Source organism: Thermobia domestica, chromosome 18 (assembly GCF_964235325.1).
Source record: "Thermobia domestica chromosome 18, izTheDome1.hap1.1, whole genome shotgun sequence".
NCBI classification, from domain to species: domain Eukaryota; kingdom Metazoa; phylum Arthropoda; class Insecta; order Zygentoma; family Lepismatidae; genus Thermobia; species Thermobia domestica.
In genome coordinates, this window is record NC_137471.1 from 678,845 (window position 1) to 823,023 (window position 144,179).

The window sequence follows — 144,179 nt, forward strand, 5'->3', positions numbered from 1 at the left end:
TCGATACTTGGCTATATATTTATATTTTATGAAGTTTTTGATTCAATTTCAAGTATGTTTGTTGATATGGAACGTATATGGTAGGTATCTGAAATGATGAATTGCTTAAAACATTAATATTTCTAGTAATAGTAGAAGTAGTAGAAACTTATAAAGAATTGATGGGAAACAATAACATTTGTGTTTTAGTATTTTTGACCCATACTATCGATATGCCTTACGTATTCACAATTATTCGCTACGTTCCCAGACAGTACGAATCAACGTTGGTACTGCTGACGTTGTAGTTGTGTTTGGCAGTTCACTTTTCTGTTGCGAGTGCACTGAAGAAAGTCGTCTCAACACTAAGACCGAGAGAAATTGAATATTTTCTGTTATCTTACTTTGGAAGTATCAATGTAACAAATGATAAAATTTTCCTTTAATTAATCAACGGGAATTAAACCCACTATCACTGGGATCTGAAACCAACGCTTATTCCACTACTCTAAGACATCGCTGTTAATTAATGGAAGAAAACTTGATATGAAGTGTCCTCAGCGAATTGCACACTTTTACTATTCCAATGTGGTAAACCTCTTGTTTCCGTCATACTAAAATTAAAAAGTGTTATGTAGAAACAATAGTCAAGAGAATTCAAATCTAAATTGTGAAACGAAATTGTTTAAACTGAGTGGTAGAAGTAGTATTAGGGATGTTGTTGCAGCATTTAGATATGAGGGAGTTTGATGCCCTGCTTGAGTATCCAGGCTAAATGTTATGTGATACTACAGTTTAAATATATCTCTTCGGGTATTTCATTATAATTGTATTCTTTCACGACAAACTAAAATATATTGCAGATTATCGAGTTCAATATTTTATCCAGTCTACTCGATATTGGGGAAATCAAAATCTCTAACAGTTGACCTGTGAAGACGTGATGTGCTGCCCGCATATTCAAACATATTTTTATACATATTTTCTGTTTATTACGTTATTTTGTATTGAAGTTTTGTTTTGTGAAATATAGAAAAATAAAACTTATAATGGAAACAAACTGAAACTCAAGCTACACCATGCCAAAAGCGCCGGTGGACCAGCGATGGGCAATTAGCCACCTCTCGACAAAAATTGGATGCTCCACAGCGACGATCCGCTGTGGCTTCACTTCCGTTTTGAAAATTATACCACCAGCGTATAATACAATATGGAACAATAAAGTTTTGTTTTCGCTTGAATCATACAGCTTCTGAAACATACGAAAAGCTAATGCAAGCTTACGGTGAAAGTGCATTACCTCGAGCAACAGTGTTTCGATGGTTCAAAGAATTCAAAGAAGGACGTGTTTCATGCGTTAAGCAAGACCTGGTGTTTCGGCCTCTTCTGTGACAGAAAGAAACATCAATACTGCTGCTGTGATTGTCCGTGAGGATCGAAGGATAACACGACATAAACCAAATGAAGTGTTGGGAATTTCATATGGCAGTGGGTTTTGTTTTTCAATAATGTACGATCAGTTCATATGTCTCATATTTGTGCTCGTTGAGTACCACGACTGTTGACTTCGGAACATGCTTGAGTTTTTCGTATGTTTCAGAAGCTGTATGGTCGAAGCGAAAAACAGAACTTTATTGCTCCATACTGTTCTCGTGTAACCTAGATTGTATGCATATACACAAAACGTTGTGAGGCGAAATGGAAGCAGTGTCTAAAACACAGCGGATTACTCCCAACCTACCGATACGACAATGATGCCACCTAGTGAGAGTATACATGAAACACAATTCTTTCAACTATCAAACGTGCCGGCATTCGGCAACAAAGGAAACTGTGGTACAATAATCAGTCTCTCTTTCTTGATCAGCCCTCGTACATCAAAACGAAGCTTGACATGTATTCCATGTATATTTGGTAAATAGATTGTATACAGCACTTTATCACTACACGTAACAGTCCAAATTTTATACACTCATCATACACAGAAGACACAGCAATCCAAAGTTTTACAGCATTTTAACAATACATATGGCAGTCCAAAGTTTTACAGCATTTTATCAGTACACATAGCAGTCCTAAGTTTTACGGCACTTTATTAGTACACACAGCAATCCAAAGTTTTACAGTACTTTATCAATACAGATAGCAGTCCAAAGTTTTACATCTTACCAATATAAACAACACTTATATTTCTCGGAAGAGGCAGAATCCTTTCTTGAAATACTAAATTATATATTTTTCCCGAATACAATATTATTTTGAAAAAATGCATAGAATAGGCAACATGAGGCACTAAAGCAATTATTTAGGCAGGAATGAGCGAAATAGGCAAAATAAAATTGGCTTAAATTGAAACTTTAACCACGCATACAAATTTTAAAACGTTATTTTTGATCATATTGTTAGTATTAAAGAATAAGATTTTGCCTAACATCCGGTCTCTAGTTATGATAAATGTATAAACAAATTAAATGAAATCTTTAGTTTTACGTCGTACGATTATGCCGGCTAGGCTAAAGGAGACGGTGATGATGAGAAATTAATGAAATTATGTAATGAAGAAAGTGGGAGGAAACGGGAATTACCCCTACACATGGTGTTTGTCCACCACGAAATTCACTTGACGCGAACTGGGATCGAGCCAGGGATCCCAAGCACCAGAGGTGAATGCTCTACCACTGAGCCACCTCAGACCCTAAATGTTTAATCAAATATAGTAACTAAGTTTATACTACAATTCATAGTACTTGTTCTTACTGACAGCTAGCTATGCGCACGTGGTGCTCAATGCTGTATTGCCAGCTTTTACGTCGGGTATTGAAAAAAGAACTAAAAGGAATGCTCTCAATAACCAGCAGGTTCAGTACTCAAGTTGACATTCGACTAAAACGATGTGCATTTGCTTATATTCAAATTGGCAACGTGCGGAAAGGATGGAATGTTTATCTCTGCAGAGCGAGACAAATGAACCACTATGATTGGCGAAGGTGCTGTTACCATAGAAACAGTTCTTCTTGCTTGATTGTTATGACCATGTGCAGGACGGAAAAACAGAGGAAAGTAATTGTCAGAATGAAAGTTACATCAAATTGACTGTAATGTGTGCAAAGAAAATAAGCAAATATGTATGACATTATCTTTGCTTGTTTTGTGTCTATTGACAATCAGGCCTCGCATAAAAATAGCCCTTGTTTTAGAGTATTTTTTGTGTGTATTTATTGGTTTTATTTTCTCAAAAACTTCGCATGAGCTTTTTACACTAACGCATATTATTTTGTTCACAGTATGTTTCATATTTAAACATGTTTTTCTTCGTTAAATGATCATAATATTTTTTAATTCTTTTTTTTTTTTTTGCCAGGGAAAAACTTTTGCCGAAATATTTCTGGGTTACGCATAGTATTTTATTCTAAGAGTTATACCGATATATATATGAGTTAGGGAGAGTATTTTATTCTAAGAGTTATATCCAAATATCTACGAATTATAGACAGTATTTGATTCTAAGGGTTATACCGAAATGTCTATCAATCATGCATAGAATTTTATTCTAAAAATTATGAAGAAATATCTAAGAGTTAAGCACAGTATTATATTCTAAGAGTTGTGTCGAAATATCTAAGAGTTATGAACAGTATTTTATTGTAAGAGTTATGCCGAAATATCTCTGAGGTGCACAGTATTTTATTCTAAGAAATATACCCAAATATCTATGAGTTATGGACAGTATTAGATTCTAAGAGTTCTGTCGAAATGTCTATGAATTATGCATAGCATTTTATTCTAAGAGTTATGCCGAAATATTTATGAGTTAAGCATAGTATTTTATTCCAAGAGTTTTGCCAAAATATCTGAGTTATCGAATGTTTTATTCTAAGAGTTATACCCAAATATCTCTGAGTTATGCATAGTATTTTATTCTAAGATATATACCCAAAGATCTATGAGTTATGGACAGTATTTGATTCTAAGAGTTCTGTCGAAATGTCTATGAATTATGCACAGTATTTTATTCTAAGAGTTTTTCCAAAATACCTGAGTTATGCACAGCATTTTATTCTAAGAGTTATGGCGAAATATCTATGAGTTATGCCGAAATATCTATGAGTTATGCACAGTACTTTATTCTAAGAGTTATGCCGAAATATCTATGAGTTATACACAGTAGTTTATTTTAACAGTTATGCCGAAATATCTATGAGTTATGCACAGTATGTTATTCTAAGAGTTATGCCTTTATTGGCGGTTACATATAATTGATTTATAGTGTTTTCTTCCGTCTACAATTCTGAGGAGCTATGACTTGTGCCTTCATTTAAAGATTGGGGCATTATGTTCAGAAGCGTACACAAGGGGGAGTATTTTATTCTAAGAGTATTTTATTTTTTAAACCCCTCATTCTTTGAGCAAGGTATTATGAAAAAATAAGCATTTACTATAATAAGATATGTACGCAAAAAAAAAAATCGTCTGTCCTAGAAGGATATCAGAGTGGGTGCTTGAACCCACTTTGATGAAATTCTCCGTACGCCACTAATTCTGTATGTATGTTAAGCTGAAGGTTGTCGTAAGATTTTTTTTTTCACGAAGTGTATTGGCGTAGTATAATTTGAAGATATGGATACTAAATGCAATCTTATCAAGTTTTTCAAGGTGAAACATGAAGAGACATGACCTATTCTTGAGGGAACGCAATACGACATACCCATAACAGTTTTCATTATATAATGTATTTGAGACTTTTTTTTTTTTTTTTTTTTTTTTTTACAGAAAACAAAATATTTCCGAGCACAATTTTAATAATGAACTTTCTTACTTGATACGTTGTGTATTTTGGCAGTTGATGTAGTTTGATTTCGAAAGGTAGTTAATTCTTACATTTTGTCTACATTACGGCAGTGGCCACTCTTGAGGGACGTCACAACGGCAAAAGTTTAAAATTTACCCTACAAGAAAGCCAAGGAAGGAAAGCTGTACACCGTTTCTGGGCGAAGAAACCGCTACGAATTGTACATTTCGAGCGTTAGTACTTTCTGTACAATGGTGTATCACAAACAGTACTTACTCGACCGATATATCTATTGGAATCATAGTTCTTCAAACTGGAAGCATAGTGGCTCAGTGATAAGAATACTCTCTCATTTGTTCTCTCATTTGTTTTCAGACCATGAAAGTGGTTGATGGAGAATATCGTGTCCGTGAGTTTTCTTGCGACTTTACTGCTTTTAAGAGTCTTCATCCCAGCGAAATTAAAATACCGTTAATTTTACAGTAATTATGTGATATCTTCAAATAGATAAAAGATAATTGAAATATGGAACAAGAGCACCCTAGACAATATTATTTTGCGTGAGGTACCGGTATCACAAGTCATCTAGCGGCTTTCCGTTTTCAGCTGTTTAGAAACGCGAAAATAAATGCCGATTTTCATAATGGCTGGAAATCGAAAGCAGATAAGTGAGTCGTGATAACGGTTTCTTATGTAAAATAATATTATGTAAGGCGCTCTTGTTCCACATTTCGATTATCTTTTATCTATTTGAAGATATCACATAACTACTGTAAAATTAGCGGTATTTTAATTTCGCCGGGATGAAGACTGCGCTTGTTCATTTTCTATTTTCTAGGGCTTTTCTTGAAATCGGTCGATATTGTTTTTTTATTATTACTACTACTATTGGGTTATGCTTAGCAGAAGGGGTCCAAAAACAAGTTTTAAAAAAATGCAAAATTTATAGAAAAAATGGATGATGCATGTACTTAGACCTAACATGGCTCAATTAAATCTAATCTAACCTAACCTGAACTAACCGAAACTAACCTAATATTAGTAGAAATAAGCGAAATTCTATCTCTTTTTTTCGAAAATTATGCTTGACTTCTTCACTAACATAATCTAACCTAAACTAACCTAACCTAATCTGAACAGAAATTACCGAAATTGTAACTTTTAAGGAAAATTTTTAAAAAAAATTGCTGGCCCCCTTCTGCTAAAGATAAGCCGCATTATTAATCTCTTCCATTCCCTACATTAAAAGTGGATATTTTAGTACAGAAGAGGTATAAGATAAAAGTATGTAAACAAACTATATATTCCACTTATACAGGATAAAGTAAAGAGAGTTTTCACTTTTTATCACTTATTTTGCGATTTCCAATCAAAATGCAAGCGTTCTATATATTTGCAAAATCATTACAGAAACTTATAGAAGAACAAAGTTGCATTCATTTTATTATGGCGTTTTGTGCTAACGTTCTGTCAACATCAAAGGCGTCGATAAAGCCTATGTGGTGATTAATGGTAACATCTAACAAGCTATTTAACAGCTAAAACTGTGTTAAGCAGTTACAAACTATAATGGGGTGACTTTGACGATTGAAATGGATCGTTGTGGTACGTTACAATGCCGAAATGACGTTACAAGTGTCAAGTTATGTGGCACTGCAATGCAGTGTCATTCCACTTTCTCACATGATGGAAGTCATATGTCTTTGTGGTAACGGAAATCCTGCTTTAAACCCTTAAAACAGATTCAATTAAAAATAATACTTCTGAACAAATTCTTTAAATAAACGTACTTCTGAATTTCTTCAGAATTATTTTTCTGTTCTTTCTAGTTTTATACGTGACGTCATTGAGACACACAATAGAAGTTTTATCACGGAACGTGCATTCCCTGATTAAATAATAATAATTCTTGATGCCAGTTATCAATTATGAATCGATATTCATAGTCAATTATGTTTCCCCTAATGCAGTTACAATTAGTCATAGATAATCTCATAATTATTTAATGATGACATAATGAATATTAAAATAAAATTTTGATATAGCGTAGATAACACAGGATAATGTTTACGCAGAAAAACAATTCGAGAATGACTAAAACTACAAGATTAGAAATTTTTGAGAATGATTCATTCATCCTTAACGAACTTGAGAATTTCAGGAACTTCGCTTTTCACTAGTAATTTTAGACAAGTACTACTTAAACTACAAGTAACTTTACACACTTGCTAGTGAACACCAATGATTGTCTAAATTAATTCCACACTACTTCAAACCTTTAATGTATCAATAAATCTCTGGGTACATCAACATACTTTATTGCAACCACAAAGGTTCAGAGATTCCTACACTTACACAACTCTATCTTTTCTTCCTTTTAAATATCCAGCTACTCGAACTTCCTCCTTTATACATACATACTCGGGGTTAAATTCCAAAGTTGGGCGTCCGTTTCCAGCAAAATTTTTAAAAATTACAGGAAAGATATGGATAATTTGATCGTTTGTGTGCTTGATAATATATAAGTCTCGAAAAATCTGTTTATTTGTTATATATAAGCGGTTATATATAGGGTGACCGCGTGACTATGTTACAAAATTTAAGGGATGATTCCTGACACGGAAACAAGGAAAAAAGTTCAAATAAACTTTTGTCCAACGTTCATAATTTCGGAGCTACAAGGTGCCGAAAGCGTGGGAAAATGACATTCAAAGCTCTATAGTTCGATTATGGTGAATGATAGAGCTAATGTGGCATGGTCACGTCAAAGACACCGAAGCTGCTGTATTCAAAAATGCTTAGATCGAGATCGTGCAATTCGTGCACAAGGGATTCCCCAAAGGAGCGTAGGGATTCCCGGATAATCTGTCAAGAAAGATGGGTCGAAAAGGATACGGATGAATAGCTGTCCCAACTGTTAGCAATAATGCGTCTGTACTAAGTCGATATCTCGCACAAGCACAAAATGGCGAACAGTTTTATACGTGCCATGTGTGGTTGCATAACGCGCACTAAATAAGAGTAGGAAACATGAAAGGAAAATATGAATAATTTGGTACAAATGGTAAATACATAATATTACGCTGTCCTATCATTGAACAGACGCTTTTAATAAAAGGTAATAGTCATGAAACGTACTAAAATGTTGTAAAAGGATCACACTATTAAAATCTTTCTTCCATGTATTGTTGTCATTGAAAAGAAATAAACAAAACTGAGCGAAACAACCATAATGCAAAAGAGGTTTCCTAAAAACAAAAGTCACAAGAATGGGAATAATGTCTTCAATCAACATTTTACAGCAGGATTGAATTCAGCCAAGAACATCATCAATTACCTGTAAACGAGACAAATCTCTCAATTTTCCTACAATAGGTGATGGACATTGCGTCCCTCTACTTCAACACAGGCGTTACAGCGTCGCAGTAAGTTCTGACGCATCCGCTGTAACAATCCAGGAGCTGTTCTTATAGTATCACAGGCAGCGAGTATTCGTGCTAATAGTTCTTCTGCGTTGTCTATAGGCGTTTCATAGACAAGTGTTTTGACATTACCCCACAAGAAAAAATCAAGTGGAGATAAATCTGGGGAACGTGCAGGCCAATTACAAGGACCGCCTCTTCCAATCCATCTGTCACAAAACGTTTGATTCAAATACTCTCGAACACTAGCTGAAAAGTGGGCTGGGGCGCCGTCATGTTGAAACCACATCCGTTGACGAACACCGAGAGGGACATCCTCTAATAACTCTGGAAGTATGTCTCGCAGGAATCTCGTATACATTGGTGCAGTTAATTGTGGTGGTAGTAAATATGGACCTATTATCTGATCATTGATAATACCCACCCACATAGTTATGGCGAATCGGTCTTGGTGGCCCCTTTCCACAATTACATAAGGATTTTCGTCTGCCCATACATGACTATTGTGACTATTAAATATCCCGTCTTTCGTAAAACAAGCTTCGTCGGTGAAAAGTACGTAGGAAGGAAACTGCGGATCAATTACAGAGCGTTGGAGAAACCACTCACAAAACCGAACGCGAGATTGAAAGTCAGTTGGACGTAAGGCCTGAACCCTCTGCGGATGATAGGGGTGTAACTGTTGCTCGTGTTCTACTTTCCAAACAGTATCTTGTGCTACTCCCTTTTCACGTGCTACTTTCCGGGTACTTACTGTTGGATCTTGGGCGAAACGATCAGGCACTTGTTCTTCAAAGTCTGGAGTCCTTATGGTTCTTCGTCTTCCTTGGTCGTAGTATTGAGGCTGTAAATTCCCCGTGTCTCGTAAGCGTTGAAAAAGTCTGGCAAACATAGTATGGGCTGGATGTCTTCGTTGTGGATACTTCAATCGATATAACCTATCAGCTTCTCGACTGTTGCCATTTGCTTGACCGCATACAAATATCATGTCCGCAAGTTCTGCTATCAAATACTCCATTTGATCTCACATTCGAACAAGCAAAGCACAAACTGCACTAAGGAACTCGTACGCTACGAACAAACCACATGAAGAATGGCCTTCCATCTTCCACAACGCCTTCTAGTAGGGTTGTCTTATACTTTCCTTACCTTCGATTGTTTTCTACGACAGAAGGAAGAAAAATGCTTGTGATCGAACCTGCAAACTGTGGCGTACTTCAGGTGATAACACCGTCTGTGAAAACAAAATATCTTCTAAACGATAACAATATGACGACATGTTAAGCATTCTAGACAAAATCTCGGAATCATTCCTGCAAAATATCGGAAGCAGCGACTAAAACAAACGTCCTGATAAATTGTTTTTCCTTGTTCTTTTTCAATGTTCGGGTAACGCACATTACGGCTAATGATAAGAAACGGATATTTTACTGTTGTTCTCTGGCAGTGGTCACATTAACATGGAATGGCGGAAAAATCCCCCTCTCGTAAAAAGTATCCTCGGCTCGTATCATCAAATAAAATAAGATTTCTGCCTGGAAGAAAGCACCCATATCTCCCGGTTTTCCCCCTTAGTTTTACTTGCTTTCAATGACAAAAGTACATGAAAGATAACAATGTTAGTGTGATGTTTGTACAACATTTTAGTACGTTTCATGATTATCCCTTTATTAAACGCGTCTATACGTACAATGAACAGGACAGTGTACTATCATGTATTTACCATTTGTACCAAATTATTCATATTTTCCCACTATTATTTAGTGCGCGTTATGCAACCACACATGGCACGTATAAAACCGTTCGCCATTTTGTGCTTGTGCGAGATATCGACTTAGTACAGACGCATTATTGCTAGCAGTTGGGACAGCTACTCATCCGTATCCTTTTCGACCCATCTTTCTTGACAGATTATCCGGGAATCCCTACGCTCCTTTGGGGAATCCCTTGTGCACGAATTGCACGATCTCGATCTAAGCATTTTTGAATATAGCAGCTTCGGTGTCTTTGACGTGACCATGCCGCATTAGCTCTATCATTCACCATAATCGAACTATAGAGCTTTGAATGTCATTTTCCCACGCTTTCGGCACCTTGTAGCTCCGAAATTATGAACGTTGGACAAAAGTTTATTTGAACTTTTTTCCTTGTTTCCGTGTCAGGAATCATCCCTTAAATTTTGTAACATAGTCACGCGGTCACCCTGTACATGGAACTATACGGCGAGCGGAGGGAACTACTTGGCGCAAGGTAACTGAACAGTTGCATTGTGGGAAAGAAACGAGCATTTATGTTATCAACATGGCGAATGTACAAGGGAAATGAACTAACAGTTTTAACATTTGTGAAGCAATACGTTGATAACGAGCAAAATCTTTTAAAAGTTTGTGAAGAGCACGGATTAATGAACCTAATAACAAATTGCAGAAAGTGTGGAAAGGAGGTAACAGCGAAAAAACATGGCGAAAGCGGACGCCCAACTTCGGAATAAATGCCCATACTCGTATTCTACCTAAGTGAATCAGGACTGACACTCACGATTCTACAATAAACTCAGCCACTTATGGCTACTATCTAACATTTAACCTCAGCAACATTAGGCTCATTTCCGACATGCAATTACACGTTAATTATCGTTCGTAGTAACGCTTTTCTTTTGTTCCTCCAAAACTCGCCAACACCTTGTCCGATATTTTTAAACAGTGTCCAAGCATACTCACTATACCCTAACACACTACAATATCCTCCATCTAATACAGTGATCCACAACCGATATGCCGCGGCAAGGTGAAAGGTATGACACGAACTTTTACCTATTGTAAGGAATTGACTGTATTTTCTTTTTCCTTAAATTTCATCACCATTGTTGTGTGTTCATATGCTTGTACAATATGATAGTCTCTGTACTGATTATTTAAGATAATGCTTTCTTATTATTTTACACCCCGCGAATTTTAACGTATTTAAGAAATTAAATGTAAGTTATTAACTCACATTGTTTATTACTCTTCAGGAGGAAGAAGAGTCTATTTTGTGGGAGCTTGAATAAAGAGTTGAGAAAAAGGCTCATAAAATGCTTCGTTTGGAGTATTGAACTGTAAGGGGCATAAACACAGACATTAAGAAAAAATTAAAAACAATTGTAAGGGTTCGAAATGTGGGTATGAAGAAGAATGAAGAGAATTAGTTGGGTCAAGCGGAAAACGAATGAGATGGTGTTAGAAGTGGTGGGGGAGAAAAGAACAATGTATATATTACTAATAGAATACTTGTTCTTCTCAGAGGGAGAATACTTTTCATTTTGGATATAAAAGGGTGAATTTGGATTTAATGACATCGGAAGTGTCACTGTTCGTCTCAGCAATCCCGAAAGTTATGGATTCGGCAATAATATCGGTCATTTTCGTTCATTTTTAAATATCTCTCCCTCCCCTAAGTTACACGGTGAAAGTAAAATGATAAAAAAAAAAACAGTCCAGGTCCGAATCTCATCTATGTTGACAATTTGATCGAGATGGGTCGGATGGTTCAAGATTTATGAAGTCACAAACATAGCCACTTCCAATTTTAAATATTAGGTTGAAAAGAGAAAGAGAAGCTGCTTTGGGACATTGCCTAAGAACAAACTGTGTCATGAAAGACGTCCTGGAGGGTATGGTGGTAGGAAAGAGAGGGAGGGGGCGAAGGAGACTACAATTGATGAACGATATCAAAACAAAAAAAAAAAGTCATACGTGAAGACCAAGAGGTTAGCGAAAGACCATGAAACATGGAAGCTTCTCAGTTGCGGAAAGTGACCTGAGAATAACGGCAGAATACCTATGAAGATGATGATGATGATTAAGTCACAGTTGTTATTATATTGTAAGTTAGTTTACTCATTACTTTTTTTTTTTATTTCTTGCCTCTACCACTGCGATTTGTGATTAACCCTGCAACCCTCGGGGTTACCCCAGAGGGATATTTTTTGTTTGGCTCTCCTAGACAGTTGGCAATTCTGACCTGGCCACCCTACTAGCTGTCTCTTGTATTGTGTACTTCAAGGCCATCAATTAGTTAGTTGTTTACTGCAAGATTTTTCGTACACAAAAAATACGTTTAATATAAAGTGGGGTCACTGTGACCCCACGCGAGGGTTGTTGATACCTAACACCGCACGAGTGGTGCAGGGTTAATTTGATAGTGCATGTTCTGTGCACGCCCTTTCCACTACTGAAATTAGCAAAAGTTGCCCTGCTTTTATTATTTTATTACGATGTTCTGGTATTTATCAATGCTTCTTCAAGTTTATTACTTTCTTTATCAATGTTTCTTCAAGTTTATTACTTTCTTTATCAGTGTTTCTTCAAGTTTATTACTTTCTTTATCAATGCTTCTTCAAGTTTATTACTTTCTTTCTGTATCGATGAATCCACACCCATCGTTAAGGCACATTGTCACGCTACATGAATCTCCTAGTTATCATTAAAAAAATAAAAAGCTTGCAACCCGATCTTTCTATTTACTGTTTAGATGTTACAATTTCTTGAAAGCAAGAAAGATATCTCCAACCATGCAGCACTGCACTCTAGTGGACAAATAGTGAACCTCTTCATTAAAAACGTGTATTTGGCGCACTTCCCCTCGAAGAGTGGAAAAGTCGAAATATGTAGGCTTCATTTTGTTTATAATATTGTTACTAGTTTTTATAACGTTACAAGATAACTCCCTCAATAACTTATTATTTAAAAAAATTCAAAACACTACACTAGAACCAACAAAACTATAACTATGTGTTGCGTTCAGATTCGAACGATCTATTCAATAATTACATTCTTCTTGTGAAAATTTTATTTTAATTAATTCATTTATTATATTTACAAGCAGTAGCCGGATAACTGTTAGAAATTTTGTGTCACTGTTACAGAAAAAGCTACAGGGTTATTACAAATTATTGACCCGATTTCATAGATTCACTCTAGCTTTATTATTGAAAAACTCAAAAAGTTTTATTGTGTAGCAGGTTCGCTTCTATTTTCTGGTACGAGAGCGCAGCAGTGAGCATTTATTCAAGATGGCGACAGGCGCAAGGAAAGTTCATGTTGTGTTCTTAGTTTCATTCACATCAGTCTGTCCTAACAGTGCAAGGGCACTTCCGAACGAAGTTCAACAAAGTCACCAACTGCTAAGTCCATTTGGAATGGTATACACAGCTTTACAGCTTCAGGATGCCGCAGGAAGGGGAAAATCAATTGGTCGCTCTACAGTGAGAAACGGTTGAGCGCATTGCAAGCGAATTTTGCACGAAGCCCACAGAAGTCGACGAATAGAGAGCTACCAGAGAGCTAAATATTTCACAACCTCTCGTTTGGAAGATCTTACGGAAAGATTGAAGGAGAAGCCTTACCGCTTGCAATTGTTACAAGCCCTGACGCCTTATTACACAAAGTTAAACGCTTTGAATTTTCGGCGCAATTGCAACAGCTTACAGAAAAAGGTGGATTTTGTACGAAACTCATCTTCAGTAATAAAGCAACTTTTTTTTTTTTTTTGCGAATATCACTAGAAAAAACTTTTTTTTTGTGTTTTTCAATACATCTCCAAAGTTTTGTGACAAAATGCCCAATAATGAAGTTACAATGAATTTATGAAATTCGATGAATCATTTGTAATAACCCTGTACAACAAAATACACTTCGTTACTTAACATTACACTTTCTTATACACACTACATAAACAAATTAATTTATTTATTTATTTATTTATTTAACAATTACCAGATACAGCTCTGAGGCCATTTTATACTGGATATATAACAATAACAATAACAATGGAAAGGATTTGTGAAGGTATCGGCCACGGCCTGTTTTAGTAGGTACCATCCCGGCATTTGCCTGGTTGATATGGCATTTATCTGTTCGAGGAATAGAAAAACTACCAATTGCATCGGATTGGCATTGAACGACAATTTTTTTTAACACCATAAAAAGAATTGTTTGGTCCGAAAAACTACGCGTCAGAATTTAGAGTCTTCTTCACTTTGGTGTTATCTGTTGGTTGATGTATCACTTATTTCTGGATAATACTTAAAGTTTTGGGCTATGTCACATTAGCTCATACTTTGTACTGTCATCTTCATAGAATCATAAGGAAAACTTTAATGGGAGTATTCTTTAGTTTTGGTTTCATCTTAATAGTTGCCGTCTTTATTGTATAACGTCAATTGTATGTTTACAAAGAATTTGAATTTCTCGTAAACTACACATGAGAATTTAAGCTCACTCACACCATTTTGTTTAACTTAATTAGAGCAAAGTTCCTCTTTACTCGACTTAAGGGGGAAGATTACTAAATATTTTTCAAATGTTAACAATTCTTCTTTTGCCAGATTTTCGTAAATGAAAAGAGATAATGAAATGTAACTTACCTCAATAATAGATAATGTTATTCTTCACCCGAAAATATGAATCGGAAGAATTTTCAGTGTTGCCATCCATAGAAATTACAGTGTGATCAGAATTTGAATTACTCAAAAATCTAGGTTAAGGCAATGACTAGAAAGATGAACTCAACGGCAATTGATGACTTATCATGCTGTCAATGTTCCTTGTTAACTACTTTTTAAATAATATTTGTATTTTAATTCTACTCTTTATTTAAAATTATTTATTTTGTACTCTTTATTAAAAATTATTTATTTTGTACTCTTATTAAGAAATAAATACAAGTATTATTTAAAAAGTAGTTAACAAGGAACATAGACAGCATGATAAATCATCAATTGCCGTTGAGTTTATTTTTCTAGTCGCTGTCATAACCTAGATTTTTGGGTAATTCAAATTCTGATCACACTGTAATTTCTATGGATGACAACACTGAAAATTCTTCCGATTCATATTTTCGGGTGAAGAATAACATTATCTATTATTGAGGTAAGTTACATTTCATTATCTCTTTTCATTTACGAAAATCTGGCAAAAGAAAAATTGTTAGCATTTGAAAAATATTTAGTAGTCTGTCCCCTTAAGCGTTCGTTTGACCGGATACCCATCTGAGACAAGGGCCCCCCTTCAGGGGGGGGCAAGGTGGGGCGCTTGCACCCTCTAAGAGGAAATTGTACTTGGGAATATCGAAAACCAAATCGAATTTTTACATTAGTTACAGCAAAATTTGAAACTATATTTGAAACGTCGCTTGGACTTGCCCCCCCTTGGAAACCCCTTGGTCTGAGATGCCTCAACCGTTCTCCACTAAATTTGACGGTGAATTCGAGAGCGTGCACTGAGTGCAGTAAAGGGTGGCATATCCTGATTGGATATACCATTGAGGAATAGTCACCGAAAAACGGGATACCCATAGACTCAACTTTGGAAAATCATTTGGAGTGCCACTTCTCATTGTAAACCATGGAAGATAAAATTTTCAGCATTGAAAATTGGGCGAAGTCCTTTTTTGTTTTGTTCTGCGAACACAATTTGTCAAAATCTTCAATTATGCTTTTCGCTTATTTATAAATTCAAATATTCGCATGTCGTGTTCGTTCACAAAAACAATTCAGCAGTTTGTTTTCGTGATACTCCAAAAGAATACCGTTAACACCATCACGTGAGTTTTCTTGTCTCTATGGAGATAGCGTACACGCTTTTGGCATGGAAGACCAGGTTGGATTTCAGATGGCAGTTCATGTGGTTCGTATCCCACGTTAAAACTGTAGGTACAAGCTTCATATAACCTTGCTGCTGAACGGGACGCTAAAGTCAAATCCAAGAACAACCTGCTTTGATCTTCGTCAATTAATAGAAAGAGAAAGAGCTCATAAAATGTGATTATTGTTCAAAATTCTTGACTTCTGAGTCAGTACTGATTGCGAGCATACATAGATTAAAGTTATCACTTTCGGGAAATCGATGTTACATCCTCTCCGCCACGCTGTGAACGTTTCTATGGTATTTTATCAGCAGTTATTTAACGTTGCTACGTTACCTTCCACATAGATTAGATTAAATGACATCTATAAGTATTACATAAACATTATAGTGCCACCTATTCTATCCTCTGAAACAACGACAAAGAATATTACATCACGAAAGTACGACAGTGGTTAAAGGAGCAAATATTTCAGGAAAGATTGATACAGTGTGTTCTCGATTTTTTATACTGAATTTTGATAATATATATACTCGAGTCAAGATTAACAAGTTTTTGAAAGATGCGTTCGTGTGGAATGTCTTTGGTGAAATATGCACTATTCCTGTTTAATTTCGTCATAGTGGTAAGTTCTCTCAATTTCCCCTTCACTGAAAATTAAATAATAATAATCAAAGGAATGAAAATTATTAGAATGTAATGTTACGGCAGAATGTGGGACATAATGACCTTTATTAACCTTTTAACATCTCTCTTTAATTTTGGTCACAGTTGTAGGTTCACTTAATTTTTTCTTCACTGAAAATGAGAAAATGAACAGCAAAAGAAAAAAGATTGAAAAGATATAATGTTTAGTCAAAAAAAAAAAAAAAAAAATAGAAAAAATAATGTGGGACATAATGACCTTTCTTAAGTGGTACATTTGGTTGGTTTTGAAAGATAAGTTTCTTTACAGCATCTAAACTATATGAGATGTGCATATACAAGTTAATTTTAATACCGAACAGTGGGAATCGAACCCAAATCTATCGGTGAGAAGAGTCCGGAGATGGGTGCAAAGATAAGAGTTCATTTCGTTCGCTCGGAAAGAAAGTGGGGTAAAGGGGCATACTTTTACAAATATATATATACAGTAGCGGATCCAGGATATGATCAAGGGAGGGGCTAAACCATAATTTGCCGTTTTATCCAGTGTAAAGTAGAATTTGAAGCCCATTTTATCCAGTGTAAACCTGAGCGTCAACGGAGAACTATAGCCCCTTAGCCCCCCCCCATGGATCCACCCTTGTATATATATATACGCAATGTAACGAAATCGTTAATATTCGAAAGTAATGTCATTTAGGGCAAAAGTAGAAGTTCGTATGCTTTCCTGAATTTTATGTGATTGTTTTGTAATTTGTAGATTTATGTTTAATCTCATTTTTTCAATTAAGACACGGAGTTACCAAAAAATCGATCATTATCACCATAAAAAAAGTCGTACCAATTAGTAATACTGTTATATTTGCGAGATCAATGCTATCAACGGATGCTGTAATAACTTACTTTGTATTGCATTGATATGCTATAAATCTAAAATTAATTTTATTATTTCATGTGCTTTCAGAATACCGTAAAGAATGTGCACTGAGAAAACAGCGTATGTGGCGCACGTAAAAACGTAGGTTATATGCGTAAACACTGTAGTTTTTGAACTTAATGTGCAACCTACGAAACTCACTGCAGAAAAGGTATAACTGAAAAATTATGTTTTATGCCTACTTTCTATACAAGTGTTCCGTATGAAAGAACGAACTGTGTATAGGTAGTCAGATCCCACATACGAGTGGACGTATATAACATTTAGCTGATGTATATAACTTACGTATATGTATGTAATGTACGGAAGACTCCTAACTGTGACACACCCTGCAGCCGAGTGAAGAAACATCTAAGCGGGAAAAGTGCAGTATGTATGTAGTAGGGATGGCGAGAACCGGTTCCTGGTGGAACCGGTTTTCGGGTCTGAAAGGATCCGGTTCCGGAACCGGTTTTTCGGATCCAGGTCTAGAACCGATTCTTCGGATCCAGGTCTAGAACCGATTCTTCGGATCCAGGTCTGGAACCGGATCCAGAACCGGTTCTGAAAACCGGATTTCCAAGAACCGGTTCCTCGTGGAACCGGTTCCGCTGGAACCGAAACTTTATGATCATCCTTACGCTAAACCCGAGCTGCAGGCAGGCTGTGCACAGTATGCTAGATGAAATGGTGGAAACGACAGGCAGGCGCCCAGGCGGCGGCAGCTTGTCTCATTTGGCTAAATAAACTGGGTAATTGGCAAACTTATTGGCTAAACAGGCAAACTGGCCAACTCATTTGGCTAAACACCCACTGGTAGCCCAAATTTTTTTCTGGGGGCACAAGCGCATGGTCCTCTTTGCATTTTTAAAGGTGAACTTTGTGCCTCCTTTACGGGTCTTTGGGGGCTTTCGGATCCAGGTCTGGAACCGGTTCCTAAGATCCGGTTCTGGAACCGGGTTTTCCGATCAAGATCCGGAACCGGTTCTGAAAACTGGATCTCCGAAAACCGGTTCCGCCGGAACCGGAACTTTGTGTCCATCCCTAGTATGTAGCATATGGATAACATATGGTTCGTATAGATATCCATAGTAAACATATGGATGCCGTATATTTGTACCGTTTTCCGGATAACGGATTTTTCTCAATGTGTGTTCTCGCCAGGCGCGCACCTAGAAGTGTTTGCTGGGAGAAGTCGAAAGTAATTGGAGGGGTCCATTACATCTATATAATATCGAAAGTGTCATATTCTGTACTCGAAAGGACGATAAGTAATTGTTAATTATATTTTTTAGAAAAAAAAATGATAGAACTAAATAATGTTTATTAGAAGAGAACAGATGAGGCGTAAAATCAAATCTTTAGTCTACATCATTCATTTCTGTGTTAAACAATTATGGTTCTGCTAAGAAAATCTACAAACGTTAATCGAGTTACGACATTTTGGTGGTCCCGATCCAAGGGGTGCGTCCGTGTTCTCACTCAAAATCTAACGACTAAATACTTCTTTATTATACCATGTAAGTGTAATAAAATGTTCTGTCCGTAGATGTCCCTCTCTACAGGTAGATACAGGAGAAATACAATTAATTAAGATTAAAGATTCTCAAATACGAGTAATGGGAGAGAAACGGGGCAGGTCTTTAAATAATCCACAAACTCGATGTTATCCGACAAACTGACTTTTCCCGGGGTACATATCTGGAAACACGTGTAATTAATGCTGTGTTGCAATTTAACGTACACTTCTGAACATTTCCAATCAGTTACGGGCCAAGGTCCGTCGACCCTAGGAACAGTAGGATCGACGGACCTTGGTTACGGACTGTACGATTTTTGCGTGGTGGCGTGATCTGGCAACAGTTGAGTACTTTGAAGAACATGAAGTCACCAGCAACGAACGACAACCGCGGCGTCTTCGGTAGCGTTATGATTGCAGGATGGTTATGTTGTGATTATGTTGATAGAGCGACACGACTATAATTATTATTGAAGACGAGGACACTGATTTTGTCCAAATAAAAGTTATGCCTGAATTACTACAATTCCTGTTCACAAAATAATTTTGTCATCAATCTCTTGTGACTACTTCAAGTCCTGTCGCACATGTTTTTCTCGATACCAAAAGTTTTTTTCAGAAGTTTGTTCACAGACAGTCTTGAATTCTTAGTTACCTGTCAGAATGTAAACAGTCGAATTCCCCAAACATTTATCGATCATTTTAAACGCCAATCACCAGAATGATTTTGATCTTTCCTTCAGTCAGATTACTTTCGTCTAAGTGGAAAGAAATTGAAAACAAAACAAATAAAATTACTACCCCTATTTAGCAAGACTAGCGATGGCTTTGGATTGATTATTTTAACAAAAGAAACACTGACCCACTTTATTTTAAATTATAATTTGTAACGGTTTCGGATATCTAACATATCCTTCTTCAGACATCGAACATAAATGAAAATACAGATATATATAAAAAATATATATAATAGAATAAAAATATATAACAATTACTATATATATATATATATATATATATATATATATATATATATATATATATATATATATATATATATATATATATATATATATATATATCTTTGTTAAAAGAATTTAAACTTTGTCATAAGAATGACTATATATATATAGTCATTCTTATGACAAAGTTTAAATTCTTTTAACAAAGATATATATATATAGTAATTGTTATATTTTTTTATTCTATTTGTTGAGGCCTTCAGCCAATCCTGTAAAACGACGTTTCCACTTTACATGAATCTTGTAGCTGTCATAAAAAAGACCTCGCTACCCGATCTTTCTATCTACTGTTTAGATTTTACAACTTCTTGTAAGCAAGAAATGTATCACCACCATGCAGCGCTGCAGTCTAGTGGACAAACAATTAACCTCCTCATTAAAAACGTGTATTCTGGCGCATTCCCCTCCCTGTCCCAAAGAATCCGTTGTTTCGGAAGCGGCGAAACTGGTTTTTCCTTTATGTCAGCGGGAGGACGATAGCAGGTAGCAAGCAAGGCGTCCCAGAAAGTTGGACACTGTTCGACTCCTTGCAAGATGGAAAAAAATGTTTTATGACCCTTTCAAGACTATGTGTACACGGTGAAATATGGTAGGGTTCCAAGATTTTTTTTTTTTTAATGACAGCTACAAGTTCTTCCAACGTGGCAACCCATCTCAAGTCTTCCTGTTCTCCTACCGTGTTGCCCCTATTTGATAAACATGACAATGACGACCCGATAGAGCTATCATGTAACTTGTTGTTGTGTGCCGGTCGTAAGTTGACAGTCAACTGATTTTGTTATAATGGACAGGTCATGAACTGACAATGAGTCATTTGTATCGCCATCAACCAGCCGTGAGTCATCAGTGCACCGTTGTGAACTGACAGTAGTCCAATTTTGTCTCCGCAGATCGGTCGTCAAACCAGCAGTAGGTACTGTACGTCTATTTTATCATCAGGAACTCGATGTAAACCGACAGTGAGCCAATTTGGTCGTCGCAGACCAGTCGTCAAGTTGGCAGTCGTCTACTTTATCATAGAAACCACACTGAGAAAAATCCGTTCTCCGGACAACGGTATTTGTACAGGTAGAAATATACGAAATCCTGTTGCTTAGTACAGAAATCACTACGGAGCATACGTTATCCGTATGCTACATAGGCACTACCCTTAGATGTTACATCATGCCGTTGCAGGATATCTAACAGTCTTCCTTATATTATATACATATATGTATGTTACCTTTGTCAGCTATATGTTATATATATGTCCATTTGTATGTGAGATCCTGACCCTCTATATTTTCATACGAAAAGTACGTACAGATGGAACACTTTTACAGAAAATGTTATAAAACAGGCGTTTTCAGTTACACGTTTGCTGTACGTTAAGTCCAAAAACTACAGGATTTACAAATGTAACATACGGTTTTACATACGCCACCCACAATTTTTTTTCTCAGTGCAGTTGTGAACCGACAATAGGCCAACATGATCTTCCAAGTCCAGTCTCAAGCCTATAGCGTTTTATCATCAGCCTGTAAAGAAGTTTCAATGAGCCTACCACAAACGCATTGTGAATCTACCATTAGGCAATTTTATCATTGTGGAGCAGTCGTGAGACGGCCATGGGTCTATTTTATCATCGTAAACCTCTTGTGAGTTGAAAGAGGGTCGATTTTCTGGTTGTGGAAGCAATCCTTAGCTGGCAATGGGTGTTTTATCATCGTGCACCAAGTAGACCGATTATTTCATCGTTAAAAGATAGCGTATTGATGGTGACCCAAGAGGATAGGCAGCTAATTGTTGCATGTATAGAATTTTGAGATACCTTCTATAGTAAGATTTTAAAAAAAGAAGAAGAAAAAGGAAATATAAATTTAAAATGAAATATTTCCTTTTAGTACGTAAACTTTATTAAATATCACCTCTGATGTCGTACTAAGATAAGCTTACTGACAAAACTGAGTAAGTACAAATACAGTATTTTCCTTTAAACGTAGAACAGAAAACGTGATTCAATTGTATGGAATAACCTATCTTTAAACGTACCTGTCTCTTTTATCATGTGAAAGAACCGACAGACGTGCTATATCTATTTCCTTGAAATAATGACACTTGTGATCCTAATTGATTCATTGTTGTTTCTAAGAAAACTTCCGTCATCAAAATAAATAAATCATAAATCAATGATAACGCTAGTACGACTATAAACTGTTAAGTGCGTACTTCCTTTTATACCATGTAGAGTTTATTTCTTCAAAAGATGTGCAGCTTGTAGGGTAAATGTCGGCCATTTAAGGAGATTTTCAACTTTTTTAAACTATAAAAAATTAATATTTTACTAATAACTTGAACTGCATATGGCATTACAAAGAGCAGTTTACATTTTACAATTGTGTAGCTCACATAGGAAATCTTTTATAAATAATTACTCAGGAAAAAGAAAATACCAGAAACCCTAAAAACACCAGCAGTCGGCCTATGAAAACCACAGGTCAGAAATTACTTTAACCAGTATTCAGCCACACTACAGAATTGGCTTTTTTAATGGAATTTTATAGATCAGTTCCCCAGTAGCAAATTAAGGGACAAATATTAAGGAACACTCACAGTTCCTACAGAGAAAAACTACGTGGAAAATATATTGCGACACAGGAAAAAATACTTCTTGTATGATACTTACCATAAACTTAGAAAAATGTGCCTCGACCTAGACTAGCCTATTTAAAACTAATATGTAGGCCTATTTATATTTACATTGATACCGTATTTATACTTAGCTATGACATTAACCCTTTAATATGAAGTTCATTAAGCACATTCAGGACACACAAACACTTGTTCAGCAGCTTCCTCGTACGATAATTCACTGAGGCATGTGCATTTTAAGTGGTACCAGTGATCACAAAAATCACATCCAATATATCTAAGTGTATCGTTCTCAATATCACTTATCAATTCTTCTTCATGGGCCTTAGACGGCTTTCAACAACTTCTTGCATTTCGTCTTTTCAACTACTAGTGCTACTTAGCTTGACAGTCTTTTTCTTTCTGTTTGACTTTTACAAATTTTTCTTTCTTTTTTATTCTCTTCCTTTTTCGTTCTAGACGTTCCTTTCTTTTCTTTTCATTCTTTACCATCTGATAATTTCTCCATTCTTGGGAGGATATTGCACTTTGAACTTTTTCTCTGGGTACGTGTTTGGTAGTTTTGTTTTTGATTGGAGCTAGCCAGAAAAGATGCTGATCAAAGACAAATGATATGGAAGTATTTGACGAAGGTTCTTTTTGAATTTCTTCTGAGATCATATGAAGTTATTTCTGACACTACTGATTGTAGAAACCGAAGCAGACCTTTCACCTTGCGTCGTTTCAGCACAAAATGTCGTAACGGATGTGTCGTTTTCCTGGTTTGAGTTAGAGATAACGTCTATTTCTGATATCGAAGATATATTTGTAGGCTCTAGAAGTTTAATTGCTAAAATGCGGTATGTTCCAGGACTAAGATTATCGAACATTTCACTAGCAAGTATCTTCTGATGTAACCCTGTATGTGTTCATTAGTGTAGAACAAGAAGACTCTTTGGATACAGTAACCTCAACGCACCTGGTTACACAAACATCTGACACTGAGTCTATTCCAGTAGAAGATGTCTTTGGACTGGTTGAAAGAAACGCTGAATCACGCGTTCTTAAACTGTTAGACATATTTTCGTCACGGTCACAGTGAGTTAGAATGTAAATATTTATGATTATTCTGTATTGTTTCGGCAATCAGGCAACTCTAGGAACAGAACCGATAATAATAATAATAATAATAATAATAATAATAATAATAATAATAATAATAATAATAATAATAATAATAATAATAATAATAATAATAGCAGTTAAAGAGCAGTTGCAACCTTGGAATTAAAAACGTGCAGAAACGCGACATTGTGCGTAGTAATTTAAATCATCAAAAATCAATTAGATATAGATATCCCTGATTTCGTCATAGTTACCTTGGATTAAAAGACTATTCTATGATCAGGGTTAAAAAAAATACTCATTACCTGTCCTTTAAATTTTAGAGAAATAATTCGGACCAGCCATAAATCCTTGATCTTTTTTTTCCTCAGTTCCAGGATAATACAAGAATTGAAATGCTTATAATACCAGATTGGTCTGTATCATGCTTGTATGATGCAATTGGTGACTTCATAACAGTTGCTTTTTTCATTAAATCGTTAGAAAAGTCTTCTACGTATTAGTTAAGTGTCTTAGTTGTAGAAATGTGCATTTAAATTGAATGAATGATAAGTGGATGACTACTGGAGTATATGTTTATGTATCCAGTAGTAGTCCGTTGAAAGTAATGGGGAGCTGACCACTGGGAGTCATTTCCAGTGGTCAGCCCCTAATGGCTGACTACCGGGAAACGTTATCAAAAATGCAACCCCCCTACGCAATATCTTGTTTTGTATCAAAAACCACGATTTTTTTTTTAACAAACTACACACATTCATGCATCGAAGAAAGCAATAACTCGTACTATTTTACAATAATACGAGTACTTTAACTTTGAAGTAAAGCTTCTTTATTTTTTATTGACAAAATGCTCACTTTGCTCACTTCTATCAGCAGGCCTCAAATGATAATTTTTCTTTTCCGCCACGAGAAGTCACACCAGGCCAGAACAAATAAGGTTGACTACTGGAGCTCTAATTTAAGTTTTAGTTGACTATTTGTTTGATAACAGGCTACTGCATGCTTATTTTATATGCTTTTTACTAAAAAATGGCTGACTACTGGAGACGGCTGAATTTAGGCATAGCCACCCTATATAGAGGATGCCGCCTTCTACATATGATGGCTAGTGTAATGAATACTCATAAGTCACCGCCCGTGGGAACTTATTGAAAACTCCTCCGATAGCTCAATGACCAACCGGAACCCTCATTTCCAGCATTTGATAGACGCTCGTCAAGTCCACGTGGGGTACTTAGTTGCCACAGTTCCAAACGCTGTCCTTTCAGTCAGGGATTAGAAGATTGCTGTTCAACATATAGACCTATAGTTTCATGTGATCAAAAGTATTCGGACACCTGGCTGAAAATGACTTACAAGTTCGTGGCGCCCTCCATCTCTACTGCTGGAATTAAATATGATGTTTGCCCACCCTTAGCCTTGATAACAGCTTTCACTCTGGCAGTCATACTTTCAATCAGGTGCTGGAAGATTTCTTCGGGAATAGCAACCCATTCTTCACGGAGTGCTGAACTGAGGAGAGAGGTATCGATGTAGGTCAGTGAGGCCTGGCACAAAATCAACGTTCCAAAACATCGCAAAGGTATTCTATAGGATTCAAGTCAGGACTCTGTGCAGGCCAGTCCATCACAGGGCTGTTGTGGTCGTGTAACCACTCCGCCACATGCCATGCAGTATGAACAGGTGCTCGATCGTGTTGAAAGATGCAATCGCCATCCCCGAATTGCTCTTCAACAGTGGGAAGCAAGAAGGTGCTTAAAACATCAATGTAGGCTTGCGCTGTGAGAGTGCCACCCAAAACAACAAGGGGTGAAAGCCCCCTCCAAGAAAAACACGACCACCACCTCCGAATTTTAATATTGGCACTACACACGCTGACAGATGACGTTCACCGGGCATTCACCATACCCACATTCTGCCATCGGATCGTCACATTGTGGACCGTGATTCGTCACTCCATACAACGTTTTTTCACTGTTCAATCGTCCAATGTTTACGCTCCTTACAACAAGCGAAGTGTGGCTTATGAGCAGCCGCTCGACCATGAAATCCAAGTTTTCTCACCTCACGCCTAACTGTCATAATACTTGGATTGGATCCTGATGCAGTTTAAAATTCCTGTGTCTGGATAGATGTCTGCTTTATTACACTTTACGACCTTCTTCAACTGTCGGCGGTCTCTGTCTATCAACAGACGAGGTCGGCCTGTACGCTTTTATGCTGTACGTGTCCCTTCACGTTTCCACTTCACTATCACATCAGACACAGTGGACCTAGGGATGTTTGGGAGTGTGAAAATCTTGCGTACAGACTTCTGACACAAGTAACACCCAATCACCTGATGACGTTCGAAGTCCGTGAGTTCCGCGGAGCTAGGCATGGGCGCGAGACGCGAGAACGCGAGAAGTCTCGTCTCGTCTTGTCTCGCAAACGAGACGAGAACGCGAGACGAGACTTATAATATTTTGCGAGACGAGAACGCGAGACGAGACCTGATATCTTTTGCGAGACGAGAACGCGAGACGAGACTTCAGCAAGTCTCGCGCGAGAAGTCTCGCGAGACTTCTCGCGGTCTCGCATAGTTTGCATTTGTGATATTGATATGGTATTCTTTTGCAAGTACCATCATACATATTGAAGAGAAGATAGTTAATAATGTAAAGATCGAGTTTTGTAATAAACATGGGTGTACCGACAGTAGAGCACCAGCAAAGACAGTGATGGCAAAAAAGCAACGACCAGGAGAGCGTTAGTCAAGAGATCGACGGGTCAAAAGGCGACGCACAAAGAAAGCGACAGCCAGGAGAGCGACGGTCCAAAAGGGCGACGCACAGAGATCGATAAACTATGGATCAAATGCTTGAAACGTGCTCATAATTCAAAATCACTAAAAATGGACAAAAAATTGCTATAATGAGGCTTTTGATCTTGTTAATTATCAATAGGGATGGTACCGAGACCGAGACTATCGAGACGAGACCGAGACCGAGACGGGCTTTTATATACCGAGACGAGACCGAGACCGAGACGGATTTTATATAACCGAGACGAGACCGAGACCGAGACAGGCCTCTATAAATCGAGACGAGACCGAGACGAGACTTAGGTCAGTCTCGAAAGTCTCGGTCTCGTCTCGAATATTGATAAAAATTAAAATTGTCTTTACTCAAAATTTCTTTCGTCGCAGTGTTAGATAATATGGGGACGGTTGACTGATGTACAGTCCTATATTTAGGGGGTGCCTATCAGGCTCAAGCCTCTCCCGAAATAAATTTGTGACCATTTTTTTGCACTGCACGTACAGCACAAATGTTTCTTACCCGTTTCTCAAACCTCTCCCGAAACAAAATCCACTGCTGATGTAACCTTCTCTGTCCATCTCTCTCTCTCTATCTATATCTATCTATCTATCTATCTATCTATCTATATATATATATCAACAACGGGTGGGAGGTGATTCCTGACACCAAGATAAGACAAAAAGTATAGACCAACCTGGGTGCCCAAATGCTTACTTTTGGAATTATAGGCTGCCGGAAACATGAAAAAATGAACTTTAATGGTCCATAGCTCCAATACTATAGGATCTACGGTAGTCGGGTCAAGACTTTACTTAGGAACTATTATGCGACCTATCCAAAAATACGTTTCAGAATCCTGCGGTACTCACGCAACAATTTTCATAGAAGGAGTTTGGCTAAGGGCATATAATTTTAAGTACTCACCAACTACCTCTGTAAAAGCTGTTGCAGAAGTACCGCAAGATAGTGATACATGGATATTTGGATAGGGCACATACTAGTTCTTAGTTGAAGTCTTGACCCGACTACGGTAGATCCCATAGTATTGGAGCTATGCAGTAGCATAGCTAGAATGTTTTTCAAGGGGGCCAATGAAGAGACCACGAACATTTTGAGGGGGGCATCTTCAATGAATGGAAAAACTTGATTCATATACTCACAAAACTTGTAAGGTTGAATCACAAGCTAAAATGTACTGTATAATTTCAAAATCATTGAATATGCATATCTTATTCCATCCATTAGGCCTATCCTATTTAAAAGCACTATTTTTTAAAAACAGAAATATGATAACTACTTCTTTGAAACAAGTCTGCTTATCATATTTATACAGTGGAACATTACTTCTGAAAGTTTAATGGAACTGTAAACAACAAGCTGTTCGCAGAACATGCCGCGACATCCTTTTGTGAGTAAACCTAGTGCTCGTGATTGCTGCCGAACATGAGCAAGGGGTGACGGCGGAGGTTGACTGCTATAATAGAATTGGATATAAGGCGAAGCTCAAGGTTATAGGCAGTAGTCATCTCAAATTTTACCAGCTCGAAAACATTCCTTCTTGCACACATGAGACCAGTTTGCCTGATGGAATGATGGAAGTGAATAAATATCACAAGTTCCAGATTTGTTTTAATACCGCATAATAATATAAGTAGTTATTTATATTATTATGTAGATAAACTGTAATAATAATAATAATAATAATAATAATAATAATAATAATAATAATAATAATAATAATAATAATAATAATAATAATTAGTAGTAGTAGTAGTACTAGTAGTAGTACCAAATTATGTAATGATTACTATGCATTTGTTCTATGTCGCCATAGTCAATGAGAATTAACCACTTACTGTACGAATTGTAATAGGTAATGTACGAACACTTCTTTCGTCCAACGCAAGTGTAATGTTTTACTAAAGTGTATGCTATTTGTAAGTAAGTGTCTCATATTTTAGTATAAATTTTAGCATTAAAGCGAATGAGAATGCCGACTGATTTTGCTTTTCTTTCTGGCTCTTTGTCGAAAACAAAGGAGATAACTACGTCAATAAGATACAAGGGTTAAAAGCAGTGGCGTAGCACACTTTTGCGGGCCCCCCCGCAAAGTATAGAGAAGGGGCCCTAGTTGTAAAGCCGACAGAAGTAAGGTTAAAGTTCTACTTCTTTAAATCTTTATTCATCGCAAGACTTCGGGGCCCCCTATACCTCGGCCCCCCCCCGCACTGCGGGGGTTGCGGGGGCAGCTGCTACGCCACTGGTTAAAAGGTAGTTCAGGTGGTGAGATCAATGCATGCATCCTACAGATTTCGGTGAATTAGATCTTGCTGTACTACGAACATAAACTAGTAGAGCTATTTTACTCGAAACGCAGAGCAGTGGTTCAGTGGTAGAGCGTCCACCTTTGGTCCGATCACAGCTCGCGTCAAGTGAACTTTGTGGTGGACAAACACCACGTGCGTGGGTTTTCTTGGGGTTCTCCCGTTTCCTCTCAGTTTCTTCATTCCACCATTTCATTCATCTCTCGTCGTCACCGTCACCATTAGCCTAGTTGGCATATCCGTGGGACGTAAATCTTGATTTCATTTCATTTCGGAACGCAGACTATTGCAACATACGGTATTCTGCAGTTGGTAACTCTGCTGTGGAGAGATGTTTTGGTAGTAGTTTAACTTGTGGCCACGACTCACTTAGCGTTTGTAAACCTATAGCTATATCACTGTGTTTGGGCACTAGGGGGCCAAGATTTTGAGCAAGTGGGCCTGGCCCCCCTGGCCCTCCCTTGGCTCCGGCATTGGAGCTATCGAACATTAAAATTCATTTTTTTCATGTTTTTGGCAGCGTGTAACTCCGAAAGGAAGCATTTTGTCTTATCTTGGTGTTAGGAATCACCTCCCAATCGTCGATGTTGTTTTATATATATACAGGCGTCAATTGTAATACTGGGTGCAACACCCTTATTTCATGTGGCTACGTACGTCAGTAAGTGAGAGCACCAATTACTCCTGTGAGAACAGTAAGCATCGCTCTCACTTACTGACTATGTCGCCATAGAAATGAGGGTGTTTCACCCAGTATTAAGATTGACACCACTGTCTTGTCAAAGTGTTCCCAACAAAAAGCATATTATCCTCGTTTTCTTCTAAAATCTGGACTTTGGTTTTTTCTTCAGTTTATATGCAATTATTCAAAGACTTACAGTTAGTAATACGCATTGTGTTAATTTTTGGGTTAACTTGTTTTAGTTTAACGTCCCACAGTTATGCTAGGGCGGCTAAATGAGACATGGAACTACTGATTATAGTGGAACCACTTCGGTCGTTCAACTGTACCCACACCGGGAATCGAACTTGGGACCACGCGAATTGTAGTCAAGCGTGCTGCTTACGGCTCTGCTGTAGCCAAGAGTGCTGTAGTCTGCTTACGTCTCTGCGTGACATCATTGAAATTCTATGGTTAATCAGAGCAAAAAATAAACAAAATAAAATAAAAATAAATAAATAGATTTTAATTTTTTTATACTTCACATAAGCTACTGCGAAGAGTAGTACGAAAAGTAAAACAAGATATTTCAAAAAGGAAATAAATTATTGTTCTGTCCTACTTAGATGAGTAACAATAACTCTGTGGGCCTCCAAAGCTGATTTTGTCGCCACCGAGGGGCGACATTTTTCCTAGCGTACAAAGAGATAGATCTGCAGTATTTATGACAAATTATTTAAATTATAGCACTAAATTCTTCAATTTCTTACGTATTATCCTTTCCTTATTTCTCAGAGTAGAAATTTTGTAAGCCTGACTGGGTTTTTCGACGCCCTTATGGGTGAGGACCCCGGGACACTGTCCCAGTTGCTCCTGCCTAGTTACGGCTCTGGATATATGCATAGTAATGCATTACGACCTTACAATCTCGTATAAGAAACAGAATGTACTTAAATTGAGACGCGAACTATGCGAAATATCGGACTTTGAATCTAACTTGTTTGGTGATTCAACCCAAGACCACACATAACAAAGGTGAGTGTCTTAGCTCCCACCACAAGGTTCAGTAAGTCCGTGTTATAAAGTGTAAATTAAATACGTATATATGAAACGCTAATAAAGCATTTGATCAATTAGAAACAAAATATATTGTAGTAATTTACCCTATTTGTTAAGATCATGAATGTTATATTCTGTTTTTAAAATGACAGTCAAAGCAGAATGTATTGGACAATAAATGAGGTATTGTAAAATTTCAATTTCGGTCCGATTTAATACTTTCGTGCTGCTATGTGTTGTGTTATCCGTTAGGAGGTATTGATCAATTCTGATTCAAAGGAAGAAAATAAACTACTGTATAGTACTGGAGTTAATTTAATAGAGTTTAATTGTATAGGCAGTACTGAGGCTATTTGAGACAAAGTCTATTGCTAGAAAGTGAAATATGGGTTACTATTAGGGTTTTATCCCAGATATGATATACCCACAGACATGGGCGGCGATTAGGGGGGCAAAGGGGGGCAGTTGCCACCTCCCCACCTTTTCGAAATTACCCATTAATGTATATAGTTTCATTTGGAAATATAAAGTTTTGTATGTATTATTGGTTCATAGAATAAAAATGGTGCCATAAAATATTTGTCGTTCCATGAGTACTTATTGGTTGTCTTCCCGTGGAATTAAGAAAGCTACAGGAATTGCGTTTGAACTGCTACTAAAAATGGACCAAAAATTAACCTATTGGAGCGCCACAATTAGAGCGTACTTTAATTTCTTCTTGCAAGAGCTCGATATGTTAGTCAGCTGCTCTGGAACTAATTGAGATAACATTTCGCTAGAAAAGAAGTCCTTCACAAGTTATTCTTTAATTGCACAAAAATCAACAGTTCCTAAAATGTATTTTGTTCTTTCTAATAATAAGGAATATTTTGATTTGATTTTTTTCAGTTTAACATTCTGTTTAGCAGCGAAGTTATGGACTTAATTATCAACGTGGAGTTCGAACCACGTGAGCTCCCCCCGGGGAATCGAGCCCGGGTCTCCCACGTCAAAGGCGTGTACGCTAACCGCTTAGCCACGAAGGAGCTCAGTAAGGAATATTAATTTTGCAGTATAATATAGGAGTTTAGGGGTGTACATATACAGTTTTGTATATACAATTCAATTTATTAAATTTAGCATAATTCTAGATTTTAGAATTATTTTGTATAACTGAAATGTGGAGTCACTAAGTATTGCTGAGTTTTGGTATATTCCAATAAAGTGAAAACTGTACTTAATGGCAGCGAACATGTTTCGGGAAGCTGCAAAAGTATTTCTTTAAATGTCGTAGCATATGCTTGTAGTATTCACTGTCATTCTAAGAGTAATAACTATATAATAGCATGGAATTAAAAATAAGTTGTTCATTAATTTCCAGTTTCAATATAACTTTTGCAAAACAAGCCCCATTATTCATTACTATGATTATTTGATTAATATTATCCTTTCTGTTTATTTGTTTTGCAAATTTATTAAATATGCCTCTAATCTGATCACACAATTTTCCACACAGATATTCATGAGCAAGGAATCAAATCCCTTCTTCCACCTTCGTTGTTTAAGAGTACAAAGGGCTAGTGTCTACTTGCGTTTCTCTTGTCAATTTACTTAATAAAATATGAAATACGATATACGGTATTTTAACTGAAAAAGATAGTATCCTATTAGTTATACAACCTTTCGCCAAACAAAGTGTTACAAGCAACCAGGAAAACTAACATTGATATCAAATATTCAGATCATGTCTTGCCCCCCCCCACTTTTAACGTCCAACCGCCGCCACTGCCCACAGATGATTGAACCTGGAACACACGCATGGAAAGCATTAGCGCTAGCAAATTAGCTATGAAGAGGTACAGCGTACCATAATAGTCAAGAATGAAGGCAAAAAATAAGAAGCGGAAACGACAGACTGTACGATAATAATATTTTCACAATTTTAATTTCACACTATTTATTTCGAGACTTTCGAGACTTTCGAGACGAGACCGAGATTTGGTCCTCGAGACCGAGACCGAGATCGAGACAAGCATCTATTGACCGAGACGAGACCGAGACCGAGACGGTGATTTTTGACTCGAGACGAGACCGAGACCGAGACAGCTATTTATCAACCGAGACGAGACCGACACTGTACAGAGTCTCGTCTCGTCTCGTCTCGATACCATCCCTAATTATCAATTTGACATCAAATAAAAAAATGGAGGACCAATTTTGGAAAAAGTAAAATTGGTGAACTGGACTTGGTACATTGGTGCATTTGACTTTGTTGATTACAAACTTACTAATTTGACATTAAAATTTTAAAATTCAAAATGGCGGATCCATATAGCGGACTGCGTCTGAAAAAGTTCGAGATTCGAGAGGGAAAGATACTTTGTCTACTTCAACAGCTAGGACAGAGTCAATCTACCGGTCATTTATTAATTAAAATATAACTTAATGAAGTCATTTTAATTTTTCAGTTAAACAATTGTTCTTCTCCCCCTTATTTATTAGCTCAGCATCCGTTCTCTATGCACTATATACTTTATACCACTAGCACTAATAGGAATTAGAAACACAAAAGATGATTTTTTTTCTATAGAAAGTACAGATGATACTTATTATTCTCTCAAAATTACGTTCCCTTTGACACAGTAGTAGTCCCCCCCGTTGGCCCGAATTGACCTTGAACTCATTTTCGTGACGTCATAGGTCAAAGGTCAATGACCTTGGCCCGGGGTCAATGACCTAGGGGTACCTAGGACCACCCCCTCTAAATTTTGGCAGGGGTACCTTGGCCCACCCCCTAAATTTTGGCAGGGGTACATAGGACCACCCCCCTTAAATTTTGGAAATTGCCAAATTTAAAAATTGGGTGTGGTAGCCTAGGACCATAGTATGTACCTCTATCCGTAATGGGTGTCTATGTCGTTCCCTTTTATGGGTAAAAAATTGCCAAAAATTTAAATTTCGGGGGTTTTTGACCTAATTTATCCCCTTGGATGAGGTGTTATTACCCTATATGGTTATATGGGCGTATACAGTGGTCCATTACCTTTCATAAGACATGGGTATATTAATGCACCCCTTGAAAAATTTGGGAGGGGTACCTTGGCCCACCCCTTAAATTTTGGAAATTGCCCAATTTAAACATTGGGTATTATAGTACAGGACCCTAATATGTATTATGATAAATTTGGGTGGTCCACCTCGTTCCCTTCTAGGGGTACACAATTGCCAAAATATAAACGTAAGCAATACGTTGTACCACGTGTTTGGTTTCGACCTAAGTTATCCCTTTGATGAGGTGTTATTACCCTATATAGTTATATGGGCGTATACAGGGGTCCATTACCTTTCATAAGACATGGGTATATTAATGCACCCCTTTAAAAATTTGGGAGGGGTACCTTGGCCCACCCCTTCATTTTTAGAAATTGCCCAATTTAAACATTTGGTATTATAGTATAGGACGCTAATATGGATCACTATAAATTTGGGTGGTCCACCTCGTTCCCTTTTAGGGGTACAAAATTGCCAAAATATAAACGTAAGCAATACGTTATACCACGTGTTTTGTTTCGACCTAAGTTATCCCTTTGATGAGGTGTTATTACCCTATATGGTTATATGGGCGTATACAGGGGTCCATTACCTTTCATAAGACATGGGTATATTAATGCACCCCTTTAAAAATTTGGGAGGGGTACCTTGGCCCACCCCTTCATTTTTAGAAATTGCCCAATTTAAACATTTGGTATTATAGTATAGGACGCTAATATGGATCACTATAAATTTGGGTGGTCCACCTCGTTCCCTTTTAGGGGTACAAAATTGCCAAATTTTAGTACAACCACTTGTTTGGTTTTTAACCTAATTTATCTCCTTGGATGAGGTCCTATTACCTTATATGGTTATATGGTCATGTATAGGTGTTCATTCCCTATCATAAGACATAGGTACATTGGTGCACCCCTTTAAATTTTTAGGAGGGGTACCCTGGCCCACCCCTTCAATTTCAGAAATTCTCCAATTTAAGCATTTGGTATTATAGTACAGGACCTCATTATGTATCATGATAAATTTGGATGGTCCATCTCGTTCCCTTTCATGGGTACGAAATTGCCAAATTTAGGTACAACCACGTGTTTGGTTTTTGATTTAATTTATTCCCTTGGATGAGGTCCTATTACCTTATATGGTTATATGGTCATGTATAGGGGTCCATTTCCTATCATAAGACATAGGTACATTTTTGCACACCTTTAAATTTTTGGGAGAGGTACCTTCGCCCACCCCTTTAATTTTGGAAATTGTTCAATTTAAACATTTGGTATTACAGTATAGGACCCTAATATGGATCACTATAAATTTGGGTGGTCCACCTCGTTCCCTTTTTAGGGGTACAAAATTGCCAAAATATAAACGTAAGCAATACGTTGTACCACGTGTTTGGTTTTTGACCTAATTTATCTCCTTGGATGAGGTCCTATTACCTTATATGGTTATATTGTAATGTATAGGTGTTCATTTCCTATCATAAGACATAGGTACATTGGTGCATCCCTTTTAATTTTAGGAGAGGTACGTACCTTGGCCCGCCCCTTAAATTTTGGAATTTTTTGATTTAAGCATTCGGTATTATAGTACAGGACTTTAATATGTATCATGATAAATTTGGATGGTTCACATCGTCCACTTTCATGGGTACGAAATTGCCAAAATATAAACGTAAGCAATACGTTGTACCACGTGTTTGACATTTTGACCCAATTTATCTCTTGGATGAGGTCCTATTACCTTATATGTTTATATGGTTATGTATAGGGGTCTATTCCCTATCATAAGACATAGGTACATTTGTGCACCCCTTTAAAATTTGTTAGGGGTACCTTGGCCCATCCCTTAAATTTTAGAAATTGCTCATTTTATATATTTGGTATTATAGTACTGGACCCTAACATGTATTATGATAAATTTGGGTGGTTTACCTCGTTTCTCTTTCATGGGTACATGTTATATGGGTATGTACAGAGGTTTATTACCTTTATATGTTTATGTTCCCTTTTAAATTTGGGGAATTATCAAATAACAAAATTCGGTAAACCTTTTTTTTCTAGGACCCATTGGTATTCCTCTTATGACCAAATATTCAAAATTTAAAGGTTATTGACCGGCTTTATTATTGAATAAGTACAGGATTTATTACTTTTTCATAAGACACAGGTGTATTTGTGTACCAATCTTAAATTTTGGGAGGGGTACATTTCTTATTGTCATATCAATAATTGATAATTGGATAGTATCTCATTCATTGGGTAAATCATTGTGATCACGTGATCAGTTATTGACCTATGATGGAATTAGGAGTCCAGGACATTGGAACATTGAAACTTTGTAGGATAATTTGAGAATTGCGTTATTGGTTTTGGTTATTCCCGCCAAATATAAACGTAAGCAAGACGTTGTACCACGTGATTGTCCTTGATGAGGTAGTGTACAGGGATTCATTTCCTTTGTTGTGGTACTTCTTAAGTTTGAGTACACACACACTTCTAGAAAACAGTTGGTTCTACTCAGGTAAACAATTGACGGACATTATTGACATTATTGAACATATTAACTCTAAGACTTAGGTATATCAAGAGAAGTATTCTTTAAATTTGGGAATGGTGATAAACAGAATTTTAACATAAGGTGCGAAATTTGAAACAATACATTGAACTTTAGTCACAGCTCATAGTCTAAGATCATTGGTGGTGATTGATTTGAAATCTGATAGCTAACCTTATTGAATCTTATGACTCATAGACGAAAGGCAATACATGCTACAACACTGGCAAAGTTATTGTTAATGCAATTTGATTGGTTGATCACTATCTGTCGTGCAATCTGATTGGTTGATCACTATCTTTCGTGCAATCTGATTGGTTGCTGATTTCCAAATCTTTGATGCATTCAGTTTTGTTTTGTTTAACATTTAAAAATCTTGGTTTCGTTCAACATTTTGCACTCACTGATAAATATGATCAAAACCGTTTATTTGTTAATCGAATAGTTAAAAACCGGATAAAGTTTGACGGTTAACCGTGAAACGTAAAATTTTTTTAGTTTGAAATTTTTTGCTTGAAATTTTTTGTTTGAAAATTTTTTCGTTTCCAAATTTTTTTGTTTCAAAATTTTGTTTGAGATTTTTTCGTTTGAAATTTTTGTTTGAAATTTTTTTCGTTTGAAATTTTTTGTTTGAAAATTTTTGTTCGAAAATTTTGTTTAAAATTTTTTGTTTAAAATTTTTCGTTTCCAAATTTTTTGTTTGAAATTTTTTTCGCTTCAAAATTTTGTTTGAATTTTTTCGTTTGAAATTTTTTGTTTGAATTTTTTTTCGTTTCAAAATTTTGTTTCAAAGATTTTTTGTTCTAAATTTTTGTTTCAAAGTTTGGTTTGACATTTTTAAAAGTTTGTGCACTTATTAGTAAAGAACTGGAACTGTTTAGAACAAAAACCTTTGACAACATTGTGGTGCAATAGTACACGTCAGAACCTGGGGTTGTACTTGAAAAAACACAATTCATTGAAATGGATCATTTTATTACACTCCACATACATCCATACCAGATAGTGGTTCTGGATATTGTCGATACAATGTATTTTGAACTTCTTGCACTAGTTTGTCTTTAGCATATAATTTTAATTCCAGTTGAAGTCTTTTAAGGTCTATTGCGATATCAATTGATGGAAACTCAATGTCCATTTGATCACAAATAAACTGTTTATCAATACAGTTATGCACCCAAGAACGATGTTGACAACCATCACAATATCTAGATACATGTTGTACAATATGCATAACACATTTTTCAAAATAGTACTTTTTCAGGAATATACTTGTTTTGTTGCACACTTCCACTGCATGTTTCACACACTGAAATACGCTGATGAATTTGTTCCATTCTGTTTGTGTTAGATACACCATGTTGCGAGGGACATGAAATGTACTCTTTTTACGTAACAGCACCATCTTCTCTTCGAGGACTGTACGCAGCACCACTTCATGATTTGAGCCTAATGATTTGACTATGGTCACATTTAGCTCATCATGAAAATAATCATTCATTTGGTCGATTCGTGCCATTCTTCACAGGTCAGTTGTACACCAAATTGTTCTGCTTTGCCCAATCGAATCACAGGTTCAAATGTTCTAGCACTGATACCAATCATCACATGTTTTGTTTGAAATATATTTATTGGATAATCGCTTGCGAAGATGAACTCTTTATCGTTAGAAGTACACATCTTTCCTCCTGAAAAGCACTTGCTCAAATGATTTCGTGGGATGACACTGTATTTGCTGGTTTATAGTTATTGCTGACGTCATTGGAAAGGAATGTGCTGACATTTGAATTCATGGTTTCATCACAGTTACTGACGTGATCCTGACAAACGAAATTCATACAACTATGTCTGATGTGCTGACCTTTGAATTCATGATTTTGCTGACGAATCTGGCTGTGTACTAAATTCAAATTGATGACTTCGACCCAAGAGTCTTTTATAGCATAAAGATACAGATCCAGTATTTAAGAAATGCAGCAGTTCTTTTTGTTTTGATGCTTCCATGGGTAAATATCTTGCTGGTAAATTTATATTCTTATCATATTCAAGCTTCACTACGATTCTTAATCCAAACTTTGTAGGGATCATTTGGCTAGCTAAGATTCTATAAGGTATATTTTGTTGTAAATCAGTAATCTTGGTAAATGATTTCATCACATCACGTGTGTTTAGAAACTGCAGACAAGTAGCCATGATGATGTTATCATGAATACTAACTCGAACGATACTTATATATGATGCAAAACTGATGACGTTGGCAGAAATAATTATGAACAAATGGGAGAAAAAGGTGAATGAATATATATATGACGGTTAAAGAATTTAAACTCTGTTATAACAACATTTATATATATGTCTGTATTTTCATTAATTTCGATCGTGTCTGAAGAAGGATATGCTAGATATCCGAAACAGTTACAAATTATAATTTAAAATAAAGTAAAGTTTTAAGCTTTGGTCAGTGTCTCTTTTGTTAAAATCATCATGTTCTGACGTGCACCACAATGTTGCCAGAGGTTTTTGTTCTAAACAGTTCCGGCTAGTGCATACCTGTATTGATAAACAGTTTATTTGTGATCAAATGGACATTGAGTTTCCATCAATTGATATTGCAATAGACCTTAAAAGACTTCAACTGGAATTAAAATTATATGCTAAAGACAAACTAGTGCAAGAAGTTCAAAATACATTGTATCGACAATATCCAGAACCACTATCTGGTATGGATGTATGTGGAGTGTAATAAAATGATCCATTTCAATGAATTGTGTTTTTTCAAGTACAACCCCAGGTTCTGACGTGTACTATTGCACCACAATGTTGTCAAAGGTTTTTGTTCTAAACAGTTCCAGTTCTTTACTAATAAGTGCACAAACTTTTAAAAATGTCAAACCAAACTTTGAAACAAAAATTTAGAACAAAAAATCTTTGAAACAAAATTTTGAAACGAAAAAAAATTCAAACAAAAAATTTCAAACGAAAAAATTCAAACAAAATTTTGAAGCGAAAAAAATTTCAAACAAAATTTTGAAACAAAAAATTTCAAACAAAAAATTTGGAAACGAAAAATTTTAAACAAAATTTTCGAACAAAAATTTTCAAACAAAAAATTTCAAACGAAAAAAATTTCAAACAAAAATTTCAAACGAAAAAATCTCAAACAAAATTTTGAAACAAAAAAATTTGGAAACGAAAAAATTTTCAAACAAAAAATTTCAAGCAAAAAAATTTCAAACTAAAAAATTTTACGTTTCACGGTTAACCGTCAAACTTTATCCGGTTTTTAACTATTCGATTAACAAATAAACGGTTTTGATCATATTTATCAGTGAGTGCAAAATGTTGAACGAAACCAAGATTTTTAAATGTTAAACAAAACAAAACTGAATGCATCAAAGATTTGGAAATCAGCAACCAATCAGATTGCACGAAAGATAGTGATCAACCAATCAGATTGCACGACAGATAGTGATCAACCAATCAAATTGCATTAACAATAACTTTGCCAGTGTTGTAGCATGTATTGCCTTTCGTCTATGAGTCATAAGATTCAATAAGGTTAGCTATCAGATTTCAAATCAATCACCACCAATGATCTTAGACTATGAGCTGTGACTAAAGTTCAATGTATTGTTTCAAATTTCGCACCTTATGTTAAAATTCTGTTTATCACCATTCCCAAATTTAAAGAATACTTCTCTTGATATACCTAAGTCTTAGAGTTAATATGTTCAATAATGTCAATAATGTCCGTCAATTGTTTACCTGAGTAGAACCAACTGTTTTCTAGAAGTGTGTGTGTACTCAAACTTAAGAAGTACCACAACAAAGGAAATGAATCCCTGTACACTACCTCATCAAGGACAATCACGTGGTACAACGTCTTGCTTACGTTTATATTTGGCGGGAATAACCAAAACCAATAACGCAATTCTCAAATTATCCTACAAAGTTTCAATGTTCCAATGTCCTGGACTCCTAATTCCATCATAGGTCAATAACTGATCACGTGATCACAATGATTTACCCAATGAATGAGATACTATCCAATTATCAATTATTGATATGACAATAAGAAATGTACCCCTCCCAAAATTTAAGATTGGTACACAAATACACCTGTGTCTTATGAAAAAGTAATAAATCCTGTACTTATTCAATAATAAAGCCGGTCAATAACCTTTAAATTTTGAATATTTGGTCATAAGAGGAATACCAATGGGTCCTAGAAAAAAAAGGTTTACCGAATTTTGTTATTTGATAATTCCCCAAATTTAAAAGGGAACATAAACATATAAAGGTAATAAACCTCTGTACATACCCATATAACATGTACCCATGAAAGAGAAATGAGGTAAACCACCCAAATTTATCATAATACATGTTAGGGTCCAGTACTATAATACCAAATATATAAAATGAGCAATTTCTAAAATTTAAGGGATGGGCCAAGGTACCCCTAACAAATTTTAAAGGGGTGCACAAATGTACCTATGTCTTATGATAGGGAATAGACCCCTATACATAACCATATAAACATATAAGGTAATAGGACCTCATCCAAGAGATAAATTGGGTCAAAATGTCAAACACGTGGTACAACGTATTGCTTACGTTTATATTTTGGCAATTTCGTACCCATGAAAGTGGACGATGTGAACCATCCAAATTTATCATGATACATATTAAAGTCCTGTACTATAATACCGAATGCTTAAATCAAAAAATTCCAAAATTTAAGGGGCGGGCCAAGGTACGTACCTCTCCTAAAATTAAAAGGGATGCACCAATGTACCTATGTCTTATGATAGGAAATGAACACCTATACATTACAATATAACCATATAAGGTAATAGGACCTCATCCAAGGAGATAAATTAGGTCAAAAACCAAACACGTGGTACAACGTATTGCTTACGTTTATATTTTGGCAATTTTGTACCCCTAAAAAGGGAACGAGGTGGACCACCCAAATTTATAGTGATCCATATTAGGGTCCTATACTGTAATACCAAATGTTTAAATTGAACAATTTCCAAAATTAAAGGGGTGGGCGAAGGTACCTCTCCCAAAAATTTAAAGGTGTGCAAAAATGTACCTATGTCTTATGATAGGAAATGGACCCCTATACATGACCATATAACCATATAAGGTAATAGGACCTCATCCAAGGGAATAAATTAAATCAAAAACCAAACACGTGGTTGTACCTAAATTTGGCAATTTCGTACCCATGAAAGGGAACGAGATGGACCATCCAAATTTATCATGATACATAATGAGGTCCTGTACTATAATACCAAATGCTTAAATTGGAGAATTTCTGAAATTGAAGGGGTGGGCCAGGGTACCCCTCCTAAAAATTTAAAGGGGTGCACCAATGTACCTATGTCTTATGATAGGGAATGAACACCTATACATGACCATATAACCATATAAGGTAATAGGACCTCATCCAAGGAGATAAATTAGGTTAAAAACCAAACAAGTGGTTGTACTAAAATTTGGCAATTTTGTACCCCTAAAAGGGAACGAGGTGGACCACCCAAATTTATAGTGATCCATATTAGCGTCCTATACTATAATACCAAATGTTTAAATTGGGCAATTTCTAAAAATGAAGGGGTGGGCCAAGGTACCCCTCCCAAATTTTTAAAGGGGTGCATTAATATACCCATGTCTTATGAAAGGTAATGGACCCCTGTATACGCCCATATAACCATATAGGGTAATAACACCTCATCAAAGGGATAACTTAGGTCGAAACAAAACACGTGGTATAACGTATTGCTTACGTTTATATTTTGGCAATTTTGTACCCCTAAAAGGGAACGAGGTGGACCACCCAAATTTATAGTGATCCATATTAGCGTCCTATACTATAATACCAAATGTTTAAATTGGGCAATTTCTAAAAATGAAGGGGTGGGCCAAGGTACCCCTCCCAAATTTTTAAAGGGGTGCATTAATATACCCATGTCTTATGAAAGGTAATGGACCCCTGTATACGCCCATATAACTATATAGGGTAATAACACCTCATCAAAGGGATAACTTAGGTCGAAACCAAACACGTGGTACAACGTATTGCTTACGTTTATATTTTGGCAATTGTGTACCCCTAGAAGGGAACGAGGTGGACCACCCAAATTTATCATAATACATATTAGGGTCCTGTACTATAATACCCAATGTTTAAATTGGGCAATTTCCAAAATTTAAGGGGTGGGCCAAGGTACCCCTCCCAAATTTTTCAAGGGGTGCATTAATATACCCATGTCTTATGAAAGGTAATGGACCACTGTATACGCCCATATAACCATATAGGGTAATAACACCTCATCCAAGGGGATAAATTAGGTCAAAAACCCCCGAAATTTAAATTTTTGGCAATTTTTTACCCATAAAAGGGAACGACATAGACACCCATTACGGATAGAGGTACATACTATGGTCCTAGGCTACCACACCCAATTTTTAAATTTGGCAATTTCCAAAATTTAAGGGGGGTGGTCCTATGTACCCCTGCCAAAATTTAGGGGATGGGCCAAGGTACCGCTGCCAAAATTTAGAGGGGGTGGTCCTAGGTACCCCTAGGTCATTGACCCCGGGCCAAGGTCATTGACCTTTGACCTATGACGTCACGAAAATGAGTTCAAGGTCAATTCGGGCCAACGGGGGGGACTACTACTGACACGACAAATTTTTCAATATTTCTTCCGAAAATATAATTTTGGTTTAATTCATCGACTTGGACTAAAAAGATCCAAATATTTTGTAACCCAAAATGTGTATTTGCGTCACTACTACGTGGTAAAAAAAAAAAAAAAGGACTGTCCACATATCTATAGTGCAATTTTGAATTTACTTATTTATTTATTTATTTATTTTTCATTTTCGGTAGAGCTCCAAGAAAATGAACATAACTCAAGATTCAGCTATGGCCGTATCTTCAATATGAATGGCGTGCGTTTCAAACCATTCCATTTTCCTTCCTATCACATATTGATAAGTGTTCAGACAAACACTCAAATCTCAAATGCGACCGCACGAAAATTTTGGCATAATTTGTCGTTTCCACATGGAATAACTCTATAGGTATTGTCTACATGTTCAGCCGAATCTCCTTGAAAGTTATTCCCTTCATCACCTTCGTTTGAGTCCTCTAAAATTTTGTCAGCTTCCGTGTTGGAAATAATTAAAAGGTTTACAGCTTCAGGTGACAAATTCTTCATTTTCTTATGAAATGATTTGCCCAAAGAAGAAATGAAAGGATCTGTTGTTGCCAAAAGCCTTCGGAACTTATCATTCATGTTTTCAATACGAAAACAGTTTCGAGAGAAATTCTGACAAGCTGACAAGAATTCAGGCGGTTCAGATGATGAATTCGATAAAGATTCGGCTGAACGTGTAGACACTTATATGGCTGAGGATGAAGCTTTCGCAAAAGGAGAACAACAACAATTGTTTCGCTGAAAATATCTTCAGTAAATTGTCCACTGATTTCGCGTGTTTATTCTTTATATAACTCCTCCTGTGCCATTACCACGCTAAATAAACACCAAAAATGAATTGAATTCAGGCCTGGTCATACCGAAAGTGAAAATGTTTACTATTTGCCTAAACGAACAGCTAAATTTCCGTATTTTGTTTTGTTTAATCTTGTTTTTGAGGCGAGAGATAGAGACTGGGCGAGACAAAATCAAACATGTCTCGCCTCGTGACCAGGACTGGTGATATTCAAGAAACAGTTCACATTTGTTTCGAGATAATACATTAACGACATCTCAAGATAGACTAATTTTTCCTTTTGTCGCATCTCGTGAGCATCACTAGTTAATATAAAAACTACTAATACTATAGAATTAAACTCGTTTGGACCCGACACTACTCGAAACTTGAGCAAATATCGAGTCGAATTGGAGATTTTTTGAACCAAGTTCTCGAGTGGATATAAAATATTTTTATTTCGAGTGAAGCCAAATTTAAAGAAAATTTGTTTGAACTTGCTCGTCTCCAACCCTCGAACAGAATGGGTCCAGAAAAGGTAAATCAATATTGTGCGTTCGTGCTGTACTTTGCAGTAAGGAGCAATGCTGTCATAATTATGAACTCCCCAAAGATGTTAATGTTCTACAAAATTGATACCTTAGAAGTGCATGGTTCTCATCGAAACATCCCTTCCACACAACATCATCACCTGAAATCGTAGAGACAATCGCAGATGAAGGCAAGTCAGTAACTAATAGTTTATTTCTAAACTTTTGGGCTAGCATTTATTTGAACATTTACTATAAATTATGTCAACTAGTGGAAATAAAAAAAAATACAATTTTCCTTTGTATTATGAAATTTGTATTGATTTTTTTAATGTTTTACTGTTATTTTGGTAGTTTCAAAGTATCTAGTTAACGGGGTAAGTGTTGTGACTTTTCGGCAACACTGATAGTTGCTTAGTTAGCTTTTCTTGTTTCTTGAAATGGTTTGGTCAGGTTGTCACAATTACTGATTTCATGATAGGTTTAAGTTAACAAGGTTAATCAAAATCTAGTTATTTTAGATTTCCTTATGACAAAAAAATTCAAGAAATAAAGATTGTGTTAGTTTTTCTTTCCCACTACTTTCCCAAAATGCAATAAAATAGATTCTTCCATTATCTACACTGTTTTCTTTATTTTCTCTTTGGGGTCGTGAGCCAAGATCTTTGGTCATAAAGTTCTTGAAGAGGGGGAGGCAAAAAGGGGGAAAAACGACACGTTTTGTCTTGAGTATCCACCCTCCTCCTGATGATGAGACAATATCTTGACAAATCATAAAAGCAGGATAGCAAATACCAGTACAATACATTTTTTTTTATTTCTTTATTGAGGACATATTTGGAAGCTGTCTTTTCGGAAAATTTTGTAGACGGAAACAATGAACTTAGGTAACATTGCATATTCGCGGCTGCGGTTTCCGGTCTTCTGTTATTGCACCCTCGGTAAAAATATCCTAGTTCAAAAATATACGGCTCGCTTTGATTTTTCCTTCAGTGCAGAAGTCTCTGACACTCTGACTTTCTTCTTCCTATTTTCAATGCATTATATATATATATATATATATATATATATATATATATATATATATATATATATATATATATGAGAGAAAAAGACACAAGTTTAGTTCCAATGTGATGTAAAGCCTCTGGGTTTAGAACAGATTTGTTCCCCCTGCCCACCAAATTGTTTTCTTACGGTAACTTGTTTTATGAAGGCAAAAAAAGGGCCAATTGGCTTGTTTAAGAAGGAAAATTTTTTAGTCAAAATAAAGCAGTTGTTTCTTTCCGTAAACATAAATTTATGATAAATGGATTTATGGCTGCAAGACGGATCCTCTCACCAAAACCAAGTTGTTCAAGGTGTTGCTTTCTGTATCTCCAACGTGTGTTTCTTGTAACAGAGTTAGATCTAAAATTGTAACTGTTTAATTCCATGTGACAATAGGTTAGACTAAATAGTAGTAGTAGTAATAATAATAATAATAATAATAATAATAATAATAATAATAATAATAATAATAATAATAATAATAATAATAAATTTTTATTTAAGCTCATTGTAGTCTTTCTTGTAGTTATTAAAGATTAATCTCTTTAACTCTCAATTGTTAAGAAAACGTTTAGATGAAAGTGCATTTAAGTTGTGAAATATATATTACTAACGCTGCATGTTTACTATAAATACGGCTATTTGAGTCACCGTTCTTATCAAGTTATTTGAAAGCTTTTATCTTGCAAGTAAGATTACTCAAATGTAACATGCCGATTTCATTCATACTTCACATAGACAGAGACTACAGAAAACTGGCATTTTTAATACTGAGAATGTGGGGTGTAAAATCAAGCATTGTGAATCGGAATGAGTGGATAAGCATTATGTAACAATGCAACTATGAAAGAAAACTATGTAAACTTTGAGTATACATTATTTTAAAAGGGTCGAATGAAGACTACATTATTCCAGTATTGATTTGCGAGACCGCGAGACCAACGCGAGAAGTCTCGCGCGAGACCGCGAGACGAGACTTCCAAAATTTTGCGAGACGCGAGACGAGAACTTAGGTCTGCGAGACGAGACGAGACGCGAGACGAGAACAGCTTTTGATTTTGCGAGACGAGACGAGACTTGTTTCAGTTCTCGTCTCGTTTGGTCTCGCGCCCATGCCTACGCGGAGCGCCCCATTCTGCTTTCTCACGACGTCTAATGATTACTGAGGTCGCTGATAATGAGTACCTGGCAGTAGGTGGCAGCACAATGCACCTAATATGAAAAACGTATGTTTTGGGGGGTGTCCGGATACTTTTGATCACATATATGTATATAATAAATACTCGATAGCCAAATGTGGAAGCCTGACTTCTGTTTCACATTAGCGATAGTACTGGGAGAGAGAGTGAGAGACAGAGTCAGAGTGGGTGTTGACACATTGCAACCCCGCAAATGCGGTCAAAAGAGGGTTGGAGGGAGAAAAGATTACTGTTGTAAAATCCAGCAGGGGAAGTTCAAACAATTTGCCGAACTGCACATGTATTCAAGAAATAAACTATAAAAGTAGAACCATTAGATAATATTAGTGATTGAGAATTGAAAAACTCTCAATTATGCTTCCTACAGGTTTAAAAAAAGTTATTTTTCCACCATTTTTCTTAGATCTTCGAACTGTGTTATGCATAAGTGCATGGCTATACAATGCGTTCGCAACGCGTTTTTATGGCTTATGTGTACACTTGGAATATGCTGATCATGTATTAAACGTGGATGGCTAATCACAATGCACTGCAAATGCGAAAGCAATAAAAACGCACAGAATACGTCTCCTCGAGCGTATTTGGCGCGTTTAGGAACAATAGACCGCCTGCTGTTTCGGAATCAGTAAAAGATGTCTAAATGAAAGAAAAAAGGAAAGACGTGTTGCCAGGCAAGGGGATTTTAGCAAGAAACAGTTGCTTGGAAGATGCTTTGTGCAGAGTATTGGAACTCTGCTATTATAAAGTATGTGCGTGTATAACAAAAGAAAATTCACAAAAATACAAGGAAATTCAGAAAAAATAGCTAATCAGAGAAATATCTATGTAACACGATAGGGTTTTTTCCTCATGTTTCGCATGAATGAGAATAAGGTTGTGGAAACCCTGGCTGACTCACAGTATAACTCTGGCGAAAGTAAAATTACCGAGTAGCCACCTAGGTCACGTTCGCTGCGGGGGGTAACGCGTCGAAAACGCATGCTGGAATAGCCACACTCTAAGTATCAGAAGTCCTATTAAAACGGTTATGTCTATACACCTATCTATCGGCAGCAGGCTTGCCAACCACACGATAATGTGTAGTGATATACGACAATATGTCTTAATGCTATATGCCATTATACTCTTGTAATATTACTTGAAAATCCGATAATTTTAAAAAGAACACTTATTTTCTAGTTTTTGAATGTGCAAATAAATTGTAGATGCTCATTAAATAATTATGAAACTCACACACTGAGTCATTCCTGCTAAAATACATCAATAACGATTTGAGAACTGCAAAATGGCCACACTGTATCCATTCTTTGAATTCAGTTACGTTTACGCTTTCAAGGTTTTAACTGCCAATCCAATCAAAAAACGATCATTAGGAAGATCTGGGTGCAGACAGGAGGACAATAGGACAATATTAAGATAGATTTCGCAGAAATAGGAATACACAGTAGAAACTGGATCAAGTTGGTTAAGGACAGAAGTCATTGGAGAGCTTTTGTAGACACGGCATTGAACCTCCGGGTTCCATAGGCCATAGAGTTAGTTAGTTACTTACTCGAGGAAAATTCCAGACAAACAAGAAAAGTCTTTCGATAGTCGTCACGGCATGAGAAAGAATGAAAAAGAGATGATTTTTAGACAAAAAATTTACGAGACAATAGCACCTTATTTCTCGTCTCATTGACAACATAAGTAAAAAAAAATCTATTTTTTTAATATTAAACAACAACTATTTCTTCCTAGAAGTAAATACAGTGAAACCTCCCTCAACGGACACCTCTCAATAACGGACACCTCTATACTACGGACAGATTTTTTTGTCCCGGCAAAAATATATGTTATCTTACGGAACAAAACCCTCCCTTTTACGGACACTCTCAGATACGGACGCGGACAGTCCTTCCCCCCCCAAAACGTTTGAATAACCTCTTCATAACGGACAATAATTATTCTCGTTTCTGCGATATATTTACAGTAGACAGAAAAGCCTTTTCCCCACAAGTGTGCCTATCATGAGTCTTGACTTGATGAACTATCAAACAGAGTAGCTTCAAGCTGAACTTGAATTTCTTCTTTTTTTCTGTCCGCAATAAACTGCTTTCTGATGGAAATCCTAGAAAATTTTCTATAAGCAATAACACTCATGCAGGGTTAGTCATAAGGCCAGGAATTCTATGCGAAAGATCTTTCCTTCCCTAACAAATTTAATCCTTCTCGTCTGGACCTTGCATCTTTACCGACAATTTCATAGATAACAAAACAAACATTGTTTGTTTTACAATAACATTTTCAACGAGCAATGCTACCTCTCTTACTTTTTTGGAAAAGAAACATTTTTCTTTTACTCATGATACTGGAACAAGTCTCGGTTGGAGTTTTTCCGGCTTCCTCTTTCGTTTTCTCTAAAAGGATATTCTTTGTGATTGGGCCTAGGTCAATAAATATGCACCCCCCAATAGCTTGCCTTTTCTTCCATTCTGTCAACGAAGATGCCGCGCCAGTACACAAACACACCCACACACTTGTTTCTTCTGCAATCGTACTGAGGATTTTTAGAGGACACTCACTAATGAGTTTTATTACAGTTGTAGAGGAAAAAACATGCCTTTTTCGTTAAACATTGCCCAGCAATAATAGGCTATGATTTAATAGAAATGAATTTCCCCTTCATCCCTCCTAGTCAAAGTGTACTAAATAAGACTATTTTCATATTGAATTTTACGTATTTAAGCCCATACATAATGTATTTACTGACATTACTGCATACAATTACCCTTATGAAAAATTAAATTTCTGTAACCTCTCTCTAACGGACACCTCTCAGTAACGGACAAAACTTCATGTCCCATTGCTGTCCGCTATTGAGAGGTTTCACTGTAATAATATTGTAATATTTTGAGTCAAGTTCTTTGGTTTTTCTTCCTATCTAGCTTGTCTGGAGCTCTGCGGGATTCCAACCTCTCTTAGCTTGCGTGGAGCACTAAAAATCCTTACTCACCTCCACTCAGCTTGTCTGGAGCTTTGTTGGGATCCTTCTCTTGCCTGCCGGGGTCTTAAAACACTATTTACCTTAAGATTCTTCATCCCGGCGAAATTAAAATACCGCCAATTTTACAGTAATTATGTGATATCTTCAAATAGATAAAAGATAATCGAAATGTGGAACAAGAGCGCCCTAGACAATAATATTTTACATGAGAAACCGTTATCACGACTCACTTATCTGCTTTCGATTTCGAGCCATTTTGAAAATCGGCATTTATTTTTCGCGTTTCTAAATAGCTGAAAACGAAAAGCCACTAGATGACTTGTGATAACGGAACCTCACGCAAAATAATATTGTTTAAGGCGCTCTTATTCCATATTTCAATTGTCTTTTATCTATTTGAAGATATCACATAATTACTGTAAAATTAGCGGTATTTTAATTTCGCCGGGATGAAGACTCGTAACTACTTAGTAAATTTATTGATTTTAAAACCAGCTTCTGTGTTATATTGTTTTTAATATTTTTTTGTAACAAATTTTTTTGTAAGGCCTTTAATTTAACAAAGGCAATTTTACAATATTGTCTTTTTATCATACAATAAGATAATACTTTCTATATTTTCCTTTTGTTTCATTTGCAGTTAGCTGGTATTGCTTTACTGGCCGTAGGAATTGTGATTGAAACAAATTTTACCAAATACAGTGATGTTTTGGACAGCAACATTTCCGCACCTCCTATCGTCCTCATTGTAGCCGGAGCTATAATCTTCTTGATAGCTTTCTTCGGATGCTGTGGAGCAAAAAGAGAAAGCAGATGTTTACTTCATATGGTAAGTTCAAAGGGTTCTATTACACAAATAGAGGCTATGGGCCTTATGCAGAGTCGTTTTGAAGTATGATTAGTGAGATACTAAAGGCCTGCCTACTGCAGGAAACATATGTTAGTTGAGCTCTTTAGTATGGTACTAGTCACGCGTCAGAATGTTTCTGCATAAGGCCCTATGTTTCGAGTGAAGAAGGTAGGAAAAATTACTTGTAATACAATTTTTGTTGCAGAAAATTAAAAAGAGAAAGGTAAAATGCTACATTGTCCCATAAATTCACCGGGCTTCTATATTTTAGAAGTAATTACTAAATCCAGCGAATTTCTGAGAAAATGTCGCATTTTACTTTTTTAAAAGTCATATATATTTCATTTCTATAGTCAAATATAAAAAATAGAAGGGGAGAAAATAGAATGTGATTAGTTTTCGATACCTGACTAGAATTATTAGTGATGATATGAAGTGTGAACGTGAAATAAAAGCAAATATGGCAATGGCAATAATAATAATAATAATAATAATAATAATAATAATAATAATAATAATAATAATAATAATAATAATAATAATAATAATAATAATAATAATAAATTTTTAGAAGGAAGGAAAGTTTATTTTGTGCCACTTTGAATAAAAAGTTGAGAACAAGACTCATAAAATGCTTCGTGTGCAGTATTCTACTGTATAGTTCAGAAACATGGACAAACTATTAAAAACGAGTCACAAAACAGCAGAAAGATTGGTATTCATTATTAGAGGAACTTAAAGTTCTGAGTACAGTATTTGAGGACATAGATACTTAAATAACACAACAACAACATTACATAAGACCAGGGGCGGATCCAGGACGGACTTCTGGGGGGAGCGATGGGTTGTAATACTGCTACTTAGAGCTACTTTTAAGGGCGTCAAACTCTGGGATGGGTTTTATTTATATATATAAAATAAGAAAGTTTTCCTATTCTGGGGGGCGATCCCACCTGGATCCGCCCCTGCATAAGACCCAATAGAATGGAAGATTTTGTTTACTAGCTGAAGAGCTCAAGGCTTTAAATACTGAATTTGAGAGACCTGTGTATCTTCATCGCTAGGTAATGACTAGGGACCAGATTTTAAGGTGCAAAAATGTGGTAGAAAAAGGAAATAAAAGGTGCTGAAAAATCATTCAAAAACGTGCACAAAAAAAGGTTCTAATAGGATACCTGTATTAAGTGCTATAGTATACAGTTACATGAACATTTTTTATTCATTACACCAACAAATATTGTTTAAAATCTTGGCTTTAAACATTGCACATAAATTGCAAAATTGTTTTATTTAATCCCAAACTTGTGCAACATTCAACATTCTTGTAATAAAATTGTGGTTGAAAGCAACTTGGTATTTTAAAAAAGAAAACTTTAATTTAGCAATATTGTGGCTTGAGAAACCTTTTCCTGGGTTTTCAGAAACTGGTTGTACTTGATTATGCACAACGTTTCTATGTTTTCGAATGTTAGTTTCTGTCGCTTGGAGCTCAGGAGATCTTTGTATGTGGAGAAACTTCAACGGAAACCAGTGGGACATATCTTCTAAGCACAAGGACAGGAAGTTCAGTTGACGTTACAAAGGTTTTTATGTCCGGATTGTTTCGCGAATTCAGTTCAAATTTATCCCTAAAAAATCCGTCAAGATTGCGTCTAAATTTATGGAATGTTATGTGTAAACTAGATTGAAAATAAAACATATTGTTCTGTCCATTTTTTTTCTTTTTAAGAGAGAGAAAAAGAGACAATAAAGGTGCTGAAGGCTAAAAGAAGTAAGAAAAAGGGAAGTTTTATGAATCTAGCAAAAAAGGTGCAACAAAGTGCGTTCATTTCAGTTCGTTTTATGCCCGGAAATAATATTTTGAACTCTGGTTGTTATAACAACTACATTTTTAGAAAAGATGCTGCACCTTAAAATCCGCTCTCTAGTAATGAGTATGGTTACTGAAGCATTATTGGATAAGCTTATATTTATTATGCTAGATGTGGTATGATTTCACTTGTTGGACACATAGCGAAGAACGTATTGGGTGGCCTAAAATCCTCACCTAACATTTCATATATGGTCAGGATATCTGTTTGTTATGTTATTGGCTCAATATTCCACGACATCACAGTCAACCCAGGTGTCCACTTGTTTGAATAACTTTTATCACCAACTGAGAAAAAAAGAACATGAGTACTGTTTCTTTCAGCAAGATAAGGCGGCCCAACACACATCTTGGAAAACAGTTCATCACATCCATGCTATCTTTAGTGCTGAACGGACAGTGGCGTAGCCTTAGAACTACCACGTTCATCAGACCTGTTGAGATGTGACTTCTATATATGGATGATGTTGAAAGGATGAGTGTACAAATAAAATCTACACCATTGTGGAACTCAAAGGGAACACAAGAACCTGCATCCGCGATACTGTTGAAATTGACACAAATATATCTTACCTTGTTACAATGTACACAGATGAGTTTGTATACCAGTGGAAATCATTTTGAACATTTAATGTGAAAGATTTAAGATATGTAATAAGTTTGTACTATACAAACGTAATTTACGATTCGGTGGAAGGTCGGTCCACTCTTGTGTATTGAAATACAAAATTTTATTTTTAAATCTACTTCAATAGCATACAAGAATACTTGTTCGTTTGCATATGATGTGTGACCTTAATTTTATTTTATGTACGTATATGATCATTCTTACAGTATATATCTAGCAACTCTGCAAAACGTTATTTTTTCTTTTATACGACAAAAACCTCACACTGGGCCCGCTGTGTCATTTCAAGTTTTTGTCATAGTTTACTGCGCGTATATTTCTTGTCTATGATGAAGGGAATCGCATTGTGATAGCTGCGCAACTACAGTGGGGTTCTTGAAGGAAATCACAACGAGAAAAGTTATTGCTAGAAACTAAGGAAAAAGAGATTCATTTAGCTTTAGAAAGCTGTGTAAAACAATTTAGTACCCGCCACAGTTCGTAACAATAAAATTTAATTTTTATCGGTGTTTCCTCAAGAGCCACAACTGATTGTGAATGGTTTATAACAGCATTAGCGGTCATCTTGTTCAAGCACGAAGCCAGGATTTCGAAATAGGGGGGGGGGGGGTCCGTGACGAAATACTGTGGTTATCACACCAGGGACTCGATCATTCTAAACTATTTTAGTGGCAACATATATTCGTTCGTTTATCCAGGATTTCGTAATAGGGGGGGGGGACGTGATATGAAATACTGTGGTTAGACACCAGGGGATCGATCAATCTAAACTATTTTACTGGCAACATACCCATATTGGTCTTTTAGGACAATAAAATGAGGGTATGTTAGTAAGTATTTTAATAAGAAAAACTATGAAGAAATCTTGAGTAAAAGAAAATAAAAAAGTATTAAAAAAGATATAGTCTTCCGAGGTCATTCCAACTCGGTTGTACTTTTCTTTCTTCTTCTTTTTCTTATCTTCGTTTAATTCCATCAAGGATAGCAACGAGATACTCTCTCGGGAGTAAAGACATCCTATAAAATGGATTAGAGGTGCCGCGAAATTCAAAATAGCTCATATTATTGGTGATTCTGAGCATCTTAAGTTCTACCTGAGAGTCTATGTTATCCATGCAGATAGATGGAATTCGGAATGCTTCGTTACAATAAAACCCATTTTTAACTCCCCCCCCCCGTTTCCTCCACACAAAGCTCCTCATAAGAAAGAGTAACCAAACACTTGCTGTAGCTTTATATTTTTGACGCTGATTCTTCTTTTTCTTGTTTCTTTTTATTTCATCCTTCCTTGATTTTTTCATTTCTGGATCTGAAGGGGGGGTCCGGACCCCCCGGACCCACCCCTTGGCTACGTGCCTGTCTTGTTTAAGATAGATGTATTAACCCTTTGAGAATCATGCTTGGAAATGTTATTCTAAAAAAAAAGAAAAGAAAAAGATGTTTTGGCGTATATCAAGTTAAGATCAGAGGTAAAAGTAAGGAGGAACACGGGGAGTCGCCGTTCCCCGACTTCCAGAAAATGTCTATTACGTTCCTCCACTTAGTAAAATATTACAATGGGCAAAGATGGGCACAGGGCGACGGAATGTCGTCATGTGTTCCCCTACCTTTTCAGATCCACCTTTACCCCTGGTTAAGATGGCTCCCATTTATATTCTTATGTAGAAAATATTATTTAATTTTTTTACACTTTTTATTTCTGTATGTATTTCACTTTAGATATTACAAATGTCTCCGCCTCGTAGACATAATAGTATCATTTTGATAAGTGAGTTAAATGTCCTTATCAAATTGTCATGTGGTAATCTTCAAGAGAAGCAAATAATAAAACGTTTAGAAACGTTACAAACAAAACGCCGTCCTATAAACATCGTAACTGTTTTACCTTTGAATTTCTTTTTGTTTTCTACTGTCCTGGATGCATATTTTCGAAACACACTCAGCGCTAGGCAGAAGGTGTTACGTTTGGCAACATCCCACGGAAACAAATGAATGCTGAATTTCATTCTAACCCGTTCCTACTACTACTACTACTTTTTCTACTAGTATTACCACTACTACTACTTTTGCTATGGATCTGTATAGTACAAGGGTAAACTTATTTTAATGAAAGATGTTTAATGAAAATGTTTAAAAAATAATCGTTAAATCACTTTTTGAATACTATTTTTAATCTTATTTTAACGAAAGAAGTGTTATAAAGAATTTTTTTTTTAACTTTCCTTATTCAGGGTTTGAACCCACGCCAAAAACGATTTTCCTTACTAGCATGTTGCGCTAGCTCACTCGGCTACGAGGGCCGAGAGCACGGGGCGTTTACTTTGTGCTATAAGTATGTCATGACTCGTGGGATGTCACCAACAGGATCGCAATATAGACGTCATTCATTTCTCCTACATTGTTGCCAAGCGTAATCCCGTCCACAATGCTTTATGGTTCAGTGTATTTCGAAAATACGCGTCCTGGATTAAGAATTAGTTGTACTTCTTACACCAGATGGAACCAGTAATCAGTGGCGTAACGTGGCTTCACCGTATAATTAGCGAGAAACATAGAAGAAATATTTACGAGTAACCACTGGGACATAAAAGGGGGAGATAAAAGAGATGTTTTCATTTAGGTTAATTCTGTACTAGGTTACAGGCTCTATAAATGTTAATCTTTCGTTTCGTTTTACAGTATGCCTTCTGCATGTTTGTATTATTTGTGCTGGAACTTGTGATCGGCATAATTGCATTCGTCTCCAGAGGAAATCTTGAGGATAGCCTAAGACAGGGCTTAGAGGACAGTTTTCATAAGTACAGAGACAATAATGAAAAAGCAGCCAAAGAATTTTGGGACGCCCTACAAGAAACGGTAAGTGAATTTTCGATCATCAGTCCTGTAGTGGAAAATACATTTACCAAAAAACAAAAGAAAGGTACATACACAGTTCTTAAATGGGGAATTACTCTAAGGGAAATATTTTGTAAATACAATAGTGTCATATAGGAACAAAAATTTTAGGAATGATCTTTAAAAAAAAATGGATCGAAAGATTGTGATCTTGGCTAATAATTAAATTTTGAATCAGGGGCCACAAAACTTTTCAACTGGCCCTAAATCGAGTTTTCGTTTGTTTTTTTTTTCGGAATAAGCTCATTAAATTAAGTGATAGTTTGGGTTTGGCTACACTGTATGTAGTTCTACAGATATAAGACGTATAAGCACTTTTTTATTGAAATATAAAAAATTGGATCTTTTAATCCAAAAAATAGTTTTAAGCTATTAACTAAATCATAAAAGAAAGTTTGTAACTGATTTGCATAAGAATCGACTAATTAAATTATATTTTTAACATTTTATTTTTGAATATAGATCTAACGTTTTTTTCTTCTTAAATTTCAATTTAAATACCTGACATACAAATAAACTGAACTCACATTAAAACACTTATTGTATCTTGTACTTTGGAATGAAGTATTGTGCTTAGTACATTTTATAAAACCTTTAAATGTAGATATGCGAATTTATTAAGGAGTGAATAGGGTTCAATTTTAGTTTAGTTTTATCATAAGAAATCAATACAATCTATACATGGTAATGTGTTAGGAATTAAGCTAGACCTTTCAAAAGCGTTTGATAAAATCTGCCGTCGATTCGATTACACAGCCACACACACACACACACACAAGATAGAAGTTATGTGCGCCGGACCCCAGAGTATAGATCAGTGATGGGCACAAAAACCGGTTTTCGGTTTTCTCCAAAACCGGTTCGGTTTTTCACTTGATCTGGCTTCGGTTTTCTTCAAAACTGGTTCCGGTTTTTTCTTTTTCCAAAATTGGCTCTATTTCTGACCAGAATAATGTTTCGTTGTTCTCCGGAAACTGATTCCATTTCCACAGAAATAGTTTTACGTGTCTTCGAAGTTTTCACCGAAACCAAGTTCGCTGAAAACCGAAACCGGATTTGGAGGAAACCGAAACCGGTTTCGGTGGAAAAACCGAACCGGGTTTTGAGAAAACCGAAATGTCGGTTTTTCTAGAAACCGGTTAACGATTTTTATAAAAAACGGTTTTGTCCATTCCTAGGATAGATTCAATGTATTTTGTTACACAGAATCCAAATTTCAAAACCCCAGGACGATTCACCGTGTCAACTTTTATGGGCAAAAAAATTGAGCGATTTTGGACAGGGAGGACACACGCTTTTCGCCCAAAAACCCCTTTACGTAATATACGAGTGTTTTGCGCGTCACATAGAAAACCATTTTTTAACGTGTAATTACCGAATCCTGTGTACGTCTGACAGTGTACTAACGAGGAACTGATAGATTGGAGTTTAACTTCCCTAGGGTCATATGTTTATGGACGTCTGGCAGCAGACCAATGAAGAGAATGAAATTAATTGGATTTTAACGTATCGTCATCCGCAAAAAAAAGTTCGCATATACTGTAACTTCCACATTTTCATTAATAACTCGCTCTTCTGACTATATTATCGCTTCTTTGTGCTTTCCTTAACAAAGCAGTGTAATAATGCATAATTATTTATTATTTTAGAGAAAAAATAAAGCAAAATAAGAAAATTATAAGCAAAAAACCTTTAATCTTATGAAACCTTAGTGTGTCAAATAATTACACGAAGAATATCCCGTGGGAAAAAAGAGGGAAAATGACACAGGTATTAGGAAACACTCACTAACATGTGAAGCTATTGAACAGAAACATGAACTGAAGAGTCAACTACGTATTTCTGCGTTTAATATGCAGTTCACACTTCATGCACAGTTCCAATATGCAAAATCAGTCAATATCTTTAGTTGAAATTACTGATATAGGGAGAAAATGACTATTTAAAACTTCAGGTGTGAACGTGCGCTTGGAGCGATATATGAGCATTATTACAACATATTTTTTCATGAATTGTCTCGGTGGTCAAGCGCGTTTAGTAGTGTTCTTGAAAGTCTAGCATCGGAGGTCGGCAGTTCGAATCTGCCTCCCGGCAGTTTTGATTTTTTTCAACTTATATGGAAACATTTCTTTAAATATAAAGTTCTGCTTTGAAGTGCTTGAAAAAAAATCAGATGAACTATCACGTTCACCCTGTCAAAATGAGGAACGTTAACATTGTTATAATGGGAACAACTTTCTGATTTGAATACCAACCTTAAATGACACGTCCAAAATGAAAATTATTCATGTTCTGATACCTATTTGTAATATACAGGTGTGTATATATAGAGAAAGAAAGAGAGAGAGGGAAAGTATAAGAGAGAGATAGAAAACAATATATGCTGTTATTTTAATTACAACGTAAAAAGTTATTGCAATTCATAATCTGGATTTTTACAAAGCGATTTCAACGCTTGAAGCGACTTAATATTCATAAAGCATCTTTTTCTTGAAGTGTCGCAAATAGTCCGATGCTTTGTAATATGTGCCAAAGAAATAAATGCATGTTTTTAACAGGATAGTATCGTCTACCTTTTGCTTCAATTGATGGTATAAAATAATGTTGAGTTGATTTTAACATCCCTTTCAGCATCGAGGCTATATGAGACGTTTACCTACTGATTAGTGTGAAATCCGAACCACATGAGCTCACACCGGGAATCAAACCGGGTCTCTTACGTCAAAGGTGCGTATGCTAACCGCTTAGCTACGAAGGAACTCAGTATGAAACTAGAATAGCACACATTACCCCATATTATTTCACCGAAAGATTTCTGTTTTATGATCAGTTAAAATAGTATTTCTGGACACCGTAGCGAAAAATGTATTTGCTTTTTCAAGTAGTGTACGAAAAATACAAAGAATAAACACGGTAGAAACGAAACCAAGAAATGAATTCAAAGTAAAGTGCTTTGCCTCTCTCGAATAAATCACTCAATGTATTACAAGTGCATATCTCGTGCATTTCCAGTAGAATTATTAAAACGCGCTGGCTTTATAACTTGGCTGTGTGGTCTAGTGGCTGGCATGTGTGTCTGTGGTGTACACGGTACCGGGTTTGATTCCCGGTGGGAGAACTTTTGGAATTTTAAATGTTCTCGACGTGTCTGTGTTTGTGTTCCTATCATTCAAGGTTACTGTAAAACGTGTATAACCGAGTAGGAAATATACAGAAATTATTGATAAGGGGAAAGTAGACTTTGGTAAGTGAACTTCGGGGCCGCCTTTCGCGACGTAAATTAAGAAGAAAATAAGTGGGTTTAGCGAGGCGCTTGAAATTACAGTAATGATTGACGGTTCGGTTCCCAGTCCGGTTTTCTTTCAATATAAGGATATTTTATTTTTTCTAAATACAACGTTACATTTTTAACATTTGAATTGGTTATAAAAACAAAATCAGATAAACTGTCAGCTTTCAAACCTCTGTCACTTTTATTCACCATCTGTTTGTATACGAAGATGACGCTATGGAAATGCTAGCACTACCAAAGTTCAAATAGATTTCTAAGTTAATATCAAATTGAAAACACACGCCCAAAATGAGAATATATGTTTCTGCTTTATATGTATAGTTCAATTATACCAAACAAAATCCGCTATCCCCATTCCCTTTGGCGGTAGGGGTAACTTTAAAATTTTAAAGTGGGACCCCCATTTCTTATTGGACATTTCGATTCTCCAGAGAAAACTGACTGATTTCACCCAGAATTGAAAACAATTCCTTCACGGATGGCACTTTAATCGATACGGGAAAAGGAGGGGTAGCAAAACGTTATGAAAATTTTTTTGTCAGATCCGTGCTCTGTGGTCATACAGTTAGCATACTGGACTGCACAGTCAGAGATCCTCATTTCAATTCCTAGTAACCCTAGGGGAACACCAAATGAGTACATAACAAGTAGTGACTATTTTCATGAATATATGCATCATATAAAAATCGCTTAAAGTTTGATACTAAGATATTATTATTATTATTATTATTATTATTATTATTATTATTATTATTATTATTATTATTATTATTATTATTATTATTATTATTATTATTATTATTATGTTACATATTAGTTGAGCTTATAATTAGGAAGACCTAGGCGCAGATGGGAGGACAATATTAAGATGGATCTAGCAGAAATAGGAATACAAAGTAGAAACTGGATCCAGTTAGCTAAGGAAAGAAGTCAGTGGAGAGCTTTTGTGAATGCGGCATTGAACCTCCGGGTTCCATAGGCCATAGAATTAGTTAGTTAGTTAGGAGGGTAAGTGTGCCTAAAGTCAGCCGTCTCCAGTAGTCAGCCATTTTTCAGTAAAAAAGCATATTAAATAAACATACAGTAGCTTGTTATCAAACAAATAATCAACTACAACTTAAATCAGAGCTCCAGTATTCAACCTCATTTGTTCTGGCCTGGTGTGACTCCTCGTGGTAGAAAAGAAAAATTATCATTTGAGGTCTGCTGATGCAAGTGAGCAAAGTGCGCATTTTGTTAATAAAAAAAATAAGGAAGAAGCTTTACTTCAAAGTTAAGTTAAAATTATATTATTGTAAAATAGTACGAGTTATTGCTTTCTTCTATGCATGAATGTATCGTAGCTTATTAAAAATTCGTGGTTTATGATACAAAACAAGATATTGCGTAGAAATAAGGGGGCTGACTACTGGAAATGACTCTTCACTTCAATTTCCAATGGTCAGCCCCCCATTACTTTCAACGGACGGCTACTGGATACATATACTCCAGTAGTCATCCACTTATCATTCATTCAATTTAAATGACACATGACATACAACTAAGACACTTAACTAATACGTAGAAGACTTTTCTAACGATTTAATGAAAAAGTAACTGTTATGATGTCACTAATTGCATCATACAAGTATAATACAGTTATAAAGTACGGGACAAAATTAAACGATCGAAAATGCCATTAAAACTTATGACGATGTTGTCGTTTATTTTTGTCCCGTACTTTAATATAGTCTGGTATTGTAACTATTTCAATTCTTGTATTTTTCTAGAACTGAGGGAAAAAAGGTTAAGGATTTATGGCTGGTCTAAATTATTTCTCTAAAATTTAAAAAGGACAGGTAATGAGTATTTATTTTACCCTAATCAAGGGCGCCGATTTCCCTGTAAATTTGGGGGTCATTCGGATGCGGAAGGTTAGGATTTTAAGACAAATTGCATTCAAATTATGCCAAATATTGTATATTCATAAATACAATAGGGGGCCCACATAAGCTTTGGGGGCCCGGGTCCCCCGGCCCTAGCAGGATCGACTCCCTTGACCCTGATCATAGCTTAGTCTTTTAATCTAAGGTAGCTATGAGGAAGTAAGGGTTATCCATATCTAATTGATTTATTTTTTTAAATTACTCCGCACAATGTCGCGTTTCTGCACGTCTTTAATTCCAAGGCTGCAATTGCTCTTCAACTATTATTATTATTATTATTATTATTATTATTATTATTATTATTATTATTATTATTATTATTATTATTATTATTATTATTATTATTATCTGTTCTTATCTGCTCTGTTCCTAGAGTTGCCTGATTGCCGAAACAATACAGAATAATCATAAATATTTACATTCTAACTCACTGTGAGCGTGAGGAAAATATGTCTAACAGTTTAAGAACGCGTGATTTAGCGTTTCTTTCAACCAGTCCAAAGACATCTACTGGAATAGACTCAGTGTCAGATGTTTTTGCAATCAGGTGCGTTGAGGATACTCTAACCAAAGAGTCTTCTTATTCTACACTAATGAACACATATAAGGCTATTGTTCTGTCCGAAGAGGATCGATCTGCTATCAGTAGATACTTGCTAGTGAAATGTTCGATATCTTAGTCCTGGAACATACCAAATTTTAGCAATTGGCCGTCTAGAGCCTACAAATATATCTTCGATATCAGAAATAGACGTTACGTCTGACTCAAACCAGGAAAACAACATATCCGTTATGGCATCTTGTACTGAAGCGAGGCAAGGTGAAAGGTCTGCTTCTGTTTCTACAGTCAGTAGAGCCAGAAATAACTCCATATGATCTCAGAAGAAATTCAAAGAAAACGTTCGTAAAATACTTCCATATCATCTGGCTTTGATTAGCATCTTTTCTGGCTAGCTCCAATCAAAAACAAAACTACCAAACATGTGCCCAGAGAAAAAGTTCAAAGTGCAGTATCCTCCCAAGCATGGAGAAATTATCAGATGGTAAAGAATGAAAAGAAAAGAAAACTAGAAGAGGAACGTCTAAAATGAAAAAGGGAGAGAATACAAAAGAAAGGAAAAATTTTAAGTCAAACAAAAAGAAAAGGACTGTCAAGCCAAGTAGCACTAGTAGTTAAAAAGACGAGACGCAAAAAGTTGTTGAAATGCCGTCTAAGGCCTGAAGAAGAATTCATAAGTGATATTGAGAACGATATACTTAAATATATTGGGTGTCACTTTTGTGATCACTGCTACCACTTAAAACGCACATGCCTCAGTGAATTATCGTACGAGGAACCTGCTAAACAAGTGCTTATGTGTCCTGAATGTGCTTAATGAACTTCATATTAAAGGGTTAATGTCATAGCTAAATATAAATATCAATGTAAATATAAATAGGCCTATATATTAGTTTTAAATAGGCTAGTCTAGGCCGAGACACATTTTTCTTAGTTTATGGTAAATATCATACAAGAAGTCTTTTTTCCTGTATCGCAATATATTTTCCACCAGGGCTGCTTCTAGCCACAGAGGTTTGGGGGGGCATAGATATGTTAGGGGGGGCAAGTTATTAAAAATCTCTTACACATATCTAAATTGTGTTTTTTGTGTTGAGGTCTGGAGGGGCCACGAAAAGTTTAGGAGGGCCAGGCCCCCTAGCTCCCTCTAGTTGCGGGCCTGTTTTCCACGTAGTTTTTCTTTGTAGGAACTCTGAGTGCAATATATTTGTCCCTTAATTTGCTACTGAGGAATTGATCTCTAAAATTCCATTAAAAAAGTCAATTCTATAGTGTGGCTGAGTACTGGTTAAAGTAATGGCTGACCTTTGGTTTTCATAGGCCGACTACTGTTTTTTTTTCAAGGTTTCTGGTATTTTTTTCCTGTGTAATTATTTATAAAAGATTTCCTATGCGAGCTACACAAACGTAAAATTTAAACACTGTTCTTTCTAATGACATATGCAGTAAAAGTTATTAGTAAAAAATGATTTTTTTATACTTTAACAAAGTTGAAAATCTCCTTAAATGGTCGACTACTGGCACATTTACCCAATTACTTGAGATGCAAACTATAGTTGCAATTTTTTGAAGGAATGTTGCCTAACTGGAAAGTAGAACTTTACATATTGTTTTGTCTGTGAAACATATGCTTGTTTAGCTTTATTTGAAAGTGTTAATTTTGCCAAAAATATTGAACATTGGAAAACCGCAATAGCATTTCCTTATACGGGCCAAAAAAAAGAGAGCTGATATTTCTAAAGGAGGCAATCGTAATAAAAACGGATAGGAGATAAACATAAATCGAAAATGTTATGTTGAAAATATTTTCATTGATTTTGTCTTCTGCCTCAGGCACTGACAAGGTCAGACAAATATTGTCTATTACGTTTAAAATTGCCTAAAGGAAAGTTGAACAGAATACCACAGATCGTATCACTCAGTAATCAGTTGTGAAGTGCTCCCTTGTAGTCAAACAAGCATGTCCAGAAGGCTCCAGGCAGTCATCGATGTAGAAGGTCATTGGACCTCCTATTAGACACTTATATATAAACAGCCCTTTTCAGGGCTACGTATTCCCTTCCATTTTTTTTGAATGCCAATGAAAATGTATCTACGTCACTTTCACCGTCACTTTCAATGAAAATGAAAAAAAACATAATAGCAGTGGAGAAGACTCGATCGCGCGAACTTGTGTATTGTAATCTCTCACTTATCCCCTGAGCTACGAAGTAACACGTAGATTTTTTTTTGAAAAATATATTAGTAGTTCATAACAACACACTCTCTTTTTATGTAATTCATGTGCGCCTTGCTGCTATCGATGGCGTGAAAACAAAGTGCTACACATTACCCCATATCATTTCACCAGTAGATTGCTGTTTTCTGATCAGTTAAAACAGGATTCCTGGATATCTAAGCGAAAAATGTATTTCTTTTTCATGTATTCTACGAAAAACCTAAAGAGTAAACAAAATCGAGATAAGCAACTTTCTCGAACAAACCACTCAATGTATCAGTGTCATTGCAAACAACGTCTCGCTGATGTAATGAATAACAACATGTAGTAAAGATCATGGGGTCTTCAGATCAAATACAGCTTGTCATATGGTTTTGTTTTCTTCAGCACAATAGAATTTTTTAAAAAATTATCCAGTCATGTGAGAAAAACAAATTTTGCAGAAATATAACATTTCGTTTTGAGAGGCGTATTAGCACGAAGAAATAGTTTTATTTCTTGCAATCCAAACCGTGAAGAATGAGCTAATGAATAGCGTTTATAGGTCTTTCGATAAGCACCATTCAGTGTGTTGTCGTCGGCAACGTAACGTTTTTTCTTTTCTTTTTTTCTCGTTTTCGCGCATCACATTCTGTTTTTCAATGACTTCTAATGCTAAATTTTAATCCGCTGTTACTTCGTTCGTCGTTTTCACTTCCACCTACAATATTAGATTTAGGCATAGCTGACTATCCTCTAATTTGTATCGAAGTTTTGTCAAATTTCTAGTGAACGTCAGCTAACCATTTTCTGCGGGAGCTCATGTGGTTCGGATTCCACGTTAATCAGTAGGTCCACGTCTCATATAGCCTCGCTGCTGAAAGGGACGCTAAACTAAAATCAACTCAACTCAACTAACCATTTTCTTCCAAGTACTAAATGTATTCAAATATTTATTTCAAACGGCTGATTTGATTTCCCGTGATGATCGGACAGACAAACACGACGTCACTTTTACATATTGACCGCCTTATTTGGAACTTGCCCCATTTCCCCCTCAAAAGTGGATTTTTAAGGACAACGGAAGATGGGCTCACATATTTTAAAATAAGGTGTTTATATCCATCTGTTCCTCTTACGACATATGTGTTAATGAATCCGACTGGACCAAATGCTAAATACCGTATATTTAAAAGATAATTTCAAGTGCTTCATCCGTTTTGCTGTGAAGACAAGACACAATCTCGATGTCATCATTCTTAAATATTGAGCAAAACCGATACAAATTGCCCCTCTTCTCCATTTAGTACCGAAATTTCTAAACACGGTCGGACACGTGCACACTCGTTTTAAATAAGGAATTTATGTATCATATTTCATTTCACAAACGCGAGAGATTCTATTTTTGGCATACATTTTAACCCCCTCTCTTCTGTTTGGATACGCATTTCAATAAAAATGGCGTGACAACAACCCAGTCCGAGGTAGGTGTTAACTATGTTAATAAAATTCATTTCAAACGGTTCAGCCATTTTTCGTTATGATAATACGATAATTCATTTCGTTATAATAATACACAATTCATATAACGTGTTTTTAATTTATATACTATGCAAATATAGGTTAATAGTATTGTTCTGTCTTGTTATTTATTTATTTAAGTTATTTATTGATATAAAATTGAGGTGTTACGTTTAATGTTTAACAATACCTAGCATTTACCATGTTATCAACCGTGAAGTAGCGAATTTTGTGTCTAATATTTATATTATATTCAATTTAATGTGTCACGCTAGTAGCAAATTAAGCATAAATGCGAAAACATTGTTCACTTTCAGTTCTCAAGAGAATTTCTTTCCTGTCTTTCTATTATTTTGTCAATAGCTTACAAAACACTGGCATCAGACTTTTGCAATTATATTTTTTAACGTTTTTCCCATAAACTCCCCTGAAAATTTAACCTGAATCGACCCTTACGGGGAATCGAACCCGAGACTACAAGAACCAAAAACACTCGCGCTAGCCACTAGACTTTTTTATTTTTATTCCACGTTAATTAGTAAGCCCATAGCCTCGCTGTTGAAAGTGTTACGTGAATATAGACTAGACAAAAATTAATTATTGGTGTCCATTTCAGGATCACTCAGTATTATGTTTTTAAGTGTTAGAGTGTTACAAAATCCAACACTTTTCAGTGCCTTATTAAACGACTTATTTTTTTAAAAAAAAGTCTTGAATGTGTATTCACGGATAAAATAAGAATAAAAATCACTATTAGAAACAAACATTTGCAGTAAAAGGAAAAGCAGAAACTATTTGTGTAATAAAAATGTATATCTTTGTCAAAATATTTGTGACTTGGTGTAATCTATATTCACGTAACATTCCTCCACTAAAAACATGCTACCGAGTGATCCTGAAATGGACACCAGTAAAAAATTTTGGTCTAGTCTATATTCAAATAACAAAAGGAACAAGAAACTAAAAATCAACTGAACACTACTTTTATACCACCAATAGCAGCAAGGGGCAGACGATACTATCCCGAAAAAATGCATTTATTCCTTTGACCCGCATTGCAAAGCATCGGACAATTTGCAACATCAATTACAAAAGCTTGAAGAGAAAGAATCTTTATGGACAATAAGTTTCTTACATACAATATTCAATTATAAAATGCCTACTACTTATCTTTCTTATTTAATTTATGGGGCGCGATGGTTCACTGGTAGAGCGCTTACCTTTGGTGTATGCGGTCTCTGGTTTTATTCCGTCCAAGTAAGCTTGTGGTGGACAACATTATGTCCGTGACTTTTCTCACAACATTTCCTTTTCCTTCCACTTTCTCATTCCACCAATTCTTATATCATTTTTCTTACTTTAATTATCTTCTCCCTTAGCCTAAAATAGCAGGATTCTAGAACACTGGTCCGTATACCAATTGAGTGGTGATGAAGAAAGCAATCAACCTGGTTAACCTGCCTTCACTCGCTATCGCTTGCTCGACATTACTATATGAATTGTGTATTGAGATTTGATAAAGGAAAGAACCAAAGTGGTTACTAATCCAAATTCTCCTCTATGTGAGGACCAGCAATCTAGAACCTTCCCGCCTAAAGGGCGTAATAGTGGGATGTTAAATATTTCATTTCATTTTATAATTTAATTTAGCTCTTCCACATAATATTTTATCTAATATAATAACAAAATATTATCAAGTGCTCGCAAAGCTGGGAGCGATTTCGGACTCTACCGTAATGTGCGGTAATCTTATTAAATATGTTTCACTACTAGATCAGTTGTTGAATGTTTCATAATGCTATACTAAATTCCATAAACATTCAAGCGAAATAAGTAAAATTGATGAGATTGACAATTTAAACCGCACAGTATTGTAAAGCTGGCGGTGTAAATATTTACTCCATTACGCAAACTCTGTTTCAAATACAACCATTATTATACAGTTCATCTTCATAAACTTGTTCTTATAGCAACTATATCATTTCCTATTTAAATTCAATTTATAGATAATTTTGTGTTACATATCAGCTGATACTCATGCTATAAACTATACAATAAGTTAACATTCGATGTAAATAAATAAGAAATGTATAATGTTACAGATTCTGGAATTGCAATTTAATTCAATTTTAAACTGTATACATTTTCTATATGATTGTTTAATTTGCTTTATAAAAATCCAAATTATGATTTAGACTAACTGTTTTAATTAAAAATACAAGCTTATACAGGGTGCGGGGAAAGTCCCGGAACGGTCCAATATCTCGCGAAATATACAGATCAGCCAAACAAAAATAACACGTGTTAAACAGTTTTGAAAAATCTATCCAATGATACCAAACGCAACCCTCCATTCCCACACGTGGGGTAACTTTAAAATTTTAAATGGAAATCCCCATATTTTGTTGCACATTTGTATTCTTCAGAATAAGTAACAGTGATTTGACCCAAAATTGAAAACAGTGCCTTCACGGATAGCACTTGAATCGACACATAAAAAATGGAGGCGGTAAATCTTTATGAAAATGTAGTCTCTCAGTGTCGAGCTCTGGGCCATGCGGTTAGCGTACGGGACTGCGGCATGAAAGGTCGTGAGTTCGATTCCCACGCAGAGTAAAATGTTTGTGATTTTTTTTACCCACATAACGAATTCATACGTTTTAACTTCTATAAAATAATGCATTTGTCCATATTTATTAATTTGCAAGAAAATACAAATGGTGACAAAAATGGCTTATTTTTGTTGTAAATAACCCTACTACTAAGAACTACTTCATAAAGCTACTTTGCAAAACAATTATCGATATTGTATTCCATGTAACTTCATCTTCGCACACACTGTTTTCAATGTTTGATCAAATCAATATCACTTTTTCTGGAGAATCCACATATGAAATAAGAAATAGGGGTTCCCATTTAAAATTTTAAAGTTATCCTCCGTAGTCCCCAAGGAGGTAGGGATAGGTGATTGCGTTTTCTGTCATTGGATAGCTTCTTTAAAACTATTTAACATGTGTTATTTTTGTTTTGGTGATATTTATACTTCGCGAGATATTGGACCGTTCCGGGAATTTTTCCGCACCCTGTATACAGTATTTTATCTCTCTCTTTCGCACTCTCACTCTCTATATTACAATTGAGTGTTGCAATAGGTATCAAGAACATGAATAATTTTCATTTTGGACGTATGGTTTAAGGTTGGTATTCAGATCACAAATCTGTTCTCATTATAACGGATGTGGTATTAACGTTAATAAGGATCGTTAACGTTCCACATTTTAGTGTCTTCGTATATAGCCTAATTGATGAACATAGTGAATAAATGTGACTGAGCTTTGAAAAGTGATTGTTCATTTGGTCTTGTGTTTTTAAGCACTTCAAACTAGACATTTATATTTTAAAAAATATTTCACTATATTGAAAAAAAAGCGTTCCGCACTCAGGCTCGAACTGCCACCCTTTGGTTCTAGAATTTAAACAGCATTGCTAAACACGCTTGGCCACGCAGGCATGTTACGAAATAACGCGTTCTGATATTAGAAATAGACTCGCTCCAAGCGCAGGTTTACACTTGGAGTTTTAAATAGCCATTTTCTGTTCTTTTCAGTAATTTCAACTGAAGACATAGATTGATTTCCCATATTGGAACTTCACGTGAAGTGTGAATTGTATGTTCATCTCAAAAATACATTATTTTCTGTTCCTTCAATTTTACGTATTTGTGAGTGCTCCTAATACCTGTGCACTGTATGGAGTGAATTTCCCTCGGGATATTCTTCGCGTAATTATCTGACAGACTAAAGTTTCATAACAATCACAGTTTTTTGCTTATAATTTTCTTATTTTGCTTTATTTTTTCACAAAAATCATAAATAATTATTCATTACTACACTGCTTTGTTAAGGAAAGCACAAAGAAGCGATAATATATTAAGAAAACTGAGTTATTAATGAAAATGGGGAAGTTACAGTATATGCGAACTTTTTTTTGCGGATGACGATACCTTTCTCACTGCGAAGCCAATAGAAGACGGGCCACACACGTAAAATGAATGAAAGTTTCCTTCGTTCAGTGAAAGGCACATCAACTAAATAAGGTTAAGTACTTATCGTTTAAAGATACAAATATTTATACTTATTTAGATTTTATGGTTTGTCACTTAAAATAAACAATCGCACTTTACTCTAGTTTACTTGCTGCGGAGTGGAGTCTCCCTCTGACTGGGGATCAGTCCCTCTACCAGAATCTTGCCAGAATGCAGTCGAAGGATGTTTAACAAAAGTGAAAGAATCTGTAGATCAATGGGCAATTGTAGCTGGCGCAGTTGGTATAGCAATTGCCTTTGTTGAAGTAAGTACCTTGAGATAATTATAACCGTAATGTTAATAATAATTATTATAAAAAATAATGGTAACTATGTCTGAGTGGTAGGGACCCAATCTTAAGCAGATGCAGGATAATGGTAATATTGGTACTATTGGCACATCTTTTGGAAACAAAATGGGATGTATTAAAGCTACAACGATATTGTATATCTGATATCTGTGAATTACTTCCATTTTTAATTGTAGCTATTTTGGGCGACGGTGCTTAAAAGTGTACAATCTGTTGTGAAAAAGAAGAAGAAGAAGAAAAATGTAGAATATGTGTTGAGGGGAGATCTTAAGTTGACAAAACCAGAGCACCACACCATATGACGTCACTAAATGTGTTTGCAACTGATTTGCTGAGCAGTGTTTGCAACTGATTTGCTGTCAACTTATTAATTTTATACTAGAGTAACAGACCGGTAAAGAAAATATGTTTAAAAATAATTATCTGTTAATGAAGTAATATACTTAAAGAGATATTTGTATGAAAACATAGCATTTCCACACGTGATATTTGATGATGTGCTCCGCGAAAGATTTGTTGCCACAAAAAATTTGGAGATCCACAATATATAATTGACATAAAAATTAATGATAGGTCTACATCATATTAATATGTGACAGGCCCTTATCCATGGGGTCTAGGAGGCGGGCCCCTTTAAATTTTTACGGTACTGGTCCCCTAAAATTTTCACAGTACGCTTGCAATTGAACTATAACAGGGTGCAAAATTTCAAAGTCAGACGCACTCGCCAATCCGAAAATAATGGTCGCCAGTATCTCTCACGTACAAATTGAGATGTCCCCTCCCCAAACGACCTTTGATTTGACAAAGAAAGACTTCACATTCCGTGTTTTCTCTCACTCAGTGACAATTAAGTTACGGCGCTGGATAAATGGATGCAGGTGTAGAATACATAAACATAAAAACAGTAATTTATGATTAAAATGAATGACTGCGTGTGAAAGAGGACTGTACTACTAATTTGTAAAAATTATATAACGTCTACTGTATGTAGAAAACGATGGTGCTGTCCTATTTTATGAGTTTGAATTTGCAAAATTTACAAAAGAAGTATGCAATATATTTCTCGGGTTCTGTAGGATTACGGGGGACCAAAACTACGTAAAAACACAATGTTTATAGATGGAATGAGTTCATGTTGCGGAAAGATAATTGATATTGATATGTGAGTAATTTGTGAACTGAGTAGACTGGAAATGCCGTGTGCTGAATGGAAAATTTTGCAATTACTATTTGCTATTAATTAGAATGGACAAATATAACGTGCATTGCGGCGTTCTAACCCGACTTCGCTTGCTAGCGCTCGCTCGTCAATATTTATTTATTTATTTATTTATTGATACAAGTCATGGCCATTACCGGCATCTATGGCCTTAAGCACGTCAGGTTGGAGGGATGAGATCCTCGGCGAGCACACAATCACGGTACGGGGGAGGGATATAAGGAACGGATAAGGAAAGAAGCGGCCTAAGGCCTGTAAATTAGATACGATCCCGGCATTTACCTGATGTGAATGAGGAAATCCCAGGAAAAAACTCATTTAGGATAGCTAGCCTGAAAAAGCTGTTACACCTTTTCGACCGACTGACCCTGCCGGAAATCGAGCCCAGGACCAAAGGCGAGAGCATTAGCGACTACTCATGCTCAGCAATACTGTCTGAAACTTTTTAGTTAGTGGTATGTTTGGCTTTAGGTAGATTAACCTCAAAAACATTTAAGAAAACAGCAATGATTTTCAACAAAAAATGCTTTTTCCCAGTAATCCGACATATGGCTAGTTTTCAAAGCGCATACTGAGAGAAAAAAAATTGTAGGTAGCGTACTCAAAACGGTAGGTTACATGCGTAAATCCTGTAGTTTTTGGACTTAACGTACAGCAAACGTAGAACTGAAAACGCATGTTTTATAATACTTACTTTCCGTATAAGTGTTCAATCTATACGTACTTTCCGTATGAAACAATATAGGCGGTCAGGATCTCACATACAAATCGACGCAGAATGTCCATAGTAGAATAGAATATAGCTACAGAATGTAACATAGGTGATATACGGAAAACTGTTAGATGTCAGACATCCTGCAATGGCATGATGTAACATCTAAGGGCAGTGCGTATGTAGCATATGCTCCATACTGATTTCTGTAGTAAGCAAGAGGATTTCGTATATTTGTACAATATACCGCTGTCCGGAGAACGGATTTTTCTTAGTGTGCAGTTCATAAACAAGGGCGCCCGTGTTGTGGTTTGCAAGGGGGGCAAGTATAAGCGACGTTTCAAATATAGTTTCCCCCCTTGCCCCCTTGATGGGCGCCCTTATTCATAAGTAATGCAGTTATGTGCGTGCTGAACCTGTGGGTTCAGTATTTCTTGATAAATCCATTAAATGTTGTGCGTGTAATCCACAATGCACACAGATATAGGCGTGAATTCATGTCACTTAAGGACCTCCCCATTTTAAGGCAGTAATAAATGCGAAAATTGTCGATAAGTGATTCGCCTACTTTGATTTTGCGAATAGTTCGTACTATGTGCGACTTTGTCCATGCGGCGTCTAGGGTATGGTCGACGTCGATAAGCTAACCTGAAATTTCATTCTTGATACACGTATCAGTGCGCAGCACGAAATGAGATTTAAAAAAAAAAATCCCGGCGTTCTTCCCGCCTTTGATGGGACAAGCCGCAATTATTTACGTATTATTCAGCGCATTGTTTGTGTATAATCTTGTTCGTTTGTTGAATGTAAAATGCAACTCACACAACCGCTGTAACAACATAATGTGTTTTTTATTGTCCACCAGTACACGAACAAATTCCAGGTATGTCTTAAATTATAATCCACCTTGGCATATTATCTCAGCAGTAATACTGTCAACAGAGCTGCCTTGCTTATGGATACGCTGCGCAATAAGTGCTCCAGGGTAGTGACGACATTAAGTGACGTCATGTCCTGTTGCTGTGGTTATGTCAACTTAAGAACTCCCATGTGTTGAGATAGATAGATTTTTATATAGTGATAATTACAATTTCGTGTTGCTATGACAACAGAAAGTTTTTCATGGAGATTTGAGAATAAAAGTAAGTTGTGCTGTATATAATTTTAATGTGTGATAATAGATGGCTCTTGCAAAATATATATATGTAAAAACTAAAGGTGCTAATGGTGGTGTGTTATTTATTTTAATCTTCGAACTGGGTATTCCACAGTTCTCGAGTGGAAACATCGGAATTGTTCTCTAGCCAAAACTCGAGAAAATAATTTGTCAACTAATAACATACACTTAAAACAAACAAAAGCATCGTGAGCCTTAACTTGATTTAAACTTTCGGCATTTATTCCGAAGTTGGGCGTCTGCTTTCGCAACGTTTTTTTTTCGTTGTTATCTCCTTTGCACACTTTCTGCAATTTGTTATTAGGTTCATTAATCCGTGCTCTTCACAAACTTTTAAAAGATTTTGCTCGTCATCAACGTGTTACTTCACAAATGTTAAAACTGTTAGTTCATTCCCCTTGTACATTCGCCATGTTGATAACATAAATGCTCGTTTCTTTCCCACAATGCAACTCTTCGATTACCTTGCGCCAAGTAGTTCTCTCCGCTCGCCGTATAGTCCCATGTTTATAGCCGCTTATATATAACAAATAAACAGATTTTTCGAGACTTATATATTATCAAGCACACAAACGATCAAATTATCCATATCTTTCCAGTAAATTTTAAAATTTTTGCTGGAAACGGACGCCCAACTTTGGAACTTAACCCAAACTTTCAGTTACAAAGTATTGCGCAGGTCTCTATGCTATCAATCTTACATTAATCTCCTTGTCATTGACATCGTCATTCCTGTGTTTTACAGATTGTTTCTAATGAAATCAAATAAAACGTAATCATTTCTTTTATACAATCTGCTTAATATACAGTAGAAACCGATTGAATTGTTAATTGTGTTATGTTGTTCTTAAACTGCTAATTTTCATGCATATGTCACTATACACAATTCATCAGCATTCCTGCAACGACATTCTTTATTAAGCGAAAACATAAAATCTAAAATGCAACTTTTAAAAACCGTTGGATACACTGCAGAGTGACACTGTCTACTCCCCCTGTCCCACCGCTTGCCATGAAACTGATGTAAACACATCAGCAGCGCCTCCGCCAAAAAACCCACTAATATCCTGGTCAGGTAATAATATAAAATATAACGAAAATCTCGTTATAAAGTCAAGTTGAGAAGGTGCTTGAGTCCGCAACCAAGCCGAAAGGATGAACGTAATGCCAATTCTCTTTCGTCTGCTTCCGTCGACTCTGTGTTGATACGAGTAAGAACACAACTACTGCGACTGCCATTATCTGGCCAAGAGTGTTGGGAGTTAATCCTTTTCACCAACCTCCCTAACCATATCAATCGGAGTTATTCCTTATTAACAACCATTCTAGCCACACCAATCAAAACTATTCGTTATCAGCAACAATCCTGACCACACCAATCAGAGCTTTTCATCAGCAAACTACCCTCAAAACACTAGTCTGATCTACTCATCTGCAGATCATCCTGATCACATCAATCACAGATATTCCTTATGAGCAAACCATTCTAACTACACCAATCACAGCTATTCCTCATCAGCGACCATCCTTGACGATACAAATCGCAGATATTCCTTATCAGCTACCATCAGTGACTACATCTATCAGAGTTATTCCTTAGCAACCATTCTGATCACACCAATTAGATATATTTCTTATTAGCAACCACTCTCACCATACTAATCACAGCTATTCTTTATCAGCATTTATTCTGAATACGTCATCATTAAAGCACGGATAGTCACAGTACTGTTAACCAAACACTAATACTCTCGACTTTCACTTTCGCTTGTGTCACTGGATCTGCGCTCTCATTCGTTGTTGTGATCAACGAATCGCCGTTAGAAGTGTGTATGCCATCGTTAAGAATATTGTTTGAGCATTCGGAGTATACGTGTCACTGTTAAGAGTTAGTGTATCACTGTAAAAAGTATGTATGTCACCATTAGGAGTGTGTGCCACCGTTAAGAGTACGTCTATCACTGCTAGGAACATGTATGTCACCGTTGCTAATATATGCGTCACTGTTAGGAATGTGTCACCGATTGAGTGTGTGTTCAGGAGTTTGTGTGTCACAGTTAGAAATATGTCTCACTGTTAAGAGCATGTGTATCACTGTTAAGAGTGTGTCACCGTTAGGAGTATATGTGTCACCGTTAAGAGTATGTGTCTCAGTGTTAGGAGTATGTATGTCACCATTAGGAGTATGTGTCACAGTTAACGGTATGTGTATCACTGTTAGGAGTATATATGTCACCGATAGAAGTACTATATGTAGAAAATACTTCTGTTAGGAATATATCACCATTACACTGAGAAAAATGATTGGGTTGAAATTGACCCTATTGGTGCATATTTTAACCCAACCACGTGGCTAAAACTGCTCCGACCCAAATAGGGTCAAAGCGTTTAGTTAAATTGGGTTGAAACAAATTCAACCCAACGTATAGTTAAATGTAGGAGTCCAACCCAACGACCCAATTGGTGTAAAATCGCATTACCGGTTAATACGTTTAACCCAACTTGGTGTACAATATGACCCAACAAAGTGTAAATTCCATTAACCCGATATTGCGTTTGACCAAACGTGTAGTTAAAAGTGAACAAGCGTGTGGTAAGAAATGACCACATTGTGGGGTCACTTGCAGAAGGGAGGAAATGCAAATAATTCAACAGTGAGGTAAAATTAACCACGATGGAGTTAAAACATGACGAAATAATGGGTTAAAAGAGTAAATGTCACATTAAGCGTTACTGGATTTAACAAAACATGTGGTTAATATTCAATCATCACTTGGTTACAAATGTGACCAAATACTACACAGCACAAAATGATTACCACTTTAACGTGTTACTTGGAATTTTATTCGACACCAAGGATATTTTTTTTATTTTTTTAACAAGAGTTTCATTCCCATCCAATGGATGGGCGGGCCGTAGAAGGCAACACCTTCTCTGTGGCCAGAGATATTACCAAGGATATTTTTTTTTTTACTGTTCACCCGTCAAAGGGGTACACCCTTTCTTGGGAAAGAGAGGAGGGCAAAATTTACGGGAGAAAGGATAGCTATGGATGGTCTATGGGTAGTGTGGGATCAAAGGGGTATTATTTATTAATCTTTATTAAGCATCAATTGTGTTTAGCAATTTCTACATAGAAGATTTCTCTGCATTTCAGGATTTTTTAATTAATCTTTATTAAGCATCAATTGGTCTGCATCAATCCCAAGGTGTAGATAGATCTGCATTCCAGGATCATCGCTTGCTGAAAGAAATATTGACATATACATACATACAAATAAAAAGAAGCGAAAGTGACGAAGATGATACAGATGAAATAAATGAAACGATAACAAAAAAATATAAATAAATTATAGTAGTTAAGTGTAGGCAATGGGCATGTATTGGGTTTATATGAAATGAAGTGCAGTAGACGAGACAACACTTAGAAGCTGTTAAAGTAACAAATGAGAGTTATCTTCTGTCTCGGGGCAACTCGAGACCAATGAGTGACAAGTGGAGGCCCTGGTTAGTAAGGAAGGATATCACAAGTGCAAAGATGGATAAACGTAGTGAGAATAATGATGTGGATGATATATGTCATATTGTAGTTTGTGAGGGTCATTGGCAGGGAGAGTCTGAGAGTACAAGGTCAGAAGATGTTGAAGAGGGATATATATATATTTTGGAGGAACGTCATGAGCCATGTCAAGATGGATAGTATCAAAGAATACAGGATTATCGGAGCTCATGCGCTTGGTGATGTAGGTAGTGCGTAGAGACTCTACATGCTGTAGAATAGGAGGAAAGGTGATACGGTGGTAGAGTGGAGCCGTAGGGAAAGGCAGGCGAATACGAAATGCAAGGCGGATAGCGTGCCTTTCGATAATCTGGAGGCGTTCATAGAAAGAGGCTGGTGCTGATATCCACGCAGTGTGTCCATGAGTCAGAAGAGGGCGTAAGAATACTTTGTATGTGGTAAGAATGGTATGAGAGTGCAATCCCCAAGATGTGCCAACTAATTTGCGAATAAGGTTGAGTCTCCGTGTACTTTGTAATTGAAGTTTCCGCTCGTGTGGTTTCCATTGAAGTTTGCGATCATAGACTACTCCTAGATAAGTAACCTGCTTCGAGGAAGGTATGGTAGTACCATCAATGGTAAGGTCGAGACTATTGGGGTTTCGTCTAATACGTGAGCGTCTTTGTGGAGACTGAAAGACTATTGCTTGCGTTTTGTCAGAATTGACAGTCAGTTTCCAACGAGTGCACCAGTCAAGAAAGGAATTTATAGCAGGCTGTAAAGTACGATTGATATGCTGTACAGTAGTGCCCAAGCATAGAAACGCCGTGTCATCAGCAAACTGAAAAACTTTTACGTTTGGTGGCAAAGGAGGCATATCTGCTATGTACAGAAGGAATAACAGAGGTGATAGAACGGAGCCCTGAGGTACACCAGAGTGTAGAAAGATTGGATACGATAGAGCGCTATTGACAGTAATGTAGGCAAGCCTAGAGGTAAGAAATGAGAGGATGAGCCGTATGTAGCACATTGGAAGGCGGAAACGGTGAAGTTTATACAGAAGCCCCATATGCCATACCTTATCGAAGGCTTTTTCTAAGTCAAAGAGTAAGAGACATGAGGGCCGAGATGAATTGTAATGATTGCTAATAGTAGTGGTAAGCCGAAGAAGTTGATCTGAGAGGCTGATGGCAGGTCTGAAGCCGGCTTGGTGAACTGGCAATAGGTAGTGAGATGGGTATGAAGGCGGTTAACAAGAATTTTTTCGAAGATCTTACTAAAGCACGAAGTAAGTTGAATAGGACGATAGGACGAGAGCCTGAGGGGGTTTATTGGGCTTAGAAAATAAGAGTATTTTAGAGACTTTCCATTGAGGAGGGTAAAAGCCGATACGAAGAATGAAATTATAAACGGAAGCAAGGAAAGTATTGAAGGAAGGAGGTGTAGCTTTGATGAGGCGATATGTGACTTTGTCGAAACCAGGTGCAGTATTTCGTTTAGAGTGGAGTACAGTGTCAATGTCGGAAGAAATGATTGGCTGAGTGAGAGGTTGTGCAGGATCAATGGTATGATTGCAATGAGGGCGTAGTTGCGGTCGGGTAGGATCTGTTAGGCGTTCGATATGCCGGTAAAGCTGAGTGGCAAAATGATGAGGAGGAGGCGTAAATATATCCTGAAAATAGTTAGCAAAGGCGTATGCCTTCTCGACATCTGTTTGAAGGGCATGACCTTGTTCGACAATGTTGTAAGTAGTGCGAGCCTTAGTGCCAGTAAGTTGATGGAATTTCTGCCAATAAACGGAAGGTTTAGATGTTTCTGCAAGTCTATTGCACGTATGGGCCCAGCGTCGACGTTTATAGGCTGCTAGATAGTTTCGCAACATTCTGTTCCACCGACGATGCTGCCGCAGAGCTTCAGGATTTTGAGTGTGTAAGTAGTCCCGAAACGCCTGTCGAGATGCAATAATAATGGAATGATATTGAGGTGGCACTGGAGGTTTATGAGGGTATATGCTTTTTAGGGGAATATTGGCCTCTGCTGCGTGTGTAATGATATTTGAAAGAGTATCGACGACGTGGAGAAGGTCAACGTCCGTGTTGGGAGGAGAAACTCCTCTTAGGGCCTGTTCGATATCGGATTGGTACGATTGCCAATTAGCTCTCTCATAATCATAATAGTGAAGGGTCTCTCGAGAAATTTTTGGTGGTGCCGCACAAGGAACATCGAGAAGAATCGGTGCATGGTCGCTACCAAAAGGAGGCAGAATTCGTATGTTGGATACAGTAAGACTAGAGGATGCTATGACGATATCCGGTGATGTCTGACTAATTGGGCGTGTTGCAGAAGGAAGATCTAAGATTTCTGCCGCAGTGGATTGATTAATAAAATCTATGAAGCGTTGTTTTTCGCCCAGCGATCGACTATGGAGATTGATATCAGCCATGATCAGGTAGTGACGAAAGTTGTTGTCTATATACTGAAAAAAGTTGTGTGGTATTCTTTGACCTGGTCGGACATAAATAGTGCAGAATGTGATGGTTCTATTGCGTAAGTAGATTGTAATAACATTATGTTCAGGAAGTTGCATGTGAGGAGGAAGAACATGTGTGCGGATAGGCAGATGGTTATAAGTGCCAATGGCAGTGCCGCCATGTGCTCGAGCTATATGCCGTGGACAGTCAAACCGAGTGAACTGATATCCGGAGAGTTTGACTTGATGAAGTGGGGTAAGAAAAGTTTCATTTAGAGCAAAAGCATGAACTTTTTCCTCACGGAGGAGCTGTTCAAGCATAAGCTTGTGGGTGTTGAGTGAGCGGATGTTTAAGAAGAAAAAGGTATACGCCATAATGTAATAGATCGAAGCCATATTAGACAGAGGTTTCAAGCGATGAGATATGGAAGTGGACTGTGTTTCCGGAATATGTGGCATGGAGCTGAAGATTGAAAAGAAGTTTTGCAGCAGCTGTAACTTGTGATAAAATGTGAGTGCGCAAGAAGGGATGAATATTTTGAAGAACAAGTGTTGTGAAGCGCAGAAGATCTTCCACCGTGAGAGGTGTACGTAAAGAATTGTTCGGAAGAGTTGAGGAATCTATTGTACGAATGGGAACTGTAAGTTCTGGTTTTTCAGGTTGTGGTGCTGGTCTGGCGCGGCACTTGTAACTATAGGTAGGATGATCGCCAGAACAGGTAACGCAGTGTGGAGCTTGGTTGTGATTGCTGCAAGATGATGTGGAATGTGGTCCGGAACAATAGCCACACTTTGGAGTATTTGGACACTGAGATGTTGGGTGCTGGTTGTATGTTTGACAGCGCTCACATCTGATGGGCAGAGGAGGGGGTGAGCGAGATGGTTCTACCCTGTAGCGGCGACGATAGATGTAAGCACCATGCTGTAACAGATCGTCTATTGTGTCCTTAGAATCTGTTAGAAGACGAATCATGTACGTTGGTCCGGTATTGTTTTTAATACGGAGGCACTTCTTAAAAGAGTATTCCTCAAGGCGTAACTCTGCTTCTATTTCTTCCTCGGTGTATTCTGGCGGAACACCTCGAATTACAACTGAGAGCATTGGTGCTCGGCGTGGTGGAGGTTGCGTCTTTTTGGTACTACTAGACAGCGATTGGAGCTTTGCATTTGGGCCGAATATCTCGTAGGAAGCTTTATTGCGCAAAGTAGTGCCAAAATGAGGATCAAAAGATTTTATGATTACCCCGTTTTTGGTCCGGACAATTTCCTGGATATTCGCCCGTGGAAGATATTTGACTATTTGAAGATAGATATGCTTTTCTGTTTTGAATCGGGTGTCAAATCCAGTAAGTAAGAAGTTATACAACTGAGAACGACCGGTGGAGTGTCTAGTATCTGTACCAGAAGCAGTATCAGACGCGTTGCTGGGGCCAGGATGTGAGTTGGATAGATCGGTATTAAAAGGATGGACAACGTCCATAGCACCAGTATCCATCAATAATGCTTCAGCCCATGTAGATGGAAGAGGTGAGCGAGAGCGGTTACTGTCATTGTCTGAAGGATGACGTGCGCTTTGCGTGCGAGGACGTTTAGGCGAATTTGCAGGTGTAGAAGCTGCAGAGTCTCCTCGCGGAGGTTTGGGATCACTCCCCTTAGCCGGTTGCGAGTGCCCACGGGGCATAGCAACCCTCACGCTCTTGTGTACAGCCGACTAGGTAAAGGTAATAGGTAGAAAGCAGCCCGTTTGGATAGGTGCTTAGGTGGCCAAACACAGCAATACAGAAAGCTAGCAGCGTAATCGTTGTCCTAGCTCAGGCCCGTCTACGTTGCGTCGATTCTTTCTCGCTATGAAGGCAGGAAACCCGAACAATTCGGAGGAGCAAGGTATTTACCAAAAAACAGCTGTTTGACGTGTGGTACGTCACAGCTGATATGAAGATGGATATGTACCAAGGATATATCGTGTTCCGAGCATATCAGAAATAATTACTTACTGGCTGTGAATATTTTTATTTCTCACAGCCAGTAAGTAGTTATTTCAAAGCTTTGCGCAATATATTTGGCATTTGTTCGAAGCAACAAATAATGTTGTATGTCTCCTATAATTGGCCAAAATAATTGTTTTTCAAACTTATAAATAGTCTGACAACAGTTACATGAGTAACAGTGGCGTCATCTATTATTCTTATATGCTAGGACATAAGAATAACAGACAAGGCGAAAAAAGTTTACAGCACTGCTATTCATGCATTGTGGTTTCGATACAATGATTTTTTTTCTTTTTGGCGCTATTTTCTACCTCTGTAGCCTTTCGCTTGGACCGGAGCTAACGTTGCTACTGTAATCGTGCTCTGTCAAGATATAACTCTGTATAATTTCGACTGAATAGACAGTAAATAACAAACATGTGTTGTAATTTTTGTAGTAGCCTACTTAATTGTCCATGTTAATCAGCTTCCTTTAGACTATGTGTTTCACGCATCATGACACTTTTCGTTAACCAGGTATGACCCAAGTGTTGGTTTGAAATACTCTCCAGTGACATATAGTCATTTTGTTGATCCAACAGTTAATGCAATTGGGTTGCAAGTGACCAACCATCGTTCCCAAACAACCCAATTTGGTTTAAATCTTTTTAACCACACCGCGTGGTCACGTTTCAACCCAATCATTTTTCTCAGTGTAGGAGTATTGTGTCACCGTTTAGAGTATGTGTATCACTGTTGGAAGTATGTATTTCACCGTTAGTAGAAAACAAGAAACAATCTATACAATCTGCTAATTAACCACGTATTTTTGTTATATACGACTTACATATGTTATACCCCTTATAAGCAATCTGTTCTAGCAGAGTAAACACTAGCCTATCAATTATTATTGGCAAAGGATGATATACTTTTCAGCTCATACAAATTACTTTTCCTCAAAGAGTACAAATGACAATTCGTATTTAAATATGTGATTTTGTTTTCGTTGATGTTATCTATCGATTGAACAGCATTTACAGCTAAACAATAATTAAAATATAAGGCTAGTTTTAGACGGAAGCATTTATCGCAGCATTTCTCGTAGCAGATGTGTTGCCGATCTCCTATAATATTCTATGGCATCAAAAGTATATGGTGCTTTTACACGGTAGCATTTTGATAAGCATCTTGTCGTAACGTAGCAAACAAATCACTGGAGAAGAGCGCAATTATGGCTGCGAAACTAAAACAGAGATTTCAGTCGCTATTTCTTCTAAAGTCCTTTGTCGCATATGCTTATTATGTTACAAAGGACTTTTAACTTTGTACAAATAAGTATGCTTCTCATATTTTTCAATCAGCATAATAATAGCATCCCTACTCCAACTTTTTTTTTTACTACAATTCAATTTCCCGCACAAAACAAAGAGTCTGGATATTTATCACGAAACCTTTCGCTCCTTTTAACACACAATGGCGTTGCAATCGGACCAGAAATGCTGGGGAAAATGCTATGAAATAGAGCAGGTTCTATCGAAAAGAAATGCCATAGGATATGCCATGGCATAGGAAATGCTACAGCATTTGCTACTTTACACGGTAGAATATCGATGATGTAATTTTTGCTACGAGAAATGCTATGATAAATGCTTCCGTCTAAAACTAGCCTAAGAGTTGATGGTAATATTGGGTTATATCTCATCAACCATACTATAAAGTGTTCTCTTGCTAGTATCAATTTCAAATGCTTGATGAGGGTGCAATTCAATATGAGATTCCCCGTCAAAAGTAGCGTGTACTTCAATATGAGTATCCTCGTAAAAAGGTAGCGTGTACTTCAGTATGAGTTTCCTCGTAAAATGTAGCGTGTACTTCAGTTTGAGTTTAATCCTAAAGGGTAGCGTGTACTTCAGTATGAGTTTTCCCGTAAAAAGTAGCGTGTACTTCAATGTGAGTTTCCTCGTAAAAGGTAGCGTGTACTTCAGTATGAGTTTCCTCGTAAAAGATAGCGTGTACTTCAGTTTGAGTTTAATCCTAAAAGGTAACGTGTACTTCAGTTTGAGTTTAATCCTAAAAGGTAGTGTACTTCAATATGAGTTTCCTCGTAAAAGGTAGGTGTACTTCAGTGTGAGTTTCCTCATAAAATGTACTCTATATTCAGTATCAGTTTCGTCGCAAAAGGTAGTGTGTACTTCAGTGTGAGTTTCCTCGTAAAAGGTAGTATACTTTAATATGAGTTTCCTCGTAAGACATAGCGTGTACTTCAGTGTGAGTTTCCTCGTAAAATGTAGTATATATTCAATATGAGTTTCCTCGTAAAAGATAGCGTGTACTTCAGTATGAGTTTCCCCGTAAAAAGTAGCGTGTACTTCAATATGAGTTTCCTCGTAAAAGGTAGCGTGTACTTCAGTTTGAGTTTAATCCTAAAAGGTAGCGTGTACTTCAGTATGAGTTTCCTCGTAAAAGGTAGTATACTTTAATATGAGTTTCCTCGTAAGAGATAGCGTGTACTTCAGTGTGAGTTTCCTCGTAAAATGTAGTATATATTCAATATGAGTTTCCTCGTAAAAGATAGGGTGTACTTCAGTATGAGTTTCCCCGTAAAAAGTAGCGTGTACCTCAATATGTTTCCTCGTAAAAGATAGCACGTACTTCAGTATGAGTTTCTTGATAAAATGTAGGATGTATTCAGTATGAGTTTCCTCATAAAATATAGTGTGTACTTAAATATGAGTTTCCTTATGAAGTGAAAGGTAGTGTGGATATTGTACAACATCATTTTTTTAGGTTTACAAAAACATTTGTTTTTCTCGGTTTTCTCAAAAACTACTCATGAGAATTTACATTCATTCATATTATTTTGTTTAGCTCCTAGAGATCTATAAATTGGTGTATATCTTATTTTTTGATATTTTCTTTGTTCGCTAATAATACTGTTGGAATTATTTATTTATTTCTCTTTACAGTTAATTGGATTATTCCTGTCCTGCATGCTAGCTTCAAGAATAAAATATGAGAAAAGAGGGCACGTATAAACAAAAGCTATGCACTCTGTACACTAACCAGAAATTACATCGAAACAGATATCTACACAGGATGAAACTTGGTTAGATTAGCCACGTTTATTCTACGTAAAAATGACCAACGTGCCAAATATTTGTAACACATTGTTCAATTGGACAGAAGCCAAATTAATAGGTAACCACGCTAAGATCAACTTATAAGAGATTTTATTGTATGTTTATGTAAATAACTGCGTCACCAAAAGTTGTGAATCGATACAAAAGTGCATCTATTTATGACATGTACAATACATTTATTACGTCCTTAATAAAATTGTGATAGCATAAAATAAATTTATTTATTTATTTATTTAACTCCCTATTTTTTTCCTTTCTAGGACATGCTGACGAAACAGAAAATTCAACTTCCGTTGTTTATATTTGTTAAAATTAACCTAAACTTACTCATTATAATCATGTCTATACATGTTTATCCTCTTCACGGATATGGCATCAGATGATACCACATATTTACCGGGAAAATAATCCGATTTTTTTTTCACGAAGAAGAGTGCGAACTGAAGGTAAATAAAAATAATATTTGCAAGCACTTGTTTTTATTTTCGTTCAGTTCGCACTCTTCTTCGTGGAAAAAAAAATCGGATTATTTTCCCAATAAATATGCAGCATCATATGATACCATATCCGTAGTAGTTGCAGACAAAGTCCTACACATCAAACGATACCGCCTTAATGGATGTTACTAGTTGTACTGTTAGGTCATTAGGCCGTTGTCAGAGGTTTTGGTAGGTCATTAGGGTTTGATGACCTGCTTACGTGTATTGGAAAGTTGTTATATTTCTTTTTTTTAGTTGTGATGACATGTCTGTATTGTTGTAAAGGTCGTGTCCTCTTTTTCGAGTGTGTATGTGTGTCTCTAGAGACTCTATACTGGTTATTTTTAAAAATAATAATGGAAATTTGAATTGGTTTGATTTGAATTAAATCCATATTTTTATTGGTTCATTTGCTTAGCAAATTCAAAAGAGAAACTTGTTTCGAACAATATGTGAGAGAGAATAAAAGATTACACGAACAATATGTGAGAGAGAATAAAAGATTACACGAACAATATGTGAGAGAGAATAAAAGATTACACGAACAATATGTGAGAGAGAATAAAAGATTACACGAGCAATATGTGAGAGAGAATAAAAAGATATTTTCCTAATATATTTTATGGATCGATTTCTATTTTTATTGGTGGAAACCATTTTTATTAGAAGGTGAGAACACTTATAATGTGTGATACGCACTGGGATCGAACCTGGGGCCCTTAGCACCAGAGATGAATGCTGTATTGTACTGGAATTGAACCCCTGGTCCTTAGCAACAGAGGTGAACAATGCATTGTATTGAGAATGAGCCTGGAACCCCCAAGCACCAGAGATGAACGCTGCATTGTACTGAAAATGACCCTGGTAACCTTAGCACCAGAGGTGAATGGTGCATTGTACGGGGATTAAACCCGGAACCCTTAACACTAGTGATGAACGCTGCATTGTACTGAAAATGAACTTGGGACCCCCAAGCACCAGAGGTGATTGTTGTATTGTACTGAAAATGAACCTGCTACCCTTAACATTATTGGTGAACGGTGCATTGTACTGGAATTGAACCAGTGGTCCTTAGCACCAGAGGTGAACGTTGCATTGTACGGGGATTAAACCCGGGACCCTTAACATTATTGGTGAACGTTGCATTGTATTGGAATTGAACCCGTGGCCCTTAGCACCAGAGGTGAACGCTGTATTGTACTGAGAATTATTGCAATTCTCACATGTAAATTGGCGAGAAAAAAAAAACATATGGAAAATACGATGTGTGATTTTTGAATGGGTTATTTATTTATTTAATATTCATCGTTTTTTATTCCTTATAGTTAACTCCGTGTTTACAGCCAAGTTTGAAATACGGAGCGAATGATTGTTGTTCCGTCTCTTACAGAAGACTAGCTTAGAATGTCATTACTTCCGGGTCAATGCCTTACACGCTTTCTCCTTGCTTCCGATAGAACTATGACTTGTGACACGCATGTATAGAGTGTCAATGGACTTTCTAATTTTATTTCCGCTTGTACTGGAATAACCTTAGACACTTTCCCCTTGTTTGTTGGAACTTTGACTGATGACATACTGAAATATTTTTCCATTAACGATGATTGTCACTACGATACTTATCGGCAGTGATGAAGAAGACAGATAGAAATTTTATGTTTCTTCCCCCTTTAGAAGATGTATTTTTGTGGCAATATCTGATTTTTGGCAGAATATCTAATATCTGATGAACATGTAAGCATTTTTCCTTAATTAGATGAAAACCGTATATAGCCTGTCCTGAATGTCGATACCCTGTCTGAATGAGATTTCTCCAGCGGTTGACGAACTTGAAAATAAGAAATTTTAGATGTCTTACCGTAACACTGAATAAACGATGTTAGCGGATATGATGACCTTATTTATTTATTTATAATTAATGAAATCGGGTTGAAAACATGATGCTTGGGGGAGGGACATAATGAAATCCTTATATATATATATATAGTATTGAAATAAAGTTTGTTATTATTGTTTTTACACCATTTCATAGTGTGTGTGTGTGTGTTGATCTTTTGTGTGTTGAACTTTTTTGTGAGTGATTTAACAGAACGAACTCTGATTTTTTAAGGTGAGAACTTTTTAAATGCCATGTATTATTCACTTAATTATAATAATGAGTTTTTTTTTGAATAATTATTGAAAAAGTACACGAGTTGCTTCTGAGAAACATTATCCGGAAAATAAACCTACGACCATTTTTTGTAATCATGCAAGAGGATAAGCTTTGCGATACACTGAAAACGCTTGAAATGTAATTGCGATTTTCGATTACTAAAGTTATTATTATTATTATTATTATTATTATTATTATTATTATTATTTCATTATTTCGCTTCTTATTTGCATTTTTCATGCTTGGTACACAAGCTCAGAGCAGCTACGCTGCGAAACTTACAAAAATTTTTTTATTTTTTACCGATTGCTTGGTACACAAGCTAATAGCAGCTACGCTGCGATTATTTATTCTTTCGTTTTAAAATATTTTATTGGGTCGTTTGCGAAGCAAGCTCAGAACACTTGCAGTGTGATTATTTTACGGATCGCTTGGTGTACAAGCTCAGAACACTTGTAGTGTGAACCTACAAATAAAAGACGGACCATTTACTTGTAGAGTTTTATTTGCTTAATTATAGGATGCTTAATTACAATATGTTTGATTCATTTGTTACGATTTTTTAACTGTTATACCGATCACTTTAAATCAGTTATACCTAATATATATATATATATGTACGTTGTACAGATGGGACTTGAACTGTTTAAGTAAGCTCATTTGCCAATAGATGACATACTACTACGCTTTGGTAACACAACTGATAATCTTTTTAGGAACGCAAATGTTTGAACTAAGACTAGTATTTGCAGAAAGAAATGTTTTAGTCTTGGGGGGAGCGCTTTTCCCCAACATTATTGTGTTTTAATAGTAAATATTACTGAATGTTAGTTATTTGCGTAGGTGGTATCCACATAGCGCAAACAATAGCTTTAATGTCAAGAAAGAAAATTTTACGGAACCCCCTAAATACATTGGTTATTGAACACTGTTTTTTGACTTGAAAACCTGTTGTATATCCGCGAAGCAAAAGGAAAATTACGTAGCTATAACTGGCGGGGTCCATTAGTTATAGACGATCCTAGATTTTAGCAGTATTATCTTATAGCAAAAAGAGAATTATGTACGACTATTTGTAGTATATTTTTACAAGTAACGGGGGCCCTTCCCCCCTTAGTTATGGGTTCCTCTAGATTTAAACAGTATTGTATTACAAGGAAATTATGTAGTCCTATTTGCAGTATAACTGGCGGGTCCCAGTCACAGGATTACTTAGAAATTTTTGAGTCCCACGGTTATGCCGGCTAGGCTAAAGGAGACGATGATTATTTTATTTGTTAAAAATAAGATGTTCGAACAATATGTGAGAGAATAAAAAGATATTCTCCTAATAAATTTAGTCGGAGCAACTTATTTTACGGATCGATTTCTATTAATTTAACCTCTCGTAATGAATTACTCGAACACTTATAGTGTGAACCTACAAATAATTTCGAAAATATTTTAAAAATTGCGAACTTGCAAAATAAATCGTTTGCTGTGCAAACTCGTTGTTAAAAATAAGGTGTTTGAACTAAATATGGGAGCTAAAATAAGCTCTTAAAAGTATATAGGAAGTGGGAGGAAACGGGAGAACCCCGAGAAATTTTCATATGTACGATATTTGTCCACCACAATTTATAAAAAATAAATCCAAACAATGTTTGTCATGAAAATGTTGAAATATTTGGTGTGAACCCGGGATCCCCAAACACCAAAGGTGAACGCTTTACCACCGAGCCACCGCGGCCCCCAGGCTTACTTAGATTTTAACAGTATATTACATTATAGCAAAAGGAAAATTACGTAGCTATAATTGGCGGGGCCCATTAGTTATAGGCGACTCGAGATTTTAGCAGTATTATATTATAGCAAAAAAGAGAATTATGTGTTTTTACCATATACATTGACATGTGTTAAAGTTCCCCATTAGTTAGTTAGTTCTTACAATTACGGGTTTTTCTGAATAGGTAATAACATAATGATGATAATTATGTTCAACTGAAGGGTCATATGTGTTGGTGGGTCCCCCTTAGGGATTTGTAATATAATGAACGTTTGGTGGTTTACTGATAGAAGAATCAATTATGCCCTCACAAATTATGTTTTATTAACAGAACACAACTGCGAGAAGGGTACTTATTTAATGCTATTAGTAGTATTTAATGGCTAAAAAGAAATATATATATCATACTCTACCTTTAAAATATAAATATATATTCAGGACTAATAATAAATACGTCAACACGATGCACGGGTTAAACTAAACTAAAGTTAATTTAAAAGTTCTCCGACAGATGGCATAGAACCACAATTTTCTATTATAGTTGATTTGTATTAAAGTAATGAAAACAAATGATTGAAGAGAATTATATAATAATTAGTACGGGATTATTCGATGAAAGAAAGAAAAAAAATAAGTATAGAAGAAGAAATGTAATTTTATTGTTTTAATATGGTTATTGAAAACACATACATAATCTTATTTTTGTTTCTTGTTGAAAGAATATTTATAAGTTTAAAATTGATATAGAGATGCATAAGAAAACTGATATACATTTCGTTTGTTCATTTATGACCGATTCAAGGTTTGAACTAGAGACAATGCTTATATGAAGCGAACGTATTTTATTTTTAATAATCACTTTGTTTGAGTTTGTCCGGGTGGAAATTTGATTTATATACAGTGAAAAAAAATAACTTAATTTGTTTAGTCCGTCAAATTTTGAGGGAAATGGCGTGAAAGATATATTTAAATATTGCAGAATACATTTGAATGTGGGAGAATATTTTATAGTTAACTGGATTGGAGTAACATTGAATAAAACCCGAGATTAAATATAATACTTATTATTAAAATTAATTTCCGACCCTTTGCAGCGTTGTTGTAGGGCATTTAAGAGTGGTTTGTTTATACGCGTAAGCGCACCTGGGATTTGAACCCGTATGCCGCTGTTAAGGTGACTTTGCTTATACGTGTAGGCCCGCTCGGAATTTGAACCCACGCACTATTGGTAGGTTTACGCGGAAATTAAACTCGCACGCCACTGTTAAGATGACTTTGTTTTTAAGCGCGTAGGCTTGCCCGGGATTTAAACTCGTACCTCAGTGTTAGGTTTACGCGGAAATTAAATCCGCATTTTAATGTTAAGCGCGTAGGCTTGCCCGGGATTTAAACTCGTACCTCAGTGTTAGGTTTACGCGGAAATTAAATCAGCATTTTAATGTTAAGATGACTTTGTTTATGCGGGTAAACATGCACGGGAATTAAAATTGTACGTCTTAGCACAAAAGGCAATAACATTAAAAAATTATGACATGCGAAATTTGTACTTGAGAACGGAAATATGTTTGCAGTAAAGATGATGATAACTTTAGTGAATACGGTACCATGGTTTTGTTTGCACCAAAGGCAAAAGCATTAAGGGGTTAGAACATGTCGAACCATTGGAAATTAAATTGTGATTCATTTTAACAAAATGCACCATCCTTAACGTGAAACTTTTAGGATACAACCGGAAATTGAATTTGTGTTTGTTAGCAGCGTTTATTAAAATATAAGAACATACTGTAAGATTTAATAATAGTAGCTTAATTTCAGTTAATCAAGGCGTTCAGCAGCATTGGTATATGAAACATGAACCTATTAACTAACTAACAATTATTGGAAACTTCGAGACGTATGCTATTGCCTAAGTTAAATTGATTTTGAGTTTGTTGTTGTTTCGTTCAGTAGCATGGGTTTATGAGACGTGTACCTACATAAAGTGAATTGATTTTAAGTTGCTATCCCGTTCAGTAGTATGGGTATATGAGACGTGTAACTACATAAAGTGAATTGATTTTAAGTTGCTATCCCGTTCAGTAGCATGACTATATGAGACGTGTACCTACATAAAATGAATTGATTTTAAGTTTACTGTTTTGTTCAGTAGCATGGCTATATGAAACTAGTATTTTACCACCACCGGAAATTAAATCCGGGACAGTTTGTACCAATAGCGTGATTATTAGCATTAATCACTATGTTAGGCTACACAGGAACACTAGACTTGATTTAAGTGTGTTATTTTTCTTATAGGTTTTTTCAGAACAAAAACTGAAAATTAAACACAAACAAAACTTTAAACTTTGCTCCTGGAAAAAATTTTTTTAGCACTAATTGGAACCATAAAATCCACACCGGAAACCAAACATAACTTCTTACATAGCGATCAAATCTTTGTGAAGTTAACCCCTTTAAAATTATACATAAGTTGTCCAAGTTAAACAATGTAATTGAGTTTGTGATTAGAATAATAGAATTTTATTATTGTTGATTATAATTGATTTTATTCTGGTGAAAATAAGTTGTACTAATAATACTTTTCTTTATTTTGCAGAAGACAATGGCCGAAATTATTTTTGAGGAATATACGCCATTTGATTTTTACATGGAAGAGCGTAGAAAAGATAAAGAGAAATTTAAATTTACGCCATATTTTTCACACGAGTGCCCAAAAAATCCACTGCGAGAAAGGTGGCACATATGTAAAACCTGTGAAAATTTCGACCTCGCAAGCTTAATTTTTAAACATGACATGGAGGAAAAACAACGGGTGAAGGAGATATTAGGATTACAGTGGGAGTTAGAGGGACGGATGAGGGAAAAAGAAGAAGAAAAGCAAGACGCAGAGAAGGATGCAGGAGAAGAAGAAGAGATGGATCAGGAAGAAGAAGGGGAGGGAGGGGAGGTAATTTTGGGGCTCTAAAATTTTGTAAATAGTTGTAAATATAATGTAAATAAATCATGTTTTTGGGTGAATGGGTAAATTTTGAGTTTCCTTTCCTTTGAATTTTTAAAACCTACCTAAGAAAGGTCATAAAAATGTCTAACTTTTTTTTTCCGTGTCATATTGAACTTATAGATACCTTTTATTAACAGTAACGTTTCGAAGCATAGAAAAGATATTTTCAGAATAAGAATTGTTGTTAGAATTTTTTTAAAAAAACCAGGAAAAAATCTTTATGCTTTTCAGTACGTTGCACTATTTAGTTAACAGTTTCAATTGAAAAGATTTTAATTATGCTATCATAACTAATTTGATTTCCTTTAATATCAAATTGTACTTGAGTTTTTCTTTTATTTTTAACCAAAATACATAGTTGTAGGGTGAAACAAGCTTAATGAGATATTTGCTGGTGTCCATAAATAAGAATTAAAACAACAACATTTTTCGTTTACTAATTAGTTGTTGCTATTAAATGATAGTATACTGAAAGAAAAGTCTGAATTTTTACTTTTTGATTAAATCCGTTTAAGATGACTGAATGAATTTATTTTATTCACTCACATGTATAAGATGTTCGAAGAATATGTAAGAGAATAAAAGATACTCTCCTAATAAATTACTCGGAGCAACTTATTTTATGGAGACAAGATAGAGAATTTGAATACTTTTTTCTTCTGTGAACACTAAAATGTAGTTGGTAGCAGGGAACATACAATAAAATCAGTTTTTTTATTCCTTGAATAATTAACTAGGTATTTCTTTTGGGTTTGAAGCTGTGGATTTCCGAACCACGGTATTGTATATAAAATTTGTGCAAAAACAGAATAATATCCAACTATTTAAGGTAAATATAGATAAAGGGTTTCAGTGTAGAATGACATATATGTTAATTGGCATACCATTATCTATTTGGATGAAATGGAGCCCCATACACTTAGGTGATGAAGATTTGTTGTCTCTTAGACACTTTATAAAAAAGCGGCCCTGAGAAACACAAATACTTGTCATAAAATGTTCAAATAATTGGAGTATCCTAGGATCGACCCCCAAGCACTAAAGGTGACCACTAACCCATAGCAATCCCCAAAGACAAAAGAACTTTAGTTCAGTTCAGTTTAGATACGTTGTGCAGCATGGAATCGAACTCTGAATAAATGTAAAGATTAAATAGCAAATTGTTCCTTAGAAATAAAAAAATTACTTACTTACTTACTATGGTGTCTGTGTACGCTTAATTATGAAATTATTTTGAATAATAAATGAAATCTGTGAGTCCCACGATTATGTCGGATCACTTTAGAAAAGGTTATGAAATTGGTGGAATAAAGAAGTGGGAGAACATGTTGTTTGTTCAGCACAATTTATAAGAAATAAATCCAAACTTAATGTTGTCATAAAAATGTTGAAATAATTGATGCAAGCGGTAATCGAACCAAAAACCCTAAACAGTGAAAATGAACGCCTTACCACTGAACCCTTATGGCTCCGCTATGAGAAATGAAATAATTGATGTAAACGGTAATCGAACCAGGAATCCTAAGTAGTGAAAATGACTGCTTTATCATTAAGCCATTATAATCCTATATTGATAAATGAATACCTAATGAAGAAAAGTCTAACTGTAGAAACCAACTAGCACTGAAAAAACTAAACATTGAAACTTTGTCAGCATAGTAATCCATATAATTTTATTGGATCCTCAAGGAAATTGTATTTTCAAAAGTGTTAAAATTAAATGTGAATCATGGGAGGGACCTGTTATGAAAGAATAAAAGTTTGGTCTCGATAAAAAAACAATAGTGAACTATGGCTAACGTACTTATAGATTTATTATCAAATCTTTGAACAAATCTTTTCTGTTTTGAACAGTACATAAGTAAAATTAATGAACAACTGTGTGTCAAATAAGTAAGATTAATACATACTAAAAGATGGTTGTTTTCAAGAACTTGAACTGAAAATTGTTTCTACTGGCTTTTTTTTAAAAAAAAAACAAGTGGTTAAAATGAAATGATAGGAAAAGCTGTTAGATTAAGTTTAGTTGACCTCCCCTTTGAACAGTAATGGGTATTTTATATAATCTTACAAAGTTATTGTTCGTGAAGAAAAGTGTAAATAAAATGATGATGATTTTCTACATGACTATGGTTTGTTACCACCGATAACATGGACGCTATCCGTTTAGCAAAGAGGAGGAGGGTCATGTTGGGAGATTGAATCTAATTCAATACAATACAGATATATAACCTAACGCATTGATATAAACACCCGTTTAAATAAGTAAATGATCTTTGAATATATGTCATATAGACATGAAAAATGAATACAAATAAATAGGAAATAAATCAGTGATTACTTGTACAAATAAATAAATTTTACTTTCATGAAACTTCAGACATAAGAAGAAGAAGTTTGTGAAACAGTTTATTCTCCTTTGCCATTGCAAAAGTTGGTGTTAGTTTTTTTCTTTCCTATGCTTTTAACATATAGCATGCCTAATGAAAATTCACAGGAATTTTTAGCACTGATCAAATACATAATATAGGCTTCAGTTTTAACATATATTCACAACTTACTACATGGATTGTCTACAAGAATCCTTAACATTTGGCGAGTTTTTGATAGCATTTTGTTTCTCCCTATTGTACGCAATACTTTATCTGTAAACATATTTAGCGAAAGTTCAATAATTATTGTCTTATGATAACAACAGTAATAAATTTTTTCAAGTGTTGAGTATTCTGTAGATAAGATACCACCACTCGTTGCTAAAAGTTGTCACAAAAGGAAGTAATCCACCATGTCTTAAATGTAAAATAACCAAAAGTATATTTTAAAAAAAAGGATTTAAAAAGCATTATTATTTATCGATACGTTGGAATCCAACAGGGTAATTAAAAAACAAGTAAATACAAAGGGGCTATTGGGGTTCAGGTATAGTGATTTCTAATTATTGCTTTCAATGTGAATATATAGAAATTCAAGCACGCGCAGTAAACGGTCTGGGTGACTTTGTCGCTTGTAAAACTGATGCAAAGATGAAATATTCAAGTTAATTTGGATAATAAAAGAATAGTATCTAAAACTAATAGGGGGTGGGAACTATGAGTTTCAGGTCTACCTTAAACTTGTTCAAACCTGTTTTCATTGGTTAATTCAAACATGTCATTACATCCCACGGTGAAAAGTATAAATACCGCGGTTAAGAAAGCGACATAAGAATATTCTTGTACTGGTTGTAGTCGATGAAAAGATTTCTTCTTCTTTGTATGGTGGTCAATGAAGATATTTGTGGCTAGTGTTTTTTTATTTTAGTTTGATCACTTCATATTAATTTATCATTTCGTAATAAATTACTCGAACACTTACAGTGTGATTATTTTATTCGTTCGTTCGTGTTATTTTATTTTAGTGGTTCATTTGCGTAGCAAATTCAACTTATTTATTGGATTGTATCTTTTTTATTATTTCGCTTGGTACACAAGCTCAGAACACTTACAGTGTGAACTTACAAAAATTTCTTATAGAAAGTCGTAAGAGCAACTACGTTGTGAACTATTATATAATTCGTTTACTCTGTCGAACTGAAAAATGTCTAATGCTGAAAACGTATTGGTCTGTTTCTGCGATAATATTCACATAACCATTCAGTGCTTAATAAATGCTTTTCAAATGTGGGAATCTAAAAGAAGAAGTATGTTTCTTTGCAGTGGGTGTGCACATGGATTGAAAGACGCAATAAACCATGACTGTATTCTGTTACATAAAAATATATTGAAAACAAAAGTACTAAGTGTTATTATGGATATGGACACACAAAACGAAATTTGGTATACGTTTCAAAAAATGCACGACAATACTTTTAATAAATTAGAACAGTTTTTTCATATATATGATGATGCCATTCATAATGATACATTTGTTAATCAACTGATAGAAATATTTTTGCAGAAAGATTTTAAGAAATTCTTAATCTGGAATAAAAACCAACGTGATAGTGATAGTGTTTGTGATTGAAAAAATATGAAGACGTATGGATGAAAATGTTACTCTTCTGTAGGTATATTACATGTACAAACTGTAAAAAGGCACAATTTGCCATGATTTTTTTCTGTGAACCTTACAAGTAAATTTTACTCAAGTAAATATCTAAGAAAAAAATAGTTACTGTGTAGTGCAGTGCAGTGCTATCATACTAAACATTTCTTCAAATATTTATGTAAATGAGTTGAAAACTAATTAACACAATACAAATTTTTTAAAAAAATCGTGTAAAAAAACCAATATAAACTATTGAAAGATGTTTCATATTGCTGAATAAATGAAGACTTTATACAAGCTTCATATTGCTGAATAATAATAAATCGGAGATTTTTTTTATTGTACTTTTTGCAAACAATATTCGCAAAAGCCTTCGGCTCCCAAAAGTTTACGTACACTAGTTATTAATTGGTAGTAATTATCTTTTGTACAGTAAATATATTTGCTTACCACCCTTTATTTCTGGATATATCACATAAAATTCACGACTATTAAGTTTCTTTTCAAAGACAATGATTTGGTACATGGGATGTCAGGTATTGTTGAAATTTTTTCACATCATTAATAGTACATCCATTTCGATGCTCAATAGTAACATTAACATCATCACACAAATCCTTAGTCTGCTTCAACAATCGCTTAGGATTTTTTTTTAATTTATACATTTGTTCATATTTTTGATCGGCCCTAGCCTTTTCGAGGATGATAGTCTTAGAAAGACATTATATGTCCTTGTTTAATGGGATGGTACACTTTTCCAAAAGAGTTGTATATTCCTCATATTTGCCCGATCCACGGGTTCGACACCTTCCCTTGCGTGGATTAACAATGTGGATCTTACAATCCACTTTTTTTTTCCTCTTCCTTTACGGAGATGCACCTTCGATTAAAATTTTCTCATTGCTATTGAGGGTATTTTCACTATGGAGAAGAGGACCTCCGGGTTCAATTCCTTTTTTAGGACGTCATGTTATGTACATTGTTTTAAGTTTAAGGTAGTGCTCTCGAAAGTTATTCCTATATAGGTGTTCTTGTCAACATCCCTTTATTGTATGGGTCATTCCGAAATCAAACAGATTTCGTATATATATATTTTTCCTGGTCTTCTTCGATTCCATACACTTAATGGTTATTTCTGCCCCTTTTAACCCAAAGTAAACATATGTTTATGATATACTCTTTACTATTTCAAATTCTGATGCATCCATTATCTTAGGTACTTCTTGAAAAAACCCATTTTAGTTCTTAGGTTCCCCAGAACTAGGAAAACTTGGTCGTGGTAAGCTTACTTATTAGTTTAGCATTGTCCTTAACAAATAAGTGAGCTGTTTTACATGCTGCTTGAACTTTTCACAAGCCTGATTTTTTATATCATCCTCTCGAAAGAACCCTGTTCGGTATAAATCAGAAATATCAGCAGTGGTTTCACAGGATGCCAAAATAACATCCTGTCTTCCTTTAAATTGTTTTAATAACTCTGTTAACATTTGATAATATTTTTCATTGGGTACACGCACACCCTTAGAATGATAAGTATCCACCAAACGCTTCCAAAAAAATTCGTTTCTACTCAAAACTACGTACATGCACCCATTGCTATGAAATTTATCTACTATCATTTTCCATCTGTAGTAAACAACTTCGGATGCTTCATATCCGAAACGTTTTGCCATGATTAACAATTGAGTTAGTTCGTTTACATTTGTAGAAGTCATCTGTAATCAAAATAATGTATTCTTCTAATGAAATAATAATAATAATAAAAACCTATAAATTTGTCTATTTCCCACCGCTCTTTTACTTCGTTGGTTAGTTCACCCAAGTAGGGCTCTAATGTAAGCGAAAATTTCTCATCATGGTGTTGTACAAACATTATGCTGTCCGTGTCACAGTACAAACATTTTTAGGTCCTACTAATGTCAATAGGTCATACAGTTTTAACCGTGCCCATAACGTATTGAATGCCACAAGAACAAGGTTTGAAAATTTCCATGGTTTGTTCTTATTCTCTGTATTGTGATACGTAAGAATAAGATGTTTATCTCCAATGGGTAATACGCTTTGTACTTCGTATTGTTGTGCCCATAGATAATACAATCACGAATTGCAACAAGTCCGTTCTTTGTCCACATTTTCCCATAAAGCGAATTAAGGAATATCTTGGAGATATACCTCAATCTTGGGTTCTTCCTGATATTGCTATGATTTAATTGAATGCCCTCATGGGCATGATACTCTTTAATGTATTTTTGTTTGTCTCCTTTGGTTTTGCACCAAACAGGAAATCCTGAAGATTCCTGCTTCATTTGAAGGAAAGAATTCACATAGTCTTTAAACAAACTATCTGAATTACTAAGTTTGTAAGCACATGAATTAAAATCCAATCTTGTTTTCTCTGATATCATAATTTATTTATTTATTTATTTATTTTTCAATATATATATCGTTTGTACCAAGATTGCTTTAGCAAACACTAAGTGTTAGTAAATGAGTTACAAAGTATGAAATTGTTAATATTATTATTAATTTCATCCCTAACAAATCACGTACATGTCTATTATTACATATAAATGTTCTAATGATATAATAATAATGGTATGAAAAAACTATATAATCACACCTATTTCTTTTCACGATGTATTTAGACATAACAATATAAATTCTATGCGTGCGCATACTCGTACTAGATTTTCGCGCCTGTCAGATACATGTGTATACTTGTACTTGGTCTTCGCGCATGTCAAATGCGTATGTATACTTGTACTTGGTCTTCGCGCATGTCAGATGTGTATGTATACTTGTACTTGGTCTTCGCGCATGTCAGATGTGTATGTATACTTGTACTTGGTCTTCGCGCATGTCATAATATAATATAAAAGCGCGCATGCGTATAGCTGTAGTAAATCGTATAAAGGAAGTGATACGTTGTTACAATGTACAGTCAAAAGCAATCTGTTTCCGCAGTTAAAAAGCAAAAAACAAATTCTGGTTCTTCATCTCATAATAATAAAAAACGAAAAGGTGAAATTGAAACCAATCTTTCTTTATTGCAAAGTGAATGTGTAAAATCTAAATACATTTCACCGCGTGAAAAACGTTTTCAACTTGAAAAACAAAAGAAAATTATTCTTGTACATCCAAATGATCCTGACATTCCTGAAGAAGACGCTGAAAAATATAGGATTATTTATCCAACACAGGAAATTACCATAAACGATGCTGTGTATAGACGAAATTTCAGATACCCAAATGAAATACCCTTTGAAGAGGAAGTTGTAGTAGTAAATCAAAATACAATTTCTAATGATATTCTGATATTCAATGGTGTGAAGTGTGGTTGTACTCCTAATGAAGTAAATGAAGTTTGTGTAAAACAGTTACTAGAAAAATATAAACTTTCTGAACCATTACTTTGTGAAGGCTGTGCGAATCGTAGTGAGAGAGAAACTGATCATAAATGTGTAAGTGAAAGTAATGAAGAATTAAATACTATTGTGTGGAATTTCCTAATCAAGAAATCAACACGTGATCAAATATTAAAACATTATCTAAAGATTCATGTGAAATATATAGATGTAAACATTATTCCCCATCTTATAAACAAATTTAATTATTCATATCAAGAAATCACGTTTAATGATTATCATATTTCTGACTTAAGAGAAGCATATCTTGAGCACGATAAAGATGTGTATCAACAATCCAGACTGTGAGTACCAATGTCGTTTCCTAAATACATATGACAATTGCGAATATCAATGTTCTTCTTTTTCTATAAAAGAACAATGTGTATTAATGTGTATTGATCGTTGGAAACCACCACGAGAACTTTTGTGTTATGGGTGTTTTCAAAACAGGAGCAAAATAGAAGAACACGATTGTATTACTTCGGACTATAATATGTTATGTTATAATGCATGGCGTACAATGGTAAGCGGGCAAACTTTTGATGATTTATATGAAGAATTTGCAAGAGTGCATTGTGATACTGAAATTGATGATTGGGAATTTACATGGACATTATATAACATTTTATTAAACAAAGATAACATTCAGTTAATTACAGAGTTATTCTTAGTAAAAGATTTACATTATAATATGCATAAGAAATAGTAATAATGGAAAATAAAAACTCTTCTGGTAATCAATTACAAAATAATAATAAAAACAATGTGTATAAATTAACAAAAGCAAGTGATAAAAGACTTTCAGCAATAAATTGGCCAGTATGTAATTGTCCATATACTAATATAAATATAGATTGTATTAAACAATATATCAAGGAATGTATCTGTATGTAAACTATATATATATTATTGAAATTTGTAAATAAAATTTTTTCTCATTTTATATCACGTTTTATTTATTTCCTTACACATCTTATATTTTACTTCAACGCGAAAATTTTTTCAATACACTTACAGTGTAAAAGTAAACTATGTTTCAAATATGACTTACAATTTATACGTAGGGAAAAATTCTTTAAAAATTTTTTTCATGAAATTAGAACTTTAACAAAAATCCGTATGTTATGATTCGCCTACATAAAATTTGTTTGAGCATTTTATATTGCATGCATGTGAAAAAACTTTTCACATTTTTTAGTTTACGGTTTTGCATTTTCACAACTTGCATTTTCATTTTGACAACTTGCATTTTCATTTTGACAACTTGCATTTTCATTTTCGTAACTTGCATTTCTAGAAATTTTTTGAAAATTACATTTTCGTAACTTGCAGTTTTTTTTTCGTTTAACAAGTTACATTTTCACGTTTGACAAGTTGCATTTTCATTTTCACTTTTAATTTTGTTCAATCACTTCATATTTTTTACGGATCGCTTGGTGTACAAGCTCAGAGCAGCTACGCTGTAAACTTGTAAAATAAATCGTCTGTTACACAGACTCGTTTTTTAAAATTGGTGTTAATTATTTGTTTTTGAAAAAACACTTTTCGACATTTATATTACATATATGTGAAAAAACTTTCTGCATGTTAGGATTCGCGTTTGTAAAATTAGTTTATGCATGTTATATTGCATGTATGTGAAAACTTTTTGCATTTTGTAAGTATATAAATCATACTATAATATTACTGAGTTTCTGTTTTATATTCTCCTATGCCATTGCAAAGTCGGTTAATTTTAATAATGGATCGCTTTTTTATTTTTATATTCTCCTTTCTTATAGAAAGTCGTAAGAGCAGCTACCCTGCGAAATATTAAAAAGCTCCTAATAAATTACTCGAACACTTCGTGTGAACATACTAAAGATGTTCCGAAATATTAATTATTTATTCGTTCATTTGCTTTTTTTTGTTCAATCACTTCATTAGAAGTTCCGTGTTAATTATTGGATTGTATGCTAAAACATATTCCTAAGAACAGGTACCCTGTAAACCTACAAATAATTTCGAAAATACTAACTAAGCTCGTTTTTTTTTAATATTTTATTGGTTTGTTTGCAAAGCAAACTCCCTAGAGCAGCTATGCTGCGATTATTTTATTCGTTCGTGTTATTTAAAATAACACTCGTTTTAAAATTAGAAAGTCGTAAAAGCAGCTACGCTGCGATTATTTATTCTCTCGTTTGTTACACAAACTCGTTTTTAAAATATTTTATTGGTTCGTATGCCAAAGCATACTCGCTAGAGCAGCTACAAGAAACTATGTTTTCAAAAATCGCAAACTTGTCAATGTAAAATACTCATCAAACTTTTAAATACTTCAAAGTATTAGTAAAAAAATATAAAACACTCATCAAATACCAATTTTAAACGCTTTTCCAAAAAAAAAGTAAACGATAGAAAGCATAAAGGAGTTTCACCTTGTAAAATGTCAATAATACCTTTTATTTAGGAAAGTTTTAATATTAAATAAGAATCAAGAAATGAAATTCGTATATATTTATTTCGGTAATATTATATATATACAAGTAAAATAATAATATATACAATCAAATAATATACAAGGAAAATAATAATATATACAATCAAAATAATATACAAGGAAAATAATAATATATACAATCAAAATAATATACAAGCAAAATAATAATAATATTACATAAAAGTTAGACAATATATACAGAATCACCGAAAATTAATATTTCTTATTCTTTGATAGTAGAATATCTACTAATTCATTCAAATATCTTGGGTTTCTTATTAATTTGAAATATTCTTCTTCAAATATGATTGTATTTACACACATCCTATGTGAGTTTCGAAATATGTTATAAAGTTCTTTTCTCACATTTTCTTTAATAAAAATTAACCATGTCTCTGTTTCTAAAGCTTCAATGTCCATAAAAAGGCAGCGGTGAGACATTTGTTGCGGACAGTCAAAAAAACAACCCTCACATAATAATACACAATTAGGGTTCCAATTTAAAATTGTGTTTTTGATGCACTTTTCATCCACAAACACTTGTGTACACTTACACTTTTCTTCTTCTTCGTTCTTCTTCTTCATTGATAAGTCTAAGGGCTCCGTTTGTGGTGGTGGTGGTGGTGGTGGTGGTGCTGGTGAAGGTGAAGGTGAAGGTGAAGGTGTAACACTTGCATGTGGTGTGTCGGGTTTACACTCGTCCAGTTCGTCAAATAATCGCAAAATTTCTTCTTCCTCCCCTTCACTAAATAAGTCATGTGAAGGTAGTCTTTCTTCTTCTTCTTCATCCTCCTCCTCTTCTTCAGTAAATAAATCAGGTGATGGTGTTCTTTCTTCTTCTCCATCCACCTCCTCTTCTTCTGCGGTAAATAAATCAGGTGATGGTGTTCTTTCTTCTTCTTCTTTACTATCTAGTGTCCACTTTAAAGATGGTGGTTGAATGTTTTTTACTCCTAATAATGACGACGATGCTGGAAGTGTTGGTAAAGATGTCCTCACTCCAACAGGAGATGATGGGATTAATACTGGATCTTCTCTTAAGTCAATAATTTCTTCCTCTATAATAATTTCTGAGGATACTGGTGAAGCTGGAGAAAAATACTGAGTTTCCTCGTCAATAAATATATCTGGTAAATCTCTCGCAGTTTTAAACTTTTTCCTTGGAGATTCTACAAAGTCAAATGTAGAATCCCAATCTACTTCGTTGCAAAGTTGAATTTCTCGTTGTACTATACTGCCAGACGAATCCATGATGATACTATGCTAGTCTTCTCTTCATACCCAGTATATAAGGAAAACTTTATCGATAACATCATATCACGTGGTACTTTAAACATTTTTCAAACAGTCCTACCACGTCAATTAAAATATTTTCACATATACTTTTCCAATTCTCTATATAATTTTTATAAATATAGAAATAGAAAGCATGTTCTCATATAATCTTTTAAAATATCAACATTTGGTATTTTCACTTTGGTAAAATCATTCCCCACATTTTACAACGGTATTCATAAGGCGTACTATTTAATCATCTGTCATCTATGTGCAGATTTAGATACATCACGTGTAAATAAATAAATAGTTTACATGCTTTTAAAATAAAATCTGTTATTTACAACTTCTATTATTATTCATGTCCCTACATACACCAGCATATTGTCCACGTAAAATAACGGATACCACAAACTATCTTTGTATTTGCATTCATTCATTCATTATTATTACAATAATATAACAATCTTCTATTGCAATCGTATTTAACATCCCTTCATGTTTCAACATGATCATCATTCAATAGGTGAATGTTCTTTTTGCATTCGCGTTCAATAACCTCATATGTTTTACCATTCGTAATATACAACTTTCTTTGTATTCATTATTAACAAACTATCATAAAACTTGTTTTTTATTAGTCTGTCTCCAACCTGTGATGTTTATCTTCCGCGTGCCCAATCTTTCTTTTATGTTTTCACCGACATCACCAAAGTTATTTCTATTAGTTTGTCCCCAATTTCTGATGTTTTACATGTGCAATCTTTCTTTTATGTTTTCACCGACAATGTCTTTTGTTCATCTACCACGACACCAAAGTTATTTCTATTAGTCTGTCTGTCTGTCTCCAACCTGTAATGCTTATCTCCCACGTCCGTAATCTTCCTTTTGTTCACCTACCGCGGTGCCAAAGTTATTTCTATCAGTCTGGCGGTATTCTGTAATGTTTACCAAACGTGTCAACGGTCTTCCTTTGTATTAAAATTCAAGTTTTAGCAACGACCTGCAAGTACACATCATCACTCTTACCCAACCGGGTTTCCAAAAGCGCGCGAAAAGTTCAGTTCATGTCTTAAGTTCATCAGCAACAGACGTACGGAAACCACGCTCTGTATACGAGTATGCTATGCATACAAACCAACAAATTAAAAAAAAAGTCACGTATGAATAAATATTTCCCTCCCATCATACAGTATTCAGCTCCAATAATAAGGGTCCCGGGTTCGATCCCAGTGCGTATCACACATTATAAGTGTTCTCACCTTCTAATAAAATGGTTTCCACCAATAAAAATAGAAATCAATCCATAAAATATATTAGGAAAATATCTTTTTATTCTCTCTCACATATTGCTCGTGTAATCTTTTATTCTCTCTCACATATTGTTCGTGTAATCTTTTATTCTCTCTCACATATTGTTCGTGTAATCTTTTATTCTCTCTCACATATTGTTCGAAACAAGTTTCTCTTTTGAATTTGCTAAGCAAATGAACCAATAAAAATATGGATTTAATTCAAATCAAACCAATTCAAATTTCCATTATTATTTTTAAAAATAACCAGTATAGAGTCTCTAGAGACACGCATACACACTCAAAAAAGACCACATGACCTTTCCATGTCAGCACAACTAAAAACAAAAATATAACAACTTTCTAACACACGTAAGCAGGTCATCAACCCATAATGACATACACGCCACCCCTCTGGCAACATCCATTAAAGAACCATGTTAGAACATCATTATTACGTAAAGTACCGTTAACATTCTTCCTTTCGGGTGTAGAAGTTTGTCTCCAACTACTATCCGTGAAGAGGTTATCGAACATGTCACTAATAAGTTAGATACGCTAATGTAATGCTAGATTTTTGGTAGGTATATATTCTCGACCGTTTAGAAAAGATGCAGCTTATACCCACCCCCGTATAAGCTCATTCTCTCGTAAATATAAGTATACGATGGACTATAAATATATTAGGTAGGTATACGCTGAATATTTCCGAATATGCCCCATTATATCCCTGGTTATGTAGTATGTTAGGTTAAATTAAGTAGGTAACAGGCTAGATTACGTGATGTAGTAGGTTACGTTTCGTACAAGAGTAGATTATGTTGGGTATAGATTAGATTACGTTAGGTAGTAGGTCATTAGATTACGGTAGATAGTTAGCAAGATTGAGTACTAAGTTGGGTTACTATAGGGCAAGAACGCTAAAGAAAAATAGAGGCAAATGTTTTTAATAAGGATTCAGGAGCCTAATAATAAGTTCTATGTGCACCCGTAACTCTCTATTCAAACCGGAAGTGGTAAACAACGGTAACAGATATCGAGAAGCGATTTTTCAATACAGGCTCATTATTACAAGAATTGATATAATAGGAACATAGGGGAAACGCGCCTGGTCGAAAATATTGCAGAGTAGCTTACTGCAGAGCTGGAAAGTAAGACAACGCTGCAAAACGTGCTTTACTTTTATAGAACTTATAAGAACTGCTAAAAGTACGCTGCCAATCAAGAATTATTTGTCACGTAATAAGGCAAGTTCAGGAAAATTGATTCTTGATCTAAATTTTCGCAGACAAAACTTAAAGAGTTTGATGAAAATTGTAAACTTTTATTCTAGAATTTTAGTATATCGTGTTTACTCGCGTAATAGTCGCACTTTCTACCATTTTTAATGCGAAAATTCAACTGCGACTATTACGCGAGAAAGGCTGCCATTTAATTATCACTACGATCAAAACAGTTTCCAATTTTGATACACGCAGCATGTGTCAATATAAAAAATAAAACATAGCCTCGAGGCAATATAATGGAATGTCAGAGCAGACGAGGTGGTTGTAAACAGGTACCATACTGGGATGACTCATACTTGGAGGGGGTCGCGCAGAATGGAGGGTGGAAGCAGGTTGCCTGATCTTTGTTGACAGATGGGTTAGATGTTACGTGTCAGTAAATATGAAAAGTTCTTTTGCTCGGACTTGTCCAAGATAAGCAATTTCGAAGACAGTCTCCTTCACAAAGACAAAAATCTCGCCCAAGTCTGCAACTTTTATGTGCGAAAATTTTTTGGGCGCATATTTTTAGTTCAGACTTCACGTGCGACCATTATGCGAGGGCGACTATTACACGAGTAAACACGGTGGTTCTAAAATTAACAGATTGATAATTAAATATTTTTGTTTCGTGAAAAATCTTCAAGATCTTCGATAAACTAGCTCATGTTCAACGAATAATGGGGGAAGGAATACCCTGCAGTATAATTCCATATTCCACGCAGTATTCGGATAATTCCACGCAGTATTCTTCACGAAGTCTAGCCATTTACCGTGAAGAGTAGAAGAATTTTTAACAAATACAAATGTAAAGTCTAAAAGAAATTGAAGACTTGGCGTAGGAGGATATCTAAGTGACAATTTATTTTTTTAAAAAAATGGCAAAGTAAATCCACAACATACACGTCGAAGTTTATCAACTATCACAAACTCAAACCGAACATTTGAATCAAATAGTACCAGAAAACAACATTCAGAAATATTAACTTTTATTACAATGAAGACACAACTCTTACCAAAAAATAGAAAATCAAAAGAAAGTCATGATTGCAGCTAAACAAAACAGCAACAGGATCAGAAAAAAGAAGAAAGACGAAAGGTGATGGTGATAGTGTAAGATGAACAGCAACTCTAATTTCCAAAGAGGGCAAGACGTTGATGCCTGGTTATTGGGTAAATGCCACTTAGATGCCATTTTATGTTGAGTGTGTCACAAGGAACAGGGTCTATGGTGATGATGTTCTATAAATCTCACAACAAATTGGTAGCAGCGAATAGGAATACTGGTCAAATGAAATCCTTCAGTGACAGGTGCTGCTGAGAATTAAAGTAAATTGTTACTTAAAACTGTTCTGCGAATGCAGTGCAAATGACGAAGGAACTAAGGCAGGGCCTCCCACAGCTGGTGTCAACTATCCCATTCAGGAGCGAGTAACATGATATGAACATACGGGATCGGGTCGCACGGACTAAAGTGCTGATAAGCGAGCATAATGCTTTAGAACGACGCCAATGGTACAGCGAACATGCAACATGTAAAACTGATTACTGGAAATTTGTGATATGGTCGGATGAGTCATCGATCATCTTACCTGGATCATGTTTACATGCGACGGACGCTGAAAGGAGTATTCCCGTAGTGTTTCTTCCGAAATCTGAAACATACCAGACGCCTTGTGATGCTGTGGGCCGCAATATTCTCATTTTCCTGGCAAGGTCCAGCACTGGCGCTTACCGGTCACGTCACTGACCGTGATTATGTCACTATTTTAGGGAACCGTGTGCATTATATCCGATGTTGTTTTCGGGCAATGACGCCATATTATAGAATGATAATGCGCTCACTTACACAACTGCAGCTGTTGTGCATAGTTAGCGAAACACTGGAATGAAGTTGAACAGTTCCCCTGGCCCACCCATTCACTGGACCTGAACATGATTTAACATTTTTTTCTTTGAAACATGAACCCGGCGCAGATTTCCGTCTCCAACCTCTCTGACGGAACTGAGTGATAAACTGCACAAGAAATTAAATACCCCTAGTAGCAAAGACAACTTGCAAACCGCTTGTTGTAAGCTTAAATAGCAAGTCGACCAAGCTTGCATCCAGCTTGATTAGAAAACGAGCAAGCATGCTGCAAGCTGGATTCCAGTAACGAAGTTACATGGGGGCAACCTTGCACTCAGTGTTCCATTCAAGCTTGACGCAAGCGTTTTACAAGTCAATAGCCAATGAACACCCAGTGATGCTATGGCGCTCTACGAATGGTGTAACCCTTTGGGGATTCCATGGTATAATTTCTACCATACGGGTGTTTCATGGTACATTGCGTTATAACTCTCCTATTTGAGCTTTTTCGTCCGTTTTTTTTTTCTTTTTTTGTTTTGTTTTGTTTTGTTTTTCAAGTCCAGGGGCATTGTAGAAGACCTTACGTATGGTTTCACACCTTCCTGCGTCGAGACATAGGAGGTGATGACGTCATAATTCTAAAATATATATTTTCTTTTAATATTGCGGGGCCGGTCTATGTTCATTATTTTTTGGTGGGCTTATTTTTGCACAGAAGATTGAAATTTTGCACAAACATTCAGTCCACCAAGTAGTATTTACCAGATTTTTTCAGATTTCTGCGTTGAAACTGGGGGGATCCAGAAGGTCAAAAAGTTGAAAAAAGGGATATTTTTACCAAAAAATCCATTTCTTCGCGATTTTCCTGCCTTAGATACATGATGGAGACAAGTGAATGGTACCGCCTGAAAGGCAGTTCTATTCTGAAGAGAATGATGTGCAAACCATGATCCTAGCGTAATTAGGGATGTCTCAGGGAATGTTTAAAAATTTCCCTCTGTATACGGGAATATGGGACATTGTCGGTATATATTTTTTTGGCGTTCTTACTTTTGCACCTGGAAAATTGGAATTGTGCATAAACATTCAGCCCTTCTAGTAGTATTTACCAAATTTTTTCAGATCTCTGCGTTAAAACAGGGGAGTCCAGAGGGGCTAGAAGTTTAAAAAACTGATATTTAGACCCAAAAAATCCTTTTTTTTCGTGATTTTCCCGCTTTAGATACATGATGGAGACACGTGAGTCATACCGCCTGAAAGGCAGTTCTATTCTGAAGAGAGTGATGGGCGAAACATGACCCTAGGGTAATTAGGGGCCTCAGGAAGTTTTTTTACCTGAGATCATGGTGTTTTTACGGTAATTTGGGGCATGGTGGGAATTCCTGATAAAATTTCTGCCGCCCTTAGTATTCAATATAGAAACTTGAAATTTGGCACACACATTCAGTATTCCAAGTACTATTTATCAGATTTTTTTAGATGGCTACGTTCACACAGGGCCGCTCCAGAGCGGCCCAAAGTGCGAGAAAAGTTTCCCTCCGAAATTTTCCCTTTGACATCATTTTTACCGCTCCTGGTATATGGTATGAGCATGCAAGTAGTACCATTTGAAAGCCAGCTCCATTCTGAAGAGAATGAGGTATGAACCATGATCCTAGGATAAATAGTGACGATGCAGTAGCTGCTTGACTGAAAGTCTAAAACAAATAGCCCAAAAAGCCGGGATCCGGAAAGGGGTAAAGCATCGCTTGCAAGTACAACAAAAGGCAGATTGTGTGAAAGCATGCGTTTGAAGTGCAAGCGTAGAAAGCCAAAAGCCAATCAAGCGCCAAATGGCCGAAAGTTTTCTTGCTACTAGCGATTATCCAATTTGTACAGTCAGCGACAAAAGTTTGATGAAATTAGTTTCGCAAAATAACTTTAGAATGGAAGGACAATTTGAGTATAGTTTTCAGTAATTTTTTTAAAAAATGTAATTTTCTGAACGTTGCAGCTACATTATGCACAAAATAAATGTTACTAAACAGGAAGAACTTTTGTCTCTGACTGTACCACTCACGATCATTATGACTCCATTCCTCGCCTGGGGCGGCCGGGGTGGCTCAGTGGTAGAGCGTTTACCTCTGGTGCATGTGGTTGTTGGTTCGATTCCAGCTGGCACCAAGTGAGCTTTGTGGTGGACAAATACCATGTGCGGAGTTTTGCTAGGGGTTCTCCTATTTCCTCTCACTTTCTTCCTTCTACCATTTCGTTCATTTCTCATCATTACAGTCTCCTTTAGTCTCTTAAATATTTAATTTCACTTTTAGGATTCAATGCATTATTTCGAATCACTAAGCAAATCTGCATCCATTACTGCAGTGTTCACGAAGCGAGGCGACATAAAAAAAAAACCGCTTTCTTTTCACTTGTAGGTTTTACAAAACCTACCTAGTTTTTACTTTCTTCAGGTGAAACAATGAGAAGAGACGACGTACGTTGAAAATACAGCATGTCACTATTGCAACTGGCTAATTTCGTTTCTCCTCGCTAGATGGCAGCATACGATAAAATTATCTCGTGAGGATTCATACACATGTGGCATCTAGCGGGTCTTCCTGGAACTTATTTCCTGTACTTGTAATTAGATAACAAGGTAAAATAAAATGTTTTTCATAGGGACAAAAATTAACGACAAAAAATCGTTCGTTTTAATAGCTTTTTTGGTTCTTTAGTTTTGTCCCATACTTTATTGAGTTTGAATAAAAAAAAGAAAATAGCTGTATAACCCGACTTTCAAATTCTTCATTTTTATCGAAAAATGTTTGAATTTTTCAAACTTCAAAACAAAATAAAACAAAACACTTTTTAGCTCCTCTTTTAGGGACGTAAACACAAAAGTTCATTTTCCTTTGGAAGATTCAAAGCTAAATATTGTAACTGTTCTCTCTATATTTGTAAGGATTTTCAGGCAAATGAATATTTCTTCTTAGAAAATGTAATAACACTCATCCGCAATTCTGGTACAGTCATCTCGAACATAATTTTGGGTAAGGCCTCCCCTTTGGGGGTCAAAGGACGTAAAAAGGTGGTGGGTAGCGTGTTTTGGTAATTCCAGTAAGCGTCAGATTAATCACAAATGTCACAGAATTAATGCTTCGATGCTTCTTGTATGTCAGTGACTGATATAGGTCTACAGCCCCCTCCCAAAAGTAACATAGGTGGATTTTTATAAAAACTTCCAAATTTTACTCTGGAAATGCCAGTGAGCGTCAGATTAATCACAATGGCACAGAATTAATATTCCAATGTACTTTGCATGTGCCAGCGACTGATGTGGGGCTACAGCTCCCTTCCAAAAATCACAAAAATTCATCATACATATCCTTAGCAGGAACATACCGGAAGAAGATTTTTTTGGAGGGGTCAATTAATGTTAAAATTGGCGTTATTGCATTAAAAAGATATACGTTTTTCAAATATTTAATACTATTTTGGTAACAGGGGACAGAGGGCGCAAAGGGTAATTTAGTGGGCACAGGGGACGGAGATCCAAATTTTATTTGGGGAATGCCAATAAGCATCAAATTAATCGCAAGTTACACAGAATTAATGCCTGATGCTATTTCCATGATCCAGTGACTGATATGGGGCTAGAGAACCCTTTGAAAAAAGAATGGAAATTCATTATGAATGTCCTTACGCAAGGACCTGCTTGCAGAAGCTAAATATTTTTCATAATTAAAGCCCGGATTTTCATGCACAAACCAACTCCGAGATATGCATGCAAATATGCATGAAAAATATTAAAAATATGCATTAAAATATGCATTAAAAATTTAACATATGTATTGAAATATTCACTAAGAAAATGAAATGTCAGTTTGACATGCGCTTTGACTAGATTTAACTTAACTTCCAATCCTGTACGGAAGTAGCCACTTTTGAAACGTACTTTGTACTATGTTTTAATATATATTTTGATTTGCCTGGGTCGCCACCACGCGTTCTGACGTGGAAAAGTCTTCTCAGAAGATTACGGTATGTGTCAGGATATTAAGTGTAACCACATCTGTAAAATAATCACATCGCGAGGGACAATGAACACCGCGACTTAACTAATTTCTGTGGATTATATATGTGATTAATTAAACTGATAAACATTAAAGAAATCAAATGTCACAGTAACAAGGAATCAAATTTATGTTCTAATGGAATTACAATAGCTTCTTGTAGGTGACACAATATACGTAAAACTGAATAACTTGAAGGAGTATAGACAAAATTATACATAACTGAATTTATATATATATATTCCACATCATCCTGGACGCTATGATACTCCAACGTAGTAATTAGGTTAATTTTACAGAATCAATATTTATCTTCGGAAGGAACAGACTATGTGTAACGAACTTAGCTTAATGACTCCTGGACATGACAGTTTACTTGTACTTGTAGAATATCGGCCGTATAATGGATTTGTTCCTTATCCCTGGATTAGGCTACAACTTTATGCACAAGCACTAACTGATATGTATTTAGTGTTAAAATTATTCTTCCTCAGCTTTAGATTCGCTTTCATACTAACAACATTGTAAGAATCCGACAGTCCGGCAGAAAACAGCTGTATATATATTCCCTATATTAAACTTCATATTAAATACATTATTTCAATTACTCTTAACACATTTAATTGTATAATTCAATATCCTTATTATAATTATGTATTTTTTTATCTGAAACCTTCGCCTATGTCATAATTATTCTTACTTTGCCGCCAGGGATTGAGTATAGCCCGCTCCCCCCAGTGATTTTTAACGAATCATAGTGATTCTAACGATTCATACTAGTTCATAATGAATCGGAATCGCATGTTATCAAGATTTAAGATGTAAATCTTGTGGTAAGGAAGCTCTTTTAGTATAAGTAGTAGTAGTAGAAGTAGTAGTGGTAGTTAGTAGTAATAGTAGTAGTAGTAGTGGTAGTTAGTAGCAATAGTAGTAGTAGTAGGAACGGGTTAGAAACCCCGCAGGGGTTGGTTGGGTTCTGTTCTCGATATAAATAGTAGTAGTAGTAGCAGTAGTAGTAGTAGTAGCAGTAGTAGTAGTAGCAGTAGTAGTAGTAGTAGTGACTCTTCCAGTTCCGGTGACAAAGAACTGGGGGGAGCGGGCTATACACAAGCCGCCGCGAGTTATACAATACATAACTTCATATCATTGTAATTCTGGATTAACTGGCTAATCTTAAGTTACTCAACTCCTATAGATCATATTAGGTGCTGTGCTACTGAACACCATTATCGACATTTTTAATAAAATATTTGGTCATTAACATATTAGCTTTACTAACAATGAAGGTCACGTCAATAGCATATATCATATCAGGTTGTATATTCTTCCGAAGAAATTCAGTTTTAGAGAAATTGTCATTGCGAAATACTAAAATTTTGTTTGCTTTGTATTTGTTAAGCCATATTTTTAACTGAATCGTGTTTATCTGGTGCCACGGCGATACAGAAGAATAAGGGCCTAAGCCCCCAGAAGAGATTATTTAGCTACTCATGTTGGTTATTTTCAAGTCCACCATTATAAAATATCTGCTAATTTATCTAATTTTCTGTTATTTCAAACATTAATAATTCTTCTTCTCTACATCATATCTTTCTTCTTTTCTTAAAACATTTTAAAGTACAAAATCTTTTTTCTCTTCTTCTCGCAATATATATATTTCACATTCATTAATTAGTGTATTAAATAGGTAAATAGTAATTTTGGTGCAGGTAAATAATAAAGTAGCCAATTAAATACAGTAGGAAATTACGACCTTAGAAAAATTAAACAAACGACAACTATTACGAATTGCATAACATAAACACATTAACTTATAAACTAAGTCTGTGAATAAAATAAACTAAGTCACAAGTAACAAATAAAAACAGAACTGTTAATGCCAGTAGTGGGGCATAACAAGTTTCTTACCACCCCCACCACCCCGCCCAAAAAAATATCTTAACAATCTCTGTTGCAAAAAGATCCTTTCTACATCAGCAGAAGTCACTGGTGCACTTGAAAAACATCACGTGTCTTTCTGTGTTAGGTCCTCTTCTAATTCCATGTTTTCACTATTAAATACATTTGCAATGTCACACACTGTTTTGTCCCGAAACTTTTGTCTATTACTTGGCAAAGTTTATCTAACGCTATTTTCGCAACACTATGAGTTTCACTGGACAAAGTCTCAGATAATTCGCACAACAAGGAGAGTGAATGCTGCAAAGCATTGTTATGGGATTTCAACTTTCTGATAATTTCAGGTATTCTTGAGAAGTGGCTGTGTGTATGTACTTAACTTTGTTCTCAATGCCACATTTTTGTGACAAAATGGCGACTGCATCGGAATGAAATTAGTCTACAACTGTCTCCATTTGATTTAAGTTATCTGCATAATACGATACAGCTTCTAGCCAAGAGCCCTATCAGGTTAAAACTGGCTGCGATGGTACCGGAACATTTTTCGCAACTTCGCGAAAGATAAGTACGCGCGGAGCTTTCACAAATGCTTTCTTTACATTAGATAAAAGCACGTCTACTGTCGGATATTGGCATCTGATTCTTTCTGCTATGCGATGAAGACCGCTTACAAGACAAATCAGGTGGACTAATTCAAGATACAACACTTTATACTATTATTCTGTACAATATTTTTTCTGCATCTGCGTTTACAAAGTGATTTAGTTCACTTTAAACATGATATTTTAATTTCTTGTGATATGCTCTGAAATATGCTGGTATGCATCAATAAAATTCGGAAATATGCAGTATGCTGCAAAGTTTACGAAATATGCATGCACATCGAAATTCACTTAAAATATGCACTTATATGCACTATAATATGCGTCCCAAACGAATGCTCACATATTCGTCGGAAAGAAAAAAATATTTTCCATACGTTTCTGCATGTTAGTATAAACATGCATTTTGCATATAAATCCGGGCTGTATTCATAATTAATGTGAAATTTGGCATTATTGTCGAAAAATGTTTATTTAGGAAAAAAGCTGAAGCGACTATAGGATAATATCAGTGGCGGATCTAGAAAGTAAAATCTGGGGGGAGAGGGTAACCAGAACTCACTATCATAAGTACATCATGAGTTTACAATAAACTTCCAAAACTATATTTAAAAAATTAGCTTAAATTATTTTTGTCACAAAAACTGGGCGGCCTAGGTTCCCCGGCCTGGGAATCTCTTTTAGGGGCGTGAACTCAAAATTTCATTGGCTTTAATTAGAGTTTCAATGTGTAATGTGGGAAGCAGGTTTATTCTAATTATTTGTAATAATTTTAGTTAGAAAAGTAGCATTTTTAGTTAGAAAAGACAGTAACATTCCTCCTCCTTGCACCTATGATAGGCTTAAATATTAAGAAACTACGCTACAAAGAATTTTAAGAAACTTGAAGATAAAACCATACAAGATCCGAATGTTTTCTGAGTTGGGTGAGCACTCGTACCTCAACGCTCAAACACGACTCTATATATCTTTTGAAAGAGAAGTTTGGGGAACAACTTATTTCTACGGAATGGCCACCAAGAAGTTCAGATCTTACACCATGCGATTTTTTTCTTGTGGGAATTCCTACAAATTGTCTGTGAATGAATTCACAGTGGCTTTAGTAAATCGCTTTAATTTATGTCTTACTTGTTCAGGAGGGCATGCTGAACAAAAGTAAGTAAATTTTATCTGTCTTACACTTTGTTTAATGATATTTTTAAAGAATTAATGATAATAGAGCCAAAAGTGTTTTCAGAAGGAATAATTTCCAACAATTTATTCTTATTCCTCGCGAGGCATTTGTTTTTATTACAACCATATGTCCATATTATACGACTTTTTTTTTTTGACGTGTTTACGTATGCAATTCATACAAGTATGTTATTGTGTAGTAAATGGAATCATACGATTATTATATAAGAAGTAGGAAAAATCACGGTTTTTTTTTTTTTTTTTTTTTTTAGAAATAAAGAAAACAATATTGAAATTTAAAGATCACCTACTGTACTTTTAATTTATAAATGTTTCTTGTGCGCGTGTGTGTGTGTGTGTGTGTGTGTGTGTGTGTGTGTGTGTGTGTGTGTGTTTTCTGCAACATTTTCATTCGTCATTTTATGTTCTATTTCAAGCTGATTTTAAGTGTTCAAAAATACTTGGTGACTTCAGTGTGTGATTTTATGCTATAGGAAGTCCTAATTGACTTTTAAAAATGCAAAATTTTTTTGCTATGCTATATACATAATCTGCAAAGCTATTCATAATCCATTGCACTGACAATTTATTCATTTAAAGCCGAGATAAAAATGGATCTGAAAAGATAGGGGGACGCTTATCTTTGCCCATTGTAATTTTTTAGAAAGTGGGGGACGCCTCAGATATTTTCGGGAAGTGAGGCGACGGCGTCCCCTTGCGTTCCCCTCACTTTTACCCCTGATTTAAAGTATATTTGAGGTATTTTATTTTTAAAAAATCGAAACATTTTTCTGCAATGATGACAAATTACATATTAATTATAAGACATTTACCTTCTTCTCGTATGTCCCTGCTAAGGATATTTATGCCAAATTTATATGATTTTTGGATGGGGGCTGTAGCCGCATATCAGTCACTGGCACATGCAACGAGCATCGGAGCATTAATTCTGTGACATTTGTTATTAAGCTGACTTTCACTGGCATTTCCAGAATAAAATTTGAGATTTTTATAGAGATGCAACATCTTATGCTTCGCTCCCTGTGCCCTTCCTAAAGCGGGGCTTTACCAAAATAACATCTCATATTAAGAAAACACGATGTGACGCAACACACGTTGTGTCACGCAGTTCTCTAAGGTGTGTCGCGAAATTTTAGAATTTAAAAATCATGAAGAATTGAGGGGGTCAGGACAACAGTGGTCTAACCTACATTTTTTAAAAACTAGAGAAAAATCAAGTTAAACTTAAACGCAAGTGTTTTTTGTACAATATACCAAAATCAACCACAAGAGGTTGAATGTGTCATACATTGTACAAAAAAAACACATATGTTTAAGTTGATTTTTCCCCATTTTTAAAAAATATGGGTTAGACCCCTGTTGTGCTGACCAGAGATGGAGTGGGTCAAGTTTTCTGAGTGGGTCAGTGGGTCGTGGATCAACAGCATGTGACCCACTGTGACCCACTGCGACCCACCACCCACCATGATCCACTCGACCCACCGACTCAGTATGATCTACCGACCCTCTCTGCTCACTGCATTGTAGACAGTATCTTCTGAAGATTGGTAAATTTGTCTCCGTTTTACTTTCAAGATCTTCATTTCCCTTTCTTTTCGACTTGTTTCTGTCTACTTACCTGAGGTAAGTATATGTAACCAAGTGAAAAAAGAACTTCAGGACTTTTGGATATTGATATTTTTAATTGTAATAATAGCAATAGGACTTCTACTACTACTTGGCTTTCGAGATCTGTGAGTTTTTAGAGGAGCTAATTACTGGAAAAAATATATTTTTGAATCACTGTAATATAAAATTGTTATACAGTGAAGTCTCGTTAATTCGAACTTGGATAATTCGAAATATTGGATAATTCGAACAGGAGTCCATTCCCCTTGAAAACTGTATTGAAAACAATAGTAAAAAATCGTGGATAAATCGAACTTTTGAACATATGTTTTGGATAATTCGAAGTAAATACAATTGAAAATTTTTAATATTGGACAGATGTAAACAGAGAAATGCAGTTTTAACGTGTTTTCAGTTATCCAGATGCAGCCATAGGGAAGAGTAATACAAAAGATAAATAGAAAATCTATGTAATGATAAAGATGAAGGTGAGTTGGGGAAGAAGTAAAGATAGAGAACATGTGCCAATCTCATCTTGTTTCAGAATTGATTGAAAATTTAAGATGTATTATTGATAAAGTCAACTAAATGTTATTAATATTGTATTACACGCAATACATGAAATTCAAGATTTATTAACCGTACAAAAACAATCAAATTTAAGCAAATGAGGTTTACGACTTCTTAAAAGTGAGAACAGAATATTCAAATTGTTACTGGTGTTTAATTGTTTGGGCTATTCAGTGTATGTTGTAGTGTTGTACGCAAATATATTTTCCATTGTACACGAAGCTTGAATTATGTGGAATCAATGTTAGTTTGTTAGTTTGCGGTATTCGATCAGGCTAATAATAAGCTGCTTTAAAGGTAAAGTCTACACCATATGAATATGTTTTTGATACACACTACTTAGGTTTGTTTGTTATTATATATGTGAAAATGAATGTTGTTGGATAATTCGAATTTTGGATAATTCGAAGTTTTTTCGTGTCCCCTTGGACTTCGAATTAAAAAGAGTCCACTGTATAAAAAATTGAATGTAACTATGTGTACCTGATCATCACGGTCAAACTCCAAAGTCAAATGAAGTTACTTTTAGTATATAGTTAGGCCTTAATCCAAACTGGGATGTTATATTGCTTTCATTATAATGTATAATACCCTAAGGAGGTAGTGAGGATCCGAATTTTTGCAAAAAAAAAAAAAAAAAAAGTATCTCGCAAGCCGTTAAACTTATGGAACTGAAATTCAGTGTATTAACTCTTTATTGAAAATAAACAGAATGTGTCCTAGCATTTTTTAAATGCTCCTTTATGTGGGGGGGGGGGAGCACTTTCTATATATGGAAAATTGGTAGTGAGTTGGTTTGTAAAAATGATCGAAAACGATCGATGTTATTTAAGAAAAAAAATCAGAAACAAAAAATATAGTGCTTGGCTTCATATATCCATTGCTTTCTGCTATAATAATTGCTGAAGCTTATGTTTATTATATGGAGCGCTTACAGCACAGGGCAATCAACCCATAAAATTGTGAGAAAAATAGGCATAAAAATTGTACTGTAAGCTTAATTACACGGAAATTTGAAGTTTGGATTGTACGCATAATTGTATGGAAAATTGTACACTTTTTTCCCTTTACGTTGGTCTACTTCCTTTGATTTGGAACTTTGAAATTTCATACTTTTTTACACTGAAAAGTATTGATAATTCAACAAGGAAATAATTATACTATGATAATTTAATTGAAATTCATCGTAATTTGGCACATGGCAAACAGCAGTGTGGTAATTGAAGAGGAAGAAGGAGGGAAATTCCCATTCACCTCTGAACACTCCAGGAACCTCGTTCGCTTTCGCTTTCTAGACGGGGGAAGAACTTGGTAATGGTATTAAACCTTCATGTGTAAATTACAAAAATTAAATTTATAAACAAATAAGAAATCATCAGTTTATCAGGTTTTAATTGATAATTTATTCACAAGATTCCCTATCGAAAGCGTGGTATATGAAGTTTCTTTTCTCCATGAGTCGACATTGCCAACTGACATGGTCGATATGGAAAAGATGTTGTATGGTGATAGATTATACTTCTTGCTGAGTATTTCAAAACTGACTTAAAAAAAAAAAAAAAGCGTTATCAGACTTAAGTCTAACAAGCAGATTGTCGATGAGGAGTTGCAGAAATCGGGTAGAAGTATTATCAATTTCCACGACAGAGTGCGAACGGGGATTTTCCCTTATGAATTTACAGATGACTGATATTAAAAAATAGACTAAGTGCTCAAACATTGTCTAACTTGTTGTTCATCAATGTTAATGGCCCACCGCTAGACAAGCTCAAAGTAGACGACAGCTAATTATTTCTTGGCTGAAGGATGGACAACATTCCGCTGCGGATGATTTACCACGAAAAAGTTACCAACAGGAAATAAACCCGATTTCAGATTTGTTTTAAGGTGGAAAATTACGAGCTATAGAAAATGTATACTTGTATTACTAATGGCTTATTTGTGTTATTCAACTTTGTACCTATTTTTTAGTAAGTCTCTTCTATGCTTTAGGTAAACTACTTTGAATAAATATTCATAATAATTGCAATTATGCACATTTGTAACTTAAATTTAACGTGGTGTTTTAGTGATTACACAAATTACAATTATGAGCATACTTCATGGAGATGCTCTCACATAGGGTACCCGAGCACCTTTATAAACTATGAACAACTGATTTTTCAAGTCTTTTGTGAGAAAAATACTGTGAACTGAGAAACCATAACCTTTTCCATATTGTACAGGGGTATTTTCCTGCGAATAGAAGTTTCTTGTGGAATGCGTTCAGAAATTAACACTTGCAAGATACTCTCTTAGTACAAGTATATTTTAGGCTCACACTAATTTCCCCCCACCTCGAACTGTTTCAATCCTCACTGACAAACACTTTACCATTTTATATCGTAAAGGTCAGATCCACCGTTATTGTAGCAGAGTGGTGCTTGAGCGATTGACTAGAAATTCAAACTCCGATTAGTGGCAATTTCACAATCTTGTTTTATTACCACTGCTCTAAAAATCTTTGAGTTTTACGTCCCACGATTATGCCGGTTAGGCTAAAGGAGACGGTGATGAGAGATGAGTGAAATGGTGGAATAAAGAAAGAGGGAGGAAACGAGAGAACCCCGAGAAAACCCACGAGCACGGTGTTTGTCCACCACAAAATTCACTTGGCGGGGGGGTGGGATCGAACCCGGGACCCCAAGCACCAGAGGTGAACGCTCTACCACTGAGCCACCGCGCCTCCACAACCACTGCTTTAGTCAATAGAGATTAGAATAAGCTACCCTAACCAGTTGAGAACTTAATAACTTCGAGTGTGAAACGACATATGGCTCATTTCTATTATGTCAATTCTGCCAATACTTTTTTTGAAATCACCATATTTTCTGGTGGAATTCTAGCGATTTTGTTCACAAAGCTGGCAGAATTTTGAATGATCTCGCTGGCAACACTGATAACAACAAATGTACTCTGGATTGTGAAATTCTTTTAGTTGGTTATGCAAAGCACGCTGTGCAGATGTGTGCATACAATAACAATGAGTAATATCCGCATAAAACATGTTCTATAGCCAAGGTTTTTCTTTACGACCTGCTTCGTTTTAATGTTTTAATCAAAATAATTATTCAATTGAGTAGCCTGCTATTGTCTTATCTTGGCTTATCTTGATTTCTATGCAAGAAGGGAAAAAAAAGAACAGCCTTCGCACTGTCTCTGCCTGTCCTTGTTTTATGTATTTTTAGTGTAATATTCTCATATAGTTCGGAATGTTAAACACTACGTAATATTGTATATACAGGGTGTTTCAAAACAACACCGACAACGATTGGGAGGTGACTCTTGACATCAAGATAAGAAAAAAGTGTAGACCCACCTGGGTGCACAAATGCTTCATTTCGGACTTATAGACTGCCGAAAACATGAAAAAAAGAACTTTAAAGGTGCATACCTCCAAAACTATGGGACCTACCGTGGTCAGGTTAAGACTTCTCTTAGGAACTAGTATTTGCCCTATCCAAATACACAAATTTAAGAATCCTGCGGTAGTTCCGCAAATTTTTATAGAGGTAGTTGATGAGTACTTCAAATTATATGCCCGTAGCTAAACTCCCTCTACAAAAATTGTTGCGTGAATACCTTAGGATTCTGAAACATGTATTGTTTGGATAGAATACATATTACTTCCTAAGTAAAGTCTTGACCCGACTACGGTGGGCCCCATAGTTTTGGAGGTATGCACCTTCAAAGTTCAGTTTTTCATGGTTTCGCCAGCCTATAACTCCGAAAGGAAGCATTTCTGCGCCCAGGAAGGTCTATCCTTTTTGTCTTATCTTGGTGTCAGGAATCACCTCCCAAACGTTGACGGTGTTGTTTTGAAACATCCTGTATAAACAGATGAAAAGTATTGAAGAAAATATTATGAAAAACATTATAAACAAGTCAGTTTTATTTCACACTACGATAGACTTCCAATACGAATTAAATACTCAAACCAGAGATGGGATGGTTCCAAGGGCGCCGATCCTGGGGGGCCGATGGATCCTCCCCCCCCCCAAAGCTGATGTGGGCCGCCTATTGTATTTATGAATATACAATATTTGTCATAATTTGAATGCAATTTTTCTTATAATCCTCGTACATATACTTTCTGCATCTGAATGAGGCCCCCCCAAATTTACAGAGAAATTGGCGCCCTTGGATGGTTCAGTGGGACGTGGGTCAATAGGACGTGACCCACGGCAATCCATTACCTATCGACCCAGTCTGCTCTGTGCATTGTAGACAGCATCTTCTGAACACTGGTGAACTTGTCAACGTTTTACTTTCAATCCCCCCCCCCATTTTTCTTCAGTTTTCATTTGTTTCTATTTACTTGCCTGATATCTGTATATGTAAGTGGAGGGGGGGAACTTCAGGCACTTTTTAATAATGAAATTTGTAATTGTAATAGTAGTAACTTGGCTTTCGAGACACAGTCAAATTTTACACTTCTACTCCCCCCTCCGCCCCGCCCTTACGATGACTTACATAATCTTGATTTAAGACTTTCAAATTTCCTCCTATTTCGCATTGAAAAGTATTTGTAATTGAACAAGGAAATAATTATATATGATAATTAAATTAAAATTCATTGCAACACTTCACCATTTTATATCGTAAAGATCAGATCCACCGGTATTGTAACAGAGCGGTGCTTGAGCAATTGACTGTAGAAATTCAAATTCCGATTTTACTGATAATTTCACAAGCCTTGTTTATTACAAGTGGGTCGGTGGGCTCTTCTTTAGCCAGTGGAGACGAGGGCATGGATCATGGGTCAGAATGGGTCATGGTGAGTCAGAATGGGTTATGGGTTACGGTGGGTGGAGGATCAGTGGGTTATGGGTCAAGTTTTCATTGACTCACTCCATGTGTGACAAACTGAACGTATTAGGTCCACAATTTTCGGTTGCAATAGATGTTAAGAGATGGAAGAGCTCCTCCGTGGCTAAGCGGTTAGCATACGCTCTTTTGGCATGGGAGACCCGGATTCGATTCCCGGCGGGAGCTCATGTAGTTCGGATTCCACGTTAATCAGTAGGTTCACGTCTCATATAGCCTCGCTACTGAACGGGACGCTAAACACAAAATCAATTGAATTCAATCAAGACATGGAACTTGTTCTTCAGACGCTGAATTCACATTAAAAGTCTCTTACGCTATGTCTTTCTATTATTATTATTATTATTACTATTATTATTATTATTATTATTATTATTATTATTATTATTATTATTATTATTATTATTATTATTATACCTATAGGAAGCAAGGAAAGAATAGGATCTTAGATGAAATCTTGTTTTATGATCCTGAATCCATGTTTAAAAAATCCGTTGTCTCACCTATAACCGCTTTCCATCTATGATGACAATATTAAAACCAAACTGGTAGTAGATTGCAAGTACTTCCGGACGCAATAAAAGAATAAAATTGGAAGTGGATACTGAATCCACACTAGAAAACTACTTTCCAGTATTTATTGTCATTTTCTTACCGTGGCAATCAGTATTGAAATCGGAAATTGTAGTTTTTTCCCATCATTTTCGGTTTTGAATAAAGGAGTGAAGATAATGACAGTATATTTGGGATACTGAACTCATATTAAAAAAAAGCCGTGTCTCGATATCTCTTGTTGCTTTCGCTCTATGGAGATTTCTATTGAAACCGGAAGTGGTAGTGGATTTCAACAACTTCCGGTTTAATTGAGGAAAAACTTAAAGACAGAATTTCTGCTTGAGATACTAAATTCTGGATCTCATTATCTATTCCCGTTTTTGCTCTATGGTCATTAATGTGGAAACCAGAAGTGGTTAATTTCTATTTCTTCGTGTTTGAACAGTGGGGTAAAGATCGAGATGACAAGTATTCTTGGTCTCTCAACCGCATATCAGAAAGGATTTCTCGCTATTTCTTGCCATTTTTGTTGTATGGAGATCAAGATTGAAACCGGAAATTGCAGTTAAGTTCTACTACTTCCGGTTTTAGTAGAAAGATAAGAGTGGAAGTTGTACATATTCTTCTTGCTACCTATTACAGTTTTTGCTGTATAGTGATCAAGATGGAAACCAGAAGTGGTTAAATTTTTACGACTTCGTGTTTGAGTGAGGGTCAATGGAAGGGATTAAACCTATCCTTGGAACGTTCAGTCGATTCCAAGAAAACGATTGTTACTGCCTTCTACCATTGTTGCTTTGATACCTATCAACAGACAGTAGGACGGACAGACAGCTGTTCTATAAAGGTTAATTCACACATAGTGTGCCGTGCCGTGCCGCTAGTGCTTTCTATACAATTTCCCTTGTTTCTGCTCAACTTCGTGTCACTTCGTATGTTCCGAAGAAAGCCGAAGGATCGCGGCCGACGAGCCATAATCAGTCTGGTTTCTCTGCAAGGCGGCCTGTTGGGGCACGGCATGAAAATGCCACAGGCACGGGATGTCATGCGTGAATTACAATAGACAACCCATTGAATTTCCAGTGTCAAACTCTGAAAAGAAATTTTGTGGAAAACGGCACATTATGTGTGAATTAACCTTAGCATTTCCCATACTCGTAGCAAAGTCCTTCAGCAAATGTTCCTTCCTAGTGCCAATGCTGCCAATACTGCCTTCCTAGTGTTCATGTGCAGATGACTAGCTAATTTACTTATTGTTGGCATTTTGGATATCTCACTAACTGAACCTGTGCTCTCTATACAGCGCAACATTTACATATGAACATGAAGCTCCTTGTTATTAATCACATCTGTACATGTCCCTTTACAGACAAGCGAAGAACTAACTAACTAACTAACTCTATGGCCTATGGAACCCGGAGGTTCAATGTCGCGTTCACAAAAGCTCTCCACTGACTTCTATCCTTAGCCAATTGGATCCAGTTTCTACTTTGTTTTCCGATCTCTGCGAGATCCATCTTAATATTGTCCTCCCATCTGCGCCTAGGTCTTCCTAATAGTCGTTTTCCGATTGGTCTTCCAGTCAAGACTTTGAAAGCGTTTCTACTTTCTTCCATTCTAGCTACATGACCCGCCCACCTAAGCCTCCTAGACTTGACGACCCTAACAATGTTGGGTAAACCATATAAATTATTATGTAATTCCTCGTTATGAAGTTTCCGCCATTCCTCATTCCCGTTCCTCTTGGGTCCGAATATTCGTCTCAGGATCTTGTTCTCAAATACGTTCAGTCTATGTTCTTCCCTCAGAGTAAGCGATCATGTTTCGCAACCATACAGAACAACAGGCATGATTATCGTTTTATATATTTTAAGCTTCAAATTCCTCGACAGAATTCACGACGACAAGAGATTTTGAATCGAATAGTAGCACGAATTCCCTCCTTTTAGTGGACATTTAATTTCTTCGTGAATATGATTTTCCTCTGTTAATATTGATCCTAAATATTTGAAACTATCCACTTTATCAAAAGTATTATTTAATATTTTAACGCGTCCATAATTTGCGTCCGTCATATTACGGTCCCGACGCACTTCCATGTATTTAGTTTTCTCTGCATTTACTTCTAAACCCATGTCCCTGCAAGCGTTTAATAAGACCTCTGCATTTCTTTCTATTGTCATATTGATAAAATTCGACAAGGATATATCATAAAGTGGAGATTTTTCGATTTTTTAAAAAATATCTCGCACCGTTTGCAAGATTTGAGCCTACTTCCGGTTGTAGTTTCTAATTCATGTATCATCAGTGTTTTCTTTCTTTTTACCCTGAAGAATAAGCAAATACACTACATATATAATTAATTATAATGTCAGTGATATATGTGTTCATTGGGTAAAACACTCCGACACTCCTTCATCTTAGACTGGTTACCCTTCGTTTTTCATGGCTATGAAACAAACGCCGGAGAGATTTACTAACACCGTATACAAATGTGTGGTGTGGGAATGCTTTCTTCCAGAAAATTTTGTTCGAGGGAACAAAATCAAAATGCAAGGGAGCTAAACCAGAGGCGTAACTACAGGATTGGCATATACTCAGGAGGGCCCACCCGTAACATGGTACATTTTTTTTTTTTCTCAAGAGAACGTTCTTAACATCAAAGAGAAACACATGAGGATATGATGCTTTTTAAAATTTCAATACTTGCAGTGTAACCCTAAAAATGTAACAAACGAATGACGGCCATTTTTTAAATATTGAATTAGAACTAAACAACCTACACAAAATTTGCAATCGATCGGTGAAAACGGCATCTTTGTAGAGCTTGTGATTTCCGAGATATTATTGTGAAAAGAATTGACCACAAACATATAAACTTTTGTTGACCACAAACATATAAACCTAGTATTTTAATATATAGATTATTAATTGCCAACGGAATACTTGTCGCGAAGATCTTTCAAGTTTATATCAATTTTAATAATTTTAAAAGAGTAGCATACGTTGATATTATTATAGACATGAATATCATGTGTTTCTCTTTGATATTAAGAACGCTCTCTTGAGAAAAAAAAATGTACCATGTTACGGGTGGGCCCTCCTGAATATATGCCAATCCTGTAGTTACGCCTCTGGTTTAGCTCCCTTGCATTTTGATTTTGTTCCCTCGAACAAAATTTTCCGGAAGAATGCATTAAAAAACAGTATTTCTTCCAGACATGTTCTTGGAAGACATTGCCCCCCTCCCCAGGAGCTCTAAGAGTGCCCTCCCGGAGGAGACCAAAATAATACATCTATAATACAGGATGTCCAATATACAATGCAACCCGGAGTTTGGAATAGTAGAATTTTTGAACCTGAATCGATACACGAATAATGGTTGTACTAAAATGAAGCTTAGTTCATTCATATATTTTTAAACTAGGAAGCAACGATTAAAGCACACTAGGAACCACACAATGTTACCAAATGTAACCGAAGTTTTTTTTTTTTTTTTTTTTGCAAAGCATGTAAATTGACTCATGACTCATACGTATGGATGTTCTGTCGTTAATTTTCAGTTTGTTTAGTTGGAGTAGCTTGTAAACTATGGAGCAGAAAAAAATTCATTTCCACCGATAACTAATCGGATGAGGCCTCTGTAAGGGGTTACTAGGGAAAACGTGGTTTTCATAAATTAACATTCTGAATTGGAAACAGTGGTGATGTTTCAGTGCATCAAAAGGTGTGTTAAGGATCTGTCTACATTATGCAATTCCTGAAAACAATGGAATAGAAACTTTGAAATTATCATGATAAAACTTTTACTTACATGCATCCGGCAACACTGTTGTCACGAAATGAGTTATCAGCTCTACAACAGATGCTGGAAGTGCACCCTGTTTTGATTCAAACACTGGTTCACACGTTTCACCAGATTGGCAGCAACTTTACAAAGAGTAGAAGTGTTAATGTTCTCAATAGCACTGTGAATGTTCGTTTCCAGGTCTTGAATAGTTCGAGAATTGTTCTTGTATACCTCTTGCTTTAAATATCCCCATAGAAATGAATAGCAGCGTTGCCGGGTGCATGTAAGTAAAAGTTTTATCATGATAATTTCAAAGTTTCTTTTTCATTGTTTTTAAGAATTGTATAATGTATACAGATCCTTAACACATCTTCTGATGCACTGAAACATCAGCAGCGTTGCTAATTCGGAGTATCAATTTATGTAAGCTACGATTTCCCTACTTCTCCCTTACAGAGGCCTTATCTGATTAGTTATCGATGAAAATGAAAAATTCTTTTCTCTGCTCCATAGTTTCCAAGCTACTCCAACTAAACAAACTGAAAATTAAAGACAGAGTATCCATACGTATGTCATGAGTATTTACATGTTTTGAAAAAAAAAAAAGATTTACACCTTCGGTTACATATGGCAACACTGTGTGCTTCCTAGTTGTTTCCCTAGTTTAAAAATATACGCATGAACAAGCTTCATTTTGGTATAACCATTATTTGTGTATCACTTCAGGTTCAAAAAATCTACTATCCCAAACTCCGGGTTGCGTTGTATATTGGAGACCCTGTATAATAATATAAATAGAATAGTACCGTGAAAATAATATGTCCCTCCAAATACTAGCTGTGCCTCCCCCGGAAAATTTTTGTTTCTGAAAGAAACTGAAAATACCTGCAGTTTTTTGTCTGTGTATTTTTTTTTTTTTTTTTTTTTAATTTACAGACTGAGTGAGGAAGTTAGATTATTGAGAATTGATTTTCTTTCCTTTTCTCGTTTCAGAACACTGTGTATAACCTAATAAGCGAAGGACAATGCTGACGTAAGACGAAAGGGTGAAGGTAATTTCTCTCGCTAACTACAGACGTACTGTAGAGGAATTTAATCGTACATATCACGAGCAAGACTTGCCAACCATACGATTATTTATCATAATAGGCGATAATTTAAGTCTTTGTGCTATATACGCTTGCGATAACAGCTAAATATACGATAATTTTAGAACGCTTACTTTTTTTTTTTTTTTTTTTTTTTTACGGTTTTTGAATGTGATAATAAATGTGCATTAAATACTTACAAAACACACACACACATTGAGGTTAACAATCATTTCCGCTATAGGTGTCTCCACGGGAAAGAGATGGGGAGATATATAAAAATGATGGAATATTAATGTCGAATTGACACTTCCGATGCCGTTTAAATCCAAATTCAGTCCCACAACTTAGGGGAGGAATATATATCGAAAATGGCCAGCGTATCAAAGAGCGCTTTAGTAATAATAAAAAGTGATTGACTAATGGAATGTACCACTAAGTTTTTCTTATTTTACACCAGCAAAGCTGGAATTAACACTAGTAATTTTTTTAAAGGTGGATCACCACCCGGAAGTCAGTACATATTTTAGTTCATTGCCTTAACTACTGCACAATGAAACGTTACATATTATAATTATTGTACTACTAAGAAAGAGTAATGTTCCAGCTACAGCACAAGACACTTATTCATTTGGCTGTGTCTCCTGATATCGAAAAATGTAACAAATAAAATAAAATATTTGATTCGTTTTACAATGAGCACACAAGATGGCACTTGCTGTAAGATCTTACAAGAAGTGCTCAGTTTTACGAAATGTTTATTTGTATGTGTAAAGTATTTTAAAGTAACGATCTTATTACGAAATAAATATATTGTTTGACCGTTTTTCCTGTTATGTTTCATATTTTATTTAAATATTAATTTACATTTAAGGAAATAGATTTTGAGACGAAACTTGCGCACAACGCCATAATGTGTTGTTGCCAAATTTGTACGTTTACCGTAGTAGTCACAATAAGAATATTCCTGGATTCTAACGTTGCAGTTCGAGAAGCGAAATTGCGGAAAGGGTCGAAAACTAATTTCTCTAGTAAGTATCCAAGCAGAATTTCATGATTACTTCCTTTATTAGCTGGCTTCAGTAAACACTCGACACTATCTGGCAACACCACACTATTTAAGCAGCGTTTAGCATAGCACTGCGAACACCTAATGATCCACCTTTAAAAAAAAATCTGTAAAGCACTAGACTAAAGGTTAGAAGATATTAATAAAGGTAGGGTGTTTTTAATAGTATAGTCGGGCAGGGGCGGCTTTAGAATTTTAATTTTGGGTAGACCCCCTCCCTCGGTTATGGATATACATACACATTTGGTTGATTAATGAAAGTAGGAAATTACTTTTACAGTAGTTGTTGATGCTATTTGTTAAATAATTTTCTAACATTAATATAGATAGTGGAAAATATAATTACTCTTGATTGTATCTTTTAGCATTTATATATTATTCAAAATTTTTGGGTAGGTCAGTGCCTACCCGGCCTACCCGCTAAAGCCGCCACTGTAGTCGGGGCAGGAAGTGAGTTTTATAAAACTCCGGCCTATGCGTTTTTTTTTTTTTTTTGTTTTTTTTATCTGCCCAGAAAGTTGGGAGTTTTCGTTATCCGCCACATTAGGCCAAAAAGTTGGGAGTTTACTGTAATTTCATTTTAGAAACTGAACCCTCACAGAAGGAGTTATTAACCTTCACTGGAAGAGAAATCGTCATGGTGGTATGTACATTACGAAATGCTGAAAATATTCTTTATACATACAAGAGTAAACTTTGTTAATGACGACACATCCTTCTTCTTCTTTTATGTAGTCCGATCTATCATTTATGTTTTCTTTCTGTACACTGATACTACCTATCTATCATCATGTGTGTCATGAAGTTGAGTCATTGCTTGAACGTGTTTTAAGTTCTATTTCATAGATAAAGTTTTTAGGGCTATGTAATATTTTAACAGGTTCTTGTTGAGCATTGAAATTTTGTTTGGTGTCTCTATTAACCCTTTGGAGTTCTAGTACATATTTTTAGGTACTAAAGTAGTGTCTTCATTATTCGATTAAAAAAGAACCAATAAAGCCTTTTTACTAGAGATGCAAAAAGCCGGCTTTTTTGAATCGATGGTTTTTTCCACATAAAAAGCCGGCTTTTTTGGGGAAAAAACGAGAATTTTGGAAATTTTGGCTTTTTTCATTTTCATGATTTTTCTATTTGAATAGCTTTCTTATAGTATATTCTAAAGTTAAATAAGATTTCATGACCTAAATATTCATATTTCGCTCTGGAGTTCACCATCATGAGGGATGGAGCACATGTTTTATGAATTAAAGTAAACATACAGTACGTAGTATTTGAGGGCAATTGTAGAGGATATTTAACTTTATTTTAACTTCTGAGTTATCGACATTTTTTTTTTCTCTGCGTCATTCTTTTTAGTCATCCGTGTTTCATTTCCTAGAGATTAGTAGGTCTACTCAAGCTTCTAGCACATAAGTTAAACTTAGGTTTTTCAATCTATTCGTCAGAGCGTACGTTTGTCAGTATATCTGTCAGAGCGTACTTCCACATTTTTGTTATACTGTAGTTGTGCAATGATTTAGCAATAATCTTTCGGATACAACCCTGAATATAGTTTTATAGAAATAATCAGTAGCGGATTCAGAAAAGTATTTTGGGAGGTGTTTCTCTGCTTAATGTTTGTTTTTTTTTCTCAAATTTCCTAATTTTTATTTGGGAGGAGCTTGAAGTTTATGATTACAGGCATAACTAATATTTCGTTTTTTGTATTTAGCAATAATCTTCCGGATACAACCTTGAAGACCATTTTATTCTGATGATCAGTGGCGGATTTAGAAAAGTATTTTGGGATGGTTTTTTCATATTAATGTTTAGTTTTTCGAAAAATACCTAATTTATATTTGAGGAGAGCTTGAAGTTTATGAGTAAAGGCATAACAAATATTTCGATTGTTTAAGAAATTTCGAAAATTCGGGGTACACGCTTCAATCTGTAAGACATCCCCACCCTAATCCCCTTCGCAAATCCGTCATTGCTGCTAATTAGTAATAACAACGATTTAAAAACGATAAAGAAAATCGTCCAGGATTCACAGTACACGTACTATCTCTACATTCACAGATGGAATTAAGAAAAACTTTTGTCAAAATGCTCGAATTCGGGCTTGAATCCCGGACTTCCCGCTGGAAGTGCAAAAACTAACCACTCATTCATGGTTGTTGTGCAGTTGTGCTTAACTTAAATATATTCTCTCTCTCTCTCTCTCTCTCTCTCTATGGCCTATAGAATCCGAAGGTTCAATGCCACGTTCACAAAAGCTTTCCACTGACTTCTATCCTTAGCCAACTGGATCCAGTTTCTACTTTGTATTCCTATTTCTGCGAGATCCATCTTAATATTGTCCTCCCATCTGCCCCTAGGTTTTCCTAATGGACGTTTTCCCATTGGATCTCGTTAAAACTTTGAAAGCGTTCCTACCTTCTTCCATTCTGGTTGCTTGACCTGCCCACCTGAGCCTCCTAGACTTGATGACCGTAACGATGTTTAGTAAACCGTATAAATTATGCAGTTCTTCGTTATGAAGTTTACCCCCATTCCTATTCCTCTTGTGTCCGAATATTCGTTTCAGGATTTTATTTTCAAATACTTTCAGTTTGAGTTCTTCCCTCATCGCAAGTGACCATGTTTCACAACCATACAGAACAACAGGCACGATTATCGTTTTATATATTTATGCTTTAAATTCCTCAACAGAATTCGCAACGGCAAAATATTTTCTGAATAACTGAATAATAACACGAATTTCCTGATTTCAGTCGACATTTAATTTCTTTGTGGATATGAGTTTGGTCTGGTAATATTGATCCTAGATATTTGAAAGTATCCACTTTGTCGAAAGTATTGATATCTTAACGCATCCACAATTTGCCGCATTGCGATCCCGGTGAACTTCCATGTATTTATTTTCTCTGCATTTACTTCTAACCAATGTCGCTGCAAGCGTTTAGTAAGACCTATGCATATCTTTCTATTGTTCTCCTATCATCCTCTATTAAATTTACATCACCAGCATACGCCATAACCTGGTGAATACCATTCAGCTTTCGGGCCTGGTTGCTATCTTTAATTTTCCTTATAGCGTACTCCGGAACAATGCTGAATAATAATGGCGATAACGCATCTCCTTGTTTCAGACCATTCTCGACGTTGAAGCTCATGGACAAGAATTTTTCTACTTGTACTTTACTCTGGGATTCATTTAAACACATTTTAATTAATCTAACTAGTTTTTTCGGTATTCCGAATTCTGTAAGAATTGTACAATACTTCCCTCCTACCCGAGTCATAAACCTTTTTAAAATCAATAAACAGGTGATGTACTGGGTAATATATTCCCATTTCTTTTCGAGGATTTATCGAATAGTAAATATCTGGTTGAAAGTTGATCGATTTCCCAAAATCTACACTGATAATCTCCAATAATTTCATCTGCGTATGGAATCAATCTTGTTAATATAATGTTAAGAGAAATGCCTCGCTAATTATTACAATACGTTTTGTCGCCTTTCTTGTGAATTGAAACAGTGATTGATCCTTTCCACTCTTCTTAAATGTACTCATGTGGTTCGGATTCTACGTTAATCAGTAGGTCCACGTCTCATATAGCCTTGCTGCTGATCGGGACGTTAAACTCAAAATCAATTCAACTCTTCTTAAATGTAATAGTTTTTTTAAAGAAAGAAAAAAAGTTGATTTCCTGTCGTTAAAAAAATCAGAAACCTTCAGGACTGGATAAACCGTGATGGTGGCTATAAGCCTTTGAAACCACACGATCAGATGAACGTTCTATTACGCATATGATCCATGAACAAAAAATTCGGTACTTGTCCGATTCTAAACAAACTTAAGGAACAATCAGTGCATTATAGAATTCGGAATTTTACCGATTTTTCAGATCCGAAGCACCTGATTGGTGATGATAGATTATTACGTATGTGATCGATGAATGAAAAATTTGTTCGAAATATCAATACAATGTATATGAAAGTTAAAACTTAAGAGTTTCAAGAATGTGCAGAACCATCTAAAACCAAGCTCTTGATGTGCAGCCTTTAAGATTATCATATAAATATATTTCTCTCGTGTTTTATTTTATTTTGTGTCAAAAAGAGCGTGTGTGATATTTTGAAGTAGAAATACTACATACAATTTTGTTAGTTATTTGTGTACCATTTTTTAAAAATAAAAGTACTTACTTTTGTGTATAAGAGGTTAAAAAATTATTACATCTATTGGTTAATCCTTAGGAATTCATAATATAAATATGTTAAGAATTTTTTTAAAAATCTTTTCGAAATTTATGGTTTATTTTAGGTTTTATATTATTACCTACATCAACCACTAATTAAATGAGTTTTTGTGCTTTAGAGAAGCAAAATAAAGTCTGCTTTATCAATTTAAAGCAAAATTTTGAAAAAAGCCCAAAATTTCCCAAGCAAAAAAGCGAAGCAGAAAAAAACCGAGTTTTTTTTCCAAAACAGCCGGTTTTTTTTCGAGCCCTTGCATCTCTACTTTTTACTTTGATTTTTTGTGTGTTTTTTCAAGTCTAGAGGCATTATAGAACACGTTCCGAATGGTTTCACGCCTTTCTGCGTCGAGACATAGGAGGGGATGACGTCATAACTAAAAAAAATACTTTTCGTTAGGCCTATTTTTATTATTTTTTGGCGGGCTACTTTTGCACCTAGAAGATCGAAATTTTGCACAAACATTCAGTCTACCGAGCAGTATTTTCAGATTTTTTCAGATCTCTGCGTTAACATAGGGGGGACCAAAAGGGCAAAAGGTAAAGAAAACGGATATTTTAACAACAAAAAATCCTTTTTATGCGATTTTTCCAACTTCAGATACACTCATGTCCAAAATGATTGTCGCATATCTATAACTGTCTTCTTGTAAGAATATAATTTGATAATGATTTTGCAGGGTACTTTTAATACAATATGTATAATCGGGAAATTTCATAGGAAAGGAATTATAAATACGAAAATTAGAATGAGTAAAATAAAATGTTGTTAAATGGACAAGAAAGTTTTATTTTCGTTTTATTGTACTTATTTACTGCTCTTTTGACATGAAATTTGCCGCATACATGTCTTTTCCGATTATACACATACTAACATTGTAAGAAATACCGGGCGAATTCGTTATCAAATTATATTCCAACAACAACATATTTATAGACATGTGACAATAATTTTGGACATGAGTGTACATGATGGGGACATGTGAATGGTACCGTTTGAAAGGCTGTTCTATTCTGAAGAGAGTGATATAAGTAGGATAAGTAGGGAAATCTCAGGATTTTTTTAAAACCTCAGATCAAGGTCTTTTGCGGTAATCTGAGGCATTGTGCGGATCATTGGTAAATATTTTTCCCGTCCTTACTCTTCAAGATATAAGCTTGAAATTTTGTACACACATTTAGTAAACCGCTTAATATTTTTCAGTTGATTTTCAGGTCTCTGCGTTAAGGAAAGGAGATTTAGAAAGGATCAAAATTTAAAAAATCAGAGAAAAATCCCGATTTTTCTCAAATTTTCCGGCCCCAGGAACATGATAGAGAAGTGTGAATAGTACCGTTTGAAAGGTAGCTTTATTCTGAAAAAGCTAGGTAAGAACCATGATCCTATGATAAATAGGAATGATGCTGTAGCCGCTTGACTGAGTCTATAATTTACCTTTAACAATGCCGGATAGAAGGTTTGAATACGAAATAATAAGATGCTATGTGGATAGCACACGCATCTTCGGTACGGAAGACACGGGTTCAATTCCCGGTGAGAAATCATGTGGTTCGGATCCCACATTAACTTGTGAATCCACGTCTCATATAGACTTGCTGCTTAACGGGACGCTGAGGGCCTCCCTAAAGGGTGAGGAGTTTCGGCGCCTACCGAGTAAGGCGTAACCTTATAACAGCCCTAAGTATAGGTTATACAGAAAATAAATATTTATTTAAAATAAATCTTTCTATGAATATGAATACTGAACTTTTGTAACTGACGTTCAGTGGCGGATTCTGAGGAAAGACACACCGGCAGACATTTCAATTTTATTGCTAGAAACTAAGGAAAGGAAGTTTATCTGACGCACTGACTTCGTACTAGAACATGTGTAACTTTTCAAAGCTTTCTCCCGTTAACTTGTAGTAATAAAAAAAAAAATGTAGGGTCAAGTGAGGTAATTGTGAAACACGGGAAAAATGGGAATTTTGTGAAACATTCCTGTTTTCTCAAAACTGATTTTGAAGCCTCAAAAAATATGATTTTACGGTAAATTTATTGTTATAGGCCCTATTGCATATTTTAACAAAAGAAACACTGACCAAAGCTTAAAACACACTTAATTTTAAATTATAATAACGGTTTCGAATATTTAAACGGATTTAAAATAAAATGTATTTTAAGCTTTGGTGAGTGTTTCTTTTGTTAAAATAATCAATCCAAAGCCATGGATAGTCTCACTATTGCATATACCTAAAAAAAAAAAAAAAAAAAAAAAAAAAAAAAAACTGAAGTATGACAGTTTTTGAGAGAAAAAAATATAAACTAAAAGCACCCACTTTTCAACAAAAACCTTTTTATTTCTTTATTATTATTATTATTATTATTATTATTATTATTATTATTATTATTATTATTATTATTATTATTATTATTATTCAAATCTTTTGTTTTATCTTGGATATCAAATGCCTTGTTAACGAACTAAATATATAGTCTTTTAGAGGATATTTTGGTCTTTTCAAACCATGTGTGAAATGATGCATAGTGGAGGGGCTGCATGGATCAAAAGTCAAGGAGCTATTATGAAACAGTGTGTGGGGCTATTATAACATTTAAATAATGAAGAACTGCATGCTAACTATGACGTTTCAGGGCTAATATGATTCTTTTTTGGTGAAAACATAGTTATTACCAGGGCCCGGATCTTGTTGACCTAAAATTTTCTAAAAGGTGACCTATAAAGTGACACTAAAATTCCTATAAAATGACCCTAAAATTCACAAAAATTGACAAAGTTTGCGTTTTCTTAAAAAGTTTATTTTGTTAAACATCGACATTTTTTGAATATCTATTGGATTTTAATTACCATTTTCCATTCATTTTCAAAAGTTTCGTTTCAGTTAGTTGCAGTCCATTGTACGATATTCTACATAAAGTGTCAATTCACTCCCGAGTTGAAACTAATAAGCACACTTAAAGAATAGAATTTCGCAAGTGTAGACTGTATACACGAGAATAATACATAAAACCCTGTTTAAAATCTTTGTACGTTCTAATTCATTTTAGTTATTCACGTGATCACATCCTTTGTGGTCAACAACCCAAAATCATCTCTTTGGCCACCCAGCAACCCCCCACCCCTAGTCAACCAGCTACAGCTTAGTGTTCATTAGCTTTTTAGGAATGCAGTTTTCCATCTCGATAGTCAGAAAGCAGGAAAAGAGATAAACTAATTTTGTATTTTTCAAATTTGTAAACATTTTAAAATTTCCGTATGTAGATGAAAAAGACTAACAAAGACCGTAAGCGACCTGAAAGTTACCTTAAAATATTAAAAAATGACCTAAAACTTCAAAACAGCAAAAAGTGACCAAAAGTTGACCCTAAAAAAATATACTTTTAGAACCTTGAGTTGACGGATAACGTTTTTATTTGAACTCGCCTTGTCCTATGCGTAACAGTAAAAAGTTGACTTGTCAACAACATCCGGGCCCTGGTTATTACATGTGTGTCAGAGCATTGAAGAACAAACAATCCAAGATTCGTGACTTCAAGCAGCGACCAAGAATGTGTTGCTGAAACTTTGACAGCTCTTCTGATTAAGATAACATGAATGAGCCACAACCTAACGTTTTCATCGAAATGGTGGACCCTGAAACATAGTGCATTAGACCAGGAAACTGTTCTTGCTAATTTTAAAGGAAGCTGCGAAAATAGTAGCAATTGTCATTATGTTGTGACAACAATCCTACTTCATGATGGAATTTGAAGTTATGAGCCATAAATCAGATGTGAACAAGAAAACATTTAAACCTATCGAAACTGGCATTTCAATCATTAAATAGTCGTACATCATTGGCATTTTGTCTACTCCAGCAACAGTAATATCTGGTGACATATATAACTACTGTTTTAAAAAAGATTGTTGATGTGTTTGAAGTGTAAAAGCTAGATAGAACTGTTTGTAGGCAAGGGTGCCCACAAGGGGGGGCTATGACGCAAACTGCGTCATTGAAATATTTGGGGGGGGTTAAAATCTATATAAATATGTTTGAGGGGGTGTAAAAATTAATCGAAAAGATTTTTTTTTTCATGGAAGAACACCTACGGATAGACAATTGAGGGGGGGCTGCGTCATGGACATGAGGGGGGGTGGGCACCACTGTTGTAGGTACTCCAATAAGAACATGATAATCTTGGAACTTTTCGTTTTATGCAGCAGAAGTGTGTGTCTATGTTTATGTTCAATACAAGCTGTAAAAGATTCACCTAATTTTCCTTTCCCGTGTTTAATGAGATTACGTTGAATCATGAAATCGGCATGATTTTTATAACTGATATTTTCTACATGATACGGAGCTTTTCATTGAAACAACGGAATTTTTGGTGAAGACAGGACATGAAATTATTTTTTCTTAACTGCAAGACTGCTTCCCATTTTTACTAAGTTATTACTAATAAGGTAAGTACCAAAAAACGAGTTATTTCTTATTTGATTTTTTTTTACAGGCTGTAAGTGAGTAACTGCCAGAGATAATTAAACCAAATGTTGTTATGTGAGGGGGCGGAGTGGCTCAGTGGTAGAGCGTTCATCGCCGGTCCCTGGTTCGATCCCAGCTCGCGCCGTGTGGACTTTGTGGTGGACAAACACCGTGCTTGTAGGTTTTCTCGGGTTTCTTCCCTTTCCTCCCACTTTCTTCATTCCATCATTTTACTTACTTTTCATAATCACCGTCTCCTTTAGCTTAACCGGCTTAAGCGTGGGACGTAAAACTTAAAGATTTCATGTTTTTTTCATGTGAAATATTACACCCAAAACATTTCATTATAGCCCGCAGTACTCTTTACTGTTTTCAACCCTGTACAGGTGTTTCACAATAGTCCCATTGCTGTTTCAAAATAGCCCCAAATGCAGGGGCTATTTTGAAATACATGTTTCCTTTTCTTTTCTTTCTTTTTTTTCAGGAAAAGTGAATGTGATAAAGAAAAGCACCTGAGTTATTTCCAAAGATGTTTGTGTAACGTATAGAACGGTATTTCTTTTTTCATGTTCCTAACTCAAGCAGTTTTTGGAATATACTCAAAAGTGTAGTGTTTTATTTCACATACTCAACTTGACCCTAAATTTTTATCGGTGTGACCTTCCTCAAGAGTCGCTACTGCTGAAGTTGTTGGCGACACGCAATGACAACACCAACTTCAACTTCTTGGAGTTAGGGGCAAAGACATCCTTGGAAGCAACTATTATTATTATTATTATTATTATTATTATTATTATTATTATTATTATTATTATTATTATTATTATTATTATTATTATTTTGGCACACCGAAAACAATAGTTTTATTTGTTTGACTTACGTTACTATACAACATGTCTATTGGACAGTCAGGGAAGTGGACGATGCTATCGAGGAGGGCCGGACCCTTGCCTGTCCTATAGTTTCGTCACTGGTTTATAGTTCTTTATAACAACACTGTATATCCCATTTACTTAATAATAATAATAATAATAATAATAATAATAATAATAATAATAATAATAATAATAATAATAATAATAATAATAATAATAATAATAATAATAATAATAATAATAACGTTTCAGCTCTATCGCCATTGGATGAATCGATTTAACCTGATAACAGTTCATATTCTTTACGTACCACGGTATATAGGTGTGGTCAATTTACATTTGAAATAACTAAAATAAACATTAAGGTTGATAAGAAATTCAAATATTTGAACAATCGCTCATAATTTTTATTCCAGATCTTTCAGATAATTTTGACTTGTCAAACAAACTTTTAAATGAAAATACCTTTTGCTTGCGACTGAAAACTAATGCAACTGGAGAATGATGTTCAGAAGGAGGTTTTAGGGCTTATGTTGCTGCCTTATTAGATTATTTAGAGGAAGTCATAATTTATCAATGAAAAGGTTAAGAGTAAATTTGGAAGAATGCGTCCAAGCTCCTGGGGGATGGGAAGTGCTGTAAAGGCCTGAAAAAAAAACGGAAATTTTGGATAAAAAAAACAGTTTTTTACCGTTTTTTCCCGAGCTTGAAAAAAACAACGGAAAATTTGGCAAAAATTGAAATTTTCGAATATTTTGCTACATTATACTTTGAAAATGAAAACTATTTTATAATTACTAGTTTACAATTAAGATCATTCAGTACTTACGTTTCTTGTGTTAGAATAGGGAAAATTTGTGGCAACAAATATACGTGCAACACCCATTTAAAGTTAGCATTCTACAAAAGATACTATAATCCTAGTTAGATTAGGTTCTAATTATCCTAAGTAATTTTATGAAGTTTCTGCTTTATGGCAAGGAAGTGTTAAAATAACGGGGCCAGAATCATTTCAGTTAATACCGTCGGAAATTTTTAAACCCATTAGAAAAAAAAAATCTTTTGTTCGAAAATATTGGCAAAAACCGGAAAATATAATTTTAAAACTGTCTTTTCGCCTGATGCTAATCTTATTTGCTGTAATGTGTCTGCAGCATATATACAATGTATTTTGCTAGCAGAAAAAATACTTAAAGCAACAGATTGTAATTTTACTTTTTAGTTTTCTGATTTCTGGTAAAAAAAATCCTCCGTCTTTATTATTTGTATATTTTTCGAACAACTCAAAAAGGAGATCAGCAGAGGTGCGTAAATTTGAGCAGCGAGAAATATATTAAAGAATTTAACATGTGAAACTTCCGTTCGTTATTATTAAAGACCAGCAGACTACCCGTTCCTCGCACGGGGAGAATAAGCTTCATTTTGGACATAAGGGGCACCAAAACTGTCACCAATGAACTTAACTTAGGGACCCCAAAAACTATGAATTCGACACTAGTATCAGTCATTTTCAATTACTTTTACATGTCACTCCCCCCTTTAGGAGTACTAATGGAAGCTGAATTTGGATTTAAACGGTATCGGAAGTGTTACTGTTCATCTCAGAGAACCCCAAAAACTATGGATTCGATATTAATATCAATCATTTTAGATCATTTTTATATATCTTCCTTCTCCCCACCCCAAATTCCGGGGCTGAATTTGGATTTAAACGGCATCGGAAATGTCACTGTTCATCTCAGCGACCCCGAAAACTATGGATTGGAACTAATATCGATCATTTTCCATCATTTTTATATATCTCCCCCTCCCCCAATTTGCGAGGATGAATTTTGATTTAAAGGGCATCGAAAGTGTCACTATTCATCTCAGCGGCCCCGAAAACTATGGATTCGACACTAATATCGGTCATTCGCGATCATTTTATATTTATATCTCCTTCCCCAAGTTGCATTTTCAAAGTGAAATGATAAAAAGCATCCCAGGCCCGAACCTTATCTATTTTAAAAACTTTATCGAGATCCATCTGGTGGTTCAAGAGTTGTTAAGTTACAAATATAGTCACTTTCATTTTTGTCGCACTAGAAAACAGTTATTTGTTTACATACAAAATTTTGTACATAAAGTTTATAATACAAAGATTTTAGTTATTTTCCCAATTTTTCCGGAAAGAAACCGGAAAAAACGGTTTTTTACCAACAGGTTCAAAATTTCCGGAAACTTTACAACTACGGATGGGCACTTCTGTACCCGGACCAAAGAATTTATTTATTTTTCTTCATTTTTGGGCGGGGCAGGGCTATTCGGTCGGTATTTCATACGTTTGTAGTACGCTACAGGAGTGTATCTTTGATAAGGGAACTTCAGCCGATTGGCATTTATTGAACTACTGATTGAAATGAATGAATTATTGATTGACTGTTTCATTCATTGATTCAACTACTAATTGAAATGAATAAGCGATTGATTCATTCATTCATTCATTAAACTATTGATTGAAGTGAATGAAAAATGTTGATTGATTGATTGATTTGTTGTTGATTGGTTGATCGATTGGGGATTTGATGTTGAACGTAAAAAATGACGAGAAAACATTACCACAGAGTTGCTGTAGCCTGGCCTAGCTCCGTAATCGAAAGGACTGTACATTGAATAAAGGCCATTCTAAGAAATGAAATTTTCCTTATTTTTCCCAGTTTTACAGAGCGGCTACATGGATGGTACCCTTATGGCAGGCAGATCAATTTCTTCCCGAAACTGCCTTTTATAATATTAATTCCATTGATACTGTTCTTATACTTCGTGGGCACACAAATTGATAGACAAGAATAAGGTTTAATCATAGATAGGTAAGCATAGAATATCACTGATCTACATATTAAAATACTAGGTTTATATATTTGTCTCCAAAGAAAAGTTTATATGTTTGTCCATAATCCTTTCGACAATGAGATCTCGAAAACCACAAGTGCCAGAAACGTACCGTTTTTGCTGGTCGATTCCGAATTTTGTCTAGATTGTCCAGTTTAAATTGAATATTTAGAAAACATGGCTGTTATTTCTTTATTACATTCTTTAGAGGTATCTGGAAGTATTGAAATTTTAAAAAAGTAAAGCATCATATCCTACAAGTTATACATTCCAACGCCACATAATTGTATAAAGGAGTAGTTTATCGCTCAGGCGTTTGTTTCATGCCCAAATTATAATGAAAAACGAAGGATGACCATTTCTCCAAACTAACATGAATCTTTATTGTTTGGAATGTTTTGCCCAATGAACACCATATATATCTCTGATATTATAATTAATTATGTATGTAATATATTTGCGTATTACATAGTGCATGCAAGAAGAAAGAAAACACTGATCATACATGAATTAGAAACTCGAACCAGAAGTAGGCTCAATGTTGCAAAAGGTGCGAGATTTTGAGAAAATAATCGAAAAAAATCTCAATGTTTATCAAGACAGATTTCACTTGTGTCTGTAAAGGGACATTTACAGATGTGAGGAATGACAAGGAGATTCATGCTCATATGTGAATGATGCGTTGTGTAGAAAGCGCAGGTTCAGCTAGATTCCCGATCTGTTATCTAAGATTTCAAGAAAATAAAATCAAGATTCTTAAAGTGGTTAAGACAAGTCACTTGTAACAAATGCGGAAATGCAGTTTTAATTTCTTGGGGAGGGGGTAAATGGAGGGGTATACAAAATTTTGTGGTGCCAGTTTTTTTTTTTTTTCATACCGAAAAGTATAGTGTCGCCGGAAAAATGGGAGATCATTGAACAAAATGGTGCGTATTTTTTATTCCATCATATTATTTTGAAATCACATTAAATGCATTCCCAATCTTTAAAGGCTCAATCTTTTTAGACAACCTGATACACTTGCACAGCTGCAGTTAATACAGACTTATAAATGACACAATTGCTACCTTCCGAATGGGTCAATTTTGAGTTATGTCACTTCTTTGTTTAAAGGATAGATATGTCTTATCTTCAGGGCCGGCCTTTGGCAATTTCCCGCTCTGTGCAATGGCATCATTTTCAGCCCTCCCCCTTTCTCCAGAAAGAACAAATCTTTTTAAAAAATTAAGTATGCTATCCCATCATAAACGACGAAGGAGAGGGAAAGAGTACTCGCACTCAGAAAGGACCAAAATACTACAAATACAATCTCGTTGTGTCTGTTTTTATTCTTTAAATAATAATTTGTTATGTTAGTGAAAGATAAAGGAAACACACCTGCAGAGGAACGATGTTATTCCTTTTTATAGAATTCAATATAGAACTTCAATCTCAATATATCAGTTTGCAATTCCAGTGCAACTTGTTCTTTTTTCTTTATTTCTTGATTTTCCTTCTACATCTGTTAAAAAAATAAAACTTGTTTCCACCTTCAATGATAAGGAACTTGTTTGTGACAAAGACAAGACTAGTTTTCATATCAAAACAGTGATAACTAACTAAATGGAACAGATGTTCGTTACTGTTCGAGAATTGAGTTCTTGTATTTGACAACAATCAAGCAATTCATGCTGGCACTTGTTTGACCATTTGCTTTAGCACTGTCCGTGTGACCTTAAAACTAATGCGACCTAAACATAATTTATGAGTGTAGTATTTAAATAGATTAGCTTAGTAAATTTAGTTACCATTATCATGAAATCTGTTTTCAACAAGAAATATTAGTTTTAAGTTCTTAATCCTAGTTATGACAGATTTTGCCGATCTTGATGTAAAATTTTTGTGTAAAGGAGTGACAGGAGTATGTTTAGTACAAGAGGTCCAGAAGCACGTAAAAAACACAAAATACAGGAGAAATGAGTGGTGCAAGTACTTAGACGTAACAGAACGTAACCAAATCTAACCTAACCTAACCTAAAATAACCTAAGCTAACCTGAACTAACCTAAACTAACCTAATATTAGTAGAAATAAGCGAAATTCTATCATCTTTTGGAAAATTATGCTGGACCCATACACTAATATATCATAAACTAACCTAACATCAACTAACCGAACCTAACCTAAACTTACCTAAACTAACCTAACCTACCCTGAACTAACCTAATGTGAACAGAAATTACCAAAATTGTAACATTTTTTAGAGAAAAGAGCTGGACCCCTTCTGCTAAACATAAGCCGAGTGATATATCTCATTTTTGGACTTTTTTACGTTAAATGGTTTTGTTATTATTATTATTATTATTATTATTATTATTATTATTATTATTATTATTATTATTATTATTATTATTATTATTATTATTATTATCACCTTAAAAACTAATGTGCATGCAATGAAAATGTATGATATCTGCTTTAAAAATGAATGACAGATTGCCTATTTTGTTGAATTCACAAGAGGCAAAACAAGAAAATTGGTAATTTCACCATTCTCAAACAAGAGCACAGATTTTCTTAGAAAAATGTCTGTAACAAGGGTTTAGTCAAAAATACACTGTAAGAAATAACTTCTTCGAAACCATATTTACTTGTCGTGCTTAATAAGCATGTGATTTATTATTTTTCAATACCCCCTTTCTGTCATGTTTAGAAACTACCCATAAACATATAATTTAATCAACCAATAAGCAAACACTTTCAAGGATGATTTGGTTTTCTTCCTCTTCTTTCTGATTCTCGCTAAATTATCACTTCGTTTATAGCATGTGCGATATTCCACTGGATATTTTTCTTGAAGGAAACAGTTTTGTTTAACTCCAACGCTTTGCATTGTATGTAGGCCTATATCAATTGCTTCTACGTTTCGTCCGTAGTGAAAATAAATCGTGGTTGGAATATCATTGAAAACTTTTCACAAGTTGGAGAGATAAGCACCTATTTTTGCTTGGCCTTCTACTTGCAAAGAGCAGAAGAAGAAACATTTGTGGATGACGTAATCGAGTACAAGGTCACCTTGAATTCAAAGCTATTTTCTTGGAATGAAATGCATTCACAGCAACTGAACCAAGCTACGTCTGCACTGGTTTACAGTCTCAATGCTTTCGGTAGGTAGCCTGTGCAATACTCGAAGGTTTAGACTTGAAACATAGTACGTAGATCACGTTGTCTATCCCTTGTATTATGGGTTTTTAGACCTGAGTAATGAGTTACCATGATTTCAACAGCTAAAAGAGTGACACCTTAAAAGAACGTAGGAAAATCTTCTTTTGGATTAGGGCCTAAATTAATAATTTCACAGTACAACAAGATGACCAGAACTTTTACTTTCAAAAACGGGACGCATACGAATCGGCGACGGGGGAGGGTGACTTCCATATTCCATTTTGGGACTTAGCAGTGTTTTCAATTTACAAAATACACAAGTAAAAATGATAACACAACGCTTCTAACTTTAAGTACTACTGTACCCAGCAATACTTTTAACTACTTCAATACTCAGAATTCCCACTCAATTTCCAGTAGAACCAAAGAACACTAAATTCTCATTTGAATATTCAGAAGTTCTAGGCTCGGCTGAACCTTCCCAATGAGTGTTGGTACGGAAGAGTGTAGAATTTGCACTGACCATTTATATTTTGAATAATAATTACGGGACACCTGGGTCATGTTTGCTTAAAAACGGGACATTTAGGCGTCCCATTTGAAAATTAGAAAAAAAACGGGACAAC

At 35.4% G+C, this 144,179-nt stretch overlaps 1 protein-coding gene across 1 annotated transcript; it reads left to right on the plus strand.

The window, feature by feature from the left end:
- Nucleotides 1–16,228: 16,228 nt before the first annotated feature.
- On the plus strand, nucleotides 16,229–83,887 carry LOC145676130 (23 kDa integral membrane protein-like). Its single transcript, XM_081747033.1, has 5 exons — nucleotides 16,229–16,441; nucleotides 49,993–50,181; nucleotides 55,380–55,556; nucleotides 69,278–69,439; nucleotides 83,498–83,887. The coding sequence occupies exons 1-5, from the start codon at nucleotides 16,379–16,381 to the stop codon at nucleotides 83,564–83,566; spliced, it is 660 nt and encodes a 219-aa protein (XP_081603159.1). The 5' UTR covers nucleotides 16,229–16,378; the 3' UTR covers nucleotides 83,567–83,887.
- The last annotated feature ends 60,292 nt before the right edge of the window (nucleotides 83,888–144,179 follow it).

Coding starts and splice junctions, on each gene's coding strand:
- LOC145676130 (XM_081747033.1), top strand. CDS start 16,379: ATGCGTTCGTGTGGAATGTCTTTGGTGAAATATGCACTATTCCTGTTT. Junction 50,182..55,379: donor GCAGATGTTTACTTCATATG/GTAAGTTCAAAG, acceptor TTCGTTTTACAG/TATGCCTTCTGCATGTTTGT. Junction 69,440..83,497: donor TAGCAATTGCCTTTGTTGAA/GTAAGTACCTTG, acceptor TTCTCTTTACAG/TTAATTGGATTATTCCTGTC.